Source organism: Pelodiscus sinensis, chromosome 6 (genome assembly GCF_052426305.1).
Source record: "Pelodiscus sinensis isolate ZL-2025 chromosome 6, ASM5242630v1, whole genome shotgun sequence".
Taxonomy (NCBI): Eukaryota; Metazoa; Chordata; order Testudines; family Trionychidae; genus Pelodiscus; species Pelodiscus sinensis.
Window position 1 is genome coordinate 102,221,477 of NC_143057.1, and position 144,179 is coordinate 102,365,655.

The 144,179-nt window shown below is 39.4% G+C and overlaps 1 protein-coding gene and 1 long non-coding RNA gene across 3 annotated transcripts; one reads left to right on the forward strand and one right to left on the reverse strand.

The window, feature by feature from the left end:
* Positions 1 to 4,977: 4,977 nt before the first annotated feature.
* LOC102449997 (uncharacterized) lies at positions 4,978 to 32,363 on the reverse strand. Of its 2 annotated transcripts, XR_012904925.2 has the most exons (5): positions 32,226 to 32,363; positions 27,612 to 27,646; positions 25,110 to 26,359; positions 9,982 to 10,311; positions 4,978 to 9,386 (listed from the first exon to the last, which is right to left on the reverse strand). It is a non-coding gene; the product is annotated as an uncharacterized LOC102449997 (long non-coding RNA). The 2 variants fall into 2 exon arrangements; XR_016349937.1 differs by lacking the exons at positions 4,978 to 9,386; positions 9,982 to 10,311 and having other exon boundaries at positions 10,318 to 26,359.
* On the forward strand, positions 31,891 to 121,246 carry FGF10 (fibroblast growth factor 10). Its single transcript, NM_001286925.1, is given in 3 exon segments — positions 31,891 to 32,508; positions 113,000 to 113,103; positions 120,525 to 121,246. Coding segments are annotated over 3 exon segments (630 nt in total). The 5' UTR covers positions 31,891 to 32,180; the 3' UTR covers positions 120,723 to 121,246.
* Positions 121,247 to 144,179: the final 22,933 nt, after the last annotated feature.

The following is a 144,179-nucleotide window of genomic DNA, read 5'->3' on the forward strand; positions in this document are numbered from 1 at the left end:
CATGCTAGTCCCTTTCCATGAGTCATAACAAAGGTACAGAGAGGCCTTGGCATCTGCCCACCCCTCTTAGTGCAACCTGCATCTACAGGAGAGGCAGCAATCCCTCTGCCCTTCTGAATGCAGAGATTAAACCTCAGTGTGGCCTTTATGTTAGCTATACAAGAGGAGAAGGGCAAAATTCCTTGTGCCCTCTACCTCCACTGTACATCCATGTAAGAATCAGGCCTTGTTTATACTTAGCTGGAATTACGTATCTTAATTCTACCTTCCAGGTATGTTAATTGCGTAGCTGGAGTTGACATACCTTAATTCAACCTTTGGCTCTGTCTCCACAGAGAGAGGTTGAAGGGACCAAACATTCCCATTGACTTCCTTTATTCCACATGAATCAAGGAGTGCCAGCATCAACAAGGGCACCCTCAGCATTTGATTTAGTGGGTCTTTACTAGACCCACTAAATAGAACTACAGAAGATCAAACACTGCAGTGTCGATTTTCCAGGTATCGAAGATGTGGCCACAGTCTTAACCTGGCCCTTTGTAATTTCAGTTGGCCTAGACAAAAGGGGCCAAATGTTGCAGTAGGCAGGCTTCAGGATGAGTTTTTCCTGAAAAAGGAGGAGGTGACATAGTTAGACCTAAGGAGATCAGCTTACAATATGTTCAGTGGTTCCCAATTTAGGCCTCAATCCTATACTGAGAGCAATATGGCTAGACATCAGTGAAATCCCTGAAAAACTGAGAAACTGAACATAGGTGCGGTGAGCTGCCCATGTGATCCCCCATGAAGTGAGGTGACTTAACTTGAAACCTTCCAGTTCTGACAAAGTTAGAACAGTAATATCTGAGTATAGCTAAGTGTACATTTATTAGAGTGTCACACTCACCCTTAATTATTTTTAGACATAAGCTGATTTCAGTGGGCACTTCTCCTTAAAAGCCCAAAGTGCAAATAGTCCTTTAGTTTTTCATTCTTTGTTATTCATGTCCAAGATACAGAGGAATAGTTCGAGAGTTATTCTGTTGCACTGATTAAAAATAAATAGAGAACAGGAGAGTGCTCAGCTTTCTCTCACATGAAACTAATCTACGCATGCATTATTTATTAATAATGTACACCTCTCTAGTTCACAGCACCTAAATTATGCAGAAAAAAGAACAACTGACAAATTAATTCACAGAAGTATGTTTATCCTAGTGGAGATTACTACATTTGTTGTCGGGGGACTTGACCTACAATTTAGATTAAAGCATAAATTGGTAGATGCTGTTATCACAGCAAAGCTAATGTAATTTTGTTAATTAAAAACTAATATTAAACATCTGTCTCAGCAGAATTCTAACTTTAATCAAATAAACACAAGCCTTAGTAATAAAAATAAATCCTTTGGCTAGATAAAAGGGACCTTTTATTAACTTAAGTATATATGGAAAGTGTAGTTTGAAAGCATAAATGCAATTTAAGTGAGGTTTTTTAGTCAGTCTTGTTAGAAAGTTGAAGGTTTTACATGAGTTTCAGAATAGATATTAACTTGTAGAGCTGTCACAAAATTGCATTATATTGTACATGATTGTTCTGTCCACAATAAACAATATTGTGCTACCATATACACACTCCCCCACTGTTTGTACAAAGCTGTGTTCATTTTAGTGCAGGAATCCCTTAGATAGTGTCAAGGGACATCGGTCTCAACAGTAATTAAATATTTAGTACAATTTTCACCTGAGACAATCACTTAGCGTGGATTTTCTAAGCAATAATCTTTGGGTACATTTGCATTGGATTTCCAATAGAAAGCAAGAGTTTTCCAAATCAAACAACACACCAGTCCAAATTCATCCCATCAGTTTAATGGAGTTATATCTGAAAATATTTTGGCCCATTCTTCACCTAATTGGAAGGAATTAGGTTTATCTACAAATTTATTTGAGATGGAAGCAATTATCTGCAAAAATACACACAAAAGAATGTCCATTGTTAATGCTATAAAATTAAAAAGAAAGATATTTTTGTTGTTTTGCACAGAGTTCATTATACTTTATGCATTCTATCACTCATAATTAAGGTATGCCATTCTTGTGGTCAGCTATTTATGCTTTGCAGTTTTGTTTTGTTTTGGTTTTTTTCGATCACTGTATGAGACTCAAAGCCCTAAAAGCAAGCTATTCTTTGGACACTGAAATCCAAATCCTATTTTATTATGATGCCAATGAACTGCTGAGATTCTCTTCTGCTTGTTAACATGATAGCAGACAGATGAGAAGAAATAAAAAGTAGTGGCCTGTAAAAGCCAAATCAAAAGGGGGGATTGAAGGGATTTCTCGAGTTACTCAGGTGAGTCTTTAAGCCCCCACCAGTGACCCAGCCTATGGTCAGAGTGGATGCAGGTTCCGTTTGGTTGCTCCAAACGCCTAGATATGGTATCCAACTGTCTGCACAAAAGGCTGAGAATTTGCAGTTTCTTTGTAAGCTTACTGCACAATAAACAAAAGAAGGGAATTGGATACTAACTAAACAAAGAATGAACAGTCAATAACATTGTATAAACTTTTTGAAGTCACAAATCTTTGTGTGACAGCAGGGACTTTCCATATTCCTAAAGTCCTTTACTGCAATTTTGTTTTGTTTTTCTTCCCATCTTTAATGTGTACAATTTATTTTTTCTACGTGTTAATCCACACCTAATGATAATAGGATTATGTCATAAATTACTTTGAATTAATGTATTCTGTGGATTCAATTAAATATAAAAGGATGATGAGATAAATTTTATAAAAAGGCCCCCATGAGTAACAAGGCAAAAGAAAATGTTTTGCAAAACTCCTAAAGAATTATGTTCTCTAGTAATATAAGTGGTATTTTTGCAAAACTAAAGATTCCCATAAGAAATGGGTATTATTTTTGTACCATTGGGTCTCAGCTTCCTAAACTGAAACAAAAATGAAGCATTCAAAAATACCTTGATCAAAATGGTCTTTCTATCATAAGTCTTGTCATAAGAAATTTGTGTGGAATAATGTGTGCAACTGAAGCACGGGTCTCCAGCATTTATAGGCCTGAACTTGAGTCCTCTTGTAGTAGAAACATTATTATGAGCGCATCAGAATATATTTTTCTCAGAATGCATTAGCTGTCAAGTTTAAATAATATCTTACATGCCCTCTTGTAACTTGGAGAATTAGCTTTATGAAATCCAGCTGTTTAAAATAAAGTCTTGATTAGCAGTGCCATCTAGCATCTTAAAAAAAATCCACTGCCACCACCATGCAGCTAGGAAATTGGTAGGGTAGTATTTATGAAAACTATCAATCTATGTAACAGATCTGTATAGTACATTGTAGTCAAGTGAACAATAGCACATGTTTTGATAATCAGTGCATTACCAAATATAACATCTGTACACGTCACAAACCATCTGGACAATAAAAGTGTCAGAGTCAGGACTTTGATGTATCCGTTAAGAGAACTGAGATTAGAGAGTGGGAGAAAAGAATTGCATTTAGTTTCATGTTGTGTCATAACAGATTAGTAACAGAACGAAGCTGTGTTAAAAATGGGGAGGAAGGGACAGCAAAAGTTTATCTCCCTAAAGAATTTCTTTAGTTTGAATTACAGAAGCATGAATACACATAAAATGCATCAGACTAAAAGAAAAAAATAGAATTTTTGCATGTATAGTCATAGTAAAAATCTGCTTTATATGGCTTGATTATTGAAATTGCCATGCTTTACTTCCCTATTCATACATGTAAGGGGTTTGTGTTCATTTTATGCATTTTCTGTCAAAGATCTAAATTATTAGAAATTACCAGAAGTATCCCAAAATAGCTACCCCGCATCTTAACAAGCTGCCCATTATTTTGAAATATTTTTTAAAATAATGGGCACACTATTTTATCATCCCTGTAACTCTCATTCTATGAGAGTTAAGGGATGTCTTGAAATAGTGCATTATTTTTAAATTTGGCACTGTCTAGATGTACTAAATTTCAAAATAATCTATTTCGAGTTTAGGGTGCTATGTAGATGCACCTGTAAAGTGACACCAGATTTATAGGAGTATAAAAACAAGTTGAATTTCATCCATATATTGTTGTTTGTTAGGCACCAGCAAATCACTTATTGTTTTACAAGACAAAGCGTGAAGACAGTCCCTGCTTGGAAGATCTTACAGTTAATAAGATAGGCACAGAAAAGACATGATGCTCTGGGAAGCCACATGAGATATGTTTACTAATCATCATCATGGTTGGCTCTTTCTTACAGATGTTATGGAAGAAATGAGTCCTTGGGTGGGACCCAAATGCAGACAAGGGTGGTCTGGCAAACCCAAATGGGGGAAAAACAATAAATGGTCTGGTAGCACATTATAGAGTAACATAATGTATAACTCTATAACTCCGGTCATCTGAAGAAGCGGGCTGTTCCCATGAAAGCTCATGATACCATCTACATGTTCTGTTAGTCTATAAAGTGCTACCAGACCATTTGTTGTTTTTTCTGTAACAGACCAACTCGGCTACCCTCTGAAGCTCCCAAATGGGGAAGGTATTCCAAGCATAAGGAGACACATAGAAAAGAGGCAGAGAGATAGAAATGAGAGGAAAATGACATAGCAATTCCCCAAACATCCCTTTGGGTACATCTAGACTGCTTTCCTCTTCTGAAAGAGGAAATGCAAATGAAATGCTGATTAGCATATTCTCATGCTTCATTTGCATATCCTCTTCCAACCCTTTTTGCGGAGGAGGGTTTTACACCAAAAACGCAGTCTAGATGCCGCTGTTTCATGGGGGAAAAAAACCCTTTTTCAAAAGAACCCGTAAATCTCATTTTGAGGAATACGGGTTCTTTTGAAAAAGGGGCAGTTTTTTTCGCAAAACAGCTGTGTCTAGACTGCGTTTTTTGGCAAAAAAAAACTCTTCCACAAGACGTGTCAGAAGAGGATATGCAGATGAAGCACGAGAATATGCTAATCAGCGCTTAATTTGCATTGCCTCTTTCAGAAGAGGAAAGCAATCTAAATGTACCCTTTGAGAGTCTCTTGCCCATGCTAAGCTGGGAAGGGTTGCAAGTGCTTTGAATGATAGGATTACAATTCAAAATGATCTGGACAAACTATAGAAATGGTCTGAGGTAAACAGGATGAAAATCAATAAGGACAAATGCAAAGCAATCCATGCAGGGGTCATAGTGGGCCACAAGGTAAATATGAGTCAACAGTGTGATACTGTAGCAAAAAAACCAAACATGATTCTGAGATGTCTTAACAGGACTGTTATAAGCAAAACATGAGAAGTAATTCCTCCACTCTACTTTGTGCTAATTAGGCCTCAACTGGATACTGTGTCCAGTTCTGGGCACTGCATTTCAGAAAAGATGCGGACAAATCAGAGAAGATCCAGAGAAGAGCAAAAAGACTGATTAAAGATCTAGAAAACATGACCTATGAATCAAGATTGAAAAAATTGGATTTGTTTAGTCTGGAAAGGAGAAACTGAGAGGGGACATGATAATAGCTTTCAAGTACCTAAAAGGTTGTTACAAAGAGAAAGGAGAATATTATTCTCCTGAAACTCAAATCATAGGACAAAAGCAGCAATGGGCTTAAATTGCTGGAGGTTTAGTTTGGACATTAGGAAAAATGTCCTAATTGCTAAGGTGTTTGACCACTGGAATAAATTGTGTAGGTTGTGGAATTTCCATCATTGGAGAAGGTTAAGAGAAGATTAGACAAACACTTGTCAGGGACACGATAGATGGTGTTCGGTCCTGCCATGAGCGTAGGGGACTGGACTTGATGACCTCTTAAGGTTCTTTCCAATTCTATGATTCTACAACTATATAGTCATTCAGCCAAAACCTGTTCTGAAGTATGGAGATGGGTTGATCAAGAGAGTGATAATGATCCTTCTGTGTCGCTGCTGGAGTTGGACTAATTTGTTTAAACAATGTTTGCCCCACTTTTCATTCACTTTTGCATTCACTCTTATGAAGGAAAATAGATTCTGGATGGTTCATTTTACATAAACACATTAAAATTTCTTTTTCTTAATAAAATAATTTTTCTTGGGGCAGAAGCAGAAATAGTATATGTTTAGGTCAGACAATCAAAGAATGAAATTAATCCCATGTAATTTCAGAGAATAGGCACCAAGTGCCAATATGGACTATTCCCAGGAAACAGTCTGTAAAAATCTGAAGACTGTGACAAATGCAAAGTATTCATCCTAGTTTGAATCTGGCCAAGATCAGGGTTTGGTCTAATTCCCAGTGGCAATTTTGATATGACAAAATTGTTAGCATGCTGGCAGGCTCAGCAAAGAAACAAACAATGATATGGAAGCTATCCTGTTTTCACATACCTAAAGTTTGCCTCCTCAAAGAAATTATCTTTCACAAATATGAAAATCATTTTGTTCTTTTATTTTCTGTTATTGTACTTTGATAATGCCTAGGAGTCCCAGTGCTGGACCAGACCACAACAGTGTACAAACTTTGTCTGATCACTCAGTGTGAATGCTTAGCCCACAGGCCAGTGCATTTCTGTTTCAAACTATCTTTCCCACATGGCAAAAAGCTACTTCCCTAGAGTCTGTATGAATTATTTCAAAAATACTATAAATATGCAGTATTTTCTTGAGTTATGTGTTAACATATAAAAAGGTCACTGTTGAAAAGAGAAACTTATTAGTATTTTATCCTGAGGGTTACGACAAATTTTAGCGTCTCTCTACTCATTTTAAAATGTGGCAGTCTCTGTTTCTGAGCTAGAAATGAAGAGATCTTATTAACATCCTCATTCAGGAAAATCTTAAAGAAGATGGTGGGTGGGTATTTTCTACAAAGTTTCTTTTTTTCTAATTATTGCTTACATAACAGTGTGAAAGGGAAACTCCCATCAGATGGATGCACATGTGTCTTTTCATTTCCAGTACTGTAGGGTGCTTAGGTTTTGTACACCTTATATCCCTAGATAAGTGTATAGGTTACTGTTTTCTTTATGTTCCTGTTGATCAATAAATTCCTCTTCTTTTTTCCCTCTTTCATTTTACTGCTATTGGAACAAGTCAGTGGGGATGCAGAACAACACCCAATGAAAGAGACCCAGCCTATAGACAAGGGAAACATGGGTGCCTCTGCAGCACTAACACAGCTATTACCTTTACCGTTAATCCCATTAACCCATTGAATGAGTTTCTTAATACAGTTAAGGTCTTGCCTGCTGTGTTTCTTGTGCCTGATTAGGGAGTTCTCTCATTTGTTGAATGTATCCTCTCCTTTTATGCTTAAAGAATAGGGATGCTCCTGCAGACAGCAAAGGCAGAGTGTAAGATTTCCTACCAAAGGGAGGGGTAAAAATAAAATTCAAACTGCACTCTTTCACACAACAAACCTACTGGCATGAACCTGATTAGCTTCCTAAGGCCAGGGAAAGCACAAGAACAGGATGTTTTCCTTAAGGGAGGAGGGGATAGGCTGACCTTTTAATTTATAAAGGGAAACCACACACCTAGGTGTGTCAGCTTTCCTGACTAGGAGCAATTAGGACAGAACCTAGGTTGTTATTCTGCTGGGCACAGAAGTCTTTGTTGAAAGATGAACAAGGGCTACCAGCCATGCAGAAAGGTTTAATATATTTCATGTATATGCTGTTTTAACTCTTTTGGGGGGTTGATACTATGTATTTTTTTCAGTCTTTGAAAAACTGACTCTAAGAAAGCAAGACAGCTTGGGATAGCCTGCTACCATATAAAATGCTGGCTGCCTCTTCACTCCAGCAGTAGATTTTCAAGGGTCAGGAACTTGAAATGAATCCTGGTCCATATAACAAATTGCACTAATTCAACCCGAGGGGTCTTTCTAGAACTGATTTAGTTTAAACTTGTACAAACTGCTGTGTGAACTCTTAAAATCTATTTTAACCAGTCTTAGTAGGGAATTAAATAAAATTAATCTGATCTAGATAAATTGTTATAAGCCAGGTTTAAATTGATTTAAAGGGGTTGCACTGGTTTAACTAAACCAATTTAAAAACATTTTTATTAAACTAGTGCATCTTATATTACAGACAAAGATTGAAACGCTGGTGGTTACAAGTTGTAATAATACTTTATACCAAATTGTAGTCAGTTTTGGATACCCTCATTCATATTGAAAAAACTTATTGTATGAGTAGCCCTTTCAGTTTTAATTGCTCGTGAAGTTAAGTTGCAGCTAAGCATGAATCTTGCTAAGTATGGCTTGCATCTTAAAGTGATTTACTGTTTATTTAGATTTAAAATGCAATATTTTTAAAAACCTATACTACCGTTCTAGGTGCTCAGTCAGCAGTTAGCTTTGTAATCCCTGGGGCAGAATTAAACATGAAAAGTTAACACACAAATCAGGAAACATAGCAGCAGAGTATACCCTTCCACAGATGGTTTTCATGACGGGTCTGATGGCCTATCATATTCAGTATTGTTGGAGCCCTGTTGGTTCCAGGATATGAGAGACAAGGGTAGAGAAGTAATATCTATAATTGAGCCAACTTCTGTTGGTGGGAGAGAAAAGTTTATGGCTTAAAATTGGTCCAGTAAAATATATTACCCTCACCCTCTTTATCTTTTTGGCCACTGTTGGAAGACAGGATCCTAGGCTAGATGGACCTTTGGACTGACCCAGTATGCTTGTTCTTGTGTTCTTTTTAAATTCAGGGTATTTCGGACCAAAATAAATATGAATTCACAGGCAAGAGGCTTTCATGGAGAACTCTAACCACTTCCCTCTCTTTTATTGAGACCAGGCCTGTGTATCTTTTCATATCTCAACCATGGACACAGGGCAGGGGTAGTATTTCAGGTATACCAGAGCTCTGTTTTAATACCACTGGAAGATGATTATCTCTGTGGTAGAGGAGGGCAGGTAGTGGTGATACAGAGCATCAAAAAGTAGATGGACTTTTTGGCTGAGAGGCCATGACTAGGGTGACTTTATGCACTGGTGATTTTGCACTTCTCCACTGACCCACGAGAGCCATTGCAATAGGGTACAAACTAAGAAAGATCTTAGGGCTGAGCCAAAGGCCAATCCCACCCACAACAATCCTTAATGGGGAACATGCAGGTTTCTCCCTTTATCCCTGATGGTGGTGCAATGATGAATCTGGCATACACATTTTGGTTTCACATTCATTCCAAATGCAGGTGGCACAAAGGAGGTGATTGGAAGAAGAATGTACTTGTAGTGTTATGTCTTTTAGAATGCACACTTGTTCATTTCCCAGCAATCTCCTTTCTGTGGATGCTGTTCAACAGTGGTAGAGGGGACCTCCAGCCAGCAGTAGTCCTGGGGAAGCTGTAGTGTTTCATTGGACCTCTTGAGATCTGTGGATATCTTGAGATCTGTGCAGAAAGTTGTCAGTATGTTAGGTGGATTCATGGAATTCACTATTCCAAGAATACCCCACCCGGGGATAATGAAATCTAAGGTGCCAGTCCTGCAAAGACACGTGTATGTATTTAAGTTTATACTTTGTGAGCTTGATCCAAATACCTCTTAAATTAAGGTAAGTCTTTTCATTGACTTCAGTGAGCTTTGGATAAAACCAAGTGAGCAGACCCATTAACTTCAAAAGATTTATCTGCAGTCTAGAAACCTAATCATGTATGCATGTTGTTGCAGGACTGGAACCTAACATGATAGCAGCACCACAAGATATTTTGGGATCAGGCAGTCAACATACTAAAAGAATGTTAAACTACTAATTGTTTTCAATAGCAATGCAGTCTGTTTTTAAGAATGCTAATTGTTTATTTTATGCCACTAAATTCAAACCACGGTAGACTTCGTGGTGGTTTTGTTTTGAACTTTGGGAATGGCATAGGCATTTTTTAACCTTTCTTTGAAACAGAAAACAAATTTCAAACTTTTGAATGAGATTCTAAAAGTTTTGTAGAACCTACATATTTTTCAGACACTTTTACTTGGAATACTTACGGTGCTTGGAAGATCCATGATTTCACTGATGCGAATAGTCTCACCACCCATGCAGATTGCAACTTTTCCATGCTATCCTGTTTTGTGAGCTTCTCATGTCCATAAAGGATCCACCTAATGGGCTGGAGGCCTTTCTTGTGTTCTTTTTACTTCTCGTGGATACCAATGGAGTATACCAATTGGATACTCTTGTGGATACCAATTGGAGTATACCAATGGAGTGTCCATTTATTGTCTCAATCTCACTACATGACCTGCCCATGTCCATTTCCAATCATACATGACTTGGATGATATCGTTGACACCTCTTTTTGTGCACTAACAACACACCTTTAAGGGAAAAAAATCAAACATTAGAAATTAATTTATTTTCTTTCCAAATGAAACAACGAGTTAATAAATTTGGCACCACAACATCAAATTTACTTCCAGACCAAGTGGAGAAAGGAATATGCTGACTAATCCATAATCCTGTAGAAATGCAAGTCCTTGCTTATACAACATTTAATAAGTTATGCATTTTTTCAAATATTAATCAGTTCTGCCAGTTTAGCCGAAAGGGAGCAAAATTTGTTAACATGAAATAAAATACATGTAAAATAATTTCCTTTTCTTCATAGCTAAGAGTTAATTTGCTGTGAGATAAATTGAATGGGAAAGAAAAGATAATGCTTCATTTTGAATGCATCTGTTTTAAGAACATGAACTAAGCCAATTTATAGGTTTTATCCTATAGTTGGAAGAGTTGTAAGTTCCCCTCCCAAAAATCTAATGAGATTAGCAAATAAAACATGTCTTTGTACAAAAATTGAAATTAGCTAAATATCTTAACTGTAATCCAATATCCTCATTTTAACTTGCTGTAATTGAAATATCTTTATATCATCTAAATTAGGTTCACTGGAGGATAGAGACCTAAGTCCTGAAGTAAATGGAAAAGTGGGATACTGTGAGGAGACACAAAGAAGAGGGTACAATAGGAGAGACTTCCTGATTCATATTAAGAAAGTAAAGCAATCGGCTAGTTATCTTAGGTGTCTGTAGAGAATGGAAAAAGCTTGGGAAACAAGCAGGAAGAATTGGAAGTTCTGGCATAGTTAAGGAACTATGTTGTGATCAGAATAACAGAGACTTGGTGGGGTAACTCACATGACTGCAGCACTGTCATGGTTGGATATAAACTGTTCAGGATGGACAAGCAGAAGAGAACAGGTGGAGCAGTTGCACTGAATGCAAGAGTCTGAAAAACATGTTGAGAGTCTTTGGATTAAGTTTAAAAATGAGACCCACAAAGGTGATGTCATGATAAGCATCTGCTAGAGACCACAAAACCAGGAGGATGAGGTAGATGAGGCTTTTTTCACACAACTAACAGAAGTTTCCAGATCACAGTCCCTAATTATCCTGAGGGTCTTCAGTCACCCTGACATCTGCAGCAGTACTCACACAATCCAAGAAGTTTTTGGAGAGTGTTGGAAACAACTTCTTGGAAAAACAAGTGCTGGAAAAAACCACCATCAAGGGGCCATGCTTCTCTTGAGCGGTTGCTCACAAACAGGTAAGAATTGGTAGTGGAATTAGAAGTGGGTGACAACCAGCGCAGCAGTGGCCATGAGATGGTCAAGTTCAGGATCTTGACAAAAGGAAGAAAAGGAGAGCAGAACAATACAGATTCTGGTCTTCAGAAAAAGCAGATAGCCCCTGAGGAAGTCTATGTCTACACTACGGGGTTTTTCCGGGGGTTTTCCGAGGTATCCCAGAAAAACTCCACCGTGTCCAGGGAATGCATCTGCTCTTCCACTTTTTTTGCAGAAGAGCAGACACACTCTTTCGGAAGCCCTGTCTTCCTCCTTCCACGAGGAAGAAGGGCTCTTCTGAAAGGAGGCTTTTCTGAAATTTGGCCCAGTGTACACTGAGCCAAATTTCAGAAGAGCCTCTTCTGACAAAACAATTTGTGTACCTTTTTCCGATAGATCGGTGTAGTCTAGATATAGCCAGGGAAGACTAGTAAGAAAGGGAAAGAAGTACCAGAGATCTGACTGTATTTTAAATTAGTCTTTTTAAGTGGGCAGGAACATACCATCCTGAGGTCCACAAAGAATAGCAAAAATGGCAGGCAACCTGCTTGGTTTAACAGAGAAATTGGTGAACTTAAACACAAAAAGTAAGGTTACAAGAAGTGGAATCTGGGACAGATTACCACGGGGGAGTATAAAAATATTGCTGAAGTATGAATGGGTGTAAATGGGAAGATCAAAGCATAAATTGAGTTGCAGCTAGCAAGGGATGTGACAAGTAACAAGAATGCTAACATACCTATAGAAATCAACAAGATAGTCATGAAAAGTTGGGACCTTTATGGAATGAGAGTGGCAACCTAGTGACAGATTATATGGAAAAAGCTAAAGTACTTTTTTTTCTCTTGTTCTTCACAGACAAGGTCAGCACCCAGACTGATGCACTGGGCAGCACAGTATGGGGAGGAGGTGGGCAGTCCTCAGTGGTGAAAGCTGGGACATGCACAAGTCCATGGGACTGAATGCAATGTGTCTGAGTGGGCTGAAGGAGTTACCTCCATGGAGGAGACCCTCACAAAATCCATATTGAAGCACCTGGAAAAGAGGAAGGTGATCAGGAACAGCCAGCATGGATTCATTCCTGACCAACCTGATTGCCTTCTAGGATGAGATAATCAGCTCTGTGGATATTGGGAAAGCAGTTAAGTATGGCTTTGATGAATGGATGATAAGGTGGAAAGAAAGCTGGCTTAATCGTCAGGTTCAACGGGTAGTGATCAGTGGCTTGGGGTGTTTAGTTAGCAACATATGTCAAACAGTGTCCCAGAGTTTGGTCATAGGACCAGTTTTGTTCAACATCTTCATTAATGATGTGGATGATGCACTCTTTGAAAATTTGCAGATGACACTAAACTGGGGGGGGGGGAGTAAGGTAGATATCCTGTAGGGTGGGGAAAGGGCCCTGAGTGACCTAGACAATTTGAAGGATTGGGCCAAAATAATTTTTTTTTTTTTAACTACAGGCTGGGGACTGACTGGCTTAGCGGAAGTTCTGCAGAAAGGGACCTGAGAATTATAGCAGATAAGAATCTGGATGAGTCAGTGTGCCCTTTTTTCTGAGAAGGCTAATGGCATATTGGGCTACATTAATAGGAGCATTGCCAGCATATCAAGGAAGGTGATTATTCCACTTTGTTTGGCACTGGTGAGGCCACATCTGGAATGTCTCCAGTTTTGGGCTCCCCACTACAGAAAGGATGTGAAGAAATTGAGAGATCAGCTGAATGCAAACAAATTACAGGGCTGGGGCACATGAGTCATGTTGAGATACTGAGGGAACTGATGCATGAGAGAAGAGGGGGAATTTGATAGCAGCCTTCAACTACCTGGAAGGGGATTCCAAAGAGGGTGGAACTAGTTTGCTCTCAGTGGTGACTGATGACAGAAAAATGAGCAATGGTTTCAGGTTGTAATGGGGAGGTCTAGGTTGGATATTAGGGAAATCTATTTTATTGGAAGGGTGGGAAGCACTGGAATGAGTTACCCAAAGAGGTGGTGGAATTTCCTTCCTTAAAACCCTCTAAAGCCCAGCTTGACAAAGCCTTGCCTGGGTTGATTTAGTTGGGGTTGATCCTGCATTAAGCAGGGGGTTGGACTAGGTGATTTTCTGAGGTCTCCTCCTACACTAATCTTTTGATTCTAGTTTTGAATTATTACAGTAAGGCTGTGTCTACACTGGGCCACTTATTCTGGAAAATCAGCCGCTTTTCTGGAATAAGCTGCGAGCTGTCTACACTGGCCCTTGAATTTCTGGAAAAGCAACGACGCTCTACTGTACAAAATCAGCCGCTATTCCGGAAAAACTGTTCTGCTCCCGCTCGGGCATAAGTCCTTATTCCGAAACACTGTTCTGAAAAAGGGCCAGTGTAGACAGCCCAGTAGTCTTTTCCGGAATGTCTTTTGCCAATGTAGACGCTCCTTTTCCAGAAAAACTGAAAACGGAATGGTATTCCATTTTAAGCAGTTCCGGAAATTCTTGCCAGTGTAGACACAGCCCAAGTGTGTTATGAGTTTAGGGCATTTGAGGTTCATAATGAATGTCTTTCTCTGATCTTGTTAGTATCCCTGGTACCTCTGCTTGAAGCCTGAGTTGTGGAAAATGCTGAAAGCTTTTTTTACCACAATTTTTTGTAGTAGATGTAGGAATCATTAGTTGAAATTCTATAGCCTATTTAACGTGTTCAAGCTAGATCAGCCGTTCTCAAACTGTTGGTTGGGACCTCAAAGTGACTCCATTTTAATGGGCTTGCCAGGGCTGACATTAGTCTTGCTGGGGCCCAGGGTCAAAACCAAAGGGGCCAATAAGCCCACACCCAACTCCCCACCAGTGTCAAAGCCATTGGCCTTTGGCTTTGGTCCCCTGTTCCTTGCGCACCAGGGTTTGGGCAGGCTCAGCCTTCAGTTCTCTTTCCCAGGGTGATGCCACTAATTTTTGTTGTCAGAAAAGGGTTGCAGAGCAATGAAGTTTGGAACGCCTTGGCCTAGATCATAATAATGGTTCCTCTGGCATTAATTATTTCAAAGATTTTGAAGAGGAAACAAAATATTTTCATGTACAGTTGATAGAATTTTGCTTCTGCATCAAAGAAGTTTTGAATATGCATTGAAAAAGAAAACCACACCCACTTTCCTTTCACTACCCATCTGATATTTCAAGAGACAAGTACTTCTCAGCACAAGAATATATTAACATTTTGACTTGTATGTGACCTTTAGCTGCATAAGATAGCAACATTTTGTAAAAAATGTTTTATAGTGTGATGTAAGTGAACATTCCAGTGGGAAATGCTGGCAATATTCTACAAAAGGATATCAGCAAGAAACTGAGAGTTGAACCCATCTTGCCTCATGGACAGAGCACTGGACTGGGACTCAGAAGACATATTTTCTGTTCCCAGCTCTACCACTGGCTGCAGGGTTAGCACCAACAAGTCACTTCACCACTGTAAAATCAGGAAGATGATATACTGCAATTGTGAGACATCATCATCTATTGACAAAAAGGACTACAGATATCAGACTGACAATTTTCTCCAGTATCCTGAATGAACTTTCCTGAATCAAGTTAAACCTATTGAATCAGGCTAATACCTTTGGGGTTCATTGTTTTAAAAACACACTTGTGTGTGTGTTAATGTGGAATGGATGTAATTACATGAGAAGAGTGAATAGGAGATCAACAGCAGTGAGTGGGCATTATTAACTCAGCCCTAGTCTACACTAGGGGGTAAGTTTGAATTAAGATACACAACTTCAGTTATGTTAATTGTGTAGCTTAAGTCAAAGTATCTTAACTTGAATTTGGCACCATCCACACTGTGAGAAGTCAAAGGGAACACATTCTCCCGTTGACTTCCCTTACTTCTCATAGAAGCAGGGCTACCGACATCTACAGGAGCACCCTCTCAGTTTGAATTAGCATATCTTCACTAGACCAGCTAAGTTAAACCCTGGAAGATTGACTGCAGGTGCTTCAATCTTATCTGTAGTGTAGACACGGCCTTGGTTTTAACATCTCCAGAAAAGCCACTGCTCTGGGGAAATGCACTTACACTAAATCAAACTAGATTATCCAGGCTATTCATTGTATTAACTTTAGTTTAAATAGGTAGGGTGTAATTTGGCCATGATATTTGGACAGACAACCACATTGTTAATGTGAAGTGCTGAGGGATCTATAATGCATGGAAAAGATCGATACATTATTTTCATGAATGATCAAAAGACACTACTTACAGGAATCTAGCAACTACTGAGACTGTACTCCTACAGTGACTAAGAAATTACTTCAGCTGGGTACACTGTAACAAATGGATTTTTTTTACTTTTTTATTAATTTTTTTTACAAAAATGCATAAAAAACATTTTCTACATGTAACAAAAAGCAATGCCCAGTAGTCACATAAATGCACAGGCATAGGATATGATTTTCTCAATCCTAGTGAGATAAGGCATCCCAACATTTCCACTTCTGTCTAGTGCCATATTGTTGCTGTCATGGAAACATATTTCTCAAATGTTCAGTTGGGGCACGACAAACTACATCCCTCTTCTGAAAAAGGAATGTATGGCTATGTCTAAACTATATTCCTCTGTTGAAAGAAGGTTGTAAATTAAGCAAATCAAAAGTGCAAATGAAGCAGGGATTTAAATATCCCATGCTTCATTTGCATAATGGCTTCTGAGCACTTTTTCGAAAAAGGGTTTTATGAAAGCAAAATCACCATCTAGGAGTATAGGATCTTTCAAAAAAGGTTTTTTTTCCCTAAAGAACCCCATCTAGACTGCGGTTTCTTTTTCAAAAAACCCTTTTTCGAAAAAGCGCGCTCACACAATTATGCAAATGAAGCGCGAGATTTGTAAATCCGCTCTTCATTTGCATTTTTGATCTGGCTCATTTACATTCCTCTTTTGGAAGAGGAATGTAGTTTAGACATAGCCTTGTATAACATCTATTGTCCTCAAGTGGTATTCAGTGAAGGGCTTGTCTAGGAAATTTTTTTTTGTATCCCTATGTGACAGAGTAACCCCACTCCTGGGTCCCAGTACCCTACTCAGTCCCTCCTTGGGTGATCTCAGTCCTGCTCTATTAGCCCTTAGCAGGGTTCCAGCTCTGGTCTCTCAGCCACAAAGGCCTTCGGGCCTGTGCCCCAGGGTTAGCTTGGGCTTCAAAAACCATCCTTTCCAGCTTCCAGCTGGGCTTTCAGGCTGCCAGGAGAAGGGAGGTCTATTGGGGCCAACTGCGCACGCGCACGCGCACAAACACACACACACACACACACACACATATCCCCCCCAGCAATCTCTGGCAATGTTGTTGTTGTTGTTGTTACTTTCCCTCATCTCCTCTCCTCGCACTCCACATTCCCTCTCACTCTCCCCATCCTTGCAATGAGGGCTTTCTTTTAAAAGGTTCCACAGCAGCCTCAAGTGAGATAAGCTGGCTCTGACTGATTTACAGCAGCGCTATCCCCTTTGCTTCTGATTGTCCAGGGCTGTTGCTGCCTTTCTCTCTATCTGCTATAGTCCTCCAGCCTGGCCCTGTCACACCTATAACATGCATACACCACTTAAGGTTTTCTGAATTGTCATCTCTGTTGGCCACTCCCTGTAACACAATCAACATTAGTTACTTTATCTCAACCCCAAGTGTTCTCCTCAAGCATCTCTGGTACAATGTGTTAAGTTTTCTGCAGTGGGATTCTAGAATTTCAGAAGCACATAATGACATTTTATCTTTATCTTGGTTCTGAGTCAATCTTTTCATTTTTCCAAGTATTTTCCCGTCTCCAAAAATCCCATCTTACTTCCTATTTCCATCTCCTGGCCATCAGCACTGATAGGGCTTCCAACATATACAAACTTGTTAACCATACCAAATTATTCACTATTGATCACCTAGCCATAATCATTGCTGACTCCTCTTTCAACAACCAGGCTTTTCTTTTGGCTGATTCTTAAGCCTATTTTGGCAATTTCATGTTTGATTTTGACAATGATCTTTTAAATGGCAATGTCATCTATGTCCAACAGAACAGAATCATCTACACAGTCAAGATCCTGAAGTTGTCCTCTGCTGCCCAACTCCTGAACTTCCTTTGATTTTACTCTTTGAATCATAAAATCTGTCCCAATGCAGAAAAGATTAGGTGGTAAGATACAGCCTTGCTGCTCTTTAGTTATGATATCAAACTAGTCTCTCCATTTTATCCTTACAAAGCATTTTGATCCTTCTGACAGCAATTTCTAATGACCCCCATCCTTCCAGGAAACCAAAATTAATACAAATCTTCCATTGTTACTATTCATAGATTTCACCAAGCTTTTCAATTGCATAAAGTTCAAAACTAATCTTTCTGGTAAGTAAGCCTTTTCTCAGTCAACTGTTTCAGAATAAAAAGATGTGGCATACACACAATCCTGTTGGTCTGGAGCCTGCCTGCTCATTACACAGTTTTTCCATATATGACCCATTTGAGTCTAGAAAAACTTTAAAAACAATGAATAGTCTAGCAGCACCTTAAAGACTAATAAAATATGTAGATGGTACTGTGAGCTTTCATGGGAACAACCCACTTCTTCCCATGACATACTGCAGAACACTTTTCCAGGTACTGAAAGTAATTTTATTCCTTGCCAGTTATCACACACCAGCTGGTTGCCTCTATATTAATTTACAGATGGGACTTTTCCTCTAATTCTCTGAGAGGAGTTTTCCCCAAACTGTACTTATGAAGTTATTACGAAGTTAATTATTGAAACAACCCAGATACAAAAGTCTGGCTCAGTTAGCCAGCCTGAAGGAAATTACTGAGTTGATAATTACTGAGTTTGAATGGAAATATGATGGTGGTAGACCAAATTCATAAGGGAGTTTATCACCTGAAACTAAATATTCTAATAGCTTGTTATGGAGCATGGCTCCTCACCCCCTGGTCCCTACAGAAACTGCACAAACTCCAGTGGTTGTGCCTTCACCATGTCCTTTTATGTTCTCTTCACCACTTCCAGACAATTCCCACAGCCCTGGGCTGTAGGATTCAGGTTATAAGCCCCCTGCCTAGGTCTTATTTCCTTGAGTTTCAGCTTTGGCTCCCCTGAACATAGTGGTGGGACTCAGGGTATCAGTATATTCAAATCTGTCAAGGAGGATGAACAGAGTCTAGATGAGTCAGGGTCAGACAGTTCAGCTCCTTGCAGAACCAAGACATGTTCTAGTTCAATAGATTTGAGTAGATTAGAGGCACCCGATTCAAAGAAAAGATGCTGGCTTGTCTGCTAGGTTATAGTCAACAATATACTTCATAATTAGTGGAATTGACTGGATTATCTTGAATATTTCTTACTACAGGTTGAACCACTCTTGCCTGGCACTTTCTGGTTTGGCAAAATCTGTGGTCTAGCATGATTTTAGTTAGCCGGATATTCACAAATCTTGGGTGAGGCCAAGTTTCCTGTGGTCCCATAAAGTTTATTTACAGCCACCAGTCCTGGCTCTCAGTGTTCTGTACTGTTAGTTAGCTCTAATTTACCCCTAAATGTCTTTTAAGATCCCAGCAAGCAATGGAAGTGTTACTAATGGTGCTAAGTATAAGCATGCTTTTTATGATTTATCTACTTATTTCCTTGTGACAATACAGTAACATTGTGTAACAACACTTACACTTTTTTAAAGAGAGCTGATAAGCCTTGGCTAGGCATAGGCTTATATAGGGCATATCAGCAAAGTCATACATTATGCAGTGATGCAAGCATTGTTCCATTCATTCACCTCAGTGAAATAAAAATAAAGAGATCCACTTGCTACAATATTGACCTCCCATGGTTCAACGAATTCTGTGGTTCGGCATCAGTCAGTTCCAAATGGTGCTGGACTAGAGATATTCAACCTATACTGATCATGCCTATAGTTTTTGCAGTCTCTTTCACTGCCCCCTCCATCTCTTCCAACACAGAGTCCCTGACCTCCCTCTCAGCAAGAGCCCTGTGTGCTCCCATTCTCCCCTCCACCATTCCTGGATCCTGCAATCTTACTCTGCCAACAAAGCATCTGTGTGTTCTACATGTCCTCTCTCTTGCCATACCTGAGTCACTCATTCTACAACCTCTACCATGCCAGGGTTATGGGCACACTCTTGATCCCACTTTCTTTCCCCACAGAATCTCCCCACATATCCTGCCATAATTGTCTTCTTTCTTTCTGGAAAGAAACTCTGCCCTATTGTGTGTACGAGAAGGGGGGGGGGGATGACTAGAGATTAAATAGGCTGGGTTTTTTTATGCTAGGAGGTTTTTACAGGTGCCATCAACCATCTGTTTGATCTAAATGAAATTGCATAGGTATTTCAGACTATGCTAATGAGATGGCAAGGGGGTCTATATACTCTCCCACCAATTTTTGGTTTTCTATTTTTCCTCCCAAATCAGGAAAATTCTGGCTATTCATACCTCAAACATTCTCCAAAATTTTGAAATTATTCAGATGCAGCATTCACATTTTATTGCATTACATACAGACAGAAAAATTCTGTTGGGTAGAGTATAAAGCCTTTACAAGTTCAGCCATTTAATAACTGTACTAGAAGAGGCAAATGTTAGCATCTCAGAAAATTCCCTGAGGAATTAATAGAACCATAGAAACATAGGGCAGGAAGAAATCTCAAACAGACATCCAGTCCAGCTCACTGTGCTGAGACATGGCAAATAAACCTAGACTGTCCTTGACTGGTGTTTGCCCAACCCATTCTTAACAGATTCTAATAATGCAAATTCTAGATTCTCCCTTGGAATCTTATTTCAGAGCTTAACTACCTTCATCATTAGAAGTTTTTCCTAATATCTAATCTACATTCCTCTTATTGATTAAGACCATTACTTCTTGTTGTACCTTCAGTGTATGTGGAGAATAATTGATCACCATCTTCTTTTTAATAGGCCTTAAGGTATTTAAAGACTGTTCAAGGTTCTCCCCCTTTCGGTCTTCTTTTCTCAAGTCTAAACATACTTTTTAAAATCCTTTCTTCATAGATCAGGTTTTCTAAACCTTTAATCATTTTTGTTACTCTTCTTTAGAGTCCTTCCAATTTGTCCTAACATGTGGAAACTAGAACTGGCATGGCATGGCATGTCTGGTGAGGCCTCACCAGTGCCGTCTAAAATGGGACAATTGCATACTGTGTCTTATATATGCATACACTGGTAAGACACCACAAAATGTTACTAGAAGGTGTAACTTGATTTAGCTTTTCTACATTCTTCTTTCAGAGTATACTTTTTATAAGTTGTAGGAGTGAATGAAATGATTGCCATTTCTCTGAAGTATCTCTTTGTGTCTGGATGTGACATAGCAGCTCTCTCCCTGTCTAGTAGTTTCTGCCAACTCTGGTCCTCAGCCCTCCAGACAGGCCACAATTTAAATCCATCCTTTCCAAGATGACCAAAAACCCAATACCAAAGCTTTATATTAGTTCTCCAGCCCCAAATCTGGGCCCTGCCTGCTTAGGTAAGACTCCAAGCACTTATACCCTTCTGCTCTGCTTATTCTAGTCTATCAGGACAAACAGCTGCAAAGTTTTGCCATACAGTCCCTTTCTAAGGTGTGTTTCCTCTCTTTCAACTAAACTGATCCTTAGGTAAGCCTGGCTGTCACAGCACATGCAACCAGGTAGCCTTCTTGGCCTTTCAGGGGGGCCCACATTTACCCTTTCAGAGCCAATGCAGGGAATACATCCTGTCACAAATCTATTATCTTTGAATATTCATATGCATAAAACATGAAGGGTCCAATCCTACCAGTCCTTACCCAGGTGAGTCATTGTGTGAATAGAACAATTTAGAGGAGTTAGGTTTGGCAAGATCCTTTATAATGAAAATAATAGACAAATAATAATTAAATGTGACAATGCTGGAGAGCATCACAAGAGCAGGCAGGGAGAAGGAAACTGAGATTTCCGTTTTTCTTTTCTTCTGAGCATGCCTATTTGGATGCGAGCTGCCCTCCAGATTTCTGGAAAATGGTCAGAATTAGCCTGAATTGTAGGAATAGGCCTCAAGTGCTTTTTATGATCAGATACACCACTTGTTGTGTTGCATAGTGGTGGTTGGAAAAATGACTGCAGTGGTTTTATAATATGTAGTGAATACCGAGGGAAGATATTTGTGTCAATTTTTAACATGCAAGAGGTAATGTGGGTTATTTTTGGCATGCAAATTCCCTCTTTTGCAATTGAATGAAGGGTACATCAAATATCAAATGTAGGGAATTTTGCATTCAGATATAATTATCATCAGTGAATTGCAATGTGGATAAATCCTTCAATAATGTAGATCTGTGTGGCCAGTTGTTAGCTGTGCACTATAAAGAAAAAATTATGTCTTTAAGGCTAGCAGGATGGATGACTTCACTTCAGAGAGTTTCCTAAATTTTTAACATGTTGTATACATTTTACATAATCTTAGAAAGAGGATACCATATCATTATCCTTTGCTTATGTATTTTGATCTTAATAGAAACCTAAACAATTTGCTAATAAGCATAAATCATGATTAAATTAAATTTCTAAGAGGTTATTTTAATTTACGTTTAACGAGACATAAGTAACTCACAACTGGAACATACCTTCTAGAAAAACAAAAACATCATAATGAAAGATAATAGTTAAACTATCTGCTTTCTTTGCAGCAGGGACCATGAGTAACTCTGTGCCTTTACAATGGGGAACTGATCAGAGCCTCTGGACACTACCAAAATAGAAGTACTAAATAATAAAAAAAAATGGTTTATATTTGAGTGGTTGTACTTCAGTTGTGTTTAAGACCCTAGTTGAACCATGGGATGATTGTCAAATAATTGTGGCTTCGTTGCGGATAACACATGGAAAATTGTGGAAAATTAACAATAGACCTTTATTAATTGAGGTAATTTGGAAGAAAAGACCTAATTGTTGTTTAAGAAAATGCACAGGAATAATATAAATCCTCTTATGTTATATTATGCCTGCTAATTCTTTTATAACCAGATATTTTGCTGCATCTATGCTCTTTAAAGGACATATTAAAGTAATAAATTATAATTGTTAATGCACGAGACTACAGTGGGAGCCTGGCTGCCGGCCAGCCATGGCTGACTGTATACAGTAGAGCTCCTGCTATCAGCTGCACATCTGACAAAATTGTGGAGGAGCCTAATGTTGCAGAATTTGCAATTTCCACACTATCACAAATTAAGTAGGTCCTTAATCTTAGCTTTCTTAATTAAACAGTGGTGCTGTCTTCAGATATACAGAGTAACCAAAACAGAAAACATGTTTCTGAAACCTTGGTGCTGTGCTGGGATGCCAGTGTCCTTCCAAATATAGTAGGTGTGATATACATGACTTCTACCCCAGAAAAAAGATTTGATCAAAAGTTTGAGATGGGGGGATGACTTCAGCCTTGTATGCCGATCCCAGTGGAATCTAACACATCCAGAGCATGTTATGTTTCATATCCTTTAAGGAGTATAGAATCTCTTTAGGGGCCAGATCTGCCTCCACTGAACTCCATATCATAGCACCCTTTGTGAGGAAATAGATGTGCATTGAACTTGGAGCTATCCATTGCTTACCTATTATATTATACGTTTCCCAATTATCATAGGACTCAGTTCTGCAATCCTTCTGCAACCCTTACTCACACCGAGTAGTACAAACTCACTTGAGTTGTCCCATTAACTACTATACATTGCCTTTTCTGGGCAAATTTCTCCTTGCATAAGGATAATTTGGTCCATCAGTGTATAAAATCATATTCATTACTTTGAATCCAAAGAGCTTATACACTGAAGGACCAAATTATCCCTATGCAAAGAAAAATTTCCAGAGGGACCAGGAAATTCCATGGTTCTCATGACACAGAATTTCCATTACAATGTTCCATTTGATGAGTCTGACTTTTGGGAATGATTGGGAGTAAGACCCACCTAACCCCATGGGTATCCCAAGATCTGTGAGAAAATTCCATAGATCTTGAGACATCCATGGAGCGAGTAGAAATTCACACAAAAAATACAGTATCTGAAATGATCAGATTTAGCTATTGTGCGTAAGTATGAGGTTGTGTGTGTGTGTGCGTGTGTGTGTGTGTGCGCGCGTGTGGATGATGCTACAAGGTACAGCCATCACTCACCACTAACATATAGACCCAGACCCTCAGATCTCAAACTCTGCAGACTTGGAGTGGATGGTCTTAAATGAAATTAGATGACAGAAGGGAGCATCTTGCAGAGCCAATACTAGCCTCTTCTACCCATCATATCCAGGATCTGTTAATTTTGCTTCCATTTGTTAGTTTTAGTGGAAGACTTCAGTGGCCTATATTCAAGGGTGGTTGGTTTACAAAGAGGAAAGAAAATACACTCTCTAAGGATGGTAGAATTCCCTGCAGATTCTTTCTTTTGAAGTAGATTTTGCAGATTGCGGTGTGTAGATCTGGTTGTGGGCATGATTTCTGGAGTCAAAAAGTAGTACAGACATGCTCAGTATTCAACCCATGCGTGTGTCTATTTATGGGACTCTAGTTAACTGTTTTGGGGTCTCCCTTACAGCCTGTTCCCCTGAAACCTACTATAATAAATTTCCTACTTGGTACTTCTTTTAAAATAGCATTATTTATTAAGCATGGTTGTCATCTCTATTTGGCATACATATGTTATTCTATAAAGTTTAGCATACTTTCTTTTCCAGATATAAGGTAGCCATAAATTGGGAACATACCAAAATTACCATCTTTTGAAGAATAAACAACCTTTTAAATAATCTGCTTAAAGTGCAGAATCTAAGCATCTTAGACAATACATTTGTGACAAAGAAACATACCAGAAATAGTACATAGGTCAAGTAATTATTACAGTATTATTACATAATGGAATTTGTAACATTAGTAAAGTAAGAGGCTAAACAATGGAGTGACAGCCTCTTCATCATGATCACTAAGTGTGCCACAAAATTCTGCCTTGTGCATACCTCTCACATTTTATTGGAGCATGGCCAGGTGTGGTAGTCATTCCCAGTGAGTAAAACCAGACACGGTAGGGCCAGAGATGGAATTGGAAACCATGAACCAAAGCCAATGTGCAGGTATAGCACCAAGGTCTGTCATAGCAGCCAGTTCCAGATCCATCTAATTTCCCAGATAAGTCAGGAGGGGATACCAAGAAGTTAAGTAGTCTCCCTTCACCAGTCAGGGACCTTGGAAGCACTACTAGGCCCTCCCTAGGCTGTCACAAATCTTGTGGTGTTTGGCCCCACAAGGATCATAACCTATCAATTGCTGCTCTGCTATAGCTGGCAACACAGATCGTGGCTGCTATGCAGGGTCCAGCTGATGCAGGTTCTTGCCCTTTGGCTCTTCATATCTATTCTGCATCATTCTCTAACTCTTGACATCTGGAAGGAATAAAGTGTATGGAATTTAACTCTATTTTGTCTATCACATTTGAAAAACTATTTTTATGGATCAGAACAATCCAGTCACTGATTTTTGCACCAGAAATTTTGAGGGAATTTCACATACCTTTAGAATGCACGCAATGCAGGTGGCTTTATGTCCCACTGGCCTCAAGAGTCAGATAAGTGGCATTTAGCCCAATATCCTTAATAACAATCACCATCATCCCTGGCTCTCAGCATCTCATTCAGATCTCAAAGCACTTTCAAGGGAGGTCAGTTTCATTATCCCCATTTTACTGACAGGAAAATTGAGGAACAGAGCGGTGTAGTCACTTGCCCAAGGTCATCCAGTAGCAGAGTCAGCAATAGAGCTCAGGTATCATGAGTCCCAGTTCAGTGCTTTCGCCACTAGGTAACACCACTTTAAGTGCTATATTTTAAATTTTTCTCTTTTAAAACATGAATAAAACACTAACATAAGCTAGATAATCACTGTATAGGAGGGTCCAGCACTTATTCTCCACTCTCTTCCCCAAGTCCTCTCTAAAACAAAAAATCAGTAATTTTTTCATGCTTTTTGAGAGCTATTACCTTCTCTGTATATACACCCAGCTGGCATCAATGCATGCCTATTGGGATAATAGACCATTTAAAATTGGTTCTATCTCATTCAGTAGCAAAGAAATCTGTTAAGCTTTCTATCCAAACCATTTTCATTTTAGAGAGTGCTTATCACAAATTCAGAAAATCTGTGGTTCAATTAATCTGCACTTTTTGGAAGATGGCATAAAACTAGTGGATGATGATTTAAAGTCAGAGACTGCTATCAGTTCCTGAAATATTTAACAATGCTATCGGAGCCTCTAGCTGAGAATGTAAGGAACAGGAGAAATGGCGATTACAAAATCTAATCTCATAGAACTGTTTTAAAAAACTATTTTTCATTTCAGTAAAGCCGTTTTTGTTTGAATTTAGGCATTCCCTTGCAGTGTTTGCAACTCCCACACTGCAACACTGTGCAAGTGCATGAGAACTGAAAAGCAAATTTGTCACCTGGCCAAACCCTACTCCCACTGAAACTAATGGGAGTTTTACTTTTGACTCTAGTAGGTAAAACCCTGCAAATCCGCAGACATCCATGCGCAGACATCCACTTTATAGCCACAGTATCTGCAGATGTGGATGCGGATATACACGGCTCATTTTTGAGGATGCATAGTTTGTCTTTAGAATCCTGCATATTTGTAGATATCTGCTTTTTATCCACAAGCAACATCTACGGATGTGGATGCGTATATCGGCAGATAATTTTTGCAGATGCAGATGCCAATTTTGTATCCACGCAGGGCTCTACCAGTAAGATCATCACTGGATCTGAGGGATAAATAGAAATAAAAGGAAACCTGAGTCATCTGTTTTCATTATCCTTGCTGAATGAATTGCAAACAGAATCTTGGATTTTTTAAATTCTTTCAGTTTTATCCATCTAAGGTGCTCCTGGCAATACAGATACACAAAATATAAATGATTTTTAAGCTGACAGTCTCCCTTTAATGGTCTGTGTTTTCATTACAATGCCACAGTATGGATCTAGGACAGAGTCCGGCCTGGATTAACTCAATTTTGTTTATTTCAGTCTTGCTGTTTGCGTGTGTTTTCATGACTCAATTAGAAATTCAAGCTCTTTTTGGAAGTTAAATGCAAACACAAGCTGAACTCTGTTAAAACTCTTAATATAGCCCTTGCTCATACACATGGAATTGTGTCAGTTACCCAGTTGAAGATTGAGAGGCCACAACAACTCAAGTATTGCTCAAGTGTTACAAGAGGTAATATTATCCATGCATTCATCTATATTGCAATAGTCAATGTATACGGCAATGAGCCACTACAGTCTACTAGACTGAGAATGAGTCTAGAAATGAAAATACCTAGGTTCTTTTCCCATCTCAGTCACTCATTGTCAGGGCTGGCCCGAGCCATTCGTGCGCCCCGGGCCCCGGGAATGCGGTGCATGCGTGGCCCCGCCCCGGGCGCCCAGCACATGCATGGCTCCACCCCCCGGGCACCAGCACATACATGGCCCCACCCTCGCCCGGTCTCGCAACCCCGCGCGGCACCTCCTACAATAAGGCGCCCCAGGGTGGTAGCCTGGTCAGCCCGTAGCTTGGGCTGGCTCTGCTCACTGGATTAGATTGAGGTTCATTATACAGTAGAACCTCAGATTTATGAACAGCAGAGTTACAAACTGATCATCAACCACACAAATCATTTGGACCTGGAAGTTGGCAAGCAAGCAATGACAGAGATACCGCCTCCAAAAAACAGCAAATATAGTACCCTACTGTGTTAAACTGCGAAAAATAAAAGGAAACTTTTAAAATTTAACAAGATATACTGAGCTTGTTTCATTTAAATTAAACAGCATTTTTCTTCTGTATAGTAAAGTTTCAAATCTGTATTGAGCCAGTGTTCAGTTGTAAACTTTTGAAAGAACCACCATAATGTTTTATTCAGAGTGAAGAACATTTCTGAATTACAACCTCAAATCCCAAGGTGTTTATAACTCTGAGTGTCTACTGTACCGCACACTACATGGAAAATGGGAATAATAATGTTTACTCACCTTCTTGCAAAGCACTTGAGATGTACAGAAAAGTGCTATAAAAGGACAGAGAGAATTTTTGTTATACTAAAGCATACCCATAGGAAAACCGTAAAGGTGACATATCATAAACCTTAATTTAACTTACAGAAAATACCACAGCCCACATCTTCCCTAGTTTATGGGACTGCATCCTATGGTGTAAACAATCCAGTATTCAATGCTCTATCTGACAGGCCTGCCTCAGATTAAGACAGAGTATTTATTGCCTACCGGGACTTGGAGATTCTACCTGTCATACCACTTCTGTACAAGCGGAATTGATCATATACCATGCTGCAAAACTCTGCAGCCTCCATTTGGCCTACAGACTGCATTTTTTGCTTCATGACCGTCATACAGCATTCCCTACATCATTTTTGCAGCACTCTAAGAATGACATCGCTGGATCAAATCTTCTTTCCTTGCAGTAGCTGGCAAAATTCCTATCTACTAGAATGGGAGCAGGATTGAATCTAATGATTATAAGGTGAATACACATTTCTAATTATAATGCAGCAAATAGTCTCGATTACTGTCCAGCAGTCCGAAGTCTGCACAAACATCTGGTTGTATTCCAGAGCGACTGGCTAAAATAACTTAAAGATATAAGATAGACAAGGTGGGTGAGGTAGTATCTATTATTGGATCAACTTCTGTTGGTGAAAGAGACAAAATTTCAAACTCCACAGAGCTCTCCCTCTGACAAGTTTATTACCTAAAACAAACTTGAAAGCTTGTTCTTGTCAGCAACTGAAATGGGTCCAGTAAAGACATGACCTCACCCACTTTGTTTAATATCCTGGGACTCAGATGGTGACAATAACATTGCAGACTTAAAGACAACACCAAGTAAAGATGATAGTTTGAGGGAAATAAAAAATAGGCAAAGCCTGAGTATTCTTTGAATTCAAGAATGAATTTCTGTCTTGCAACAGGAACACTTGCAATTCATATGGTAAAAAAGATCTCTACTGTCAAAAGAAAAATGTGACACAGCCCTCTGAGGCTAGAAAATTGTCATGGATATTTTCAACTTAAATTCCTGCATGTACTTCATTTCTCCCAACATTCTTAGGAAAATTGATCTGCTGAAACAACACCCTGAAAAATGTTTTCTACTATTTTGCTTGTTTCAATGTAGATGAATCGATGTTAATGAATGTTTATAAGAATGCCACAAAATAAACTATGTGAAAATCATAAAGAGCCTGGAGGCAAAAAAGAAACAGTTTTAGAAGCAGTAGGTACCACTTCTAGTGTAGGACCTGTACTGAAGTTAGTTCCTTTTCAAACTTTGCAGTGGAACAATTAATAAAGGAACCCATTAAGGTCTGATTGTTGCTGCTAAAAAGGAAGGTTGAATTTCAGTCCTTTGAAGTAACTGAGAATGATTCAGGCCTCATTACAGAGATATAATCTACATTCATACATTTATGTTAGTGATTCAAATCTATTGGGACAGATTGAATTCCGTTAAATAGTGCATCTTTCCTGTGGAACTTTTCTCAGGCTTTCTCAGGCTAACCTAAGAGGTGACCTAACAATACAAAGTAGTGGGGTATTTAGGGATTCAACTGTGCTATAAAAGAAAGGCTATACAGAAAGTAGAAAAAGGAATGAGATATAATCTAAAAAGCTATGTCGGCTTTTCATTTGGGCTCTGTTTTGTAAATGCCCTCCCTGTCATCACACAGTATAGAAAAGGACTCTATCTGTTGTAGTGGTTTTAAGTACTGCACTAAGTATTGCACCTGCCAGAACTAGATTAAGTATGAAACTTCTAATGTTTCAATTTTTATTTTTGATTCATGAAACCAAAGAGAAGTTACAAATAGATCTTAGTAGAATTTCTCACATGAGCAAAAAATTCATGTGTGAGGCTTTAAAAATATTTTAAGCTTCTATTGTTACTTTTCTTCCCACTACAGAGAAACTCTTTTTTAAAAAAAAAAATGCTGCTGATTTTGTGATATTTGTTAGAACAAAGTTAATCAAATGTACAATTTATAAGACATGTATTTTAATTACTTGTCATTTTAAATTTTTAGAATCAGCTGAAAATCTGGCTGAAACACAGATCCTTCTGAGGCAACCCAGGTATAAAACTATGAGCTAGAAAACTGAAAATTAACATGGTAGCCACATTTTAATTTGTCAGACATTCATTATAGAATAGAATAGAATAGAATAGAATAGAATAGAATAGAATAGAATAGAGATGTCGCGTGTTAGTCTTTTTCTTTAAGATTATAAAAAAATCCTAAATCAAAATAAGCCTGAAAATGTTCTGAAGTCTTTATCACAGTAAAATATGAAAAATAAATATTCTGAAGTAACATAAACAACACTATAAAACATATTAATTATAGTATTAAATGGTTCTATTTTAAGGCTGTTTAAATGTCACCCACTAAATCTAACACATAAATTTAAGAACTGACTCTTTTGCAACAGGGTAAACACCATAATTGGAGAAAATCATTTCTAATTTTCTACAGTGATGTTAACAATATACTAAAAAGCCCAGCCTACTTAATCAATCTAATTTTAGAACTATTTGTCTTTTATATATTTTCTGCTGTTCAAGGTAAGATTGATTCCAAATACACAATATAATGGCTGATGCTGTTTTTCCCTTGTAGTCTATTGATCAGCATAATTTCCCTTTGCCTATGCCTGTTTCAGCCGAGTTCCATGTTTATGCACAGGATAACCCACTTTGTTTCCACATGTCAGTTCCCGTCTGTAATCTATTCTTTTATTTCATTGTGACTCCTTATCTTGCATTTTATACTAATGATTTTACATCAGTGAATGCTGAGGCACAATTAATATATTGTGCAAGGAATGTTCACGAGCAGAGTTACTCCCTGATCCCCCTTTAAGTAATAAAAATGAGTACATCATAGGGGGTGCCTGTAATTGTTGGTAAAAAGAAACCCACAGAAAACTTTTCAGACAGATTTTATGGGGAAAACTTTGCAATCGCTATAAAAGCCCCCTTTTCTTTGAAGTCCGACGCGTGATCCAGTCAATGACTCATGTTAGTAATTAGAAATGTTAGGTCATTTAGATCCCCGATTTCATTTGAGACAAGGAGGGTGAGCAGAGAAGGAGACACGATAAATCTTGAGAGGCTTTACAGGAAGAGTAGGCTAAAGTGTGAACTTTTTATTTTAGCAACGGAAGCGAGAAATCAGTGATACTTTAAAGCAGGGGAGAGACCTCCCTGGAAGCTGGCAGAGGGGAAGGAAAGGGAGCTAATTATGTCTCTTCCCCTTTACTCTCCTTGACCAGCATAAAATGTAACTTTTCAGGGCTTGCCTCTGCACTATATGCTTCTAACCCGTCTTCCCCCCCCCCCCCCCCCCCATCCGTTCTGTAGCCCAGAGAGGGAGTGCGGAAAGCAGCAGAGAAACGAGCTCCAGGTGGTTCTTTCAAGCACTTCACTGCCAAAAAAATAAAATAAAATCCCGCGCTAGAAAACAAGTACTTAAAAAAGGAAGGAAAAGAAGGGGGGCTCCCTGGAGGGGATTGGTTCAGCCTGGAAGACAGGGAAATTAGTAAAGCATGAGTCTCCAAGCCATGCTGGTGGCCAGCACTCGGATGAGAACGCTTTCGGAGCAATTAGCGAAGAGCTGAAGGCGGCTGCTGCTGCTGCAGACGGGGAGGAAGCAAGGGCAGTTCCCTCCGGAGGCTCCCTCCACAGCAAGCATTTGCTCACTCCAGCTGCAGAAGGGTTTCAGATGTCCCACCGCTGCTTGACCCCCTGCAAATAAGGGTTGACCACCAGAGGCACATCCCACCTCTTGCTTGTAATCACTGACATGCACTGAGGCTACAGCTTCCAACCTGTTTACAACCAGACGGGGGAAGAGAAGTTAGGATTTTTCTCTCTGGATTTTTTTTCTTTTTGGTACTTTCTGGAGGATTCAAAGCAAAACAAAGGAACTGCCTCCTCGGGGCTGTCAGTGAGCAGGGACGAGTTGTACAACTGGCTTGGGCTTTGCCAAGGAAAGGGGGTGGGGAAACCAGAAGGTGCAAAAACCATCAAGTGTGTGGGGAGGGAGGGGGAGAATAGGGGCAAGAAACCCCTTCCAGTGCCCCCCCCCCGGGTTGTGTTCATGATTTGTTTTTGCTGTCGTTCACTGCTGTCATCTATTTTTCAGACCTTTCTGCATCTAAGATGGTAAAGGAAGGAGGGAGGAAGAGAACGAATTAACCACGGGGAAGCCTCAGACCAGGTTGGGGAGGGGGGTGAGAGAAAAAAGAGAGGATTAACCACCACCACCACCACCAACACACACAAAAACCCCACCAACTTTCTTCTGTGAGGGAGGACTCGGAGGATTAAAAGGCAGCAACTTCTGAGGCGATTTGTCCCCTGAGTTATGGATGTTGGTGTACTCACTTCAGGCCAGATCAGAGCTCAGAGGGCTCTAACCAGAAGCAGCAGCCCCCCGCTCCCCACTTGCCTTTTACCGGGTTTTACCCTTCCAGTATGTTTCTTCTGATGAGACATTTTCCAGCGCCCAGCGTTTCAGTACAATGTGCAAATGGATACTGACAAATGGTGCCTCAGCCTTTTCCCACCTGCCTTGCTGCGGCTGCTGCCTCTTCCTGCTGCTCTTCTTGGTGTCTTCTGGGTCTGTCATCTGCCAGGACATGCGGTCCCCGGAGGCCACCAACGCTTCTTCTTCATCCTCCTCCTCTTCATCCTTCTCCTCTCCTTCCAGCGCGGGGAGGCACGTGCGGAGCTACAATCACCTCCAGGGAGATGTCCGCTGGAGGAAGCTCTACTCTTATAACAAGTACTTTCTCCGGATTGAGAAGAACGGCAAGGTCAGCGGGACCAAGAAGGAGAACTGCCCGTACAGTAAGTACTGACTCCCCACACCCCCTGGGAACTGAACCATCCAGAGGGAGCCAAATCAGTACCCCCTCCTCCCTCCCAAAAAGCCATCCCAGCATCACCTCACTACCAGTGCATCTCGTTTGCTCACATGCCACCCTGCCAGCCAAACCTTTCCTGCTCAAGAGCACTTGCTTGGGAAGGTGACAGAAAGAGGTGGAGTAGAGGTCTCTTTTGACTCTGCTCCCTGCATCCTTCTCATATCGGCACATCTCCTCTCCCTCTAGAAATTTGTTTTGCAAATGGTTTGAGTGAACACAATTGGTTTCCCGGGCTGGCAGAAAAGCAAATTAGAAAGATTTGTAAAGGGGGGCGAGAAGGGGGAGGAAGAGGCTCTTTTCTACTGTGTCTGAAAACAATTATCCCCTGTCATTAGAATGGCTTGATGTAAACTCAAGTTTAAAACAATACATTGATTCCCCACCTCCCTTTAAGCTCCACAAGATTTACTGACACCTCCCCCCTTTCCTCCCGCCATCCTTTCACTCCCCATCCAGTGAAAAGTGTTTTTCTGATTTTGATTTCTGCCCCTACATGTTGTTGGGTTTTGAGCGATTGCAGCCCACGAAGTTAACTTTTAAGGCACCACTGCTGTTATTTTGTGTCTGCCCTGCCTTCTCTCTGGTAATATGATGCTCATGTCTGCGTTGTCAATAGCATATGTGCTGCTTTGTGCTGTCCTGTTGCACTCCTTTCTTTCTTCGGAAAGCTCTCATGTTGCAGCACTGCTATACTGCTATTGCATCGTAAACATCTGGGGCTGGACTAATGCAGACCTCACACTCGTTTCAGTGTCATAGTTTCTTAAAGAAGAAATATTTTCAAAGTAAAAGTCACAAGACTTGTAGTTTACCCCAGACAGTGAACGTTTCTCTAAATGCTAATTAGGCTTCCAATAATAGAACATTCATAACTTTTTGGTAGACTGTCGTGAGAAATGTAATTTTTGTGCAGACAAGGAAATGAATAATCTCAAATTGAAGGGGAGGAACGGTAGTAAAGCATAATATATAGCAGTGTAAGTTTCAATGGCTACATCCCTGTGTTGAAGAAGGTAGGCTCTGCTGTACCAATGGTTAAGAAAAGCTACTTTATTTGATCTTACTGGTGAAAAGCAACGGGTTGGGTTTCGGTTGTTTTGTAAATCCAAATATACCTAGGGATAGAAACGGTGCTAAACTAAAAACAAATGGGTAGATAAATGAGAGCTGCTTGAACAGTAAGTAAAGTACAGAGTGTGGTTTGGCAGGATGAAGTGTTATATATTTAAAAAGATGACAGTTAATCCTCCAGTCCTTGCATTATTTATTTTCACCTCCATAACTGGCATTTTTTTCATTTGCGTTCTTGTATCATTGCTTCCACTTGCTATAGCTAGCAATTTATTTTAATATTTTATATTATCACAGCTGTTAATTCTGTAGTATTAGACCTATGTTAGTAATGCTTTATGTGTCAAAGCAGATTGGCTTTACCATATAGTCTTTTAGTTTTCATAGAAAAGTTTTATTAGATACAATCATATGCTGAAGGCTTCATTTTGTCTGTACCTAGCTGTTACTGTGGACCATGTTTCTTAATAGAAACTACTATGCTTCTAAAGACTACTGTGTTTCTCAGACGTGTTTCTGAATGTTTGTGTACACTTCTATTGTTAAGTAAATAGGTTTTCTCTGAGCATATTGCTTCAGGAAGAACTGGAAGTACTAAGGGACTGTCTGCATACATTTATATATGAAAGTAACTTTTCTTAAGCAGTTCTATTTCAATCACTGCAGCTATTCATTTGAGTAAAGTTACTTATACATGTAAATTCCTGCAAGAAGAGTCCCTGACTGAGGAAAGAACGTAAAGGGAAACACATGTTCAGAGCCCCAATCCTACCCTCCTTAAACTAGAGCAACTCCCCCTTACTCCACTTGGCATTATGCCCAGGTCTTTTTCTTTTTCACCCACCACATAAGAAAATTAAAAGGTAGTTAATATTCTTGTTGACATGACATAGATATTTTCAGAGTTGCAGAATGTTTGTCTGTACTGCCAAAATTAAATAAAACACAGATTTGTTTACCTGTTTTCCCCTCCCTTCCCCGAGCACATAAAATTTCAGAACGACCATACTGGGTTGGACCAAAGGTCTATCTAGCCCAGTAACCTGTCTTCTGACAGTGGCCAATGGCAGGTGCTTCAGAGGGAATGAACAGAACAGGTAATCATCAAGTGATGTAAATCAAGCATTAATTCAGAACTACAAAACTATTATAGTTTGCAGTCAGCTAAGTATACATAAAATAAATGAAGGGCACCGTTTCTTCAAAATTAATAACTTGAGAGTGCTTAAATGAAGTCATTTATTCAAAGTACAGTACTGGATATCTTTAAAAAAGCAAAGTAATCTGGATATATAAGACGTAAGTAACTATTTAAGTCTTTGCTATCAGATCAGAGAGTCAAACATCTACACTGGTGTTAACAGTTTACCAATGCTTATTAAAATGCCTTCATGAAAAAATACAACTGTCTTAAATGATCCCAACCTATTGTTTTGTATTTCAAGACCATCCATATCAAAATATTGTAAGTGAAAAGCATAGGTTCTGTGAATCATAATTTAACCTATGACTATGTAATCAGAACTCCCCCATAATCTCCATATGGATTTACTCAGTGGAAGTATTTCGTATCCTCATTTAGACATTGTCTAAATGTGTAATTAAATGAGACTAAACTCCTGCCATGCCTAAGGGAAAGACAAACAAGCAGCCCATCAAACTGTAGCCTTTTAAATATTATGGTTTTAAAACTCTGAAATAAGTTCCTTATCCAAAATCATATTTCCCTAAACAAATAATTATTACTATTGACATACAAGACTTTATTTTTAAAATATTTTAATTTGTTGATTAATTTATTTCACTCAGATGATAATAGTGTTTAAAATCCAGTTATACTACAATAAAATCTTATCTACAGAGCTGCAAGCTTATGATATGCTGCATAATTAGACAACAGTTTCAATGTCTTCTTGCTAGTGAAATGCTATCAAGTCAAAGAAAGTCAGGACAAATTGTCAGAAAGTACAATTCAGTTGCCAGTTTCTAAAATGGCTCAAGAAGTATTCATAGCTTTGCTCTATAAATATTATATAGTATGCTCTAAATAAAGATTTACTTTGGCAGATGTTTTCCAACTTGATTATACCAGAACTGTTACCTCAGCCTTTACATACCTCCAGGATAACGGGAACAGGAATGGGTGAATTATGGCTATTCTGTAAGACGTCTGGGGAAACTTGCATAATTTATCATAGCTGGAGTATATCTGTCACTAGATATATAGGATAGTTTAGTTTTTGTTTTATTATTCTTTACATCTAGAACTTTGCCCTTGAAACTCTACCACTCAGCACTAGTTCTTACCTCACTGTTGCAGCTGCAAGGTCCTCTGGCTACAGCTCCTGATAAGTCCATTTCTAGAAGAGAATAAAACAGCTGTGGTGTTCTCCAGTGACTGTGAGCATGTGTGAAACAAAAGCCCTGAGTAATTACAAAAGTATTGCCTATAACTTGACATCTGAAATAGCTAAGAAGAGTTTTGAGCTTTTAGAATATGTAAAGATAGAGGCATTGCTGCGTTTAGCCATATGGCCCAGATTCATCTTTCTGGAACTAGTAAGATTGCACAGGTCTAATGGAGAGTGAATTTTGGCCCAGGTAACTTATGATGACTTGATAGTGTTGTTAACTCTGACTGAAGCTATTCCAGGAGGTTTTTTTCCCCCAGTGTGACACAATGTCATTTTCTTAAAATATCCTGCTAAAAATCTCCAGGGTTGCTTTCAATAGTTTCCAGGAGATTGATGCCAATTTTGGAAGACTCCATGCTAGTCATGAAGATTGGCAACCCTATGAATTGGCTAAAGTAAACATACATTACATTTTTGAGTGTTGCACTGTAAAAAACAATAAAAGGTGACTATACAGGCAACAGTCAAAAGGCCTTGAAATATGCAAAATATGAATGTTCACAGGGGTAGCAGTAATAAGATTACAGGATAAAATATGAACCATATAGCTGTTAAGTTCTGCACCTGACTAAGGATTGCAGATTGGGCCCATTATTTATTAATGTGTTTGATTTATTGACTGAAATTGATGGGCCTGACTCAAAGCTCTTTGAACTCAACAGAAGAATTGCTATTCATTCCCATGGGCTTTCACTTTCAGTAAGACTCTCTGTGCACAATGCTGTACAAAACACACTGTAGAAGGAGACACAGCTACTACCACAAGGAGCTTGCACTCAAATTAGGAAGGTGTCATAAAGGTAGATTCTGAGCAAGTATGAACGGATGAACCTGTATTTAAATCAATGGAATTACAATGATTTACACCAGATCAGATTGTATCTTGAGCATACCTATTTACTGACTGCAATATAGAGTCCTGCAGATCTGTGGATATCCACTTTATAGTCATGGGTGTCAATGTCCACAGATGTGAATGGTGATATCTGTTCTCATTTTTGTAGATGCAAATTTTGTACCTAGAATGCTTCAAATTCGCAGGTATCTGTGATCATTTTTGTGGATGCAGATACCAATTTTTTATTCATTTAGGGATCTACTTCTGTGGATACTTGTAGTCCTTGCATTGACTTCAGTGAACTCTGGATCAGGTGCATAACTACACACAAAAAATCTACATCTATGTTACCTACATTAACAGTGACATATTAGATACTTTGAACAATTTAAGAAAATCTACTGATTTCCTTGTTTCTTGTAATTATTTACAACCAACAAGCCAATGTTTAAATGTTTCCAGGTGTTGTAAAATAATTTAATTTGATTGTAAATAACAGTGAGATAGCTGCAATACAATCACAAGTACAGCTTTAAATAGAAGACTGGAACATTGAGCAAATTGTGCTATCTTAATACTATTAAAACAGCCTGTATGGGTTCACTTTAATTCTTTCAGAGTTAGTTTTATATATTAAACAATATTTTAAAATGAAATACTATTTTCAGGCTCACGAGTTTTCTTTGTGTCAGTTTTTACAAAGAGTTGTTGACAGCTCTTTTTTTTTTTTAATTGACCTCAGGACATCATATACTGACTCCTAATAGGTATTTTTGTTTCCTGGGAAGGAAATCTATACATTTTTTATTACTTAACTGGTATCTCATTTAAGTCTGAGTTGTTCCTGAAGCTCAGTTACATAATTTATAACCAGCAGCCTACAACCTCAGACACCTAGGATTTATGTATATGGAAGGAATTGTATTATTTAATGTCTACTTGACACTCTTCTGTTACTTTGATTGCATTTTCACCATGTGGACCCTCCACAAAGATAGTGTAGCCTTATCATAAAATTCTTAAAATTTACAGTGGTAAGGAGTCTTTTTTTTCCTTGTTGTCTTAATACATCTGATTTATAGCCATTTACAAAAGAAGACTAAGACAGCATTAGGTGGAGATCACCCTGACAACCTAGGAATATGAGGCAAAGGACAAGAAAGCTTACATATCCCACAGTGCTCCTTCAACAAGATGATTCTGTGGTCTTGATTTGGTAAGGACTATAGAACGTGGCTCAAGACAATATAAAACTTCTCAGGAATGTTCAGCTGTAAGATAAGAACCTCCATCTTGAAATGAGGCATTTAAAATGTTTTTAGATGTTCTTCTTGAGTCTCCAATTTTATGCGCCCCATCCAGCTCCTCTTAAAATCAGTGGGAGTATTGCCACTGTTTTCTGTGGGAGATGGAGAAGGGCCTGTAAAAATAAAGTTTCCTCTTTTCTACAGAGCCTTACATTTAGAAAGAAAGCTTATATTTGCAAGCAATGTCTTTGCTCCCTTTTATCTTCTCAAGATAAAAAGAATTAGGAATGGCCAATGGCTTATCACAGTAAGGATCTGTGAATGTTAAGCACAAATATGGTAGAACCTCCTTCATGTGCATGCTAATGAAAAATTCCTTTCTGAACCACAATACTGTATTTTTGCTCAAAAGTTTTCTATCTGAGGAGGTAGAAATGGTGTCAGCAAAGTCAGCAGAGAGATTAAAGCAGCCACTCTGGGGAGTAATTTCAGGTGCTACCCTTTTTTCTTCTAAGCTTGACCCAAAGTCTTTAATTACACACAAATCTATCATCAATATTCAGTTGTGCTGCAGTAAGAAGTGTTGAATCATTCCATTTAAGTCTTATTTCTAAAGACTTTTGACCTAATTTGTCTTTAAAATAGTACAAATGTTCCTTACAGTGGTATAATTCCAAAATCTGTCAACATTAATAGGGGATATTAGCTTGTTGGAAATTAAATGAAATATTGGAATCACTCACGCCGAGATATGAAAAAGAAATTCTTTGATGTGCAATGGATGGTGGATTTACAAATGGACTCTGTATAAATCTATTTTAATGTATATGTTGGTGTATCCACTATTGTTAGAAGCTAGCAAAGCGATTATCTTTCTCTTACCCCGGAGATTTATTTAAAAGGCTCTCTAGTATTTTAATGTCTGTGCCTCCTTATTATTCAGATGCTTTATTTTTTCTGTTATATCAATGGTATTTATTACTTGGTATTGTGGACTGATAAAATCATTTTCTCACTGCATTAGTTGCCTTTGTTACTAGTGCCAACTCATTGTAATGAGCAAAGATTCTTTACAACATAGAATAAAGAAGAAATCAGACAGAAAAAAATATGCCATCCAAAGCTTTAAGAAGAAATCAACCTGTTTTCTGGAAAGCAGTCTCTGTCTATAAATATCTAAATCGTCAGAGAAAAAGTGTTTACAGTTTAATCATTGAATGGATTAGTTAAACTGATATAATTCTTTGAGGGAGTACAATTTTACACAAATGTTTTTACACAAATGTTTCAAATAATTTGTGAGCCAAGTCACATGCAGAACAATAGCTTTAAAGTCACTCTTTGCTTTTAAATCAGGTCACTTTTGTTCTTTCTTTGAACGTTCTGTTCTAATTGGAACAGTAAATCAATGAAAACACTTAAAATATATTCCCATGTAAGGTGGACAACTGGACAATGCCTTTTTACTGCTACTAACACGTGCATCCAATTATTGCTTGATAGATTCATAGTGTAAGCAGTAAAGCATTACCTTATTTTATAGTTACACTAATAACTCTCTAGCTTATCTCCTTGCATGTTTGCCTCTAAATAATCTATCAATATTGTATATCTTCTATGACTGAAGAGGAATTTTCACATAGTGGGGCAAGCATCAAAAAGTTGTTTAATTTCTTCCTAACATTCCACATGGTGTTTCTCTAATTGCTTCTACAATAGATAGTTGTTTGTAGCAACAATCTGTAAAAGCAACTGCTGCTTACCAGCAATATTTCCCCTGCGAACACTTTCCCTAACATGAAGTGTCCACGCAGCAACATAGCCACCACCTAGGAGCAACATTTGTGCATCACGTATTCAGCTTATTTGCATAATTTTGTGTGTGCATTTAAAAATATACAAAATGCCAAAAGTCTCTCACTGAAAGCAAAAATACAGATTATCCAAGTCCGTCCAACTCTGGGGATTAGTCAAACCACATTGCAGTCAAGTTACAATTGAATAGTTCAGTTGCATGTAGAGAATATGGAAGCAGAAAGGTAACTTTTGGCTAAATACAAAGACAGACGGTTGAATAGCTGCCATAAGCACAGGCATGAAGGAAAAGCTCCTTGTTTTGACCAATGAGTGATAGTCTACACTAGACCAGTCTGGTTGATTTTAAGGTATGCAACTCCAACTATGCGAACTGCATAGTTGGATTTGGCTTACCTTAAACCAAGCATGGCAGTGTCCACACAGTGGGAGGCCAATGGGAATACACACTCCGGTTGATTTCCCTTACCCCTTGCAGAACAAGGAGTACCAGATGCCAACAGAAGCTGCCCTCGGCATTTGATTTTATGGGTCTACATTAGACTTACTAAACTGAACACTAGAAGATCAACCTCCTTAGTGTAGACATGCCCTTACTGTATATGGTTCAAGAGAGCACAAGGAACACTGCTTGCTGGACCCACAATCAAGGAAAAATCCCTTCATCTTATACCTTTCCTATGATTAAATGATTTTAAGGCAACTAATGGTTTGGAAGAAACAGTTCAATGTGACTTTCAAAAAAGAGCAGGGGGGGGGGATTTAAAAAACAGTCTGCAGACAAACCAACAGGAATGGGAAAAGGTTATTCACATTCTTGAAAAGTTTCCCCCACTGACATCTACATCTGCTGATGAAACAGGACTTTATGTGAAAGGGCTCTGTGACAGAGGATAAGTAGAAAAGCTAAAAAGAAAGTGTCAAAGGACAGAGTAACTGTACTCATCTATGTCAACATTGATGGGAGTGACTAATACCCACTGTTCATGATTGGAAAGGTAAAATGTTGTTGATGCTTTCTGAAGGATTTCTATCAACTGTCCCTCGGTTATGTCAGAACAGCAAATGTGTAGATCACAAGTGAGATTTTCATCAACTGGCTAAAAAAGTGGCATCATCAGCTTTGTTTGCAGACCCCATAAGGGATGCCTCTTACTAGATAAGTACTCTAACCATGCCCAAGAGGTGGTTATTGCTCACAGTCAGCTTGAATTCTTACTCCAAATACTATATCTTTGGTGCAATCTGTGGCTGAAGATGAGATTAAGAACATGAAAGGACATTACTGATCAAAAATTGCAAATTTGTTCTTGATGTAGACACCAATATAAATGTTCAGACAATACTGAAAATTGTAAATTTGCTTGAGTGCATTAATTTGGCACTGAAGCCTAGCAACATGTTAAAACAATTTTCAGCTGTTTCAGGAAAGGAAAATTTGTTGTGCTAGTGGAAGGTGGAGAAGGATATTGAAGAGTTTGAAGGCTCTGTGAATAGTATTCCACTTCCAGTCAACATGGAAAAAGAAGACTTAATAGTTGCAGTGGTGGTGGATGGGGATTTGCTGATGTTTTGGAGAGCTAACCTATGAAGAATTACTGACTGCTGCTGCTATTGCAAGGCCAGAGTTGCTTGTATTGATATAAACTTATCATAATTGAGAAGATCATCAAAATGTAAGGATGATTTTGATGAAGTACACCTCTGACAAACTCCAAGCTGTTGGAATTCAAACTCTGTAGTCCTGCTTTTCATGAGGAGTAACACTGTTCCCAATCTAGTAAGTCCAAAATAATGTTAGTGCAGATGCTCTGGTGCCACAAATTGGCCTCTGGAAGGTGTCCTGCAGCTCCCCAAAGTGCTTCCTGGGGCTCTGAGTTGGAAGTAAGACATCCACATTAACAGAGCCTGCCTTGGATTAATTTCAATGCTTCCCTGTAGTGAGGACAGGGAACTTCACATTTGTAAAGTTGGATTCCCAGATGTCGAATTTAGTAAATTCAAAGTAATCTCCTAGTGTAGACATGGCCTAAGATACCACACAACTTCTTGTTTTTGTTATTTAGATTATTACGATATTTTTTGCATAGTAGATGCCTTCATCCAAGGTGACTTAGAGTGCATACAAAGTATTATAGTTAAGTAGAAAAAATGTTTAGAGAGAAAAGCAAGGTGTGGTGTTTATCATCGTTCATGTTTCATCTTAAAACATAAACATAAATCTTGGTACTTTGATAAAGTTGTCTCAATTAATACTGCTTTCTTGATGCAATATGGTAGTAGCCGCAAATGCAGAACAGAACATATGGGTAAAATGTACTGAACATATATTACTATAGCATATAATATACATCACATTGTTACCATTATAGATTGTTGATGTATACTGTAGCTGTTTTACATGTTAGAGAGAATAGGCTGCCTTTGATCAGATGACATTCCCCATAACAGCAACAAGCAATAACAAAAGGGCACAGATATCTTGTTATTTACATGTGTCTTGTACTTACATGAGTAACTTTCTCTTTTGCCTTGATGTAGCAGTGTTGAAAATCTGCTGTTGGGTAAAATCCTGTAAAAGGGACTGGAGATGCTTAGTAGGTGCTGGAAAAAAAGGATGCTGGGGGTGCTACTAGACCCCCTGGTTTGAAGTGGTTTCCATCATGTACAGGGTTTACAGTTTAGTTCAGTGGCTCTCAGCACTTTCACTACACAAGTTGTTTTATCACCCCTGTTGAAATGTATTGTTCCCTACTAATCATCCCACGGAGACTCAGGGGGATGTTGCCATGGAATGATCACACAGTTTCAAGAAGACTGTGGAGAACCAGGGGGGACAATATTTTGGTAGGCCCCCTTGCAAACTTTGAGACTGCAGAGTTTGCATGTATGGAGGGCAAGGGACATATAGCCAGGACAGAGCATGGAATGCTTCATAAGCATTCACAAGGCACGTCTGTTGCAGATAAGGCATGTACCTTTTTTCAACTGCAGAAATACTCAACTCAGTCTGGCCACGTCTAGACTGCAAGCCTCTTTCGAAAGAGGCTTTTCAAAAGATACTTTTGAAAAAGCCTCTTTCAAAAAAGAGCATCTAGACTACAACCAGTACTTTCAAAAAAGCAAGCCGCTTTTTCTAAAGAAAGCACCCAGGAAGTCTGGATGCTCTCTTTCAAAAAAGCACAGTTTGCATTACATAGCGCCTTTTTTCAAAAGAGCACTTTCGAAAAAAGGTGTTCTTCCTCATAAAATGAGGTTTTCCACGGTCGAAAAACTGCCGAATCCTTTCGATTTACTTTTGAAAGAATGTGGTGGCAGTCTAGACTCAGGTGAAGTTTTTTTGAAAAAGGCCACTTTTTTCGAAAAAACTCTGTAGTCTAGACACACCCTCTGAGTTTGATGCATACTGGATGTCCTCCAAAGATTAACAGAGACACTAGTATAGTCACTTCTATGCTAAATTAATTGAGCTAAAGCATTATAAGCCAGATGTAAACCAGTGTACGTGTGTTCATATTGGAACTTGGACAGATTTAACTAAATTGATGTAAAAATGATTGTAATTAAACTAGCATATTGTTTGGTTGTAGACAAGGCTGATGTGCTGAAGAGGATTCTGGAAACATTCTAATATTCACTCAGAATGATCTGAGGCTTAACGCAGGAGTTAGTGGAACACCAATAGATGTTGGTTGTTGTTGAGTGGGATCGAACTTGGGATCTCTGGAATCTTAATGCATGAGCTAAGCACTTAGCCAACACTAACAGACTCACCCATCTCTAGCTGATCTAGGTACCCCTAGGGGGGGACAGAGTGTCACACCAAGCAGTAGTTGATTACATAGTTACTCAGACTAATCTAACAGAACTGGTTTCATAAATGTGTGAATTGCTGTGTTAATTAGACACCACCATTACCATGTGAAGTCACAGACCCACAAAGGACATGTGGACAATGTCTTACAGTAAAGGGGCTGAAATTGTTTCACTGCAGCTTCCATATGTGCCACCTGAGTCTAGTCAGTATTTATGTAGCTTCTAGTCCTTCCATACACAGTGGGAAATTGGATTGCTCCCTCCCCAGAATCTGTGACAACATGCACAATTGCCATGCCCTCCACTCTGTAGCTCAGTGTTTCTTAAACTGTGTTCTGGTGTGCCGCGAGGCAGTCGGAGGTGTGCCATGGAGAACAATAGAGTTCAAAATGGCTGCTCTTAAAAGGGCAGATGTCCTTTTTTTCTTTTTGCTCAATAACTCCCCTCCTCCCCTGACCTTTTTTTCTTTTGGTCAATAACTTTTCCCCGCCTCCTCTCCCCCCCCCCCTTTTTTTTGGCTCAACAAAAAAATTCTTGGTGTTGCTCATAAAAATAAATTGGTGTTCCTCGGTCTTAAAAAGTTTAAGGAACACTGCTGTAGCTGATGTCACAACTTCAGTGTCATGAAGAATGGCGAGATAAAGAACTCATACTGAAAGAGAATACTTTATTTTAAACCAGGCATGGGGAACCTAAGGCCCAGGACACCCTGTCTTGCCTGGATCTGGCCCCAGATGCTCAGGCCTCCCCTCAGCATTAGGGAGCCCATGCTGGTGCTTTAGTTCCCCCACTGTCCACCTGTGGAGATGGAAAACATAAAATCTACTAGCCTAGTCTCCCCTAGACTCTGGTAGGGAAAGGATATATCTTCCTCCTCAGTCAGGGGCCATGTCAGCGAGGGTGGGGTTTTTTGGTGGTTGTTGTTTTTGTTTTTTTGCTTCTCACTTGTGTGAGGCCCCTGACTGATTTTTCTGTGGGTCAGCAGCTCCTGACACAAAAAAGATTCCCGACCTCAGTACACTGCTCTAGAAGACACCAGCTAGATAGAGCTTTCACAATTAAAAATCTTTGATTGGAGATTTAAGGTTGAATATTTTTCAGTGGAATGAGGCCAGCACACCAAAGATGTTAAACTTTCTTTACAACAATCTACTGATTTTTAGAAAAAATGAACACATTTTGAAATACTGTGTGAAAATGAAGTGTAAATCTTGTTTCCCACAGCCTCAGAACTGATATCCCTCTCTCAACCCAGGCATACAACTTTAACATTGTTCCATTGTTTTTGTCTGTAATGGAAATATTCTGCATACTGTTCAGATTATATAGTGTTTATTAAAGGGTAGTAAAGTTTTCAAGAGAAACACAATCCTTCAGTACACTAACTTATGTCAGAAGTTCCACAAAGTTTCTGACAGGTTAATATGATGGTGGAGTAGAAGAATCTTTTTTATAAACGATCAGTCTAGTGTTTGTTGTATAAGCCTTACTAGTTTCTATATTCTGCTATTTTAACTATAGGTGTACAAATTATGATAAATATATATATACAGAGAGAGGGAGAGAGAGAATGAGTAATGTAGTGGTATGTGCTAGTTTTTTAATGTACGGGAAATTGATAATTTTTAATAGGAAATGGAAGTTTAAGGGGAATTCAGGACTGCTAGAAGTGCCAGAAATAGACTTCAGGACTGAATGCAAGGAGCCTTCCTTTTCTGTGTTTTCAATGACACCCCACTGCCCCTGCCCTACCCTCACTAGGTCTGGGCATCATGAACCAGGTAGCTGTCTGATTCAAATGCAGAGAGCACAGGAGCCAGGACTGGGGAGAAGGGCCAGCATAGAGTTGGACAAGGAGCTTGGAAGTGGGAGAGGCTGACTGGAAGCCAGCGAAAGAGAGATTTAAACTGGGAACCAGGGGACAGTGGAAAATAAGACTGATTAAGGAAGGGAGACTGGGACTGTGAGCAGGTGGGAGGAGACTTGGACAGGCTGAGTAAAGAGACTAGGGAGGGAAATGGATGGGACTGAAAGTGAGTGGACATGCATGGGAGAAACTGAGATTAGATGGACAAGGAAATTGGGTCTGGACCTACTTAGCTTGGACACTAGCCTATCTCTTTCTGCAAGCTCTATTTCATCCACTACAACCCCTATCAGGTTCTGCACCAAATGAAGCAGTGGGCTTAAAAACCACCAATCTCCTTCACTATACAGCCAGCCTTCATCCTCAGAGTTAGTCCATGTTCTGTTCTGAATGAGGGAGAATCCTGTGGGAAAAGATTGTATATGATGATGTAATTAAAGACTGGGTGATAATGCATGTGCACAAGGGAGTAGAATTAAGATTGCTCAGGGAAACTGAATTTGGGCATTTTCTAACTTCTGAGTGCTTGAATTTGTAACCTAAATTATGTTCTTTTAACATATGTTTTGTGTATGGAATATATAAAGAGAGACCAAAGTAAAGACTTCAATATACTGTTTTATTTCATAATGTGCATTTATTATTTCAGTCCTTCAAACAGTTAATCAAGATTCCCATTTAAGTACACAAACTGCCAAGAGGTTTATTTCTTTCAGATCATTCTAAAGATGAGATGAAGTTAGAGGTCACAAAAGGTGAATAATGGCTTTCAGTGCAATTTCATTTAACTCCAGTCTTCAGTATCATTGACTTCTGAGGAAGTAAACAACAAGGGATTTATTGCCTCATCAAATGACCATTTTTAGGCAACCATGAGCCAAGATTTTCTTTTTTTATGCAACCATAATGTTGATCCTTTAGGTATTTTAGATATAAAAATAATGTTGGGGGAAAGGGAAATAAAGATCTTGGAAAGTGAGGGAAATTGCCATAAAGTACCAAATAAAACTTGGTAACCTCTATAGCTGCTTCTAATTCCGGTGTTCAGCCCAGGGGAAGATTGCAAGCGATTCTTCCTAGAAAATATTGAACTGCTCAGTAATAATCTCTAACACTCTTAAATGCTTTTCATTTAAAACAGCACAAACCCACAGCCCTACAGTTTCACAGCTTCACTCACTCAAATCTTTCAGCACATTGCTATCGCAAACTAACAATACCTGGACTCTCTTTAGTCCAAAGTAATGCAATACGTTGATTTATTGATTATAGGATGTGCATCTTGTAGTAGCTGGACACAAATAACCATATTAAAAATATAATAGCCAGTGACCAAATAGTACAGCTACAATTGGTCTTGTCTTTTTAACAAGCTGAGCCCAAATCTGGTTATATAGTTCAAAGATACTTTCATGACAGACAAGGTGTGCTAAATATCAGAAATGAGTGTACCTTTAAAGACCTGACCTTGGGATGTTTCAAGACTAAATCTTAAATCTATGGGTTGGGCCTTTCTGTAATTATTATAAAACATTTCTATAAAAACAACTTCAGAAACATGTGCTCATGGCATATTTTTCTATTCCCCTCCCCCTACTCCTATATGTTTTAGTCACAGGAAATTGAGCTTGACTTCACTTTTGGCAATGTTGGTCTATTCCAAAGCAATCTGTTCCTCCTTGAAATACTAAAAGTATTTTAGAATTGAGAGAATCCCTTTTTTATATGATCATCATGCCTTTGGCATCCTGGGGCTTTATTTTTATTTCTTTCTTTCTTTATTTTTGGTGAATTTGCCACCATTTAATTTACTTTTACATATACACCTCTGTGTGTGTTCTCATATGGCACTTATGTATAATGGTTCTTTTAAATGCCAATACTCTCATTTATAATCTATTCAACTGCAGTGAAAATATGTACAATGGGATTATTCAGTTTTACACTTGACTAATGTGGCATTAATCTAGTGTACATCACTCTCAGTCATTTCTCCTACTTCTGCTGCAGTCTTCATTAAAATAGACACATCTGCAGCTGGTGAACATGAAAGATCTTCTTCTGCTTCTCTTTGGCTTCATGCCTCAGGCCACACACCAGTCCTTCAAAGCATCATCCAGATTTACTCAAAATATACCATGCTTTCTTAATTTCTACAGGCCTGCCACACATTCATTTGTGTTCTCATTTGTTTCTGATTCTTCTTATGAAAAAGGAGATAAGAGGATTCGGAAATAAAGACCTTTGTAAAATGCCTATAATAATCTCCATTAAACTCTCCTCTTTTGACTTCATTGATTTTGTAAGTGCACGCAGTAATAGATCATACAGGTAAGCGGGGTGTCAGCTTTTTTAATCTGCTATACTATTAGCGTAATAAAATCTGCTTTTGTCTTTTAAGATGTAATTCATCATAGGGGTCCATATGTCCAATAAATCAAGCCACCTTGCATAAGCTTAGAAAGATCTTTAGTGCTGCTTGAAATTAAGTATTACAAAAATCACTGTTTCACTGATTAAGGAAGCATCAGCAGAGATTGTTTATCCCAGAATCCAATCTATATTGCTAGTTTGTGTTATCTGTAGGCTTTCTTCAGGAAAAGGATGAGGACCATGCGCAGATAAAGTCTTGAGTGATATTGACAATCAGGATCAGCTACAAGAACATCCTGTAACTTCCTGTTAGAGTGTAGGCAATATAACGAGTGGTGCCTGGGGTTAAAGTGGCCCAATGATTCAACAAGGCTGGTATTTTCTAAATTTAGAGTGTTTGACTTTGTAACCTAACTGTTCTTCTAATTATTTTTAAAAATTTAACAGATGGAAATGCCCTTAAAACATCACTGCCACTTATTACAATACATTATATCATGAATAGGACTTTGAGCAGTATGTTTTCTGCCTTTCCATAGTCAACCACAGTCAATATACTACGAACTATGTTACTTTTGCTAACTGATGGAAATTGCTTTTTCAGTGAAATTAAGCTAAAGCTTCACAACACAGTGCTTTTCTGTTTATAATACACCTATCATTAGCTAGCCATAGTGTATTCTAAGAAGTCATGTGTGTACCTGTTCACAAACAAAAAAGTCAGAAAATGTATACAGCATTTCAAGTTTTTTTCCTTGCAATTTCTTTTCTTTTTTTTTTTCCTGAATTTTTCCTACAAGATGTAATCACATAAACATAGATAGGGATGATTTCTATTCAAGTTATAGTTTATACTGGTAATGAACATTTAACAACAGGTAATACAAGCTACTGTACTTCAGCCTGCTACTGTACATTTTATAGGTCTAATCCTGCTTGCCTTACACACACACAATGCCCACTGATCTCCGAGGATGTTTGTATGACTAAGAGAAGCAATATTTGGTTGGAAGCGTGCTTTCCCTGTAATCAGGATGCCACACCCATGCAACAAGATTAATCAAAATGTGTTTAGCTGAACTTGGCAGTATGCAACAATTGACACTAACCACAATCTGCAGCATATTAGCAATGTGGCAAGCTCATTGCACTACTCATTCTAAAGCAATATGCTTGGGATTTAAAAAATCATAATGTCTAGCTAGGGGTTTGAGATAACAATTTGTTATCCTGCTGAGCTAGATCTCAGGCTGTATTTGGCTTAGTTCCTTTACATGCTGCCATTTTATGCTATTTCCTAGTATCAAATGCTCAAAAGAGGTTGGAATTTTCCATCACAGAAAGGAAAAAATTATGCTGTATAAGACTAGAGGGATCTCTGTATTATCAGAATAAACTACACCATTGAGCCTTCTAATCTGATCAAGTGTCAAGAATGGTCATCAATGCACAGAAGCGTAGAATGAATAATGGATCAAACCCCAAAGTTGTGCACCTGGGACAAAATGACCCCCACTAACAATATTTTTATGCTCTGAGGCAAGAGCCTCATTTGTTTTTCTAGCTTTCCAGTGAAAATTGATCACATTGTAGAATCCCAGTTTGATGAACATCAATTTGGTGCACATCCCGTTATATGAACCATTTTCCTGCTGCCAATGTCTTCTTTCTGTCATGACTTCAGTCCTTCAATGTTCAAACATATAAACAGGTTTGAAAAGACAGAGATTTGTCAGGAAAAAAGGGATGGGGTTACATTTGTTACCATTATACATTATCCTTGAATGAACTTAAACACCATACCTCTTGTTATTCTGAGACTTGTAATGTTATGAACTTTTTGATTTTACGATATAATCAATCTCTGATTAGTTCATAAAATAAAGGTTATACTGTATACTAAATATTATTTGTACAGGAAATGGACTCCCTTGCATGGGAAAGCATGGTGGAGTGAATTTAGCTTTTCTTCTGAAATATATTTATGATAAAAACATTTGAAATATAATATAGTAGTAAAGAAGGAGATAAATTAATGATCTATTAAAGTAATTTATATGTCTGTAATATTTTTCTACCCTATAGAGTAAAATATATTGGCTTCAGTTCTTTTAAATTATAATTTATTTAGTAGATTCCAGAAAGATTTCCTATCACTGCTATGAAGTAGGATTGTTTTCACAGGAAGCTACTTTTCACCTCACTTTTTTGGCTATCGGCAAATCTCCTCTACTTGTATGTAACCAGCAAAAGCCAGAGAGGTGGTCTCAGCATTAGTTTCACATTTCTCAAATTTCTTGGAACTGTAAGTTTTTGTATCTTGTGAAGATCAGTTCAGCCCTTCACACATCCATAGATTATAAGTTCAAAAGGGAACACTGTGATCATCAGGTCTGACATCCTGTGTAACACAGGTCATAGGACTTTCCTGAATTAATTCCCATTTGAAACTAGAGCATATATCTTTAAATAATACATCTTTATCTTCTTGTAGCTACATCAAGTCCCTAGCGGATTTCAGAGAAGAACAAGGTCCAGTCACCTGTGTATGAATTTTCAAGATCTTATGACATTTTTGAGGAAAGTATTGGTGTTTGCCCCAGTGTCCTAGCCAAAAGTATGTCCTTCTCTTCCTCCCACTGGTTGGCTGCAACTCTCCATAAAAGGTGACTAGATCTCAATGGCATCGTATATATTCCAGGTCCAGTGCTATAAGACTTGTGTACATTGAACTCCCATCACATAGTGTCAAATATACAGTGATGTCGCATAGTTAATAGAAGGCATGGGGGATGAGACTTAAGAGAATAGTTATTTAAACATGTTCTTGTATATTTCACAAGTGATCCTTGCACTACTGATATGGGATCAACCTCAAGGCCTTGCAGAATCAGGCTCAGTCTGTAAATCTCAGACTAAAAAGTACAGTATGTTATCTTTCCATTTATTTGAGCCCATGACTGAATTCTTTCAAAGGATGATTTATTGAACATATAGTCTCTTACCATAGGGCACTTCTGCTTTCAGTTGGAACTGCTTGTTGTCAGTTAAAGGCTGACAAATATTTTGGTGATTACAGGATGTCTAATAATATTCCCAGTATTTAGTCAGATAAAGGATTTTCTTCCTTTTTGCATCCCATTAATGAATTCTAGCTAACATGACCTGGTATCAGTGTTTTGGCATTCCTTATACTAAGGCAGATTTGTTTTCTGGTTTTGAAAGAGAACTGATATTCACAAGTCATATGTCACAAGCCACTAAAAATGTCAGAATCCCATAGCAGGCCCTTGGTGGCTTGTTAATCTCTCCTTTTTAAAGGAAACAGACTAATTCACTTAAATATAATGAGTGCCATGCCTGCTATACCCTACTTTCTAAACAGTGTCAGCTATACAAGACCTGCCTTATTTCTTCACCTCTTTTTGGCTCCAGCAATTAAACATTAAGCTAAGAAGTACAGGTTTTCTTTATATCTGAGCTATTACAGATGTCACATATGTGAAAAATGGAGGCTGAAGTTTTTGTAATGGAAAAATATACAAATGTTTTGGGAGGTTTTTCCCACCCTAAATTATTGTCAGCATGGTGTAAAAGATAAACCTGGATGTTAAATGGAGAGACCAGATGTATGTCTAACCTTTTGCCCTCATTATTCTAATTGGCTTCCATTAGGAGAAAAAGAAGTTAAAATAGCTCTAAACAAAAATAACGGATGGTAAAATATACTTTTCAGATGGATTAGAGTCCTTTATAAAAAAAAAGAAAGCATAAGCGTATCCTTCATTAATGGTTCAAAACTCTACATTTTATAATTGTAATACTGTTCTACTTTGATCAATTATGTGAGACTACTCCCTACTTAATTTAACAAGATGGATGGGGCAGCAGGATTCCAAGCAACAGTAAAATAATAATAATAATTAATAATAAAATAAAATAAAAATAAAAGTTCCAATCTTGGTGACTAATTTAAATAAATTGGTACCAAACTATGAATTTAGGAGCCTAATTTAGATACTCAGATTGGAAAATATTATAATTCTTTTTACTTTCAAAGTGTCCTGGAAACATTAAAATTAATCCTTACAAGAGCCCTGTATTTCTTTCATTTTAACGGAACGGGAAAACTGAGGCAGAATGTTTAAAGGGATAGATTTTGCCACCCATTTTCCCTACTCTGAAGCACCTTATTTCACAAAAACTCCCAGTGATAAGGATTTGGAAGTGTCTGGATAAAATGTATCACTCCTTTTCCTTTTTTTCTAATATCAAAATGAGAGATGATGTCTGGTTACATAAATTCTTACAAATTCTCAATGCTTCATGTAGCACATTTGGTTTGTCTTCCATAATGATATTGTCCTTAACACCTTACAGAGTTAAATATTACTACGCATGGATGGCTGAAATATAGAAACATGAACATACAGGTTGAACCTGGTCTGGCAACATCTATGGTCCAGCATTATTTTAGTTAGTCAGATGTCCACTTATTATGAGTGTGGCCAAGTTTCCTGCAGTCCTATAAAATGTGTTTACAGCCACCAGTCCTGACTGTTCTGTGCTGTTATTTATCTCTAATTTATCCCTAAATGTCTTCTAAGAACCTAGTAAGCAGTGGAAGTGATGTAATTCTGCTAGACAGTATTGACCTCCTGGACTAGAGAGGTTCAATTTGTAGAGGGAAAGAGAAATGAGGAGAGAAGGAAACATTTTGAAAACAAATAAAGAGTCAATAAGAGAGAGAAGTATTGGAATTATGGAAGGAGCTGAAAGAGAGTGTTTTGAAACTAAATGTGGCAAAGTTATATGAAAAGTACTACAGAGAGTGGACAAGTGCTAGTTGAGAGGAGAACATATCAGTCCATCAGATGTCCTGAGAAAGCCCATAGTAGACCTCAGTTTGTTTTAGCATGAAAGCACAGAATGAGATAAAATAATAAATTAAAATACATTTTAAAGGCTGACAGTGTGCTCAGCACTGGGACAGCCAATGTTCCAGATAATGCACAATCCTGAAGACAAGCATACCTCACACTGGAGTAAGAAGTTTGTTGCCTGCATTGAGGGGGATACCTTGAAAGAAGATTTGAAAATTAAAGATATAAAGTGGGCACTGAGGCAAGGAAAGTAAAGAGCTAGAGGGAAACTTCACATAAGATGATATCCAAGATGTGAATTAAAGAGCATAAGTACAAAGCCTTGAAGATTTTTTTTCCTGACAACTTGAGCTAAGACAATTGTGACATTACTAACATAAGCATTATCTTGGTAGAAGTGTTCACCCATAATCCTTTTTAGTGCTCTTTTCTGAGATCACTTACAGTAGTGGAAGGAGTTGGCTTTGTCTGTGAAATGTCTCTGTGACCCAGAGCTGGAAAAGAGATCAATGGGTAGGAATCTGCTGCTGAGACATTGAAGAAAGCAGGTTTTTATTTTGAACATATGTGTTAATCATATTTCAAAATGAGGACCAGGGAGAAAAATCTTGAGTTGGCATAAATGGGCCAAAAGAAAAAAAGTATTTACATTGTAAACATACTATATGAATTAGTCATGGCTCGAAATGGATGCGGAGTGCATGAGTCCAAGCTTTACATTTGTAAAATTATGCCTAAAAAGCGTGAGATGAGCTTTTCTTTTGAAGAGTAATGTTGAAGGGAAGAGAATGTGTGTGTGTGTGTGTGTGTGTGTGTGTTGGGGCTGTTTAGAATGGAGAAAAGATGAATCAGGAGTTCATTATAAAAATACACAAAATAATGAATGGTACAGAGAAATCAAGCATTTCGGTATACTCTGTCTTAATACCAGAACAAAAGGACATGAATTGAAACTGAAAAGCAAAAAATTAAAAACCAATTAAAAATACTCTTTCACAAAATGTACCGTTAGCATGTGGAACTCATTGCCACAAGGTATCACTAGAGTAATACATTTCCTAAGATTTTTTTTAAAAGACTGGACATTTACATGGATAATGGGAACATCAAAATTCATAATAAGAAGTTTAAATAAAACTTTGAAGAGATAAAAAAGACTTGTGCATCAGGATGTAGACCAACCTTTAATATATGTGCTTAGGAAGGAACTATCATGATGCAAAGAAAGGATAGGAAGAATAGTAGGAAGTCATTATGGCTCCATGGAGGCTCTTTAAGAAACTAACAATCAAAAAAGGAAGCCTACAAAAAGTGGAAACATGAACACATTTCTAAGGAGAAATGCAAAAGAATAGTACAAGCATGCAAAGAGAAAAATTTAGAAATGCTAAAGTACAAGATGAACTACACCAGTGATTTTCAACCCATTTGTGAACCCCTAAACATTTTAAATGAAGGTGCATAACCCGTTAGCAAATTCAAGCTGTGGTATCTGTACCCCTTGGATAGAAATCTTAGACTGAAAACTGACTGAATAAAAGTCAACTATAAATGTTGCATATGCTTGGTGCCACATTTGACATGAGAAAGGGCACTAAAATATGGGCTTCTATGGTAATGACAGCACTTCTGGATTTTGACCTGTACATAGGAATTTGTTGATTGATCTGAAAAACGTAATGCCTTTTCTGGGATCTGAAACTTTATTTTCATAATCATGTTTCTCAGATTCCTTAGGGAGAGAGTCCGTGTACTACAATTTGAAAACTTTTGAATCCTACCTAGCAGGGGACATGGAAGGCAATAAACAGGTGTTATTTAAATATATTAGAAGTAAGAGAAATATAAAGGAAAGCATAGGTCCTCTACTAAGCAGGGAAGGAGAGCTAACATCAAGAAGGCTGAGGTGTTTAATGTCTGTTTGGCTTCAATTTTCAATAGAAAAGGTAATGGTGACCAGAAGAGAAGGAACAAACTCCAAAATATGAAAAGAATAGTTTAAAAAATATGTAGATTAATTAGATGTGTACAAACTGGGAGAGCCCGATCAAATTCATACTAGCACGCTTAATGAACAAGCTGAAACCATCTCAGAACTACTAACAGCTTTCTTCAAAAACTTCAGAAAGGAAAATAAAATACCTCAGGAGCAAAGAGAACCTCAGGAATTATAGAAAAATCAGACTAAGTTTGATACCTAGAAACCTATTGGGAACAAATTCCTAAGCAATCAATATGAAATCACGTAGGGGATAATATGGTTATGTGGAACAGTCAACATGGATTTGTTAAGAACAACTCAAGTTAATTTCCTTTTTTGCCAGGGTTATTGACTTAATGGTTGGAAGAGTGGTAGACATGCTATGTATTGATTTTAGTAAGGGTTTTGAACCAGACCCACATGATCATCTTACAAATAAACTGCATAAATGTGGTCTAGATGACATTACTCTATGGTGGTTGAAAGATTATATTCAAAGAACAACTGGTTGAAAGATTATACTCAAAGAGCAGTTATCAGTGGCTCACTGTCATACTTGGAGAACATATTTAGTGGGATCCTGCAAGGGTCTGTCCTGGTTCCAGAACTATCCAGTATTTTTATTAATGACTTGGATAACAGAATGGAAGATATGCCTATGAAATTTGTGATTAACACCAAGTTGGAAGCAGTTGAAAATACTTTGGAGGAAAGGATTAGAATGGAAAACAACATTGATAAATTGTCTGAATTTATCTGAAATGAACAAGATGAAATTAAGTTAAAGACAGCTGCAAAGTATTACACAAGGAAGGGGGAAACAAATACACAGCTGCAAAATAGGAAATAATTGGTGAAGTGGTAGTACTGCTGAAAAGGATCTGGAGGATATAATGAATCACAAATTGAAGATAAGTCAACAACATGATGCGAGTGTGAAAAAAAGTTAATATATTGTGGTTTGACAACAAGAATTTCATATGTAAGACACAGGAAATAGTTGTACCACGTACTCACTATTGTCCCATGTACTGTTGTCATTTCTGGGCACCATATTTTAGCAAAGATGTGGACAATTGAAGAGAGTTGAGAGACAAGAAATAAAAATGATAACAGATGTAGAAAACTTTAGCTATGAAAAAGGTACATGGTTAATCATGAGAAAAGAAGACTGAGGAGAGAACCTGGTAACAGGCTTCCAAAAAATTAAGATCTGTTCTAAAAAGAATGGTGATCAGTCATTCTCCATGTCTAGTGAAGACACAATAAGAAGTAATGGGCGTAACCTGCAGCAAAGGTTATTTAGGTTCCATAATAAGAAAACTTTATAACAATTATGTTGGCTGTGCTGGGGCCAGACAAAATAATTATAGGTCATCCCAGGCAGCATGTGAAGTATCCCTCTCTTCTCTCCCCCCTGCTCTGAGCATGTGCAGGGGCATGGAAGGCAGGGACCCTGGTTAAGGAACCTGATGGCTGGGAATTACCCAGGTAAGCACCTTCTAGCCAGAGCTTCGCTCTGGAACCCCAGCCTCTTCCTCCCCCCAACCTTCTGCAACTCTTCTCACATCTATACCCTATGTAACCCTCACCCTCCGATCCTCTTCCTGTATCCCTACCCCACATAACCCAAACTCTCTGCATACACACACCCTGCTCCTACACCCATACCCTTCCCAGATCCTGAACTCTTCCTATACCTCTCCTCCAGGTCACAACCTCCTCACAGACCTTGTTCCCAATCCTCTACTTCTAGTCACAACCCAAATTCCTGCACACCCTCCTCCACTCCTGTACCAGGTCAGAACTCCCTCCCAGACTCTGCACTCCCTCCTGCACCTCTCCTCCAAGACAGAATCCTTTTCTGCACCCATACGCTTTCCCAGGCCCTATACCCCAATTCCCTGTCCCTGGTAACAATCCAAATGCCTGCTGCCCCTCCTGCACCCATGCTCCAGGTCAGACACCTCTCCTGCACCTATACCACCACTCCTGGACCCTGTATTTCCTCCTTTACCCCAGCTCCCTGCCCCAGGCCACAACCCCCTGCTTCAGCCACATTCCCTTCTGGTTCCCCCACCTCCTCCTGCACCCCAATCCCTTACCCCAAGCTCCCTTCTGCACTCAATCTCCATCCTAGATCCCACACCTCCTCCTTTAATATCATGGAAGAGTGTAGCCCTTGACCACTTACCAAATTCTTGGAGTGGCCCCCTATATAAAATTATTGCCAACCGCTGCTTTATTAGAATGACTCACCATTCTTTAAAAATTAACATTGGACCAGATCATCTCCTCTTATGTTAAAATCCATGGAAGGAGGCTTTTGGAGATGCAAACATCCCCACTTATGGAGTGGTGTTTGTCCCCACACTGAAAAGGTTGCAGAACTAGTTCCCAAATCTGGCAGATCCCCAGGTTCCTGATAGCTGTTTGGGACCCTGTCCTCTTTTCCACTGCTAGTCCCCAGGAATCACATAAGACCCCATATAAGTGGCAATGATAGCCATGTGATACATTTCAGAATCATTTAGAAAATTTCATCCCAGAAACCTTTTTTACTGTCTCTGTCCACTAATTCATCTCCTCCAGGACTACATCTAACACTTCCAACTTCTCCAAATTTAGAAAAGGAAAATAATAGAACTTGCTAGGGAAACCATCATCACAGAATTTCCATATAATGACCCTTGTACCTGAATGAGCAGTACTGACATTTGGACCATTGCAAATCCACAGATACCTGCTTTATATCCTCAAATGTCCACATCTGCACACATGGATGCAAATATCCACAGCTGATTTTTGTGGATACAGATATGGATACAAATTTTGTATTTGTGTGGGGAACTATTTAAAGCTTACTGCCCTGTTACTCTTCTGGGATAGAAACTGAAGCATTATAGTATTGGAAATGGGATTGGGAATTTGATAATTTATGCTTCAAGTACACACCACTTGCTGCTAGCCTGGGAATATCCCACCCCATCAGACCTTACAGTTACAACATTACAATGCATGGAAATAATTTTTCAAAGTTTTTTAAATTTATTTTTGTAGTTTTCTTAACGGTTTAAAACTTGATAAATTGGATGCACTGTGACTATTATAAGATTGCTGCAGAAATGTATTGGTTGAGGTTCTGTTTTGATAATTGGACCTACAAATTCACCCCAGGCGTGAGCTCAATAGTAAAAAGTGTGCATAAGTTCAGAAGATGTCACAATTACCTATAACCGTGGTCCCCAACACGGTGCCCACGGGCGCCATGGCGCCCGCGGGGGCATTTCTCTGCGCCCGCCAAGTGCTCAGGGCTGGCCTGGCCCCGGGCACGTGGCGCATGGCGCACGGTGAGCGCCGGCCCCGGGGGCGCCGCGGATTCACCCCCTGCGGCGCATGGGGGGGGAGAAAGCGCTAGCGCCGTCCCCGGGCATGCAGCGCTTGGGGAGAGAGCGCTAGCGCCGTCCCCGGGCGCGCGGCGCTTGGGGGAGAGAGCACCAGCGCCAGCGCCGTCCCCGGGCGCGCGGCGCTTGAGGGGAGAGCGCCGGCCCCGGAATGCGGCTATGGGGGGGCCCCGCACCCCCGGGCGCCCAGCGGGCGAACGGCCACGCCCCCTGGCACCCAGCAACCCCAAATGGTTGGGGACCACCTACCTATAACAACAAATTTTGATGGGAAAAGTTACAAAAGGAAGACAGACTCAGTGAATCTAAACAAAACAGCCTACTCCCAAACTCAAGGCTATGTCAAATTCATGTTTGGTAAAAATAAAAGACATGGAATTGGAAATTAATTAACCAAAATTGTTATGTCAGATTGTAGGAGTATTTGGTGGACAAAATAATGAGGAATTGGGTGATTTCACCCATAAATTCTTTGCGTCCTTCAGGAAAAAATTATTTGGTGGCAAAATAAGAACAGATGGAGGCTACTGAAACAAGCTTCATCATCATTGCTGCCACCCCTGCTACACTGCTCTACAGCCAAAATGCTTCTGAAATAAATGTAGACAAACTTTACTAATTCTGGGTCACTGAGAACGAAAATGATGCTTAAAATTGTTGATTGGCTCTAGTTTTCAAGATATGCTATTGGGTCAGTATGTACGACCCTTGACTTGCAAATGGCAGAGGATAAGTAAATTATAAAGGGAAGGGATCTCAATTTAAATCAGAAATGACTAAAATACATTTTTGACTGGATCTATGAATAAATCTATGACTGGGTTTGGACAGTACTTGCTTTTTAGGCAAAACAATGAATGATGCAATCTGAAGCTGGTATTGCGTCATACATGATATGAATTGCATCATGTTATTCCTAGAAGTCATGGATGATGCAATCATAACGAAGCTTACATCACTCTGCTGAACAAATTGCCCTATATCAGCTCTAGAAATCATACATTTTATTTTTCAGTGTTTGATTTTGCAAAGGGACACATTTCTGTTTAGCCAAAGTGAGCAGAGATGTCTCGTACATGTGTTAACAGGGCAGATAACTTCTGCCATGTTTGTGGTGAAGTGACTTTTGCATCACAAAAGTGCAGTATAACCACTATGGTTAAGAAAGCCTATCATCTTTATTTTGGATGCAAAATTGGATATCAGGAGAAGGGGTGGGCCCCACACATATGCTGCAACACTTGTGCAACAAATCTTCTCCAGTGGTTGAACAGGAAAAGGAAATCTATGCCTTTTGCAGTGATTTGGAGAGAGTCAACAGATCATACCAGCAATTGTTACTTGTGTATGGTGCCTCCAGTTGGGAAAGATGTGTCAAAGAAGAAAAAGTGGACTGTGCATTATCCAAACATTCCATCAGCTATACGCCCAGTACCCCACGGAGAAGGACTGCCAGTTCCTGATGCACCAGAATCATTCTCACTTGAGTCAGATGAGGAAGAGGAACAGGATGAAACTTCTGGTCCTGAACCATCAATGTCACAGGACCCACATTTTCTCCCATCCTCCTCCTCTGAACCACACCTCATAACACAAGGTGAACTGAATGACCTTGTCAGGGATTTGGAACTACCCAAGAGTAAGGCAGAGCTGTTGGGCTCCAGACTACAGCAGAGGAATCTCCTGGCAGGTGATGTTAGGGTTTTCATGTTCCGTGACCATCAAAAGGATCTTGTCCCATTCTTGTTCATGTAGCCTGCAACAACATCGATGGTGTGATGGCAGCCCTCAACATCGTTCACGATCTAGATGAGTGGAGACTGTTCATTGATTCACCAAAGATGAGTCTTAAAGCTGTTTTTCTGCATAATGGCAATGTTTTGCCATCAATTCCAGTTGGTCATGCAGTCCAGATGAAGGAAACCTATGACAACATGAAACAACTTTTGAGGTGCATAAACTATGACCAACATCAGTGGCAGCTTTGTGGCGATTTGAAGGTTGTTGCTCTCTTGCTTGGTCTGCAGACTGGATACACAAAGTACTGCTGTTTTCTCTGCGAATGGGATAGTCGTGCAAGAGATTCCCGCTACATCAAGATAGACTGGCCACTCAGACAGTCATTGGAGCCTGGAAGGAAAAGTGTTCAGCATCCACCACTTGTTGAATCAAGAAAGATTTTGTTACCACCCTTACACATCAAGCTGGGACAAGGCCATGGACAAAACACAAGCAGCTTTCATGTACCTCCGTGGAAAATTTCCAAGGTTAAGTGAAGCTAAGATAAAGGAAGGTGTCTTTGTTGGACCTCAGATTCGTGAACTTCTTTGAGATGATGCATTTGACCATGCACTGCATGGCAAGGAAAAGACGGCATGGAAAGCCTTCCAGTTAGTGGCAATAAATTTTCTCGGAAACAACAAGGCAGACAACTACAGGTTGTTGCTGGAAAACCTCCTCAAGGCATACAAAACATGTCTTGGTTACAACATGTCACTAAAGATACATTTTTTGCACTCTCATCTAGATTTTTTTCCACCGAACTACGGAGCAGTGAGTGACGAGCACAGTGAGCAATTTCACCAGGACATTGCAACAATGGAGAAATGCTATCAGGACAAATAGAGCCCATCAATGCTTGCAGACTATTGCTGGACAGTGACAAAAGATGCTCCATTTAATGAATACAAGAGACAAGCCAAGAAGCACCGAGTAGACACTGAATAGTTTTTTGCCTTTTGTTTCATAATAAATTTTATTTATATAACCCTTTTGCTGATTTTTAAAGTTTTACATAAACAGGACAGGTTAAATATTATCATGTAAAGCAACCATAAACACATGAAAAGACCTAGGTTTACAATTTATGATTAAAACTCTACTATCTATACAATATACATAGACGTAAAATGTAAAAACTTAAATATCTTAGAAACAGTAGCCAATCAGTTGTTTTAATTGTCATATTTGAATTCAGCACGTCAAAATACATAATAAATAGCACATTTTATCTCTGAAGCAGACGACTTCTAAAAAATTGTAGACCAGTGCTATCTCCTGTGACCCTGAATTTAGTCATTCTGATCCTAAGAGATGTCCTGACAACACAGGCCAGAAAGAGAGACTCAGATATTATCACCTCTTCTGGCTCCAGCTGAATCCCAAACACCACCCGGGATGAAATGCATTGAGACAATAACAACAGCAGCAACAGTTACAGTTCATCTTAACTAATTTCTTTTTATACCCAAAAGAACATTTATTGCCATCCTTTTGATACCACCTAAGAGATTGTCAAATAAGGGGTTTTTTTCCTTCTAAAACTCTCTTCACCCTCTCTCGAGCAAAAGGGCAAGGGAACAAGAAATGTTGTTAAAATAAAAGTCTTACCAAATCCTTCACATTTCAAATGCTTTACCTCTTTTCCCTTCTTTTCTGTACCTTTAAGAAAAAGTTAAAAGGATTTTTAGTGATGTGCTTGCTGTGGTGCTAAGCAGGCTGAGGTTTTATATACCAAACCTTGGTCTTTGTTTAATATTGTTTTATGTTGGACAGTGTCTGGGATATGTTAACATCTTTTCTCCATATAAATTAACAATTCTGTGGCCGGTGTTATGCAGGAGTTTGGACTAGATGGTCATAAAGGTGGTTGGTTTGGTTTTGGTTTTTTTTTGCCATACTGCTAAGAGTATGGCTATGTTGCAATAAAAGACATACCATGCTAACTATAATCTAGCTAATGCAGCTAAACTTCCTAAATTTCCCCCTAACATCAATCAGTTAAAGGTTGATTTATATCCTTCAGTTTGAGGATCTAGATACCTTCCAAAACTGTTGGGTTGTTTGTGGTATGGTTATTATTTTTAGTTTCCAAGTTGTATACTAAATCTGGGTATTCTTGGTTTCCATATACATTTTCAATCCATTTTTGAATCCTGCTAAGCCCTTAGTCTTAATAATATCATGTGGACTAGTTCCATGGACTAATTGTGCATTGTGTTAAATCCTGTTTTTGTTATCAATTTTGAATGTGCTACCTTTCTATATGAATGCCCCCTTTGTTGAAGCCATAGGAGAATTATTATTCCAAATGAGTGCCAATAAATAGAACACTCATTTGGAATAACATATATTCATCAAAAATTGTGAGCCATTTAAACTGTAACTTTGTTGATTTCAACAAATGTCTCCTTCCAAAAAAAAAAAGTGGAAAAAAAGTTTCAAAATTGATTAAATGGGATGTTTCAATGTTTAACAGGGATGTTTTCTAAAGGAAAGATGCAGTCCTTTTATAAGTTCAAAAATTTAGTTATAGTAAAAACAAGTTGAAATGGAAATGAATTTTTTTTAATTATTTACACAAAATGTTTAAATCATCCAAAATTATATATCTCTTTCCTCTCCCCCTCCCCTGATCATCATTTTGTCAATTTTTTTAAGAATTCAAGTTTTCATCCTGAGATGGATTTTTTTTCAAAATGTCAAAGTTTCCAGGATGGGAAAGCCATTTCCCACACAACTTTGATAATAAGCTTATTCCACAGAAATACCATCATGTATTTTGTATATGCCATGGTGGCTTACACAAAGACTATTTTTAAAGTGCGACAGAGTCTTTACAAATTGCCTTGGAACTATTTTGTAAATCCCTTTTTTAGTAAAGCCAAGCTGTCTCAGTGTGCAGCTGCACAGGAAAAATCTCTTAACGTTATATGGAGTTACTTTTGCTGATAAATAAATAGTGTGATTGTGAAGTCCAGAAAACTTGGGACTATCAAGATATAGAAGCAATTTCTATGTATCCTATTGGCAGATTGGGAATGGGCATCCTAGCTGAAGATATACAGCTGTTATAGTCCTCCTGGCTTACCCCCCTTCCCCTGAAAAAATCCAGGCTTTAACCATATCTCTGGGCAAAAATTGGCTATTACCCAACTCCAATTAATATAATATTGAGGGAGAAGGTGCAATATGTGGGATTTAGAATAATTTTTCCAATAGCTCATGTACAATACTAAATTCATTAATGCATGGGGAAGGGATAATTGCTGATGGTGTTGTAATGGTAGAAGTAGTCCAGGTAAAGATAGTTAGAGGGCAAATGAGTCAGTCAAAGGTGTATAAAAAACTAATTTATCATAGTTCTGCTATGTATCACATAGATAGCTCACATAGTCACACACATCACAAATGTGGCACATACAGTATGTTTATATGCTGTCCCCTAAACTTGAAATCACAGCACTGGAAGACTTTTTGGTTTGGGATTTTAATTTGTTTGTTTGTTTGATTTTTCAGTTCATGAATTAAGTTGTTGGGGAAAATGCTTTCCCCATCATACAGAAATTTGAGAAATTGAAAAATTTCACATCCCAAATGGGAACGAAAATCCAAAATCTCAATTTGGAGAAAAATATTGTTTTATGTCAATTTAAATGTTTAATTTTGGTAATTTTGAAATTGATTCTTACTACAAGATTAAATTTTGAAAAAAAAAGTATTTTGAACCAACAGGCATATTTTTGTGTTTAAAAACTGTTGAAACAAAATATTTGACCAATTTAACAGTGTTTTCCATACAATTTTAGAGTAAAAAAATATTGAAATGGATCCTCTCCTTTAAACACCATTTTCCAATGAAAAAATATTTTGGGGGAATGCCTAGGCAGCTTTATGTGTGGTTTACTAAATTCAAAGTACAAAGGAACCTGGAAATGGAACTCTTGTCAGTGGTATTTGGTATTTGTCCCAAGCATAACCAGGCACCTAGTGGATTACTGTACCCAGTGCAAGGTGACCACCAGAATTGGCATTAATAGACAGTTTGGTGCCCTTGTTGACAGTCTTACTGAAGAATTCAAGGAATGCATTAGTACGGTGATTGAAGTACACTCACTCTTGAGAGCTGTGAAGAGACACATTGGAAGGACATTGTGGGGAAGCTTGCATTACCCTAACTCAGACAGTATAACCTATGCCCTCAAGATTTCAGTTTCCAGGACTGCCCAACCAACACATTTCACAAGCACTCATATTCCATTTCCATTGTGGAGTTGGTTGCATGTTGAGGCTCAAAAATGTTAACATGAATCCATGCAGCAATATCTGCACAAATATAAATCCATAACTTTAGGTTTGCACATTTGGCTTCTTTGTACATACAACTCAGCCATGTGCAAAAGTAAACATGCTTCCTAAAATGTAGGCCTTTATACCTGTTTTGTATATGATCGTTATGCATATGTATATGATTTATATGTATTCTTTCCTTTATTTATAATCTAAAAGAGAGAATCCTTATCATAAAATGTCTGCCTCCTACAATGTGACCATTTTTCTAACCAGTTTAGGGTCAGGTTGAGAAAAAGGGAGAAAAGGGGCATAAGGCATTTGCTCACCCCTTTTTTTCCCAGTGCATGGGGCAAAAAAGCTCCACAGAGCTGCTACATCCCTAACTCACACATGTAGGTGGAAGGGATGTGGCTTGCTCCAAACCCATACCATACCCAATGGTGAAGTTATATTGGTGCACTGAGGAGTGAATCCACCACCAGGTATAGACTTTACGCATTTATTCACAAACACACAAACCCAGAAGAGCAAGGCAACCCCGGGTTGGTTCAGCAACAGCACAATACTACACTGCCCCTTACTCTGGGCAGATAGCAAATGAGCCTTGCATATTATCAAACTGCATATTTTTTCATGGAGACTGAAGAACCTAACATATTTTCACCAATAGCAACAATGGTTTGAACAAATGTTTTCTCCCTGTTCCCATCTATTTGCATTTGATATGATCTATACATGTATATAATTTCTGTTGGGGGAGAGAGAGGAAGAGAACACCCTGTTAACAAAGCTTTTTTCCTGTTGTGAACAATCTCTTCTTTATAGTATTCCCTGGGGCCAATAGGTGCAATTTAATTTCTTCATGGCTTTTTGCAATAGATATATCAACCAAAGATATTCTGAGCGTGCTGACTTTTAAAGATGTCAGAGTGTGGGCCATTACAACTGTTGTGTGTAGTTAATAGACACTACATGTTTTTTCTTTGGTGGGGAGGAGAAGAAAAGGAGGGTTTCTACTGTCTATACATCTGGCTTTAATCATTAATTTCTTCATGAAATGTTGCAACTATGGTTTGAGATTCAGTATGGGACTGTGGATTATAGGTGAAACTGCAGTGGAAAGCTACAAAGGTGAATTAATCCTGAAAGTTTCCAATACTAATCACATCAGTAGACATTCCTAGTATTGAACAAATGATCTGAGAGAAGCTATCATTAGCAAAGCAGGAGAGCAGACAGTCATTTGTACCCTGCACTATCTCTTTGGTTTTTTATGCTTATTTCTCACACAGCCTTCTACTACAGAGGAGTTAGAGTGTATTCACATGAGTATGTCAGTCAGCTGTGACTCTCTCTGACACTGTAATAGGATCTCTTTTGTATGTACAGGTAATAAGAATCTCAAACATCCATCAAAACATTTAACACCTTTAAAGTTCTACTCTATCAGTCCCCCAGCCTGAATTAAAAGGACATTGCCAATTTGTAATCTAATGAATTTTTTTAATAGTGCAAAGTGGCTACACTTACACTAGAGCCCTTTTGACAATTGTTGAGGTTAAATAATCACATTTTTCTGTTTTATAAAATAATTTTCTCTCCTTGGCAGCAGTGTATAAGCCACACAAACAGGAAAACTGTCTATATGAGGGGGAATACTTAAAGTGACTATATAAAAACTCTGAGGGTGTCTCTGCACAGGACCCAGATTTCGAAATAAGGTATGCAATTTGAGCTACACAAATTGTGTAGCTTATTTTGAGTTAATTTTGAAATGGCTTATTTCAAAATATGGCACTGTCTACACCGTGACAAATTTCAAAATTGAGCGCTATTCCAAAATGTCCCTTACTCCTCGTGAAACAAGGTTTACAAGGACATTGGAATAGTGGACCCTTTATATTTTGAATTAATGGGCTTGCTCAAAAGACGTGGAATAGCTATTTCGGGATACTTCCGATATCTCAAAATAGCTCCATAGTGTAGATGTAGCATTAGTGTGCACAGTAAATAAATTGATAATTAAAAACTTATAAGTGAAAGATCAGTGAAAACAAAGCTAGAAGTTAGTCAGCCCTAGACGAGCTGCTGGCAACTGGCACCCTATGCGAAACGCACTATCGGCGCCCCCATCTCCAAAGCCCTCAACGGCTGTTTATCTTGGCACCTTAGGCGACTGCCTAGTTCTCCTGTATTGATGGGCCACCACTGAAGTTAGTTGTAACAACAGAAAGTACAACATTTTCAGATAGAAAAGCAGTTTTTAAAATGATGGTGTCCTTTTAAGGCTATTTTAATCCCAAACGCCATTGAAATCCACTATTATCTCTGTTTAACACAGAGATAAATCTGTATTTATCCCCCTTCCACAGATTTTACCCCATCTCTTTTATCACTCATTTTCTTGCAAACTAACAGTTTTCTTTTTTCAATAGAGTGGGGGCAGTTTTACACTTCTGAGAGCAGAAGTACAAGTTGGGGAAGGGCTTGCAAGGTCAGCCAGAGAGTTTAAAGTGTGGCAATTCACTCCTGTCTCACCTCATTCCTGCTCCTTCAGAGCAGCAACCCAATAATCTTTTAAATCTGTTTGATTTGGCTCACATGCTTGAACCAACTTGGATATTGTTTGCATAGAAGCCACTTCGAAATAGCCTACATAAGAGCACAGTGAAAAGAATCATAGAACACTCAACAATTCTCCAGCTTTCGATAATTAACTAATAACATTTCCAAAGAATTCCTTTACAAAAAAAATAATGGATCCATTGAGTTAAAAAAATAGAAATAACAAAATAATGTAAAATGCTCATTATGCTGAGATATGATGTGGGACATTTTTAGCTGTCAAAATGTGCTTAGAAATGTATAACAAATGCCAGCGTGATACTGTGAATTATGAAAAGGAAAAAGACACAAGTTCTGCTGTGCACTGCTGCCAGTAAATGTCTACTTTTGTTTATACATTATTACTACAAAAAACAAGATAAGATAGTCATTAGCCAAATGTTGTTCTGTGCTGTCCAACTTTGGTTCCTGAATTACAATCCACAAATGCCAAAAAATGATGTTTACATCTAATATGCTGTGTAATAAAGAAGTGGTAGGTAGTGCAGCTAATGACATTATTAAACTTAATGATCTGGCAGTATTGTATTAAACCAAGTTTAATACTGATCTCATGGAAAAGGTCCTATTTCATAATAACTAAAACAGACTCAAACCACTGTTGACATTATAATGCTCAGGATTAAGAATTAGAAGTACCCCTTTTTAATTGTTGAATTTGCTGAGACGACCAATTGCTTTATAACAGAGTTGTCCAAAAGTGCAGCTGTCTGAAATACTACTCTTGATCACCTTGTTTTAGTGCAGTGGGGAGAACTGTGGCAAATATTGGTCCCATCATGCAAAAGCAGCTCAAATCCAGAGAGCAGGGATTCATAGATCACACTACATAGTTAAGTTTGAGGGCCAGATGTTCAATGGTGTAAAATGGATAAACTCCACTGAAGTTAGTGGAGCTATGTTGATTCACACCAACAAAGGCTTTGGCCCTGATAGTGTCTGCTGTTTGTTCTAGGTCTGGGCTCTTTGCTAGCTGCCAAGTAATCCCCTCTGTTGAACAGTCTGGACACCCCAATTTTCATGATATATGTGGTGTCTTATTTTCCCATTATCAAGATGGCTAGGCAAATGTTTCATAAGTACTACTAGATTAAGGCTATGTCTACACTGCAGAGCTTTTCCGGGATACATCCCGGAATAGCTATGCCGCATCCAAGAAATGCGCCCGCTTTTTCGGAACGGTTTTGAAAAAGCAGACGTGTTCTTTCGGCATCCCTATATTCCTCATTGTATGAGGAAGAAGGGATGTTCTGAAAGAGGAGTTTTTTTCTGAAATTTGTCCCCGTGTAGACAGGTCACATTTTGGAAAATCCTCTTCCAAAAAAAAGCAGAAAAAGATACACAAATTGTGGTTCGCAATTTGCGTATCTTTTTCTGATATAACTCAGCAGTATAGACATAGCCTAAGAGTGTGGCAAACAAACTCCATTCCTTCTCTTATTGATATGACATCTTATTGGATGTGGCTTCTTATATTTATGTATTTGTTTATTTTATTATCATGATAGAGAATCTGTCTGAACTCAACTTTGTACATGGAGCCATACTTTGTAGGTCAGAATGATCTCTAGAAAAAAAAACTAGATCTGTGTCCAACCTCTCAAAACCAAACTCTCTCAAGGTTTTATGCCCAAACCAGGAATTTGACATGATTTCCAGATAAAAATATCAGCATGGGTTCACCTTAAGTTTTTATGAACTTCTGAAACTTGGTCTGAGAGTTGAGTTTTAATAAAACTAAAAAGTTAGACAAATTTCACAGTTTTTTGTTTTATTCAGAATATCTCCAACAGCTTTAGCTCCAAACAAATGGATTGATTTTTTTTCTGTTATTTACTGTTGCAAGCATTGTCATATCCAAAAGCAAGAAAGCAGATGAAGAACAGCATCCTAACCTTAAATGCATTCCTTGGTTTTGAACAATTCACACCAGATCTTGGTATGAAATCTTATTTCTATGAGTTTTAATACAAAGGACTTGATGGAGAAGACCAACTTTTTTTTAAAATCTTGTATTATTTTTACAGTGTCCAAATGTGAGTGGGTATTTCCAGATTTTAAAAAAGGACATGTTCCCTGCCCCAAAGAACTCAGAATCTAATTTCAGACACAACAAACCAGTAGGGTGTGGATGTGATAGGAAGACTCAGACCAACACAGTACAGTAAGGCATGTGTGCAAACTAGTTATTGTTTAATACCAATAAACAAAATTAAACGTCATGATTAACTCACTTTTCATAGACTAAAGGCCTGGCAGACTAGTTCTGGGAAGATGTTACTGTGTTAAATACATACAGAATGGCACATGTAAGATGACAGCCATGGTGTTGGGAGATGGGTAGTTATGTTCATGAGAAAAATAAGTAAAGTGATAAACATAACCCTCTTAACCAAGGTGGCATTGCTACTGAATATTTTTTATTTTGCCTAATATCCATTTGCCCTCTGTTATCTAGCTGCATGCTTTGCTCCAGTATTAACGGTTGTTTTGCTTATGTATACCCAGACATGCTGCAATAGTTTTGGAACAAAGACTCATAATAATGTACAGAACCTGGCCACATCAAATAAAAGCAAGGACATTCCTGTTAGAAACCTGACTTCAGCAAGTGTCTGCCTAAGCACTGTTGGCGCTAATTGAATAGCAATGGAGACTCTATTCCAAAGTGCAGCAAACCATCAAAGGTAATTGAGATTAAGATTAGACCTAAGCAGCATCTGGGAGTGAAGTTTTAAGTAGCAGACAGGAATGTGTACTAATTACTGGATTTTTAATATGTTACATGTGTTGGATGAGAGGAGATTGGTGTTAGTAAGGGCAGGCAGTAGCAGAGCCAGTAGTCCTGGACTTTATCCATCACAGATTCTGTATTAAATCTCCAACTGCTTTATAACATATTCACATGCAAAACCTGTCTGTGGGACAAACCACAACACTTCTTTCAGATGTCACCAAACTTATGTAAGTGCCTAGAACCATTTGGCTTCCCACTGAGGAGGATGGACAGCTTAAATGAGACAGCTGTACGCTGTTTTCCTGCTCATAAAATATTGGCACATTCTTACACTGTGGGGAACTCGAGTTCCTCTGTGTGTTTTGATAGCCTTGTTCCTATGTAGCCAGGAGGGGTATTTTGTTGAAATGATATGGCATCATTGCCTACTTTTGACCCTGAATAAAACTGTCAGACTGAGCTTCATGTTCTGTGGATACCAAAAGCATCAGGTGCAGTTGGGTAACAGTTGCTTTTTCTAGACAGTTTGCAGTGTCATGTTGTCAGGAGCAATTACATTTGTCTGAAGAAAAAGCACTCTTCACCCTAGACTTTTTTCTCTTTATTACAAATGTATCTTTATTCTAAGCACCCAGCTGTAAGACTAAATGCCATTCTAATGCAGCCTGTTGAACAATATATCATTTTGCACTTGCATTTTATATTGTCTAAAATTGCAAAAACAAACTAATCAATGTTCCAGAAGCAGAGAAAGCAATAAAAGTGTAGTAAGGCTTAGCATGATGTTGAACAATATAATTTTAGTCAGTTTATATTGTAGAAGCAAAGGCCTCACTCAGTTTAGACGGCTTATTGATCAATAAAACAAAGTGAGACAAATGTGGTCCCAGCAGAGCCGGGCCCAGTAAGGTTCACTTTGTTTTATTGATCAAGAAAGCTGTCTGTTTAGCCTCCTAAACTGAGTGAGGCCTTTGCTTCAACAATATGCATGGGCGAGAAATAAAATGGAATAGTTGCACTAATGGTATACTGAGTGAATTGGTCACTTTTTTATGGAAAGTTCCATGACTCAAGTTTCTGCTGACACTAGTAATTTTACTGCCTTTAAAGCACAGAAGAAAATTCAACTAAATAGGGTTATTATCGTATGCTCTATTCTTAGTTCATATTCTGTTCTCCTACTAGGATTGCTTAGCATAAAATAATTTCATTTACTCCATGGAAGTATTTGGGATTACACCTGATAATTGAAAGGAGAATATGCCTTTGGTGCAGTAGTGATCAGTTTAAGGAAAAATTCCTGTGGAACTATAGCATATTCTCTCAGTAAATATGGCAACAGATTTCTAGACTCACTAAAGGAAGCAAAGGAAACACAACACTCAATACTGGCCTATACTGTGTGTGAGGGCAATATGAAAAGTGTTTGTGTATGGAATGGAGAACACATGGGTATTAATTCCACCACCTCCACTACTACCAATAGCAACAAAAATGTCTTGGAATAGAGCTCAGTTGCTTATGGGGATCTAGATTCCCAAGTATCAGTGAAAGGTGTAAGTGTGCTCTTGCTCTCTCTCGCTCTCCCTCTAAGCATTTTAGGGCTGGGATGGTCTTTTTGTTCTGTGTTTGTATGTCTAGTACAATGGCTGGTCCATGACTGCAGCTGCTAGGTGCTACAGTGTTACATACTACATAGATAGTCCTGGGTTTGGGAGGTAGCAATTAAATGCAGCATTCAGATTCAGGTGAGAAATATGCCAGCTATACCTTAAGGAAGAGAAATGTTTGGAGCCTTCCCGTGCTCACTGGTTTTTAGTTTTCATTATTTTTATTTCTCTAATTTAACCTATGGAATTGTTCCATGAAGAGCAGTCACTAAGATGCAGTATCACAGGTTTACTGCTGTCCAAGTAACGTGGGCTTCAACTCTACAATGGCAGTATCCTATGCACCCTACCACTTTAAAAAGAAGCATGGTGGAACTTGTCAGTGATTCACAGGGTTTTCTCATCCTGCTTTCAGTCAGATACAGCATCAGTCTGATATGCTATCACAGATTGGCTCTGATTCATTTTTTACTCCCTTTTGAATGCTACCAGCCTCCAGGAGCATGTAGGGCTAGAAGATAATTAAGAATAAGGAAAAATTATTTACTTTCCCATAATAAAAGAAACTAATAGGTAGCAGGTTTAAAACAAAGAGTAGCTCACAGTCAACCTGTGGAACTCCTTGCCAGAGGAGGTTGTGAAGACCAGGACTTTAACAGGGTTCAAAAAAGAACTAGATACATGCATGGAAGTTAGGTCCATCAATGGCTATTAGCCAGGATTGGTGGGAATGGTGTCCCTTGCCTCTGTTTGTCGCAGGCTAGAAATGGATGACAGGAGAGGTATCATATGATGATTCCCTGTTGTGTTTACTCCCTCTAGGGCATCTGGCATTGACCATTGTTGGAAGACAGGATACTGGGCTGGATGGACCTTTGGTCTGAGCCAGTATGGCCATTCTTATGTTCTTATGTAAGAAAGCCTATTCGCGTGGGGCCAAATCATCCCCTATATGTGGGGTTATATAACATACTTTTATTTGGCTATATATACCCACCCACTGGGTTGGTTCAGCCCCCAGCCTCAATGGAACAACTTCAAAAGGCCATTCTACAAAGTTAGCTACCACCCTCGCTGTGTCATAGACCTTGTCATAGTTGGTGAGGGAACACAAGAAGTCTCCTCCCACTGCCAGAGGCTTGGGTGCTTAGTGGGAGGGGGGGGCAAAGGGGCTCTCCCACCCCCAGACCAATCATGGTCTGGGGTGGGGAAGCCCGGAAGCATGATGACCATGCATTCCTTTTTAAACGTGAGCCCTTAATTGTTTTTTTAAGCCAAACTTTCTTGCCCCTTTATGCTACTTTGACAGACTAGGGTCTGGTCCACAGTGTAGACATACAACTCCAAAGTGAGGCCTTATGCCAGCACTAAAGGCCATGACATTTGTGCCTGAAAATATCGGAGCTGAATTTAGCCTATATGCTGTAATGTGGTGCATACATTGGAATCAAGGAGTCTTAACAGAATTCAGGAGGAAAGCCCCTGTCTCTGAAACTGGCTGTCCCCTACATCCTGGGATGCCTGAGATTTCTCAGAGACCAAAGTGTTATCCACAAAACCTACTGTAACAAAACTATGTTTGAAGCCAACCTTTCCTATATATATCACATACCTACAGACACAGCTGGACCTAGCATCCTAAGAGTTGTATTCAAGAACACAGGCCTTCTGCCAGCTAAAAGAGAGTTCCTATAGCTGCTGTTAGTAGTAGGTCTCATGCCTTCTCTGTGGGTCAGACTGAAGAATGCACATCATTCATTCACACATATACCCAAAGCCAGTATTTAATCACTTTGGATGTGTCTAGACTACAGGGTTGTTTTTTTTTTTTTTTTTTTTAAAAGACTTTTTTTGAAAAAACTTCACCTGTGTCTAGACTACAGCTGAGTTCCTTCGAAAGTAAATCGAAAGAACGCAGCAGGTTTTTCGATCATGGTAAACCTCATTTTATGAGGCATATTGCCTTTTTTCAAAAGTACTCTTTTGAAAAAGGCCACTATTGAACGCAAACTGTGCTTTTTCGAAAGAGTGTTTTTTCGAAAGAGAGCAGCTTGCTTTTTCAAAAAATCTGCTTGTAGTCTAGACACTCTCTTTCAAAAGTAGCTTTTTCGAAAGATTCTTTCTTACTTCCATGCTGCCTTCCAAATCCAACCTCTATCCCCTCCAGCTCCTGAGTGCATCCAAGTCTTGGAGGAACCACTTTAGTTACTGTCAGTGTCCTTTTGTTCCACCATTCTTGAGGGCAAATGGCATACACTGCATAGTAGGCAATGGTGTCTGAATTAATGTTGACCAGGTTAGCAGTAGCATACCTTTGGAATCCCCATATAACTGAGTGGGTGACAATGCCCAGCCCGTAACCATGACAGGAGTTCTCATCAGTGCTGATTCATTCCACTTTCACTTTACAAAATTTTCATTCTTAATCACTACTAAAATTAGGCCTGATATATTTACTTTTCAGACTGAACCTCATAGCTTAGTGTGGGCAAAAGGGCCTCCGTAGGTTGGATGCAGCCCACCAAGTGGGTTGATCTGGCCCGCAGAGGCTCTGCTGCTCCTCCGCCCCCTGGCTATTTAGGACCTGGGAGCAGGGGAAAGTGCACAAAGTTTCCTCTGCCCTGCCATGAGCCGTTGCGTGCTCCCGGAAGGGTGGGAGGAGACTTTGTGTGCTCCCCGCCCCTAAACGCTGATTGGCCTTGGCGTGGGAGGAGTGCACAGTTTCCTCCGCCCTACCCCCGCCCTGAGAGGATAATGCGACACTTAGAAGCACCGTGCACTCTTGGCAGGGTGGGAGGAGACTTTGACTGCTCCCCCGCCCCCAGATCCTGATTGGCCTGGGGGTAGGAGAGCATGGGAAGTCTCCTCTTACCACCATGGGCATGGGTGCTTAGTGGGAAGGAAGGGTCAAAGAGGCTTCAAAAAAAAATTTTAAGTGGTCCCTGGGAAAAAATTATTGACCACCCCATCATAGCTCACTGGGTACCATCTATTACTAATTGTTTTGTCAGTTTTATCATCCTGACAAGCCAGATTTGATTGAATGAAACTTGTATTACAAACCCCAACCTTGAGGAAAATTCAGTACATCTCTGAGATTTGCAAACCTCATTCTAGCGGGAGGAAGTGAAGAGTCAGGAAAACCAGGATTGCCCAGATGACTATGTAGAACAGAATGTTGCTGTAGCTCATACCAGTCAACATTTGTCAACTTCACCTGCTAAATCCATCTCTACTGCCCTCAGGAGTTCATGGTCCAAAAGAGTGACAGAAACTGGGTCATGCTGGCCGGTAAATGCAGTCTGAAAATTTTCTGAGATGGTATTTGGCATGTTTGGAAAACACTAAAGGCTGGATTATTCCCTACGCAGCATGGAACTCAGAGCGAGTTGTACAAGAAACTTCACCCCGTCTCATGAAAGGTCAGGGTACAGTTGCAATTCCTATGATTGGGAGCATGAAAAGTGTTTCACCTTTGGTGCATGCTATAGAAAATGAGGTCAGACAGGAGCAGAGATTGAAAAGGACAGTGAGGAGAGCCAGCTGTGCTGTCCAAACAGATAGTGCTATGTGTACACTCCCCTTGTAATCCAAAAATCTTGATGAGGATTGTATCTTCTGAGATTCAATCCCTCCCAGTTGCAATACACACCTTGGGTCATTGTAGCTCCTAACACAGGCCTGAGTGTTAATTGCATGCTTAAAACACAGGCATGTATGTATCTATTCAACAGCCTCAAAATAGCACTGTAGTCTCTCTATATGTTCTGGCTCAGCCTGATAAATTCTTTAAACATTGTTAAATGGATTTTTGTTTTAAATATGTAAAAAATAGTCATAGCTGTGGCCAGCACCTTCAGGCGGACCTAAACATTGGGAAGATGCAGAATTGATCCAACCATATATTATGTAAGTCATACCAGTGGCTTTTGTAGTGCATCACTGTAGTGAAAACAAACTGCAGGAAAGATTAAGAGAATCTAGATAGTTCACTCACACTACATGGAATTATTCACCTAGACTACGTCTACACTACAAGCTTCTTGCACAAGAAGCCTTTTGCGCTAGAGTTTTTGCACAAAAACGTCTTGCGCAAGAGCACGTCCACACCTCAAAGCACATCGCAAAAGCTGCTGGACGCTCTTCCACAAGAAAGCTCTGATTACCATTCACAGAATGGCCATCAGAGCACCTGTGCTTTTTCCCATAGGGGTTTCTTGCGCAAGAAACCCCTCTGGAGCATCCACACTGGCCTTTTTGCGCAATAGCTGTAGCGCTAAAAGCTGTTATGCCTCAGAAAAGGAGGTTTACCTACGACGGAAAAAGCCCTCTGTTCTGCCATTTAACTGCCCATTTAATTGCGCAAGAGCTCATTTAAAGTGTGGACGGTCCCCAGGTGCTTGCGCAAAAGCAGCTGGTTTTGCACAAAAACCTTGTAGTGTAGATGTAGCCCTGGTATAGCTGCACTATCGGGGAAAAAACTAATAATAAGGCCAATCACAAAGGAGCAGCAAAATAACTAAACTCACACTTCCTGTTATTTCAGAGTAACACTGTAAAATGGCCACACACAAAAAATTGCAGTGGAATAACAAAGGGTGTAATTAAGACAAAAGTAGCTAGTTCGATGCAAACTTGTGTATAGACAAGCCCATTTTGCATGAAATTCTTCCTCCACTCAGAAAGCTTCCCTGAAGGCTGCTTGGGTTAGCACTGGTGAAATTGTATGGCAGATTTGTCTCCATATATTTTGTTTTGCTTTTGAAAGTTAAGGGTTTCCCTGATATGTCCTCATATAGCTAACCTGAGGTGGTCAGCTTTAGAAAAACAGCTGATAGGGTGTTAACATCTTGAAGGTTCCATCTACTGTTTCCATATATTTTCTTTTGATGATTTGCATTTTAGTCAAGCACAAAAGGCCCCATTAGACTAGGGCAAACACATTAGAAGGCACTGTCCCAGCGCCAAAGAGTTGTACACACACCCTAAAATTACAAAAGGCTGAAATTCACACTAAGACAAAAGTTCTGCAAAAAGTTCTGTGTACTACATATGCCATTAACTTTAATGGGGATTAAGTACTCCATAGGCTCTGGAACAATTTTCATCCAGAGTGTATTTACTGAGTAGGAAGAGGCAGATGACTTTAGTCACAACTCATGGCATTAGACTGCATTGAGCAGCATTTATGATAGCTCTAGAAAGAACTATCTACTTGCCTCTTCAGTTACAAGTATAGCTTAATTATAATGTCTGCCAAAAATAATTCAGAGGGGTCAAAATCTTCAGAGGGGTAGCCGAGAGAGTCTGTAACTGGAAAAACTTAAAAAACAACGAATTTTAAAAAAGCTTAAAAAAACCAACTAACAAAACATGTAGATGGTATCATGGACTTTTGTGGGTACAACCCACTTCTTCAGACGAATACAGTCAGTTAGGAGCTAAAACAAGTACTTCTCCCCATTTTAAAAGGTAAAAACTGTAGGTCTACTTATCTAATCTTTTAAGAGGAAAATTATGAGATCTGTACATTAGTAATGAGAGAGACGTTAGAAAAGTCAATCTTAAAAGAAGAAAAAGAAAAGGTTTCCTTGATGCTACTTCAGACAATCAAATTCTTCTAATGTTTCCTTTTTGCATTGGAAAGCCAGTAAACTGCCCTGCCAAAAACCAGGGTAAATGGGCTTTTAATCCAGTAAATTAACTTTTAACTGTCTGACCTTCCACTAGCACAGAGCATCTTGTCACAATCACTTATCAGTGACAGGTGCATGTTAACAAAATGTTATTTTTCATTTTCTTTCCAGCAATGGGGTAGTGGCTAACACTAATCTTACTGAGATAAAATCAGCATCATGTGCTCAAGGGATTTTGTGCATTTTTTTTTAGTATGTTACACCATAATAATAAAAGAGGAGCTAAAATTTTAGGAACTAATGTTATCCTTGAAGTCAGTGGTAGTTTTACCATTGATGTCACTGGAATAGGGCCAGGAATATGGTTTGTATTTCATTGGAATATTACCTTTTGTTTTCTAAGCAAAAGGGTCATTTCTAAATAAACCACTGAAGAGTTTTCATAGTCCTTGAGAGTTATAAATGACACACAGATTTAATTCAAATTGTTTCTCCATTAAAAAAAAAGCTGTTGAAAAAATTATTTACTAGAGTTCACTTAGGCCAGATCATATACTAGAGGGGAAGGTCGGCTTAAGGTACACAATTCCAGCTATCTAAATAACATAACTGGAGTCAATGTATATTAAGCCAAACTTTGGCGCCATTCCCACAGCGGTAGATTGATTGGAGAAACTCTCCTGTCAACTTCTCTTACTCTTCAGGACAGTGAGGAGTCCCACAGTCAATGGTTTTTGATCTGAGGAAGTGGGTCTGGCCCACAAAAGCTCATCATCTAATAAACCATCTTGTTAGTCTTTAAAGTGCTACATTGTCCTGCATTTTGCTTCAACTACCCCAGACTAACACGGCTACATTTCTATCACAGTCAATGGTGGTACCCTCAACATCCAATTTAGTGGGTCTTTACTATAACGCCCAGCGTTGATCTTCCTGGTAGTATCAACATGGCCTGAGTGCCTCAGGGACTATATCTCCTCCTATTTATGACAATGCAAAGCTCACACTCATATGGATGCTGCAGCAACCACAGTAGCTATATGGGAAAGTATTACTACAGATAAGTCTACATATGGAGCTGTGGATATGGTTCTCGGTTTGAGGAAACATATTCGTGCGATTGCTCATCAAGCTAGCACATTAAAAATAGACTACCACGGCAGCAATATGAGTGGCAGGACTGGCAAGTTGCCTCAAGATTGTACTAGGGTCTCTGGATGTAGTTTGGTGGCTAGCCCATCCCATGGCTTGACATTCTAATTTTAGTGGATGAGAGCTAATGCCAGTAAGTCTCCTCAAGCTGGGAATCACACCCATACCTCCAAGTGTAGACGTACCACTATAAAGTATTAAAGCCAGACCTCAGCTGGTGTAAATTTGAATATCTTCAGTGGATCTAGCTTGTATGTATTTTAGTATCTTTTTAATGCAGTTTCACAGCTGGAAATAAGGAGAAGATGCCAGCAGCATATCACTAGCCATTTCTTTGCAGCCAACCAGCTGCAAGGGATCAATTCTCTGCAGACCACCAGCCACAAGTGGATCCTATTTTGATAACCACTGAACTAACAGAATTCCAGAAAAAAAAAAACTTCAGTTCAAACACCAGGTGATGTTCCTAAGTGGCAACAGGGAATTTACAAAACCCACACACTTAATAATGAAGAAACGAATGAGAAAATTATACCCTACCCAAATAATACATATACATGTTGGGCCATGTTATCAGCTGGTGTCAATCAGCATATTTCTACTGACCGTAGCTGAGGATCTGGACCAGCATTCTTAGCAAGTACAAAAAAAACCCCGTAAATCATCACAACACACGTAACTCTGACCCCTGACTATTGCTTGTCTGTTTTTTGTTCTATGTATTTTTCTTGTCTTCGTTGTGGTATCAAAATAGTTCAAAATATTTCCTTTAAAGAGTTACTGCCAATTGAGAAATATCATCTAAATATATTTATCAATTGAGATTCTTTTGGTAAAATGCTGCTTATCATTACTTTTAGAGAATAATGTTCTATATTAACAGGAAAAGTGAATAAAATTGTTGATTCCCAGTAAAACAATATATGGCATGTAGGTGGCTGATCAATACGAGTGACTAATGTATAATTTTGGCATGTTTTACTTCCCAAAAGATTTTGTGTTTTGTGTGTATAATTTGTGAGTATGATGAAATATTATTATTTATTCTGGGTCAGAGTTGGGGTTGTGCTGTGATGAAATTGAGTTTATTGGAATAAGAACAATTAAAGGAGTTGTCCAAAGTTCATAGAATTTAATATCAATGTTTCCATTGACTTCAATGAGCTTTGAATCAGGCCCAAAAGAAATGGCATATAAGGCACCCTGCTGTCTTACAAGTATTCATGAACCTTAGAATCATGGCTGTAGAGTAACTTCAATTAATTTCAGCTTAAGAGTTTCAATTTCCATATGCAGATTACTCCTTCATAAATTGGGCTCTAAATTGTAATAATGTAGCATCTACAATGGTATATCATAAATATAGGTATTTATATCCAAATGATTGTTATAATGAAATATCCTGCTAAATGATACTAATGACACTCAGCACCATCTCAGTGACTGTGAAGTGGTGTAGCTCTAGTCAAGAAAATGTACACATTTATGTAAAAAAAAAACCCACACCTGAGAACTCAATGGCACAACTGGTTAATTCACTGGCTTCCTCCCTCCACCGCCTCCCCTCAGCTAACGACCTGGGATAAAATCTGGTTTGAAGTAAACCTTGATAGTTTCAGTGTTGAGCTATTCTGGGAGATTTTTTTTCCCAACATAATGTAATGTCATTTTCTTATAACAATCTATTGAAATCTCCAGGATTTATTTCAACAGCCACCCTTGGTATGTCTAGAATACAAGCCTTTTTTAAAGAGGCTTTTTCGAAAGAATTTTGAAAAAACCTCTTTCAAAAGAGAGTGTCTAGACAGCAACCAGTATTTTCGAAAAAAGAGCCGCTGTTTGAAAAGAGAACACACAGGCAGTCTGGATGCTCTCTTTCGAAAAAGCACTGTTTGTGTTCAATAACGCCTTTTTTCGAAAGAGCACTTTCGAAAAAAGGAGTTATTCCTCGTAAAATGAGGTTTTCCGTGGTCGAAAAAACTTCGATTTAATTTCAAAAGAACATGGCAGCAGTCTAGATGCAGGTGAAGTTTTTTTTTTAAAAAAAAGGCCACTTTTTTCGAAAAAAACCTTTAGTCTAGATACACCCTGTGAGAGAGATGCCAAATCTGGGAGACTCCAGGCCAATCCTGGAGGGTTGGCAATACTAACCATTTGATTTCCACAGTGCAAAGTACTTCCATATTAATTACATCCAGGAATAGTAAATAACAGTGGAGCAGGTCAATATTGATGAGCATTGGGCAGTGTATATGCTTGGACGACTTCAAAGTTATCCTTGACCACACTGTGCACTGAACACAACTTTGTTTCAAAAGCATATATTGGTGACATGGATGGCATAGATTCAGGTCTCACTGACGTATGTACTTGATTTCATTGTGTTGCCTCTTTCCTCTCATCTCCCAACAGTTCCCACTCACAAAACAACTTCTTACTCATCTCTCCCACAGAATCAATAAATCACGTCCAGAATTCATCCATAGGTAACATTTGTTATCTGTTCAGAGAAACACTAGATGGTGCCTGAACACAGTGCTTCTTAGCATGATGCAATGGCTTGTATAAGACAACCCCAGCAACTAGAATGTTGTAAGCACAGGGGCCTGTGCTCTGACAGCAATGTCAGCCTTTATTGCCCATGAGTTCAATATTCTTGAAAATGACTTTGCATCTTCTCTTATTCTGCCTCTTACACATAGGAGTTCTGTGGAAAAAAATCTGCAAAGGCACCATGTTGTCCTCTTTCAATAGCTACTTAAAACTTGCCTATCATGATGCGTACACTGCTGTCTGTGATAGTCACTAATTATACTAGTTGTAATAGCCACATTGTTTACTTTGTGCTGGCTCACACTATTTGCTGTTTTCACCTGTTGCATTTCATCATATGATTATAAATCTTTGGAAAAAAGGTGTGTACACAGATTCCAGCACAATGGAGCTTTAATCTCTGAATGAGGCCTGGAGATGCTACCACAATATACAAATATTATTAATACTTCTAATAAAATATTTTAAAAGAACTCTATTGAACAACTTAGTTTTTAATTTTTCATTTAAAAAAATAGTGGTGCCCTCAGCTCCCTAACATGCATGCAATTAGCTTTCCAGTGTGGGATGTAGCAGACCATAATGGTAAATCAGAAAAACACATGCCAGAATTTATACAAACATATGAAAACACATACAGATTTATGGAGGCTGTCGGCAAGTATGCATAAATATGCAGCTCAAATCTTGCAGTTATGTTACATTTTTTTCCATACTAATGTCTAGTTTTCTCTCCGATATCACTCACTAGTACCTTTCAGCAGTACTTCAGATTGTTCCTTCCACTATGTGAATTTCACCCCCATAAGTAAAACCCTCTAAGATCTGCCAGCTAAAACCAATTTAAGCTCTATTTTAAATCTATTTCCCAGTTTTCCATAGATTCATTAAGTCTCCCTACTGCTCCATTTCTGCATTCAGTAGAATGTGTAGTAGTGCTTAAAGAGAATGACTGATTTTACTTAGCTGTTGTGACCATGTTCCTTGTATATTTCCTTGCTTTTGTGTGCATGTTTCCGTGCATACCAAAGGATTGATTAAATCAGGAACATCTGTCTGAGCCACTGATTCACAATGTGGCCTTGGCTAAATCTTCTGTGACCTATTTATGCCTTCCATAAAATGTGGCAGGAGAGTGGTGTGTTATTTCCTATGTTTTGCATCATTTGGCATCATTACTAACAGTCACAGCAGGTCATCAACAGAGCTAGAATCTTTGGATCCAGAGAACTTTTCCACAAGAACGAATAGAGAAACTACTAACAGTTATGGGGTGCCATCCAATCAATCAGCATTAGAAGGGGATGGGACACTTTGCCAATGTGTGTCTCAGATATTTGCTGACAGCAGAGGCATGGTGAAATTCGGGAATTGTCTTCCATTCTTGGCTCTGGAGAGGAATGTGATCTATAGGGCACAGAGGAATGTGATCTATAGGGCAGAGTCTTGCTCTTCATTCCTCTCAAAATTAATTCATTTAGCAAGGTCTGCTCCAACCTGTCCCTGCCACTCAGACTTCCTCCCAAACCTCTATTCACAGCACCAGGCTCCTTGCCCAGTCAGTTCATTTTCCCCCATCCCAGCTCTTATTCAGATCTGTCTTCCTCCTCTGTCCCCCTGCCTCCTTTGCCTCCCTGACCTCCCAGACCTCCCAGACCCAATATTCCCCCAACCAGCTCTCAGTCCCAAGTTTCTCCTCTCTACCACCTGATAAACCTCCTGTACCAGTCTTGTGTGCCTCCCTCCCTTCCATCCCCCGACTCTTTGTCCCTTTCAACTTTTCCTGGTCTGGAATTTGTCCCCTCACTATTTGAATAGGCCAGCAGACAGGCCACTGAGAACACAGGAGAGAGCTCCCCTGATCCCCAGATATCAGTTCTGATACCCAGTCCCAGTACCACACGTACCAGCTCAGAGCTGCAAGTACAATGAAAGTCTTGCTCAGCAGAAGCGTGCTCAGTATAGATGAACGTTTTAGGGAAATTAGCTCCAAAGTGCTAGCAAATCTCTAGTGCTTATCTTTGGACTGTGATTTTTTTTCTCAAAAGCTTATAACTTGGCCAAATTTGGGTGGATTTTCAGGGGGAATGTCAAAAATCTCATCTCTGCTACAAAGGCCATGGACACTATGGCTGTGTCTACACTGCACCCCTTTTCCGGAAAAGGGATGCAGATTAGACACTTTGGAATAGCAAAATCCGCAGGGGATTTAAATATCCCCCACGGTATTTGCATTAACATGGCTGCCGCTTTTTTCCGGCTTGGGGATAAGCCGGAGAAAAGCGGCAGTCTAGACGTGATTCTCCGGAAAATAAACCCTTTTCCGGAGGATCTTTTATTCCTTGAAAAGTAGGAATAAAAGATCCTCCGGAAAAGGGTTTATTTTCCGAAGAATCACGTCTAGACTGCCGCTTTTCTCCGGCTTATCCCCAAGCCGGAAAAAAGTGGCAGCCATGTTAATGCAAATACCGTGGGGGATATTTAAATCCCCCGTGGATTTTGCTATTCCAAAGTGTCTAATCTGCATCCCTTTTCCGGAAAAGGGGTGCAGTGTAGACACAGCCTACCAGTAACCACCCTTGGCCAAATCTAAAATCCTTGCTTCAAAGACTCCTTGTGCCAGAGCTTCTCAAATAAAAGCTCAACAGAATTTTTTAACACAAGCAAAACAAAGTATTTTCAATTTGCTTTGTTTGCAGAAATGCCTAAACCATGTTGAATGAGATTTCCCCAGAAATCCAGCCTGAAGCAGACACTTTGCATGGAAAATTTCAGCTTAAGTTTGGCAAAGTTGTAAGCAACTGAAAATAGGGTCTTATACTGAGCTGTGTTGGGCAACCTAATATGCAGTGCTACCAGTCCTGCCTTGAATAACATGAGCCTTATTATTATCTGCTGATTTTTTCCCCCGATTTATCATTTTTATTTATCTATAGTAGAATTATTGCACTTTGATTTACACAGTTAACATGGTTCAAAAGACAATATTGGCCTGGTGTACTTGTATACATTTTCTCCTGAAGTCAGTGGGAGATCCAATCACTCTGCCAGGACCAAATCCTCAGTGGGTGCAAATTGGCATAGCTGATGTAAACCCTGGGTATAAATTGGCGTAATCCATGAGTGGGATTCTTAAAAGGAACTCAATGTTGCTTTAACATTTCTTTTAGGCTACATCTAGGCTACAATTCTCTTTCGAAAGAGGCTTTTCTGAAGGAATTTTTTGAAAAAGCCTCTTTCAAAAGAGAGTGTCTAGACTGCAACCCCTTCTTTTGAAAAAGCGATCTGCTTTTTCAAAAGAGAGCACCCAGGCAGTCTGGATGCTCTCTTTCGAAAAAGCCTTCTTTGCATTCAAGAATGCCTTTATTTCAAAAGAGCACTTTCAAAAAAAGGTGTTCTTCCTCGTAAAATGAGGTTTATCATGGTCGAAAAAACCGCCACATTCTTTCGATTTAATTTCAAAAGAACACAGCGGCAGTCTAGACACAGGGGAAGTTTTTTTGAAAAAAGGCCACTTTTTTTGGAAAAACCTTGTAGTCTAGACACACCCTTATTGAAGTGAATAGTAAAGTTGTTCAGCTTTAGGCCATTATTGATGGCTTTTGAGAGTATGTGTAGCTATGTCTTATTTGCATGCTTTTCTCACACACAAAAGGACGAGACAGTGCTATAGTTTATACTACGAAAACAATCCCCTTATGGAAGAATGTGCTGGAATTTAATTGGCCTTGTATACCATCAACATCCGCTGAGCTCTGATCTTTATTACTCAGGATGGTTAAAGAGAACTGAGCTTGTTTTTCAGATCATTCGTTGTTTGCAGTGCCGTCAATTAAGGAAAAAAACAACTTGTAAACTGAATCCATATGATGTGGAAGACTTGTAGGGGGCCAAACTGAGGCTGAGCATAAAGCTGGCACATTTCCATGGAAGTCAATTAAATCATCCTTACTTTTGCCAGGCCTGAATGTGGCTTTGAGAGAGAATAGTGATGAGAGCCCGTTACTTCACCTTCACAAAGTCACCTTTCAAGCACTTATATCTGAGTAGAATTTATAGTGAACAAATTATCTGACAAATGTATCTCTCTTTCCTGGTTGAGACATATCCCGGAGCAGGCTCTTCCTTATAATGCATCTATCATGTATTTAGTCACTCTATGAGTATGTCTACACTTGCACCCTCTTTCGAGAGAGGGATGCAAATGAAGGCATTCAAAATTGTAAATGAAGCTGGGATTTAAATATCCAACGCTTCATTTACATAATCGCGTGATGGCGCTATTTTGAAATAGCACTCTTTCGAAATAACAGACGCTCTTAATACACGGTTATTTCAAGAGAAAATCCTTCTCTCGAAATAACCCTTATTCCTCATACAACGAGGTTATTTTGAAATAGGTCCATAATACAATTATGCAAATGAAGCATGGGATATTTAAATCCCGGCTTCATTTGCAATTTCGAATGTCTTTATTTGCATCCCTCTCTCAAAAGAGGGTGCAAATGTAGACATACTCTATGAGCATATTTCAAAACAAAAGTTATTTTCAATTTGCTTGCTTCTGCTATGGCCAACTAGTCCTTTTGTTGTTGTTGTTCATTGATTATCTAAATCACATGGTAGTATTTCTGCTTACTGATTGGATGGCTGAAAATTTACAAATGGGAGTGTTGTTGCCAAGTCTTCTGGCATGAATAGTGGTCTGAATACCTTTATTAATGCATGGATACCCTTATGAACAGGTGAGTATGGATAGTCATACAAAGCAGCCATTAGCCAGCGTTCTTGCAAACAAAGCCAGCCTGCAGAGATGTTGGCTAAAAAGTGAAGAAAAAGGGGCGTGAACATAGCTGAATGGAAAATGCATTCATGGTACTGAAAACATGCCAGTAATTTTTCTCACTAGTCACTAACCTCTATTGACAGCACTTATTTGCTTCCCCTGACCTGCTTCTGCTTCCAGTTTAGAAAAAGCTTAAGCTAGATATGTCTGTTAGACAACATGACAGCTGTCTTATGGGCAGAAATATGAAAGGGGAAGATGAGTGGTGCTTCATGTTTATGTTGAATTACACGTAATTTTAGGCATATTCAACCTACATCTCTGAAACACAAGAAATATTTAAAGGAGCCTGTCATTATTCTACCTATATAGCATGATTGTATCATCATAGCTTTTATGTTTCTTGGCACCAAGCAGTACCAGAAGTACAGCACTTCAAATGTCCCCCAGCTGGGGGACAAACACACAGAGAGACAGACAGACAAACTCTCAGAAATATATGATAGATAGCTGTCCCTTTCTCCACCCCTGCCCCTTGCGGGCCCAATGGAATTATTGCTGTCCCACTCTCATCTCCTTTCTGCCTTCTGCCTTCTGCCTTCATGTGGTCATTATAACTCTTTCCCACATTATAACTCTCTCCCTCCCTTTCCATTTTGTGAGAAACAGTTACATTCCAGGCACATCCCATTGTCCTGGCACAACCAAGTCCTGACCTTGCTTTAAGAGGAAGCTGCATACCGAATTTAGTGGTCCTAGCCCTTATCATTTAGGAGGAGTTTTTGAACAAATGGACTCATAAATGGAGTAACAGCCCACTGCACATTTCTAAAATATATAGTAAGATTTAATCCATCCATAACACCTGAGAGTAGTGTTTTCCATGTGGAAATCATGCTGCATATATGGCCATCTCTTTGGTTATATTTCCCAGACATTCTGCAAGTGTCTCTCAACTTTTGTATTTCTGAGCCACTGTGGCATGTCAGGAGATATTCTTCTATTGGCACTGGTGATCCACCTCCCTGAGGGGCAGTAGCTAGTTCAGATGGATTCTTCCATCAACCTAGTACTGTCTATATGGGGATTTAGGCTGTTTTATTTATGTTATTCTGGGGCGTGGATTATTCACACCCTTAAGCAATGTAGCTAGATTGACCAAATTTTCAAGATCAGCTAGAAAGAAAGACAGACAGACTGACTGACTGACTGACTGACTGACTGACTGACTGTGAGGGAGAAGTTCCAGGGAGTATTTTGACTTGATTTTCATAATAGCAGCTAAAACTAAGTGAATAAATTCCCAGCCAATGATTTACTCAATTAATTGAGCCTCCTTTTTTGCTTATAAATTGTACACAAACAGATTGTGATTTCCTCAAATTTATTTGCTATGCTAATATAGCTGATCACTAGCTTTTCGGGCTTTTTACTCCATGGCTTCATCTATACTGCAGGGTTTTTGTGGCAAACGCCTTTTGCACAAGAGTTTTTGCACAAAAATGTCTTGCGCAAAAGTGCATCCAGACCTCAAAGCACATCACAAAAGCAGTGTTCTTTTGTGCAGGAAAACATCCACACTGCATGGATGCTCTTGCACAAGAATGGCCATCAGAGCACCTGTGCTTTAACTCCTTTTTTGTGCAAGAGCTATAGCGCAAAAAGGAGCTATTCCTTGTGGGGAGAGGAATAACTCTACTGGCAAAAGCCCTCTGTTTTGTTGATTTTCTTACGCAAAAGCGTGCTTGAGGTTTGGACACTCTGCTGGGTTTTGTGCACAGACCTTGTAGTGTAGATGTAGCCCCAGTGTATTGATCATGAATGTTCAAAATCTGAGCTGTGTTACTTTAGTTGCAACTGATGAGATAAATCACATAAGAAAAGTTTCTCTTCACATGTACGCTGATGAATGCCACAGATTCACTTAATTTACACGTTGGTACTTTTGCTCCTTTTGTTGGATTAGTTTGTAAACACTTCTAGCACCAATACATGCATGTGCATATTTTGTGTGTTTCCTAAAATTGCTAATACATGCAACTTTGAAATACACTTCCTTTGACTATTTGTGCCTGTAAAACACTATCTCTTGTATGTTTGTAGAAAATAAATAGTAAAGTGGCATGATATTGCAAATGTGAATTGTCTGAGCTGGCTTTTCATGATTACTGGGAGAGTTGTGTGTGTGTGTGTGTGTGTGTGTGTGTGTGTGTGTGTGTTTCACCCAGCACTAACTGTAATCCAGCTATTTTGCCAGTTTAAAATATAGCACCAATTGACCTTGTAGTCCCAGCCTCTACCACCCAATTGGATCCTATGGGGTGTTTTGTCTAAGCACAGATGACAAAACTGGCTCATTCTCAAGAGTCAAACACATTTGCCAACATAATTAACTGTTTTAAATTAAAGTGAACAAAACAACTAACTATTGTATTGTTAAATTTGGAAAAAAATAGCAATATGAGCCTTCTCTAAAGTAGTCAAGAAAAGCTGTTGAGAGACTTTGTTTAATGTCTTTGTTTCTTGAACTGTGGAAGACATATTCCATATATGACCATCCCTTGGTTATATTTTACAAATATTTTGCAAGTGTCTCTCAATTTTTGTCTTTCTCTTGCTCAAGGGATTGATCTGATGACTTCACTCACATTTAGAAATACCTTCATTCATATCAGAATCTTGTTCTAAATAGCAGAATGATTTTTCTCTTATGACAAAAATTTTTGAAACTGCATCAACAAAAAGGAGAGGTTTGATGGTTTTTCTCATCTCCCAACAGCTAACTTTGCTAGTTTCACTTCACTTACAAAGATACAGCTGAATTTTCCACAGGTATTTTATTATTCTATTAAGCAGCTGAGCACATAGTCTCAGTATATATTGCTCTCTTGTAGACATCAAACTTCCAAGTTAAATATTTCCACCTTCTTTAAAATAAATAACTAAATAAATCCTCATTTATTTTGTCTCTGATAGATGAAACAGAATACTCTAATCAAATTAATAAGGTACTTTTGACCCAGATGTTTGGGCATATTTGATAAATAAAGTTGTACTGAAGCTATGTCTCACAGTTCAAAGCTAGAAGGAAGCTTTTGTTACAATTTAGCCTTTTTGTTATATATGTTTCTTTGAACTCACACCACAATGGGAGAAGATGAGGAAAGGACTCCAGTGATATTTTGAACACATCAAAGGCTTATGAAACTAAACATGCAGGACAGATGCTTTTGTCAACCTGAACTGTATCTGATTTCCCAATCTTTAACACTACATATAGCATTGTCCTTTCTAAAAGTTCATATATCATAGGGAATTCTATGAAGTTTCTCTAGCTTCTCATGCAATTTTTTTATTTCCCTTTCCTTCCACCTTTGATCAATACAATATTTTAAAAGATAAATGTATCTCACAAGTTTATAATCATCTTGTTTGAAAGAAAAATTCAGGAAAAGATACATCTCCCAACCAGATAGTGATGGATTCTTACCATTTCTGTCAGCAAGTTTCTGTCTTGCTCCCTCACTTTTAGGTGTCTGTTGCATTATTTTCACAACTAAAAGAATGTTTCTTTTTTTCCCCAAGGTACAATTCCTATTTGAATCCTGTCCTTTTCAATGTATCCTGTCCTTTTCAATAGGTTTTTGTGTGGGGTTCCCTTCCCCTAATGAAGTCAAATCTCCATTGACTAACATGACTCACCTGGTATTTGAAAGAATGTGGGTTAATTAGACAGAGAGGATAATCTTGCAGTGAAGGCACAATATTAGGTGGTTGGACAGCAGAGTTCCACAATTCTTTCACAAACTCCCAGAGTAACCTTGAGTGATTCACTTACCCTCCCTGGTCTCTGTTATATGATGAGAAGGATACTTACACTCTTGGGGTATGTCTACACTAGTCCCCTAGTTCAAACTAGGGAGGCTAATGTAGGCATTCGAAGTTGCAAATGAAGCCCAGGATTTAAACACCTCGTGGAATGAAGTGTAACAGTTAACTTGAACTAAGGACTTAGTGTGAGTTAACATTTGACTGCTACGTGTAGGTGTAGGCAGTTAGTTCGGACTAAGGGGATTTAAAAATGACACCCAGACAGGAAGATGCAAATGAAGCCCGGGATATTTAAATCCCAGGCTTCATTTGCAACTTCCAATGCCTATATTAGCCTTCCTAGTTCGAACTAGGGGGCTAGTGTAGACATATCCTTGTACAGTGGTTTGGGATCCTCTGATAAAAATTATTTCTAAAGACCTGTGGCTGCATCTACATAATATGATGCTTCCCCTATTATTCTTATTTCCAGTTTTCTGGTCATTACACAGTAAGTCACTGTTGAACTAAATGAAGAGATATGCAGAGCTTGCCATGTGAGCAGAACTAATCTTTCCCTTTTATTGAATCTGTTATTGTACAATGCATAGTTTCCTAACTGGGATACATGAACATTTTCTAATAAATTATCTCCCAAGAGACTGACAGACAGCCAGTGACACACTGTCTGTGCTTGTCACAGATCTAGTCAACAGACTGCTCTGAGGGGATCCAAAACTTGAATCCCTCAGGCCATTAGCTTCTTGTTCCTCCAAAGGACTTCTCCTTTGTTTCTCCTGGGAGTCCCTTTTAAGACCGTTTTTGTCACCTTTGTCCCTGTGTCCGGTTAAAAATTTTTCCCTCTACACTTTACCAGCACCACACCGAAACTTGGCCAAAATGGCTCTCTCATTCAGGCAACCCATTGTTCAGTCTAGAGTACAGTGATTAATTGAGGTTAGTGACCATTGTATCTGGTCTAGGAGAAACATTCTATAACCCCTGTCAGCAAATGGTGGATTCCACATGCTCACAGAAACATCCCATAATATGATAATTTCATTGTAACTTAATTACCTCAGCCACAATTCATAAGCTGTACATCGGCAGATACCCAAACATTATCACAGGCATAGATGTTTCAGACTTATTTTTTCCAATTTTCTTCCTGTTCTACTGAAAGTACCTAGCTGTGGTGAATTGACATAAAATGTGACTAGATAACATAAAAGGTAAGACTAGCAATTTTAGCAGAAGGTAACCGGTGTTTGTAAATCCTTCTATAGGGCAGGAGTTGTAGAAAGGGGGCTTGCCACTCCCATGGAATGTCCCTCCTTTCCTCTTCTCCACATAGTGGCTCAGATTTTGAAGGTTGGCAGAGGGTGGATTAGGAGATTAATAGGTTTCCTTTGGGTTTCACCACACTCTCCTACGGCAAATGCTGGCATGTTGCTCTCTGGTGTGGAAAACCTTCCCAAGTAATTTTTGGCCACAATTAGCTATACAGAAAACCTCTGGCAATGTAGCTCATTACAGGGATGAGAAGAGTGAAACCCCTAAGCTGTGTCTAGACTGCATCCCTTTTCCGTAAAAGGGATGCAAATTAGACATATCGCAATTGCAAATGAAGCGGAGATATAAATCCCCCCTGCTTTATTTACATAAAAATGGCTGACGCTTTTTTCCGGCTCGGAGCTTTGCCAGAAAAAAGCGCCAGTCTAGACACGGATCTTTTGGAAAATAAAGCCTTTTCCAAAAGATCCCTTATTCCTTATTTGCAATTGATATGTGTCTAATTTGCATCCCTTTTACGGAAAAGGGACGCAGTTTAGACACAGCCCTGATGTCTTTCATGTCCAAAAAGTGCTTTTGCTGATATAAACTGCATCTACATGAGGAGGTTTTGCTAAAATAGCTATAAAAGCATACCCCTTTTAGCACACACCTATTCATGGTGATGGAAGACTCATTTGTACCTTTGTCTGGAAATACAATTACAAATGGGAATGCACACCAGTCACTAACCAGTATTTCCCTTGAAGAGAAACAATAATGATGGTCATCTGAAGAAGTGGGCTGTGCCCATGAAAGCTCATGATACCATCTACATGTTGTGTTAGTCTATAAAGTGCTACCAGACTTTCGTTGTTATTTTTTAAGTTAATAATGATGGTGTTCATGACCTCATGAATTGTCTAATATGTTCTGCCCTCTATTGTTCAGATTCCAGTGTACACAGAGTTTCTAACCTACTTACACCAAAAGAATATTATCCTTTAATTGGAATATCGGGGGAGGAGGGAGCTCTGCAGGTGGAATAGGAGAATCTAGGGTCTATTCCCACTTTTGCAGTGCAACCACAAATTTGTACAGTACAGATTGAAACTCTCTTAACTGGGACTTTCTGGTCTGGACCACAGATGTTCCTGGACCAGAGAGTCACAGTGGAGGGCCAGTGCCAGGGAGCGCTGCAACATGGCAGGGCAGTGGGAGCGCTATGTACAACAGCAGGAGCCCGGCTGCAGGCCTCCCTGGAGCAGCAGCAGGAGCCAGGCTCTGCAGCAGGAATCCAGGACACAGAGGCAGTGTGGCTGCACAGCCCAGCACTGAGAGCCTGGTGCCCAAAAGCATGGGCTGCCAGCTACTGCAGCAAGAGTCTGGTGTGCTCACAGGCAGCGGGGCTGTCTGACATGGCAATGGGATCCCTGTGAGTAGAGGCAGTGGGGCTGCCTGGCACAGCAGCAGGAGCTGGGCATGAACAGCAGCAGCCAGGTGCACAAAGACGGCAGGGCTGCCCAGTAGGGCAGCAGGGGCTAACAGGGCCTGTGAAAGGGGGGAGCCAGCTGGGAGGGCAGTGGTCAGGCCAGGGCTGTAGGAGGCTGGTGGCAAGAGGGCCAGAAATGACCACCCCTGGTCCAGCAAAATCTCTCATCCAGGCCAGGTCACATCCTGAGGGTGCCGGACCAGAGAGGGCCAACTCATACTTTACACATACTACTTTCTGTTTATAATGCTCATTGAAAATTCTCTTTTCTGAGTATCCCCATCTTTTTTTTTCTCTTTCTCTTTCATTAGAATTTGATATACCCCTTCACATTTCCGTATCTTGTTTTGGCTAAAAAATGGGCAGGGACTAAGACTGTCAACTTTGCGTTATTCTATTATAATAAAAGCAGCAGTCTTTAATCATTACCAACAATATTAGTGGCACACCAGTTTTTACATCTCAAATATGCTTCTAATTTTCCCAGTCAAAGGCAAATTGTTGGTGATATCTTAATTTTATTTTCTCTTAGGCAGTTAATGCCAAAATGCAAGGTTATGATCTTGAACTGAATATTTCCCAGATGTGTGGCAAGGTGAAAGGTGGAACAGCTAACAGAACCTGACTTCCTATTCATGTTAGTCTAACTTAGGTGATTTTTAAGTCAGGCTTAATTAGCCAGTCAAACTCCCCACAAGCCTTCACCTTCCCAACTGCCCGAGATGAAAGCTTAGAACTTGTGTAGATGTAACATATTCCACATGTTGGAAGATAAATCAGAATCAGCTGTTACTGTCTCCTTACACATGGTTTATGGTGCCCCGTTAACCACCTTCTTGCCAAAAGTCAGTGATCTTCTAAGAGTTAACTGCTTCGAATACATTTACAGATTTAGGGTCTGTTCCTGCTTCCACTCATGTCAATTGTACAATTCCCCTGAGCTTCATTTAGAACACGATTGACCCAATGTTTTGAGGTATTGAGCATCCTTAACTTTCATTACCCTCAACACTCACAGAAGTCACTTGGCACCTTGCAGGAGCAGCTTAATGAAAGACAAATGAATATTGGAAAAAATCAAGATCTGGAAATATGGCTTTTAATAAAACCACAGCAACACTGGAATTGTGAAGATGGAAATCAAAGATTAACCTTAGCTGTTTTAAAGTATAAATGAGTGAAGACCACCATTAGTACTAAGCAGCATGATCTAGTAGATAGAATAATAGGTGAGGATGTGGTAAATCTGGCTTGTATCTCTAATTTTGCCCTATCCTTCTTGGTAATGTTAGGTGTGTTCCTTCATCACTCTGTACTTCATTTTCTCCATCAGTAAATAAGGTCAAATATACTGACCTCTTTTGGCAATATTTTGAGATCAATGATGAAAAGTAAAACTTAAGAGCTAGGCCGTAGAAGATGCCACTGTAGAATTCTCAGCTTCTAAAGCTTTGTGATTTATCAGAAGGCAATTTTGCTAAGACCCATACTTCCCAGAATGACACCAGCAGGAGATCCTGCTCCCTTCCAGGCAATATTGTTGTATGTGGTTTGTGGTCAGAGAAAGAAAACACCAGTAAGTTTTCTTTTAACAGTCTTAGAACCTCTTGCAGTGCTAATTGATCAGGTTTGAGGGATTTAGAATGGCATTGCAAGGAGAAGCTATGGTTTACCCAACAATCATCTCCTGTGCAGATGTTTTGTGGACAGAGATTTTAATTTCTATTTCAGGTACTATGAATCAAGTGCAGTAGTAACCTCCTCAGTTCAGTTATTAGGGTTAGGTGCTATAACGTAGCAATAATCCCTGTAATAAACTTTGTGGGAACTAAAGAATTTCCATATATCACTCAGCAATTGGGAAGGATAATTGAGCCTTAATGTGCTGGGATCAATAGCTGATGGAAGTTGTTACCATTTCCTTTTCTGACAGTAGTATGCCAGATACTTTTTAAGGAGGCTCTGAACAGCAACTCCATCAACAAATCACTTGTTGCTGATAATCTTATCATTAAAGACCAGAATCACATCTCCCATTTGGAGGAATACATTAAAAAGGTAGCAGCCAAACAGAGATGCCAATATGTAAAAGCTTCCAATTTTCTTGAATCTGGTCAATTTCACTTCAAATCTAGGTTTAGAACTGAAATTGCTCTAAGAATGTTATTTTGGGATCTTGCGAGTGTCTTCTCTCCTATTTTTACATTGAAGAGCCTAGACAGTGATTTTGGGTGAATGTATGTCTATCTCTAGGGCAATATTATGATTGATTTTGCAAGATCTCTTCTTCAGTGTATGTAAGAGGCCTCGAGGAGGGCTATGCAAAGGAATTTGCTCCTAACTATTAACGAGTTTTATGGCCTATATTATATAGAGAGAGCTGCCAGAAATGTGCTCTTCACAAGGGTCCCTTCCTGTTCTAGGGAGTGGGGGCAGATTTGTTACTTATTTTTTCATTGGCACTTGACAAGGAAACAGCTGAGTGTAGAGCAGAGTGGCAAGGGAGTTTGTTAACTGTGATATAATGGAGTAGGAGCAACGCACAATTGTACAAATGTATTATAGTGGATTTTCACAGTTTGTTGTAATTGTTCATTATTATGTTGTTTTAAATGTTGGAAGGGCATCCCAGAAGAGACACATGTGTCTTAAAAGATCAAAATAAATAAAGTAAATAAAAATAATTTTACTACTTAAAGGCAACCACTGTAATTTTAGTCACATTTTAACTTATACTTTTTCTGTCCAACCTAATTTGTTGACTGATGACTACCACAAGAAAGGAGATTGTGTTGTTGGCTTGAGGGAAAGAAATATTAACTCATTGGTCATTTAGATGACTGCATGGAAAGAACATAACACATCACAAAAATGAGGGTTGGGGGAATATGTGAGCATTGTGGCTCATATTTTAAAAAATGGCTACTGATTTTGGGTGTCTTCGTTTATTGAAGATCACATAACAACCTAGAACATGGTTTTCAGAGGAACTGGACATTTCATAACATCAGTAGGAATTACAAGTTCCCTGACCAGCTGAAAAGCAGACCCCATAGAGTATTGATTAGTTAAGGTTTTTTTTAAGTATCAGCCATTTCTAATTTATAAAACCAGCCCTTCCCTATGATTAATCACATAAGTTGCAATTTATGAGCACAGATACCCCATCTAAGTAAAAGAGTTCTCAGGCGGGAATTCATAATAGTGGAGGAAGGAATATAATTAAATTCACAACATGGAGGCCAAAAGTAGAGCAGCCCCATAGGTTATACACATCTCAAGGCATACCGTGTAGGTCTTGAGGCCTCTGAAGTTACATGACTGCCATTCCAACTGGCATGCCCCAGCTTTAACTTTATCTCCACCATGGTTGCCTATGTCTACAAATCATTTGTCCTGGCTTTAATATACAGAGAAAGGTGTTGCGTCTCTCTGTGTGGTCATTCTACATGGGCCCATTCTTATACAGTGATTCTGTCCTGGAGAGTCTGCCTCAGCCCCAACATCACTGCATGAAGTTGGCCCACTGTAACTATTACTTGGGCTAGGTCTTACACTAGGGGAAAAAAGTCAAGCTACATGAAAAGCTTAGCGGGAGTCAACATACCTTAGTTCAAATTTCTGTGGCATCCCCACTGCAGAAGGTGAATGGGAGAAACTCCAATAGACTTCCCTTACTCCTCACAACCTGGTGGAGTACTGAAGTTGACAAGGACACAATCAGTAGTTCAGTGGTCCCCAAAGCAGTGCCTGCAGGTACCATGGCGCCCCCCCCCCCCCCGGGGCATATATGTGCACCCACCTAGTGACCAGGGCCGGCCCGAGCCATTCTCATGCCCCGGGCCCTCGTGCATGCGTGGTCCCCTCCCTGGGCACGCGGCAGCCCCAAAAGGTTGGGGACCACTGCAGTAGTTGATTTAGTGGGTCTAATATGGACCTGCTAAATCGAACACTGGGAGATCAATCTCCGCAATATTGATCTCCCAGTGAGTGGAGACAAGGCCTAGGTTGACTTTTTTGCTATCAGATTCCAGTGAGCAAAGGCCTCACACTGAATGTGGCTGCCAACATTTTTGATAGGTTGAATGAAAGAGATGGAAAGAATTCATGAGGGCTGTGCCCACGAAAGCTCATGATTCCATCTACATGTTTTGTTAGTCTTAAAGTGCTACCAGACTATTTGTTGTTTTTTAAGTTTATCCTATACTGACTAACTCGGCTACCCCTCTGAAGTCCGAGTAGTGTCATTTAACTGGGTTGCAGGCACACTGTAAATATATATGCAGCAGGGTACATATTTGAAGTAAAGAAAAGTGTCTTCATCAGCTTAACTATGGAAATAGAATTGGTATAAATGGAGAAGACATGAGGCACAAGCATGTGCAATTAGATCACGTAGTCCAGTGCACAACACAGAATAACTGGCTGCTATCTGAGAATGTCAGCAAGCAAGATGGGGAAACAATAAAAAAGTAGACTTGAAGATAATGAGAACAGAAGGGTGTGAAGTGATCGTGCTCTTCAGATCAGCCTTTTAAGTTTCAGTGTAAGATTGACGACTTTGTCATCCTGTTTTTTGATGAGGTGTTGAATGAATGTTTAAGATGACAGCATTTATCACTGTTCTTCAGAGTTTAAAAAAAAGTGTTTGTACTAGGAGACGGAAGATACCAGATCTGGCCAGGTTAGGAGGCAGTCAAGTATTAAAGATGAAAATGCTGTGAAAGATATATGTCAGATGTTTGTATTATACCAGGCAATTGTTTGCATATGTGTGAAAGCATGCAAACCTTGTTATTTGCTTTAACATTGCTGCATACCTTTGATGATGAAAAGAGCATATTAAACAAGATACAAATCTCTGTAATTAGTTTTTTATTTTCTAATAAACAGCAATATAATGAAAGCATTCTATTATAGAATGCTGTATTTTTTATTCATTCTAATTTAGGATGAAATAAGTACACAGAATAATTTGTATAAGAGAGGGTTAGGAATGGAGAGAGGGATAGATCTGAACTAATAATGGGATATTCTAATCAAACAACATAAAGAGCTAGTTGAACAATTTACAATTAAATAGTTTATTCAGCTAAATTTGCCTATTTCTCTGTTTTCACATGATCCAATATTCATTTGCTATGTATGATTGTTGGACAACTTGAGTGAACAGATTTGATCCTATAGATCTTTTCAGAAGTGCTCACTGTGGCTGTGACTAGACTGCAGGGTTTTTTCGAAAAAAGTAGCCTTTTTTCGAAAAAACTTCACCTGCGTCTAGACTACAGCTGTGTTCTTTCGAAATTAAATCAAAAGAATGCAAACAGGGCTTTTTCGAAACAGAGCATCCAGACTGCCTGAGTGTTGTCTTTCAAAAAAGCAGCTCACTTTTTTGAAAGAAGAGGTTGCAGTCTAGATGCTCTCTTTCAAAAGAGGCTTGTAGTCTAGACGTACCCTGTGAGTATTAGCTGTTCTCACTTCATGATTAGTCCCGAGTTGGTTTTTTTGTATTGATCCCTTGATGGATAACCCAGCCTTCATAAACAGGAATGTCTCAAAAAAGCATGTGGCTTTGAATCAATCAGGGACTAGGTGGATTGAGAAAGGGAGCATTTTAAGGAAAGAGAACAGCCAGGAAATAAGCAAGAAGATGGAATTTTAGGGTTTACTTAAACAGACATTTTTGTCATTTTCCTTGTAGTATCTCTTAACCAAACAGGACATTCCATTGATTGTCTTACTACAGCACTGATCTGCACCTGGCTCTGGGTTGCAAAATTAATTCTGCCCCTTGTATCTATTATGAAGTTCCCATTAGCCACTAAGTGATCAAGCAATACCAGCAAAATGCTGAAGAAGGTGTAGTATTACCAGAAAAATAATGCTGTGAGTGCTGATGGATAACTGCCAACTAAGATAATGGGCCAACTGAAATAATTATGTGAACAAGAGTAATTATTGTGGGGGTGTAGTGGTAGAAAGTGTTGTGAACATGTGATCCCCAGATTTTAAACTGTCATGGGTTCCTTCTTCCAATGTGAGGTACAGAGAGACTATGAGAAACTAATTCATGTAGTGACTTAGTGCATTTGGATGGTCCCTGAACCACATGGTAAGCAGTGTCACACTTCTTGGAGAGAAATGCAGCAGTAGCAGGGCAGCAGTGGGCGTAAAGTGGCCACAATCCTTTGGAGACAGCCTGTAAAGCAATGGAATTGTGTGAGTTTCCCTGAGCTCCTTGAAATCAGGAATAAGAGATCCTCCGGAAAAGAGCTTATTTTCCGGAGGATCGCGTCCAGACTGGCGCTTTTCTCCGGCTTATCTACAAGCCGGAAAAAAGCGGCAGCCATGAAAATGCAAATCCCGCGGGGTATATTTAAATCCCCAGCGGATTTTCCTATTCCAAAGTGCTACATTAGCATCCCTATTACGGAATAGGGGCCAATGTAGACACAGCCCATTTGACTTCAGTAAGTTAATTACTATGATTCTCATGGAAACAACTGTTAGAACTGGTCTATATTTTAATTGCAAAGGAATTCAGCAAGCCATCTACAGAGAAAGCATGGTCCCACAATATGCCAACATTTTTATGGCTGACCTCAAACGTTTCTTCAGCTCTCGCCTCCTAGCACCCTTACTCTACTTTACACTCCATTGATGACATCTTCATCATATGGACCTACAGGAAGGAAGCCCTTGAAGAATTCCACAGGGATTTCAACAAATTCCACCCCACCATCAACCTTAACCTGGACCAGTCCACACAAGAGATTCACTTCCTTGACACTACTGTATGACCACATTAAATGACGACCACATTTCCACCCCTTTTATTGGAAACCTACCGACAGTTACCCTTAACGACATGCCTCTGGCTTCCATCCTAGACACATTTCCCACTCAATTATTTACAGGCCCTAAGATACAACCAGATTTGCTCCAATCCTATCAGGGACACACGTGTGTCTTAAAACATCAAAATAAATAAAGTAAATAAATAGAATTTTACTGCTTAAAGGCAACCACTGTAATTATAGTCACGTGTTGACTTACTCTTTTTCTGTCCAAGCTAATTTGTTGACTAATGACTATCACAAGAAAAGAAAAGAAATTGTGGTGTTTGCTCAAGGGAAAGAAGTAGTAACTCATTGGCCATTTAGATAACTGCATGGAAAGAACATAACACATCACAAAAATGAGGATTTGGGGGAAATGTGAGCATTGTGGCTCATTAAATGTTTTGGGGGGTGGAAGAAGTGCATGAGGGGATGGGAGGCTCACAAATTAAGTGATCAAAGTGCTGGGTTAGTTAGTGGCTTTTAGCACTCGGTCTTAGCCTGATGAACTCTGGGTTCCCACTGAGTTTGTTACTTTGTGACCAGATTGTCTTCTGACATTTTATTTGACTTAATTTTAGATTATTCTTTTAGAATTTCAATTTGCTAGTGTACCTTGGTACAAAGGTATATTCCAATTTAGTATTTTTAATGATCATTTGTAAAGAGTTTCTAAAACAGTCAATTGAATGCAAAACAGGAGCTGCCACATTTGCTTGACTGGACTGGAAATATTATATGTGGTTGTATACAGTAGAAAAGGCCCTCTTCTTTTGTTCCTATATTATTTTGCTGAGATGGTATCCTAAGTGGGTGTCTCTATCATGATCCTTTGGGATATAAGTACACAAGATTCCTGGCTAGTCTTTGTGAGATTATAGTTTAGAAAGGCTCCTTCGTAAAGGACAGTATTACATACAGGAATTTTTAGATGAGCTGTGGAAGTAGGGTGTATGGATCACAACAGAGGCTCTCAAGGGCAGTGTTTCTTAAACTGTGTTCCGCGGCACACCAGTATTCCGCGAGGCAATCGGAGGTGTGCCATGGAAAACAAAGTTCAAAATGGCCACTCTTAAAGGGGCAGGCGACTTTTTTATTTTTTTTATTTTTTTTAACTCAATAACTTTCCCCTCGACCCTTTCTTTTTGCTCAACAAAAAATCCTTGGTGTTCCTCATTAAAAAAAATTGTTTGGTGTTTCTTGGTCTTAAAAAGTTTAAGAAACACTGCTCTAGGAGAATAACAATTTTATTAATTTCTGATACACTGGTTTGCTATTTACTGAACCCCAAGATCTTTACATGGTATCAGAAAAGATGAATGAGAAAGAAACTTCAATCATTCTGAGATTAATTTGTGTGTTTGAAACTGAAAGCAGAGGAAAGGGGAGTATGTGAAGCAGCAAGCAAAGTACAAAGGCTTTTGTATATACTTTATCAGCACGATAGTAGTTTGACTATCTTATGAAGCCAGAAGTGGATGTGCTGCAACCTCCATCCAGTTTGCAATTGCCAGGCAATGTTTCAGAGAAGTGCGGAAAAAATCTGACAGAGATTTGAACTGTATCTAGCAACCAAGTGGGCAGAGAAGAAAAATGATGAAATAAAATCATTAGTCTTTCTGTCATGTTGTTGGAGTGAAAGCAAATTTAAGTTGAAGAAAATGAAAATATGAAGTTAAGTAAAGTGTATCCGTGTATATAAAAATATTTTTCTTGACGGGTGACAGAATAACGTCATCATGCTCTTACACTCGTGCCCAGAGAGAGGAGGGTAGGCAAGTGTAGCAAGCCAGGGATGCAGTCCACTAGTACTAATTAAATTTGAGGAACATTGCACGCCAAAAAGAAATGAAACTTTTGAGAGAGACAAATTTTGACATGCAAGAAAAAATAATTACAGTATTGCTCAACGACTAGTCTGTGGCCTAGTGCTGGTTCCTGAGATCTCCCTGACACAGTTTAGGAAGAAAGCAAGCTGGTCTGTACTATCAAAAAGGTTGTTATAGAACAATATGCCATAGAATTAAGGAAACTCAGTAAAACCCATGACTTTAGGAAGGTGACAGACCCTCTGATCGAAGACAGAATGTGTTGTGGAATTGAAGATGTTTCAAGAGAGAGACTGCTCTGTGAAGGAGATTTAACTTTAGAAAAAGCTCTCCAGATGTTCAGGGCAGCAGAAACTGTGGAAGCAGAATCCAAAAGGCCGAATTCACCAGCAGCGGTTAACTTCATGCAGGTACAAAAGAACGTATCCATTAAAAGGTCAATTCAAAAAGTGGACCCACATTCTGTGAAAACTACTGCTTGTGGAGAAAGAGGGTACAAATGAGACCATCATCTAGAAGATGTGCATCTCAGGAAAGCCCAAAACAATGTTTTGCTTTTGAGAAACTCTCTCATTAATGTGGAGAAAATAATCATTTTGAAAAATGATGCCATATGCAGAAGATTCAAATGGCTACTATTGGAGAGTACCTGGTGGAGGAGTTTCGCTGGGATGTAGCACATCTCATGAAAGATATGTCTAAAAAAAGCAAATGAAACAATTGTTTCACTCAAACTGGACCTAGAAGATCAAAATAATATTCTGTCTAAACAGGGTTATGAGACTGAATGTAAGACTAAAACAGATCTTGAAAGATCCATAGAGACTATACAACCTACCTACACTACAGTGTTAATTCAAGTTATCTCAATTTGAAATTAATCTAATTTGAATTAGCACATCTACACACAAAATGCAGCTTGAATTAGCATTTTGCTAATTCGAAATACTGCATCCACACTGACTGGACACAGAATTGGATTTACGACCAGCCAGAACCGGGTCAGGCAGAGCATCAGGTCATGAGTGTCTGTGTGTGGCTGCTACTTGATGCCTGTGCTTAAAGGGACACCAACCCCTCCACCCCCTGGGCAGCCGGTTCTCAGGTGTCCCTGCTTGCTTGCCTGCCTCGATGAGGGACAGCAAAGCATTTGTGTGTCTGCGTGCTCTGGTTGCCCTCACTCGGGACACCACAGCACTCTGCAACATGGAACCAGAGCTGCCCTTGGGCACTCTGGTGCTTCTCGTGGACATGTTGCTGTGAGCCTGGCTGCACTTTCTGCAGGCTGCCATCCCGGAGGTCCATCGGGAGGCTATCAGTATCCAGGAGGCACTGCAGAAGAGCTTCCACCCTGAGGAGCACTAAGAGCATCCCTGGTGTGCCCCACTGGGGGCTTGTGCCTCATTCCTCCCTCACATCCTTCCACTTACTCCTCCCTAACCCCCCTTCCTGATATCAAATAAAAACACATTTCTTGCCAAAAACAAACGCTCTTTAGTGACCGAAACTGGGGTAGGAATTAGGGTGGGAGAGGGGAAGGGGAAACCTGGGAGAAGGGAGCTGGAAGGGGGAAGCAAGGGGAGGAAGGGGGAGTAGAAGCTCAGGGTAGGGGGTCTTTCCAGACCAACTTGATTTTCATTCAAACCTGCTCGCATGTGGCCTTTGGTGGCCAGACTGGCAACTTTCCTGCCATAGATGGCTGCGTTCCTCTGTCTAGTGTGGAGCTCATGGACATTGGGGGCATCCCCCCAAACCTGAGTATGGTCCACCCTGATCTCCACCCTGGACCAGGAAGGTGCCCACCTTCTCCGGGCCTGGCAGGCTCCTGGGAGCTGGCAGACTGCTCCTGGAGCACATTGGAGGGCTGGCTGCCAGTGGCTTGCTGGCTCATGTTTTGGAGCCACTGGGTCGGGGCAGTGAGTGCTGGCTCCGGGCCAACAGGCTTGGAGCTGGTACAGGCACTGTGGCCAGAATCTGCCCCTTTAAGGGCTTCGGGGTTGGGCGGTGGGAGAAGAGTTTTCCTGGCTTGGCCCAGAGTGGCCACCAGGGGAAACTGGGAAGGCTGCAAGCCAGCTAATTCAGACTAAGCGTCTACACAGCGCTTATTCTGAAATTAGCTATTTCGAGTTTGGCATTACTCCTCATAGAATGAGCTTTACCAAACTCAAATTAAGCGCCCTACTATTTCAAATTTAATTTGAAATAGCGGTTTGCTTGTGTAGATGCTATGGAAGTTAATTCGGAATAACGGCTGTTATTCCAAATTAACTTTGCAGTGTAGACATACCCCTGGAGAATGAGGTATTTTAGGATAGCGAGTGGCAAAGACTCACTCCAGAGTCATGTGCTAGTAAACCTCTCCTCTCTAGACAGTTGACACATTGAGTATATGCATTGTAGTTTAAATTCTCATTCCAACTAGTACATTTCCATAATGTATGTGTTATTAGATAGTAGTTAGCTGTTTATAATGAGCTAGTTGGCTTTTTAGGAGGGAAGTTGTAAAGATATGATTGTACAAGACTATAAATTATAGAGGCTCCCTCATAAGGGACAGTATTATGAATACAGGAATTTTGAGACATGTCCTGGAAATTGGGGAATAAACATTTTATTCCTTTCTCATTCACTGGTTTATTGTGTAATGAACCCCCAAAACAGGGATGCAATGCCCGTGGGAAGAGAACAGATAGAAAGCAAAAGAGATCATAATCAAAAGGGTAGGTGGAAGGCTTAGAATTGAGGGGCAGGCAATGGAAAGTGGAATTATTTTGAAATTCCAGGTTTACAGACACATAAACTGCAGTTTTAGATATTTCACAGATGCTTCTTATACAAAAGACAACAGAAGAAAGGTTAGTTGTCTTACACTACAAGGAAAGATCCTTAGAATTTTATGACTAGAACTTTCATAGCTGTATTGAATTCGTGCAGTAATGTATCAAATAATTCATTAATCACAAATACTGAAATATCTAAGAAACTGTGTGATTAAATTCCATACTAGCCCCAAAATGTTCTGTACATGTTTTCAGTTCAGACTCCCAGCACTTTCATAAGAATGCAAGAAGAATAGCAACACAAAGGGCTATTTTTACAATTCCTCTGGGTAATGTGAAATGACCAACCATTCTTCTCTTGCCTTGTAATTTGTATAATGAACACTTGTATAAATTATAACAATACAGTTTATTTAAGATAAATATATTTGGTTCCTATGGGGAATATATTTCTAGCCTTCAAGTACTATGAAGTGAACACATGCATGGCTATTAGGCACATCTCAAATTGATACTGAGAATGTTTCTCATTAAAATAAGTTGGAAATGATTTGGATATTGAAAACCATGTTTTTACCGTGGATGTGATCAAATGGGATTAGTTGTAATTGTTGCAGTTTACAGAGTTATGACTGTAAAATAATAGTGTGCTATCTGTTTTAAACCCATAAAGGAGGGCACAAAGATTTTTTTGCTTTCCAAATTCCTGCAAGACATAAAATTGAATTAAGCAACTACTGAGATTCCCCAAAATAGTTTCCACTTTACATATTTTGTAGAAATTAAAATGCTAGGCCATTAAAATGCCAGTCTGTTTATCTGCCATGCTGAAGTATATTGTTCTTGTGGAATATAAACCTTCTCCATCATATACAGCCTGATCCTGCAAGCCCAGGGTAGTTTCTTTATGTATTATTTATATCATAGTAGCACTTGCAAGTCATGAACCAGAAGTCCATTGTGCTGGGCATTATAATACATGGAATGGTGGCTGACCTCAATGGGAAGTTAACTCATAATGTATTTTGCCAGATGCTTAACATATTTTGCCACAAATATTTCTCTTTTCAGTTTCAAAAAAAGTTATTTCAATTAGATGGTGAAAGAACTTTAAATGCAATTTTGGAATGTTCTATTGCAGGGTTGGGGAACCTCAGGGCCAGGGACTGGATGCAGCCCCCAGCTTGCCTAGATCTAACCCCTGAGGCTCAGGACTCCCTCAGTATCGGGAAGCCTGGAATGGTGCTACAGCCTTTCCACCATAAGGCTGGAGCACACAAAATCTACTAACCTGGGGCCCCCAAGTCTCTGCTGTGGAGGAGAATGTGAGGAGTGTCTTTCTTCTTCTCAGTCAGGGGCCATGTCAGTGAGCGTTTGTTTTGGATTTTTTTGCTTCTCACTTGTGTGTGGCCCCTGACTGATTTTTCTGTGGGTCAGTGGCCTCCAACCCCCAAAAGGTTCCCCATCCCTGTTCTACTGTTCTGCTTCTTTCTTACCTGGGCCAGCTTATGATGTAAGTGTATGCAGGTGTTTTTATATTTTTATCAAAATATAAAAATCCATTCCAACTCATCCATTTAATGGTTTATATCCATTCCAGCTCATCATTTCTGAAAGTCAGTATGTTTGTGACCAATGTCGAACAAACTGGTGGTGGCATCTAAATTTTATTATGCCTCTTGTGGTGTCACAGAATAGGTGGGAAGACTCCGTTGCCTTAAATGGACTTCCATCAGAGCCCTGGGACAACTTACATTACTAAGAGGCTATAAATTAGTCCAAATAGTCTAGGAGAGAGGCAGTGTGCACTAGTAGAGCCAAATTCTCTACAGACCTGGTGTACAGCTCTGTTTAAGTTTCCAGGGTTGCATGGGGGGAGGAAGAGGCAGGAGTAAGCACAGAATTTGGTTGATATTACCCACCTGAGAGTAAATTGAGAGTATAGGATTCATTTAAAATGTGAACCTCCACTGATGTCTTCAGAAAGACACCAGAGGTGAGAAATTAAGACATTATAATTTAGGATATAAATAATGTTTTTTTAATCCACACTTCCAAGTATTTAAATCATACTTACTGAGAATAAATTCAGTAGCAATGGTAACGAGAACAAAGTGACAATAGTTCAGAAGAACCCAATCACATTTTAGGCAAGCGTTACTGGGTACAGTCAAATTAATTCCAGTGCAATAACATAGAGCTAGTTTCAGCTTTCTCAATGAGGATATAATGTAGCAGGAGAGTGTGACCACAGTTTACTAGAAAAATCTGTTGTATTTGATATTATACTGAGTATGGTTCATTGCACTGTATGGATTAAAGTATTCCATCAAAGTACAATATATTTATGCATCATTCAACTGCAAAACAGGACTGGCTAATTCAATTTCATTTTTGAACTTGAGTAACATACTATCCTGTTCCAAACTGCACTTGAAAATTTCACAAATATGCTATGCTGAAAAGTGATACTACATTAGTCAATAGAATGATATTTTATTTTAACATGTTGCAATCTTTACAAGTATAATATGACAAAATATAATTCAGTTTAATCAATATTGCCATAAAGTTTATTAATGAAATCCTTTGAAATGCTAACAGTTGTTAGAAATCTATCCAACTTGGTTTTAATGCGACCACACTAGGAATTACAGCAAATTAAAATTTCCTTATAAATAAAAATCTGTGTTCTTCCCAGCACTGTCAGGCATGGAAAGAGAAAAAACATATAAATCACACAGAAAAAGAGAACACCTTGCAGGGCATGGAGTATTCACCCCACCAAGGAATTGCCATCTATAGTCACTCCACTTAGTGATGCTTGCTTTTGAGCTGAAATACTTTGAGGGAAGAGGATGGCCAACAGGGGGATGAAACTCAAGAGCAGCCATTCTTCATAGAATGCTACTGTAGGAAATCCAAAGACAAACTCTGAAGCTGTCTGGGCGGGACTGGTGAATGTGGCAATAAATCTCAAAGTTGTGAAAGACCACATCTTCAGCTGGTATAAATTACCTTAACTCCACTAAAATCAATGGGATTACACTTGTTTTGACTGTCTGCGGATTTGGCCCTAATTAAGTCATTCTCAAAACTCTGTGGTTAGAAAATAAATATTATTGCCCCATCCCATAGGCAGGGAATCCAGGCTACTGAAAGATTAAATGACTCAATGTGGCCCTCACTGTAATTTGGTAGCAGAGCTAGAATTAGGATTGAGGAGCTCCTCACTCTTTGTCCTGACCTCTTCCCTTTGGCTCTGCTGCCTAGGAGTACATCTAGAGTACAATAGAGTTAAGCCATGTTTACACCATGAGCACTAGAGTAGCACAGGCTAATCCTGTAATTAAGACAGACTAGAGAAGAAGAAGGGTTTTTCCATTACTTTAAGAACATCCCTGAAGGATGGCAGCTAGGTAGATGGATTCATTCTTCCATTGACATAGCTGCATCTATACGCATGGTTAGGTTCACATAGCTATATCAGTTAGGGGTGTAGATTTTTCACATTCATGAGTGCTGCAGCCTTGTCAGTTTAAATTTTAAGCATAGACCTAGCCTTGAGTTAACACCTCTCATTAGCCTCGCTTAAGGGGAGTGGCAAAACAGAAAACAATACTAATGATTGGGTTGCTAGCACAGAGTAGCTACATCCTCATTCCATCACCATCTCAAACATCAACAGCATCCTGATAGGCCAGCTAGCTGGAGTTTAAAATACCACCTAATTCAAGCTAGAGATTTGTCTGTGTGGCAGGGAATCTAGTTGGGGTAACACTCAAATTATACATCAAGCAAACAGTCCCTAATGCCTGTATGTGTTGACCGAGATATCATAAGGTTTCTCTGATCTGACTGACTATGTTATTTCCTGACTGGAGCTAGTTCCCCCAGCTTCCCAAGGCCCCCCTACTGTTACTGGTTTTGCAGTCCTTGAAACTTAAAGAGCTGAGTTCTGGATATTATCATAAACTTCTCTCCCTACTCCTCACTGTCTGTGGATCTGCACCACTCTTTATTGCACCTTCACTCAGTGGTTATTCAAACTGTGTTTTTAGGTCCTCACTGGAGATTAGCATAGACCTCAGAAGATAACCAGGCACATCTCACCATAATGGATTTCTTTTGATTACAGAAATAAGTGAATATGATGACAATGTATCTTATTGAAGATGAGAATATGAATTCACGGGTCTTACGGTAGAAGGAAAGAGCTGTTTCAAAGTTTCAATTAATGTGGATCACTTCAATCGTTCATGTCTCTTAGGATTTATATTTTATTATAGATATAGAATTGAGTCACACATACCAGTTATCTTAATAAATGTGTAATAAGAGATTTGACAAACAGAGTAATTTAAATAAACAAAAGTAATCCTTTGGGCTCTGTTTTAACTCTCAGCATGGGCAAGACATAAAAGTTGGAAAACTGCTCATTCAGCTTTCTGCTTTAAAATGGCCCTTTGTTTTCAAAAGGAAAATGAAGGGCCATTGTTTCCTCCTTGTGGCTGTTGTTTAAGTCAATTAGACTTTTGTGCAGGCAGGGTCAGTAAGATCAGGCTAGTTGTGGGAAGCTGTTATTATAGGTTGAACCTCTCTAGTCCAGCATCCTCGGACTGGACCAGTGCTGAACCAAAGAATTTGCTGAAATACAGGAAGTCACTATTATCTATATAAGAACACAAGAACGGCCATACTGAGTCAGACCAAAGGTCCATGTCTGCCAACAGTGGTCAATACCCGATACCCCAGAGGGAGGGAACACAACAGGTAATCATCACATAATCCCTCTCCTGTCATCCATTCCAGACAAACAGAGGCGAGGGACACCATTCCTACCCATCCTGGCTAATAGCCATTGATGGAGCTAACCTCTGTGAATCTATCTAGAACTTTCTTGATCCCTGTTAAAGTCCTTGGGTGTGTCTACATAGCAGGGCTTAATTCAAAATAAGCTGTGCAAAATGAGCAACGTCAATTGCGTAGCTCATTTCAAAATAGCTTATTTTGAAATTGGGAGCATCTGCACAGCATTTAGTTTGAAATAGAGCACTCTTCCTCTGACTTCCCTTACTCCTCGTACAATGAAGGTTACAGGAGTTGGAGTATGAAGTCCTCCAGCTTGACAGTATTTCGACATTATTTTGAAATAACTGCCTGTTGCGTAGACGCAGACTAAGTTATTTCAAAATAACGCTAGTGGTTTCAAAATAATGTTGCTGTGCAGACGTACTCCCAGTCTTCACAACAGTCTCCAACAAGGAGTTTCACAGGTTGACTGTGAGCTGAGTAAAGAAAAACTTCCTTTTGTTTGTTTTAAACCCGCTATTAATTTCATTTGTGACCCCTAGTTCTTATATTGTGGGAATACATAAATAACTTTTCCTTTATCACTTTTTCCACACCAGTCATGACTTTATAGACCTCTTTCACACATTCCCCCCCACCTTAGTCTCCTCTTTTCTAAGCAGAAAAGTCCAAGTCTTCTTACTCTCTCTTCATATGGGACCCATTCCAAAACCCTAATCATTTTTGTTGCCCTTTTCTGAACCTTTTCCAATGCCAATTTTTTTTTTAGATGAAGCCACCACATCTGTACACAGTATTGAAGATATGGGCATACCATGGTTTTATATAGAAGCAATAGGATATTCTCTGTCTTATTGTCTATCCCTTTTTTAAATGATTCCTAACATTCTATTTGCTTTTTTGACCGCTGCTGCACACTGCGTGGATGTTTTCAGAGAACTATCCACAATGACTCCAAAATCTCTCCCTTGAGTAGTTGTAGCTAAATTAGTTCCATCACATTGTATGTACAGTTGGGATTCTTTTTTTCCAATGTGCATTACTTTACATTTGTCAGTATTAAATTTCATTTGCCATTTTGTTGTCCAATCACTTAGTTTGGTGAGATCTTTTTGAAGCTCTTCAGTCTACTTTAGTCTTAAGTATATTGACCAATTTGGTATCATCTGCAAATTTTGCCACCTCATTTTCTCTAGATCATTTATAAATAAGTTGAATAGGACTGGTCCCAGGACAGACCCTTGGGGGAAGCCACTAGCTACCTCTCTACTCTGAAAACTTATCATTTATTCCTACCCTCTGTTTCCAGTCTTTTAACCAGTTATCAATCCATGATAGGACCTTCCCTCTTATCTCATGACAACTTACTTTACTTAAGAGCCTTTGGTGATGGATTTTGTCAAAGGCTTTCTGGAAATCTAAGTAAACTATATCCACTGGATCATAGAATCATAGAATCATAGAATAATAGGACTGGAAGGGACCTCGAGAGGTCATCGAGTCCAGCCCCCCGCCCTCAAGGCAGGATCAAGCTCTGTCTACACCATCCCTGACAGATGTCTATCTAACCTGTTCTTAAATATCTCCAGAGAGGGAGATTCCACCACCTCCCTTGGCAATTTATTCCAATATTTGACCACCCTGACAGTTAGGAATTTTTTCCTAATGTCCAATCTAAACCTCCCCTGCTGCACTTTAAGCCCATTACTCCTTGTCCTGTCCTCAGAAACCAAGAGGAACAAATTTTTGCCTTCCTCCTTGTGACACCCTTTTAGGTATTTGAAAACCGCTATCATGTCCCCCCTTAATCTTCTTTTTTCCAAACTAAACAAGCCCAGTTCATGAAGCCTGGCTTCATAGGTCATGTTCTCTAAACCTTTAATCATTCTTGTCGCTCTTCTCTGTACCCTTTCCAATTTCTCCACATCTTTCTTGAAATGTGGCGCCCAGAACTGGACACAGGGGATCCCCCTTGTCCACATGTTTGCTGATCTCCTAAAAGAACTCTAGTAGATTAGCAAGGCATGGCTTCCCTTTACAGAAAGCATGTTGACTTTCCCCCAACAAATTATGTTCCTCTGTGGCTGTGTCCAGACTCCATGCCTCCGTCGACGGAGGCATGTAGATTAGCCAGATCGGAAGAGGGAAATGAAGCCGCGATTAAAATAATCGCGGCTTCATTTAAATTTAAATGGCTGCCCCGATCTGCCGATCAGCTGTTTGTCGGCAGATCGGGAGAGTCTGGACGCGATGCCCCGACAAAGAAGCCTTTCTTCATCGACACAGGTAAACCTGGTTTCACGAGGCTTACCTGTGTCGATGAAGAAAGGCTTCTTTGTCGGGGCATCGCGTCCAGACTCCCCCGATCTGCCGACAAACAGCTGATCGGCAGATCGGGGCAGCCATTTAAATTTAAATGAAGCCGCGATTATTTTAATCGCGGCTTCATTTCCCTCTTCCGATGTGGCTAATCTACATGCCTCCGTCGAAGGAGGCATGGAGTCTGGACACAGCCTGTGTGTCTGACAATTTTATTCTTTACTATAGTTTCTACTAATTTGCTCGGTACTGACGTTATACTTACCCACCTGTAATTATCAGCATCACCTCTAGAGCCCTTTTTAAAGCATTACCAACTCTTCCAATACTTACTGGGCTCTTAGAATACATTTAGGGGTAAATGAGACCTAAATAATAGCACAGAACACTGGCACCAAGGACTGGTGGCTGAAAACAACCTTTATGGGACCCTGGGAACGTTGGCCACACCCCTTATATGTGACCATACAGCTAACTAAATTGATGCTGGACCACAGATGTTGCTGGACCAGAGAGTGCTGGACTAGAGAGGTTCAACCTGTATTATAAAACCCAACTCCTAACAGATCAAAGGAAAGCTTCCATTCACTTCAGTGGCTGCTGGATGCACCAGTGAAGCCACTTATTCTTCAGTAAGAAAAAGCAATCCATAAAATTGACTGGAAACATGTTTTTCTTTATTTTTGGTAAATATTAATTACCACACCAGCTTGTTCATCATTAAAAATTACCTGATAGCTCTGTCACACATAGATTCACAATGCTTATAATATGCATTACCCAAACAACAGATTTCTTCCCAAAGCCCTCCATGCTAGAGATAGAATTCCTTTACTACAAACCAAAAAACATTGCTGCAAGTTTCCAAGCATCACACCACCAATGTCCCTACACTAAGAGCTTAATGGGCTAACTCAGTCTCCACTTACAATGGGCTTTTTCCTGTATATAGTGTAATTATCAAAGAAAGACCCAGGAATGGATATTCCTCACATAAGGTCTTCACCATAAGTCCCACTTCGGTCCAAGGTAAACTAGATTCTAGAGTACTAATGTACTCACTGAATTCCAAGTTATGTTGTTTTCTCCCCTAATTGTGATTATAATATGGAATTTTTAGATGAGTGGGAAAACAAATGGATTCCCCAGCCCCTTCCACCTCTTATTTCTGAAAGCACTTGCATCCTGGAACACGATTTATCACAGGTGTGAAGGGAAATTGTTGTGAGCCCATTGCTTCAAATGTTGGCAGCTCATCACTGTAGAAAACTTGCTGAAACCCAGTTCCAACTAAATTTGCTCCTAAGATTGCTTAGCCAGTATAGAAGGCCTATGATTTGTTTTTCCTAAAATTTCCCACCATTGCTACCACTCACACAATTTCTCTGGTAGTATCAACTTGGTGAGGAATGGTATAAGCAGGCCACTATTTTAACATGTTGTACAGATCTGTTCTGTTTATACGTTGGGGAGAATGGTTTGGTTACACCAACACTGGCTGCATAAACCATGTCAGAAACCTTAACCTGAATTTAAATATGATTTCTAAACAAGATATTAATACCAATATGGACATGGACAGTTTTAGTGTCATCTTCATACCCACTGAGCTGCCACTGACACTGCAGGATGATTTTTTGTTTGGTTGGTTTTTGTTGTTGATGTTTTGTCTAAAATTAGCAGGAACCACTAATATCACTGATGGTGCAATGACTTGTTGCACCCTGTATCCCATTACTGGTCCCTTGAGCCATTCAGTATCCCAGAAAGCTTATTTGAACAAAACAATGCTAACCACATTTATTACAAACAGGGCACAGTATTTCTCTGATATCCTAAAATAATGTGGACTAATAATGTGGTTAGTCTTACTGTATCCCAGAATGCCAACATACATTTCCCAAAACTGATCAGTGCAGCTGAGAGATTTAGTTTATCTAAATGTCCTATGAGGAATAAATAGTTTATCACTCTTTTTGAAGATTGGGGTTAAATCTGACATTTTATTGACATGTGCTATAGATTTAATTTAATGCTGTGGTTCAGATCTCTCTTCTGATAAATTGTAGTGAAATCTGTGCTAAGAGTGAAGCTGTTTAAGTATTTTATGGGGGGGTTAAATGCAGGGTTAGCAAAGGAAACATGATAATTGAAACAATGTTTGGGTATTCTCATGCAGTGATTTGGAGAGGAATGTTGCTAACGCTTGTTGGCCAGTTGGTTCAGAATATTAACTGGATTTTAGCATGATTTGAAGGGATTTATTTTAAATTTGATATCCTTTTTCTGCAACAGGCAGATCTCTTTCTTTAAAGACTTTCCTTAAATGTCTTTGAGCTAAGCCTCTTATTTATTTATTTTGTTTTATTTTTGTATTTTAGGCATATTGGAGATAACATCTGTGGAAATTGGAGTTGTGGCTGTTAAATCCATTAACAGCAACTATTATTTAGCCATGAATAAGAAAGGAAAAGTCTATGGCTCTGTAAGTATGTTGCTTTTGTTCTTAAATGGACTGCAGGATTCATAACCACAGATCCCACACGTGCACACTGACCAGCTTCGTTAGCTGTAGTTTTCTAGTAGAGCTTCAATGAGTTGCTCATGAAAATGTTAGGCTCATAAACCAGCTCCTACCCCTGTAATCTCATTGTTGTTAGTTCATTAGGCTAATGTCTGGCAGTGACTGCTGGCATTTGTCAGGGAAATTACCTGTGTTGGTATGGGAGTTTTCCCACTGTAATCAATATAGCATGGAAACTACAGACAATTTAGGGAGAGTCTAAAATAATTTAAAATATTAATGGTATTTTATTTTTTCATGTCCATGGTGTAATCCTCTTTGTCAATAATTGGGGGGGGAATACTTTGAAACACCATAAACAGGGGGGGTTAGATGACGGATCAGCAGCTTAGCATTTAAAGGCTATACCCCAGCTCTTGAGTGCACAGTTAGCTTCACTGGCTTTAAAGGAGTCATGATGATGATCACTCAAGAGTACAGTAGTGAGAGGAATAATCACACCCTCAGAAACATAAGCAAATTTTGGTTAATCAGAGTTAGGTACACATATATTTACCTAGAAAAGATAGAATATGTGTTTGTGGAGTATGTGAATTATCACCAATCGTTTTCACAGAATGAACATAATGTAACCCATAAATGGCTGCACTAAGCTCATGTTAACACACATACCAAGTCTACCTATAGGCTACGTCTACATTACATGCTTCTTGCGCAAGAAGCCTTTTGTGCAAGAGTTTTTGCATAAAAACTTCTTGCGCAAGAGCACATCCACACCTCAAAGCACATTGCAAAATCCATGTGCTTTTGCGCAAGAGAGCGTCCATACTGCATGGATGCTCTTACGTAAGAAAGCTCTGATGGCCATTCACAGAATGGCCATTAAAGCACCTGTGCTTTTTCCCACAGGGGTTTCTTGTACAAGAAACCTTTCTGGAGTGTGCACACTTGCCTTCTTGTGCAATAGCTGTAGTGCTAAAAGCAGTTATGCCTCAGAAAAGGAGGTTTACCTACAGCCGAAAAGCACTCTGTTCTGCCGTTTAACTGCCCATTTAATTGTGCAAGAGCTCATTTAAAGTATAGACGCTCCACAGGTTTTTGCGCAAAAACAACTGCTTTTCGCCAAAACCTTGTCGTGTAGTCGTAGCCGAGGGCTGTGTCTAGACTGGCAAGCTTTTCCGCAAAAGCAGCTGCTTTTGCAGAAAAACTTGCCAGCTATCTACACTGGCCACTTGAATTTCTGCAAGAACACTGACAATCTCATATAAGAAATCAGTGCTTCTTGTGGAAATACTATGCTGCTCCCATTCAGGCAAAAGTCCTTTTGCGCAAAGCTTTTGCACAAAAGGGCCAGTGTAGACAGCTCAGATTTGTTTTGCGCAAAAAAGCCCCGCCATTTTCGTGATCGATCGGGGCTTTTTTGGGGAAAAGCGTGTCTAGATTGGCACGGACGCTTTTCCACAATAAGTGCTTTTGCGAAAAGCGTCTGTGCCAACCTAGATGCTCTTTTCCGCAAATGCTTTTAACAGAAAACTTTTCCATTACAAGCATTTGCGGAAAATCATGCCAGTCTAGACGTAGCCATAGTGCATATGTCAGGACCCTAGTCACAAATTCTAGTCTTCAACCCAGGCCCAGTGGGTTCTCAGAAAGCAGTAACGGTCATCACATTGCATCAACTCATCGAATTACTTGAGAATTCAGACTTGGGTAGGCGAATTTCCAGGGTTCCTCAGTCAGCTAGATCCCTGAGGGTATGTCTACACTACAAAGTTAGTTCGAACTAACTTTAATAGGCGCTACACTATCACTCCGCTAGTTCGAATTTAATTTGAACTAGCGGAGCGCTTAGTTCGAACTAGGAAAACCTCATTTTACGAGGATTAAGCCTAGTTCAAACTAGCTAGTTCGAATTAAGGGGTGTGTAGCCCCTTAATTCGAACTAGTGGGAGGCTAGCCCTCCCCAGGTTTCCCTGGTGGCCACTCTGGCCAACACCAGGGAAACTCGTCTGCCTCCCTCCCGGCCCCGGACCTCTTAAAGGGGCACGGGCTGGCTACGGTGCCCGTGACAGGTGCAAGCCTGCCAGCACCCAGCCAGCAGACCCTGCACCTGGCACAGATCGAGCCACCCACCTAATGCCCCCCAGCCCTCTCCCTCTTCCCGGGACCAGGCTGGCGGCTCCCGGGAGCTTGCCCGGGACCGCAAGAGGCGGGCACCTGCCTGGGCTAGTGCGGACATCATGGACCTTGTCCACGACCTCCACACTAGGCACAGGAAAGTGGCCGGCTAGGGCAGGAGAGCTGCCAGCCTGGCCACCCAGGAGCAGGTTTGCATGAAAATCAAGGTGGTCCACTGAGACCCCTGACCCTGAGCCCTGAGCTTACAATGGCCGTCCTGTGTCAGACCAAAGGTCCATCTAGCCCAGTAGCCTGTCTGCTGACAGCGGCCAACCCTAGGGACTCTGGAGGGGATGGACCGAAGACAGTGACCAAGCCATTTGTCTCGTGCCATCCCTCTCCAGCCTTCCACAAACCTTGGGCTGGGACACCACTCCTACCCCCTGGCTAATACCACTCCATGGACCCAACCTCCATGACTTGATCTCACTTCCCTTTAAACTCTGTTCTAGTTCTAGCCTTCACAGCCTCCTACAGCAAGGAGTTCCACATGTTGACTCTTTGCTTTGTGAAGAACAACTTTCTGTTATTAGTTTGAAGCCTGCTAGCCATTCCTTTCCTTTGGTGTCCTCTAGTCCTTCTTTATGGGAACTAATGAAGAACTTTTCTGTATGCACCCTCTCCACCCAACTCCTGCTTTTAGAGACCTCTATCCTGTCCCCCCTCCATCTCCTCTTTTCTAAGCTGAAAAGTCCCAGTCTCTTTAGCCTCTCTTCATATGGGACCTGTTCCCAACCCCTGATCATTTTAGTTGCCCTCCCCTCTCCCAGCCTCTCTCTTCCCCTCTCCCACCTCCTTTTCCCAGTCTCCCCCAGTTTTGTTCAATAAAGACAGATTCCATTTTTGAACACAATTGTCCTTTATTTTGTACATCAAGAAGAGGGGCTAGGGAAGGGTAAGTGGAAGGAGGTGAGGGAGGAATGGGGTACGCACCCCCAATGGGGAGGACTGGGCTGGCTCTGCAGGCTTCTGGGGATGGAAGCTCTCCTGCAGCCCCCCAATTGCCCCCTCTCCCCAGATGGCAGCCTGCGGCAAGTGCAGCCGGTCTGATGGCCGAGTGCTGTGATGTGCCCAGTGTGGGTACTTCGGGCAATCCTAGCCAGGACTGCTTTGCAAGCGGGGCACCCCTGAGAACTGTCTGTCCGGGGTGGGGGTCGGGACGCTTTAAGCACAGCCCTCGGCTAGCCTGAGACAGCATCTCCACGCTCTAAGTCTTCCTCTGATGCCCTGCCGGCACTGCTTCCGGCCATCCTTAAGCCTGGTTCAGGGTCCACTTAATGTGGACATGCTAGTTCGAATTAGCAAAACGCTAATTTGAACTAGTTTTTTAGTCTGGATCCGTTAGTTCGAATTAGCTTAGTTCAAATTAACTAATTCGAACTAAGTTAGTTCGAATTAACGTTGTAGTGTAGACGTACCCTGAGTAACTATATGATCTTGACCTTGATTAGCTGGTGATCATATATAAACTTCCTGTTTCCTTTCTGGATTTGTCTAAGCAATAGGCTATTGGCACCTAGTTGCTTCTTGGACTGTGCTTGACCCGGCCTTGCTGCCTCATCTGATTCCTTCATCTACCTCGCATGGATTGGAACTTGAACCTTTTACATCAACTCTAATCTGGAATACACTTTGACCTGCTTGGGCACTGGCCATGTGTTAGATCATCCCTGACAGGTGTTTGTCTAACCTGCTCTTAAAAAAGTCTACAGTGATGGAGATTCCATCAGCCTCTCTGGCTGTGTCTACATTGGCCCCTATTCCATAATAGGGATGCCAATGTAGCACTTTGGAATAGGCAAATCCGCGGGGGATATTTGCATTTTCATGGCTGCCACTTTTTTCCAGCTTGTAGATAAGCCAGAGAAAAGCGCCAGTCTGGACGCAATCCTCCAGAAAATAAGCTCTTTTCCGGAGGATCTCTTGAGAGTGAAAGTAGGAATAAGAGATCCTCCGGAAAAGAGCTTATTTTCCAGAGGATTGCGTCCAGACTGGCGCTTTTCTCCAGCTTATCTACAAGCCGGAAAAAAGCGGCAGCCATGAAAATGCAAATCCCATGGGGGATATTTAAATCCCCCACGGATTTGCCTATTCCCAAGTGCTACATTAGCATCCCTATTACAGAATAGGGGCCAATATAGACGTAGCCTCTAGGTTTAATCATCCTGAAATGTAGGAAGTTTTTCCTATTGTCCAACTTAAATTTCGATGTTGAAATTTAAGCCATTGCTTCTCATCCTATTATCAAAAGTTACGGAGAAGAATTTTTCTGTCTCCTCCTTGTAACAACCTTTTAGGTATTTGAAAGCTGTAATCATGTTCCCTCTCAGTCTTCCCTTTTCCAGACTAAACAAATCCAGTTCTTTAAATCTTCCCTCATAGGTCACATTTTCTAGACCTTTAATCATTTTTGTAGCTCTTCTCTGGACTTTTTCCAATTCTCCACTTCTTTTCTTAAATATGTGATGCCCAGAATTTGACACAATACTCCTTTTTAGGCCTAATCACCACAGAGTAGAGCAGAAGAATTACTTCTCATGCCTTGTTTACAACACTTCTGCTATTTCAATAGCTTTGAGGTTCTGGGCCTCTCTCCCAGAAAGTTCTACTTGCCAAAAATCATAATGGTCACTATAAAGTTCTGAGTTGGAGATCCGATAATCCATTATCCAGTATTGACAGGGGACTATCAACTTTTTTTTTCTTTTTCTTTTCTTCCCTAGCCGAAGTCCTTTGCAATATTGGTACTATTAAGTCACAAAATTGCCTAATAGAAAAAATATTTAATGATATTTTGAGGTTTCCCAAAATGCATACAAAATATTTTTAAAACACTCTGAAACATTTCCATAAAATGTGAGCAGAATATATGCAGGTAAAGCATGATGCTGGCATTTGTTTAGAGTGGCCTACATAATTTACTAATGGGCTTAATGTCCAAACTTGTGCCAGTAAAATTTCTATGCCACCTGATTCTATCATGTAGTCTATTTATATCTTCTGTGAAGTGGGATGAAAGTTTGGATTAGAATAGAACTCTGTATCAGGGAAAACAGAAGTCAAATTAATTATTTTTTATCGAAAATCTGTCAGCTGTTTGATTGGTATTTTGCAGCTAGTATGAGCATGCTACCTCCCCACTTCTCTTGTGGAAAAGGATTGTGGAGTTTATTCTCTGTTTTACTATACACTGGCCAATAATGAAAGGAGCTCAACAAACAGCAAACTAAAGCCCTAAGTGTGGTGCCTAAAACCGTGGGCTGCTATGAGCCTCTGTGTCAAGAAGAATCCGCCAGGAAGCACAGGACTCACCAAGTTTTCATAGGAGCTTTGTCACAGTAGGAATTACAGAACTATATACTGCTTTGTGTCTTACTGAACATTTCAATGTGCAGGGTTTCAAATGACCTACTTGTAAAAGACTTCCAATTTGTATTTAAGTGGCTTTATTGAAATGGCTTCCTTTTTTCCAATGTGGAAGCTATTTGTCTATTAAAGACATTTCTGTCATCACTCCTGAAAAGCAGATCTGTGTATGGTAAATATTACAGAAACAATTAGCCCCCCCATGACAACATACATGCCTTTTATGTTTTACATCCTCTCCAATCAAACTGATACCACTTTTCTTGAAAAATGGAAAACATTCATCCTTTGCAGCATGTATAAAAAAGTTTGTTAGGTTCACTGTGAGAATTCTTACAATATGGATAGTGGGCCAGGCACTGAAGTCTTTCAGGGCCTGATCCTCATTCATGCTAAGGCCCTTTATACTATTCCGTCATGTTAAAGGTGCCTCCCATCCAGTTTAAGCTCCATTTACACTGACAGAATGATTTATACCCACCTAAAATCTCCCTTTGAATGACACAGTGGTGTGAATGCACTTTAGTTAAAATGAGCTTAAAGTTTATCATTTAATGATTCATTTAACCTATGTTACCAATAACCTGGATCAAGCAACTGCAATGATTGCATTTGTTTAGACATGCAACATGGAGGATTGGGCCAAAAGAAATCTGATGAGGTTCAACAAGGAAAAGTGCAGAGTCCTACACTTAGGATGAAAGAATCCCAAGCATTATTACAGGCTGGGGACTGACTGGCTAAGCAGTAGTTCTGCAGGAAAGGGCCCAGGGATTAGAGTAGATGAGAAGTTGGCTATGAGTCAAAAGTGTGACCTTGCTGCAAAAAGACTAACGGCACAGTAGGAGCACTGCCAACAGATTGAAGGAAATGATTATTCCCCTCTCTTCAGCACTGGTGAGGCTATATCTGGAGTACTGAATTCAGCTTTGGGTCCCCACTACAGAAAGAATCTTGCCAAATTGGAGAGTCCAGTGGAGGACAACAAAAATTATTAGGGGACTGGAGCACATGACATATGAAGAGAAACTGAGGGAATTGAGCTTATTTTGTCTGAAGAGAATAATGAGGGGGAATATGATAATACCCTTGAACTACCTGAAGGGGGATTCCAAAGAGGAAGGAGCCAGGCTATTCTCAGAGGTGGCAGATGACAGAACAAGAAGCAATGGTCTCAAGTTGCAGTGCGGGAGATCTAGGTTGGATATTAGGAAAAACTCTTTCACTAGGAGGCTGGTGAAGCACTGGAATGGGTTACCTAAGGAGGTGGTGGAATCTCCATCCTTAGAAGTTTTCAAAGTCCAAATTTGACAAAGCCATGGCTGTCATATGGAATAATTTAGTTGGGATTGGCCCTGCTTTGAGAAGGGGGTTGGACCAGATGACCTCCTGAGGTCTCTTCCAACCCTAATCTTCTATGATTCTTCTGTGGTGAATGAGTCCATGAATGCTACACAGGGAATGAGTCCATGGAAGCTACACAGGGAAACCTTATAACTAAGAAACTACTGGAGGATTGCTGACATGTTCCTTCCCAGAGATAGCTGCATTTCACCAGTGGGTGAATTATATATTTTTATTACTATATATAATTATTTATTGACCAATTGGTTACATTTTTGTTCTGTACCCTAAGTGATGTGTTATGTGCATACAGTTAAATATTTCAATAAGCAAATTGTATAATTTTATAATAATCATCTAGATTATGTAGAAAAGTTGCAAAACACCTTGGAATTCTTCAGGATATTGTTTTATATTATTTTATCCTTCATATACTGTACTGTTTAAAAGTCTCTGTGTTCTGAACTTTCTTATTCATTTTTCTCTTTTAACAGAAAGAGTTTAACAGTGATTGTAAATTGAAGGAAAGAATAGAAGAAAATGGATACAACACATATGCATCCTTAAATTGGAAACACAATGGAAGACAAATGTTTGTGGCCTTGAATGGAAGAGGTGCTACAAAGAGAGGACAGAAAACAAGGAGGAAAAACACCTCCGCTCACTTTCTTCCAATGGTAGTAATGTCATAGGAGGAACTGTTTTATTGATGCAGTTGGACCAAAGGCTCTTTTGTCAAGGATACTTGGTAATCCTCTTGAAGAGAAAAAAGGCAAAGAAACAGTGCAGACGTCTGCTTGTTTGAAAAGGGAGAGAAGCCTTTGAAGGTTTTGTGCTCATTGCTGGCACATGAAGGACTTGTAATTAGTTCTGTGTCATATCTTATAATCAAGATACAAGCTGGATCAAATGGGATGGGAACTATTCCCAGTGTGAATAATGTTTTTTTTTATCTCTGCGACAGAACTTGCAGGACGTGAGACAATCTGTTGAATGATCTTCGGGGAAAGTTATTTATGGAATACTAACTCATATCAAAGACCTTCATTGCTCATTCAAGCCTAATGAGCCAATGAACAGTTAGACACACAAGCATTTACTGGAAGCACTTCGGTCATATGCACAAATAAAGAAGTTTCTGGAACAGTCTCATGGAAGAATGGATAGGATTAAGAAATATAAGCATATTAGCATTAAACTGTTCTAACATAATGAATAGTATGGTTCCTTGTATATTCTAATTTCATACTTTCTTATTTCTCTCTAAATTATTTATTTAATAGGATGTTAAATATCTTTTTGTTTTTGTTTTAAATGATTTCCTCAGTTGCTTCCTTATTTTTTCCCTTTCTTCAACTTTTCTCTCAGAGGTTGATAGAGTAAACTTTCAAAGCTTCACTGACAGCCTGAGAATAGGAAACATGTCTGTAAGTTAAAGTTAGCATTGCAGTGAATATGTTAAATCTGTTTTCTTCTAAACTGTTTTGCACTTAAGCAAAAACAAAAACAAAAAAACAACAAACAAACTTCAAGAAATACTTTGTCAGGATGGTGTTGTTGCTTGTATGAAAAGGATGGAGAGGGTCAAATCTTTTTCTCAGGTGCGTTCATGTTTGGGATGTGTATGTGTATGCAAGTGAGATCCCACTGGTTTTGTATTTGGAACTAAATGTGGCTTATCTCCACTGATTTGAATGAGATTGTGATATCCCATACATTTAAAGACAAGCCAAATTATCTCATGGAGTTGGAAGCACCTGAAGGCAGAATTTAGCTCCCAAAAAGTGAGTCCAAAAACAGCACACTCCTGCAGCCCTTGCTCAGTTAACCTCCATACTCAAGATGTCCTCATTAACAACTTCAAGTGTCACAGATATATACTGGTGCATTTCCTGAATAAAGAGTCTAGGACAGTCATGATCGTGCATTTATCAAAGACTGCTTCCTCATGTATATAACACAGAGCACCAGCTAAAAACAGCATCACTATTCAGAGTTAAAATATCTTATCCATCACAGTAAATGAAGGTTCAACAAAATACATCAGGCACTTTTAATGAAAGGTCACTATTCCCACATCTTAATTTGAGCAAATACGTTTAATTCTAAAAATAAGTCTGGTCAACCTAAAAGAATGTAAGGTTTGTTTTTTGCTATACTTTTTTCTGTAAATTTAGAGAGCTCTGGATAACTCATCAATGCAACCATATTGAGATTCATTTTGTTAGAGCAGTTAAATAGAAAAAAGTACACCAGCCAACCTGTACCTCTGTCCTCACATTGTATTCCACTAAATAAAAGCCTAAACCTTCTCTGCAGTGTCTGTAGTGAGAAATAAAAGTAGTATAATAATATTTTTTCTAAATACTTTAAGTAATAACTATGAGATTATATTGATGTGCAGTTCTATCTTCAGTATTTCTTGCTGGGAAAAAGTTGGTTTTATTTTTATTGTTTGCAAACTGTATTTTGATACAAAGGAGAGTCTTGCTAATGTGTCTTTTTTACTAAAGTTTTACCTATAGAAAGGCTGTTGTTATTGTGATCTTCTATAACTTATTTGAGTAAATGTTTAACCAGCACTTCCAATGTTAATCTGTTATTTAAGTATTAGCTATGTATTATTAAAAAAAAAAGTCAGCAGCAGTTTTCCCATAACATGTAAAACATACAGACTGGTCAGATTGTATTTCCTATTCCTTAAAAAGTTAGTTATTTTAAAAACAAAAAAGAACATTTAATTGCATGGTATTTGGTTTCCAATCTATTTGTTGATGAATGAGATTTTAAAAAAAATTTAAACAAGAAAACTCCTTCTTAATTTGACAAGTTTTGATATTCAGTCTCAATTACAAATTCTACTGTAGGAATATTTTTTAAAGTAATAATTGCATCTGACAGTGTAGAATGGACCACCCACAACAGAAATTAAATGTTTGGTTGAGCAAGTATAGTATTAAATAACCAAGTTAACAACATCTAAGGTAAAAACTAGGTTCTCATTTCACAGAACCATTTAGATGACTTAGGCGAATGTATATGTAAACATTCATAATTAAAGGATTTCAAAATACTAGAACAGCTTCTAGCAAAACATATCACTACTCACAGAGGCCAAGCATAGAAAATATCACTTTTCTAAAGTGAATAGAGATGGGAACAGGACCCATTCTGTGGAACAAAAGTTTGGTTCCTGATGGTTAACAAAAATAAAAAATTCTTGAAGGAAAATGATGGGCTGCCCTACAAGCATGCTCTGGTATTTACTGTGGTAGGATTGTGCTGCAGATCATCTTCCCAGAGTATTATGGTTCCTTGACTTGTAAGAGGGGACTCCTGATCGAGATAAAAGAGGGTGGGTTTTCTTGTTTTGTTTTTTTTAAGGCAGATAAACAATGTACAGTATGTTATATTTAAATAAAAATAATAAAAAGCTGGGAATAGAGAATAAAAGTATTGTCCTTGATTGTTTTATTAGCCTGAGCTCATACTGCACAATAAAAACAAAAAAGAGAAAAGAGTCATGTATACTACAGGATGTGGTTTGGTGCTCTATAGCCCCAAAACAAAACAAAAAAAATCATTAGAATATTTATAAGATTTCTTTAATTTTTTTCATGTGTGAGTTAGCTATCTTCACTCTAACAACAACCAAATGCTTTAGATTTTTCCTGTAAGTATCCAGGTCCACCTAGTTTATACAATGGAAAAGAAAAACCCAATGAATTTAAAACAAGCATGTTTGCTGAAAGAATGAAGGGCTTTAGGAGGAAGAACATGAAATCACATGTCTAAGTAAATATTAGATAAAGAAAAACATGTTGTATTTTGAAGTCTTTACCCAAGATTCTATAGTGTGTAAAGTTCAAGTCAGATTAGTAAGACACAGTAGTGCAAAAAAATTTTGCATGAAGGTAGACTCCAAGTTCATGTCAGTTATGTAGGGAAAGGTCTATATTAAATGAAGCACAGCAAAGTTAGGGCCTGTTTCTGAAGTCAGTCAAATGTGAGGCTACCCCATACTTCAAAGTATCAGACGTCATTATTTTGCTTTCTTTAATTGATTGTCAGGAATTATTCCCTCGCAGCCCATTTCTTATTACATTTTAGAAGGAAAAGAGTAAGTCATGCTGCATGCAAACACACACATTTTTCTGCTGAAATTCTGTTGAATATGAACACTTGTAATGTGTTCAAGGAGACTGCTTCATGGACACCATTTCAAAGCAATTGGCAATGATCACATTGAACACATAAAAGAAGCTATCTGTTTCATATTACATTATGGCCAACATGTTCTACATGAAGAATGCATTGTTTTTTATTAGAAATTATGGGTTTATGTTTGTATATATCAACTCAAAAGATATTGGCACCAGCTCTTTGGGACTGTCTTTTGGAGCTTAGAAATTGTCATTTTCTACTTGCCACTATAGCACTTAGTATATTGGCACCCAGATCCCTGATTGGGGCTTCTATAGTCTATTATAATATGCACAATAAAAAGGAAATAGACTGCAGTTTATCATCAGTATAAAAGGAAATTACATATTGCTTTCACAAATATATTTCATGTGATAAACAAACTGATATGCTGGTGAAATAAAAATCCATGGGTTTGGCTATTTCATTCAGTGTGAAACAGTATCCTGAAGGAAAATACATCCAATACTTAAACATCCAGGGCACCTGGCATGTATTGCTATAGACAATATGTTGCAAGGTAACAGAACAGCTTATGTTCATATTGGATCTTAGAGTCTAGGATTCTCTTGGATAAACTCGTACATGAAGAATCAAAATATTCTATGTTCTTTGTTGCTGTTGTAAATTGAACATATGAATTTGTGCAGCATAGCCCATGACCTCAGCTGCAGACATTCTATTTTATGACCTGAATCATTCTGCTTGGTTTTAATGATCTTGTATACATTTTAGATGGCTAATTCATCATTTTACTAATTTCTAAATCATTTTGCCAGAGCTGAAAGGACTACTGAAATGATGGCTATCTGCACAGAGGGTCCTTCCCTGAAGATAAAATTAATGCCAGCATTACACTTTACATGAAGTAGATCTAACATATTGTTCATATGTATGTCAGAAAAATCTTTTAAAAACTATTAAATTTGCATACAGAATTAATTTTTCAGGAAAGAGGAACATTCCAGTGCAAGTTGAGTAATCAGTCTACTAATTTCAACTCAATTTACTGTTAATATAAATATTCTGCATCAAATAGTTTAAACTGTTAAGTTTAAGCATAGACAATGCTAACCCAGACCAAAGTGGTTGGAGAGTATTGGCAAGTTTCACAAAAATGTTCCTGGATTACCAAGTTATTAACTGTGCTCTTCAAATGTGGGGATTGAATGTTTAGTACTCAGATTCATTTTTTACCCCTCCAAACTATGGTCTGAAGTAAGGCTAAATGAACAATTGTATCAACAACATTCTCCACAACTAGTATTACATGAACAGAAGAAGGGGGAATAAACTCTGAATGGCCCATATAGTATTCCATGTGATCCATCAGGTACATATTAGATAAGTTGCCAGTAGGACAATTTCTCTCAGCTACAATGTGGAAATGCAGATATTCAAGCTACTTCCAAAATAGAAATAAGGGTTTCTCCAACCTGCCCAATGTGCCCACACTGGCTTGGGCCTATCTTTAAGAGGGGCCACAGGTTGGCCAAAAAGATCTGTTTTTATCTCACTAAACTACTAACACAAATTCTACCATCTCATTAAAAGCAAAGTGAAAAGATCATCAGACAGATTAACTAGTCTTCAGCAGCTTCCAGTGATGTCAAGACACTAGGCAGTTAAGTACTCATGCATCTATAAAACTATATTGATGAAGTAATATCAAGGTCACAATATAAATATGAGCTATTATAAGGGCATCAAGTTGATTAAAATTTCTATACGATTTATCTCAAGAGCATATATAATAGTTTTCAAAGGAAGCATTCCTGCTCCTCTATGTCACATACTAAATTAGAAGGAAAAGTAATAGAGGTTGTCTACACTACAGAGAAGATTGAAGGTGCTGCTGTCGATCTTCCAGGGTTCAAATTAGCCGGTCTAGTGAAGTCAATTTGAACTGAGAGGGGCACGCTGGTAGTCCTGCTTCCATGAGGAGTAAGGGAAGTTGAAGGAAGAGTGCTCACCTTTCTGCAGTGTGGACAATGCAAAAATTTGAGTTAAGCTACTTCAATGTCAGCTACGCAACTTCAGCTACATTGGTTGCATGTTTTAATTCAACTTTATCCCATAGTATAGACAGACCCATAGATGCATTCTACAACTCACCTCTCAGCATGAAGACACTTAAAAAGATGAAAAGATCAATAAAAAAATCCCACATCTGCTATGTGAACTGCTAGACCACATTAAAAAGCATGACAGATTAAACCCTAAAATATGGAATAGACCTTCATCCACGTATGACTGGTGTGAATTTAATTCTGACTAGATAGAGGACTAGACCAAAGCCCCCAGACTCAAAACTCTTTGAACTTTTGGGCAAGGGGGCAGATAGGGAAGGGTGAATTAGCACTTGATAAGAATTTTACAGCCAGCACTTTTTTTAGAATAGGAAAAAAACATAACCCAAGAGTTGAATATCCCCATATTTGGAGCAAAGATAAAATTCAGTTCCAGATCCAGACCTAAAGTTTATAGTATTAAGAGGTATTTATATCAGTGAGGGTACGTCTTATACAAGAGGTATCCTGAAAAAATTCCACAGCTTCCAGGGAATGCGTTTGTGCTTCCACTTTTTTGCAGAAGAGCCAAACACGCTCTTTTGGAAACCCCTGTATTCCTCATTCCACAAGGAAGAAGGGGTCTTCTGAAAGAGGGTTTTTTCCAAAATTTGGCCCAGTCTAGATAGGCCAAATTTCTGAAAAGCATTTTCCAACAAAAGTATCAGAAAAAGATACACAAAATGCGGAGTGCATTTTACATATCTTTTCCTATTAGATCCTCGCAGTCTAGACGTACCCTGAATGGAAAGAACTTTGACAAATCCCAAGAGAGGGACTTTTCAAGACATCTAGCCCCTTCAGCTAATGTGCACACATCTTTTATAAAGGTATTTTTAATGTGTCATATTCCTTCCACTCTGCTGTCATGTGTGTTACAAACTACAAAATACTGCAGTCCTGCAGGGTTGTTGTTTTTAACCTTATCATATATATAGTAGCCCAGTGTCTGAGAGTCTGTAATGCTGAAATGCTGGCTGTTCCCTCTGGGGGGCGCTGTTGCCTGAAATGCTGGCTGTTCCCTCTGGGGGGCCCGTGCTGCATGGGGAGTGCGGGGTCCAAACGGCTGCTTGCGCCACTTGCTCCCCCGCAGTGGCCTGGCTAAGTGGCGCAGAAGTCAGCCGAGTGCCATGGTGGGAGGCAAAGAGGGTCGGGGCAGTGATGTGCGGCATGACAGTGGCTCCAGGCCCCGCCCCCTGGCCGTGAACGTCACCGCCCTGCCCCCCCCCCCCTTCGCCTCCTGCCGTGGTGCTCGGCTGACTTCTGTGCTGCTCAGCCAGGCTGCCGCGAGTGACCGTTTAGGCTCCACACCCCCCATGCAGCATGGGGAGTGCGTAGCCCAAACGGCCATTTGGGCTCTGAGGTCCCCCGAGTGAGAGGCAGGAGAAGTGAAAGAGAGAGAGAGAGAGAGGCAGGAGGTGGAGGAGAGCTGGGGAGGGGGGAGGCAGTAGGAGGAGGAGGAGAGAGAGAGAGACCGGAGGCTCAGGAGAGAAGACCGACATGGAGGAGAGACCTGAAAATCCCGTCTTATGACAGGCTAATTGGCTAGTTTCTTAAATAAGCTTTGATGGAGTTTAAAAAGAAGTTACATAATTACTGACCTTTGTATAAAATGTGTCTTTTTTTTCAAATTGCATCTGGAACCCCACATAATCAAATTAAATGTTGTAACCTTGGTCTTCTAAAACACACATAAATATGACTCAGACATTATTAGCCTCTTGAGAATACTGGTCTGCACTCAGTTAGAGGAAATGATAGAGTAAGAACAGTGGAATCTTGAAGCAACAGCACACACATAATTCTACCATTATGGCTTGTTGAAAATTTTTAGAAATTCAACAGTGCTAAAAAAAGTTGTCAATTTCAAATTTTGATTAAAAAAAACCTGGGACAATTGACACATTTTTCTCTGTGGGGAGTTTTTTCGGTCATGGAAATAATGTGGCACTATTCATTAAAATTTTGCATTTGAGAGAGAAAAAAATGTGAAAATATTTCCTAATTTTTAACCAGCTCTACCAAGTGCATTATTTTTCAACATTACTTTGAAAATGTAGCTTTCTATTTACTTTTACATTAGTCTTTATAGTCACATATTTCTTTTGTGTTGGTTGCATAGTATTTTTATCATTGTCTTTTGTGCATGTAAATATACAATATAAAATAACTGCAACCCTAAAACACATAGTAGTCCATTGGACAAAGCGTCAGAATAGGAACTGAGAGTCCTGCTGTGTACTTTTCTCAGCTCTGCCGAAGGCACCCCTCATGTAACCCAAGCCAAGTCACATAGGCTGTTTTTGAAAATTTGACCCTGCATTCTGGTGTTCAAGTTTAGATTACTCTGGCCTGATTTTTAAAGTTGCTGATCACCCACATCTCCATTGATTCTAGCATGTCTGAACATCAATCATCCATATTCTCATCCAATGCTCACTGAACTCAATGAATCAAAGCCCTTTTACTGACTTCACTGAGCTATAGCTCAATCTTGTGTCTAAAATTGGGCAATCAAAATAGGGGTAGAGGCACCCAAAATTAGTGGGCAGTTTTCAAACTCCAGATTTTAACATCTTGGGACTTCAGTTTCCTCTGCTTTGTAAAACAGAAGTAATGATGCCCACTCTAGCTTAGTTAGGAAATCTTCAATGATCTGAAAAACAAAAAAGAGTTCTACAAAAAGTGAAGTTATGAAGTTTGTGGATAATACCAATCTGGGAGATGCTGCAAGAGCTTTGGAGGATAGGATTATAATTCAAAATGATCTGGACAAAGTGGAGAAATGGTCTGAGGTAAATAGGATGAAATTCAATAAGGACAAATGCAAAATACTCCACTTATAAAGAACAATCAGTTGCACGCATACAAAATGGAAAATGATTTCCTAGTAAGGAGAACAGTGGAAAGGGATCTAGGGGGTCATCATAGACCACAAGTTAACTATAATTCAACAGCGTAACACCATTGCAAAAAAGTAAATATCATACTGGGATGTATTAGCAACCATTCTGTAAGCAAGATAGAAGTCATGATTCTTCCTCTCTACTTCATGCTGATTAGGCCTGAATACTATGTCCAGTTCTTCGTGCCCACTATTTAGAAAAGATGTGGAGAAATTGGAGAAAGTCCAGAGAAGAGCAATAAAAGTTATTAAAGATCTAGAAAATATTACCTATGAGGGAAAATTGAAAAAAAAATGTTCTGTTTAGTGTGGAGAAGAAAAGATTGGAGGGGGGAAGTACTAAAAGGTTGTTACAAGGAGAAGGGAGAAAAATTGTTCTTCTGAATACCTGAGGATGGGACAAGAAGCAATGGGCTTAAGTTGCAACAAGGGTGGTTTAGATTTGACATTAGTAAAAACTTCCTAATTGTCAGAGGCTGTGTCTACACTGGCCACTTATTCTGGAAAATCAGCCGCTTTTCCGGAATAACTTGCCAGCTGTCTACACTGGCCCCTTGAATTTCCGGAAAAGCACTGACGATCTACTGTAAAATCATCAGTGCTTTTCCGGAAAAACTATTCTGCTCCCATTCGGGCAAAAGTCCTTTTCTGGAAAACTGTTCCAGAAAAGGGCCAGTGTAGACAGCACAGATTTCTTTTCCGCAAAAAAGCCCCGATTGTGAAAATGACGATCGGGGTTTTTTTGCGGAAAAGCGCGTCTACATTGGCATGGACACTTTTCTGGAAAAAGTGCTTTTCCAGAAAAGCATCCTGACAATGTAGGTGCACTTTTTCCGGAAATACTTATAACGGAAAACTGTTCCGTTTTAAGCATTTCCGGAAAAGAGTGCCAGTGTAGACGTAGCCAGAGTGTTTAAACACTGGAAAAAATTGCCTAAGGAAGTTTTGGAATCTCCATCATAGGACATTTTTAAAAGCAGGTTAGATAAATATCAGTCAGAGATGGTCTAGAAACAATACTTCATCTGCCTGAGTGCAGAGGACTGGACTCAGGCAGATGAAGGGTATTTCGAAAGTGAAACTGCCATCCAGACACGGTTCTTTTATAAAAAAAAAGTTTTTTGAAAGATCCTGTACTCATTTTAATACTAAAATGAGTACAGGATCTTTCAAAAAAGGTTGTTGTTTTTAAAGAACTGCATCTAGGCAGCAGTTTCACTTTCAAAATACCCTTTTTTGAAAGAACGCTGTGATGCAATTATGCAAATGAAGCACAGGATATTTAAATCCCCACTTCATTTGCACTTTTGATCTGCCTAATTTACATCTCTCTTTCGAAAGACATGCCCACAGATAAATGTTTGCAGTATGAAAGCCTACATTTGGATTGTAATAATAATTATGCTGTTGTTACAACTACAAGATTTGCTAGAGGTTATTTAGAAATCAGATAGCCATCTAGAATCTTCTTTTAGTGCAGAGAAAGAACATGAGTTTGTTTCTGTTGCTCAAGATTCTGGCTGTTTTTCTCCACAGGGAGCCAGCACTGGCATAATACTTTTCTAAAGATGTTTTCTTTTGCTACAGAATGTTCTAGTAACACTAGAGAAACCCGCCATCACAGCAGCAGAGGAGGCAGCATCTCTCTTGAGTTCAGCTTATTAAAATGTACTGGATAATGTGTTTGGTAATTATGAACTGAGCAGTCATAAAAGAATCCAGGTGTAGCTGCAAAGAGGTAGACAGCTTCCCCTGTTTGCCCCATGTAAAATAGCCTCTATCTAGCAAGGATTTGTGAAACAATGAATTTATCTAGTTAACTAATTGTTCATTAAATGCTTTGACATTCAAAAATAAAAGGTACAAAGATGAAGTTTTGTTTGGTTTTTTGTTTGTTTGTTTGTTTGTTTGTTTGTGTGAGAGAGAAAATTCAGTGAGTGAGGGGGAATGAGTAAACTCTTTACTCAGAATTGAAACAACATTTGGCCTTCTAAAGTAGTTATTTACATTAGTCTCTTGTGTTTATTTCCATCTCTCTTGCTACGTTTTTCCCTGAGCTTCTTGTGTGGAAGCACAAATCTCCTTATCTAGCACAGTCCTCTAGTTTTACATTTGAGAGGCATTATATATTTAGATTTCTAATGCTAAGTTCCATGATTAAATTTCACATGAAGAAATAGCATGCAATGAGATTGGATATTATAAAGCCTGCAGCCAAATGTCACTGAAACATCTCATGCTATAGAAGGCAATGAAAAGATTGTGCTTTTTTTCCCCCCATTGAAAGAAAACAAAACAAAAAATCCACACAGTGTAACTTGTATATGCCAGTTTTCTTCAACATCTGACTCACTGGCATCTGCCATACAGAGTAATCTATTGGTTCTGAACCATTCCATTTTCAGAGTTTTTGTGGTGTAAGGTTGATATCCTGACATTTTTCATGCTCTTGAGGCCCATTCATCTTTTTCCATCTTGAGTTCCTTTTGGTTGACAAAAAACTACCATCCTCTTATAGCCATAACAGTTACATATGTGAATAGAATTCTTCACGTATTTCCATAAGTATTGCCTCATTAACTACATTGTTCCCTTCTTTCTCCAGCACTGCAGTAATGTATCTGTTTCTTGCATTACATTCTGTCTGCCTGCTTTCAAATGCTTCTCCTTTAGCCCACACAATCAGTTCAGTATTAGACAGCCTGCTTTTCTTTCCTAGCTCAGGCTGAACTTTTTAAAGAGCTTTGGGGAATTTCTTTAGTAGATAAGCACATAACTTCATAGGATTTCGTGAAAATTCAAGTTTGGGTTCTCACATAGTTGTCACAAATATAAATACTTTCTTTCTGGCATATAGCATCTCACTTTTAAAGAGCAATCTGCTAGGCCATGTTGACACTACAAATAAGCTCAAAGCAGTCAATCTTCAGGGGTTCAAATTAGCAGGTCTAGTGAAGACATGCTAACATGAACTGAGAAGGTGCTCACGTCAATGCCAGTAGTCCTGCTCCTATTTGTTTGTATGACAGTGTGCTCCCTTCGACTTCCTGCAGTGTGGATAGTGACAAAGATACAAAAAGGTAGATAATTTCATGGAGGTTAGGTCCATAAAAGGCTATTAGCCAGGGGATAAAATGGTGTCCTTGGCCTCTGTTTATCAGAGGCTGGAGAGAGATGGCAGGAGACAAATCACTTGATCATTGTCTTCGGTCCATCCTCTCTGGGGCACCTGATGCTGGCCACTGTCGGCAGACAGGCTACTGGGCTAGATGGACCTTTGGTCTGACCCAGTACGGCCGTTCTTATGTTCTTATGTTCTTATGTAATTAACGTAGCTAAAGTTGTGCATCTTAATTCAAATTTATACTCTAGGTAGACCAGGGGCTAGAGACCTGAAGTAACAAGTTATGTTTTCCTTAAAAAAGGAAAAGTTTTATTACCCATGGACTGACAACCACAGGGTTTCTCTATTGGCTCTAAACAATACATTAGAAAGACAAGGTTGGCAAAGTAATATCTTTTATTGGACCATCTCCTGTAGGTGAAAGGTTGTTATAACCTACCCACTTTGTCCCTTTAATATCCTGAGGCCAACATGGGCTACAACAACATAGTGTACCACACATTTGCCATGGATGCCCTTTCAAAAAGCAAAAAAAAAATTGTCAAGCATCATTCAATAAAAGTGACATTTTTCTATATCACCTCTCCATCTCCCAGGAAATAGAACCTGGGAGCCATATAAAAAATTTAGGCCTTTATTATTTCAGGTAAAGGAGTAAATGTATTAGAGCACACTAATAGCCTCTTATTTTTTATTTGCATCAGACTCTATAGTGGGATATAACACACTAATCCAACACAATTATAATTTTTTTACAAACAATTAACATTCTTTTGACTGAAAACATTTATATTATTTCACCAAACTTCAAAGAATTAGGTCCTTTATTTGTAAATCATTATATGAATTCTTGAAGCATGAACCTGGAATGACAACCCTGGAAATTGAACATATAAGCTTCAGGTAGCAGGTTTCCTGCACTACTCCTTGCTTATATACATCAGCTGTCCTAGAAGTACAAACAGAGTGAAGGACTAGTTCAGTTTCCAGTCCCATTTAGTCTTGGGCATCTGTTGAGACTGCCAGTCAAGACTGATGGTGTTGATATGGATAGTTGTCCACTGGGAACTAGACGGAGACCACCAACTTATTCTATATAGAATATTATCCTGTCAGTTTTGGTACTAAGTTTAATCAGTACCAACTGGGGTCAAATTCAGACCAGGAACCTATAGAGGCAGTTCACCATATCCTATTACAAATCTCGAGTCCTTCTGTCCCCCAGAATTAGCTATACCAGAAAGGACAGAAAGGAAATGTAAGTAGTTAAAAGCTCAGTAACCAAAGGAAGTTGAAACAGCTTAAAACAGAAGACACTGCAGATTTTTCAGCACAACACCTTCCCTGCTGAGAAACTTCAGTGAACTACATAACAGACATGAAAGCTGTGTCTGATTCCAGCTGCTTTTGCATATTGATTGCAGGAAACAAGAATGACCTAGTCAGTTATAACATGGAAAGGTCATATGACAATCTTCTTGTGAAAGTAACTTGCATGAAAAACAACAGATAATTTCTATTGATAGTTGCTATCTTTTTTGGGAGACCTCAAATGGAAACGACACAACAAAAACTTCTCAAGTAATCCACTTCCCCTCAAAAATGTGCTATCCCATTGTATCTGATGACTAGCAGATACTGTCCAAGAATCTTCACTCATTTCAATTACTTTTACTAACAACATTATGAATTATCCAGTAGATCAGTTTACTCCAATTAAAATTAGTCTTTGATCTGATGGCAACTTAATAAGCCCTTGTGCTCATATCCTATTTTGTTCTTTTCATTTTAAAAGTGAGTGCAGAGCTTGATAAGGGTGACAAAGTGACCTTGGATAGTAAAGTCTTCTACTGATCCACAAAACAGAGACAGCACAGGTTTATCCCATATAACACTGCCAACATGTATCAACTCTGATCTGAAGGACCCACTAACAGAGTAGGAAGGGCTGCTTTTTTTTAATGCTCATTCAATGACTGCTGAAATTCTCAGCAAGCCAAGGATTCAGGAGACTTTAAATGGAGACATGATAGCAGGACCCGATGGATACCACATTTTATTCTGTTGATTCATTACAATCAAGCTATTCAATGTGTTGGCTACAAAGGTAAGCTTACATATTTAAAAACCCTGCTTTCTTCAATTAAATCAGTTTTAACATTTTACATATAATTTACATATGTAGCTCCTATCAAACTTGTTACATTGTTTCTGGGGTATTATCACAGTACTGAAGCATAAACGTGACATCCTCTTATTTCTTTTTGTGTGACTTAAATAGGAAAAGCTAGCATAATTATCTCGTATGAAAGATACTATTAACTCTAAAGTCAACAGTTCTTATGAATCTATATTACTACTACAGGTGCCTCAAAATACACAAGACAGATTTAACTCTGGCATTCTATAGTTTGTAGTCCTAGTAGAAGAAGATAGTACTTAGTTTCACATAATGACACTATCAAAGATACGGGCTCCATTGTGCTAAACACCATATAGACAAGTAAGAAATAAGACAATTTGGACAGATAGGAAAGTCTGAGTCTCTGAAATATTATGTAGGGAAAGCTTTCATACAGCTTGGATTAGTGGGTCTAAATAGAGAGCTGAGTTCATTGTTTTAATCTTTTTCTCTTTACAAACAATATGCTTGCTTACAGAGCTGACTATCTTAGAAGTGGTCGTGTCCAGATATGACAGGCAAGTATTCTTAAAACAGCCAATATAAAATAACCAAGATCCTTTATCATCAAGGATAAAGGATATTTTAATTTCTGATGACTTCTTAACCCCTTGGAATCTATCATTCTCATAGAAAGACCATTTAGTTCGGTCCAAAGATAACCATTCCTCTAGCTTGCAGGGAAATAAAACCAAACTAGAATATGACCACAGATAACATTGTATTGGTAATATGGCTGAAATAGTGTTCAATCCAGACTCACTTAAGATTAACTGTACAAGCCTCAAGGATTTCAGCAATACTTAATAACTGTAGTATTTCTGAAATATGTTTACCATGATTTCAACATTTTCTTCCAAAGTGAACTCACGTGACTTTAGAATAGTTGAAAGATTCATGCATTTGTTCTATGTATTAAAAAGTATGTATGCAGACACTAGGTATCCATCAAATGTTAAAAATATAACAAAGCATAGCATGCATAATCAATATTATGAATATCTATTTAACAATTAAGAATGAACAGCTCAGAATACTCTGTAACACACCAAATACTCAAGCCCCCCTTCCCAGAAAAGTTTAAGATTAACCTTGCAATGTGCCATGATGAACAGTAAATCCATGTTCTCCCAAACCAAAACAGAGCAAGAGAAAGTGAGTCAAGGACCTTTCCAGGAAAAGCCTTACCACCAGTTATCTCCCATTTGACAAAAGAAGGCTGAATACAAATTGTCCTGAAATCAGGAAGTATTCTGTTCTAAAACTTGTTCTAAACAAAACCTTCAGTGACAGAAATTCCACAACTTCTCTTGGTAACCAATTCCAGTATTTAATTAGCCTTATAGATAAGAAGTTTTTCTTAATATCTAATATAAGTATGCCTGCTGCAGATTATACCTTTACTTCAGTGTACATGGAGAATAATTGATCACCATCCTCTTTATAACATCCCTAAGACTACGTCTACACTGGAGGCTTCTTGTGCAAGAAAGGCCATTCTTGCACAAAAACTTGCAGAGCGTCTATACTGCACACGCGTTCTTGCACAAGTAAATTTACAGTAAGGTGTCAGAACAGAGGGCTTCTTGCACAAGAGTTATTCCTCTACCCATGAGGAATAAGCCCTCTTGCTCAAGAAGGCAGTGTTGATGGGCATCAGAGCTTTCTTGTGCAAAAGCGTGTCCACACTGCCATGGATGCTCTTGTGCAAAAGCACATCTCTTGCACAAAAGCACATGGAAGTGTGGATGCACTCTTGTGCAAAACAATTCTTGCGCAAGAAGCCTGCAGTGTAGACATAGCCTAAATATGCTAATAGTCCCCCTCAGATTTTTCCCACAGAACTAAACATGTCCAGGCTGGTTTTTTAAATTTTTTTCCTTGCAAGTCATATTTTCTAAACCCTTTATCATTCCATTTTTCTCCTCTAGATTATCTCCAATTTGCCCACATTTTTCCTGTGTGTGTAGGGGAGCCTGGATGGCCCTGCCTTGACAACAATGTCTGCCTTGACTATAGTATGGATCCCTAACAATGCAAACCCAGGCCTGTCTCAAGTCTGACACACGTAAGCATGAAGGGAAGGCTGGGGGAGGAGGAGCTCTGGCAGGAAGAAATGTTTTTGTGCAATCATGCAGATAAAGCATGGTACAGCGAGACCACGTCAAGAACACACGACATGCAAACTTGTACTGGTACTTCTATTTCTGATAAGCAAAAATACAAGATAAAGCCATAAAACTGTTAACCACTCACATCGTTTTTGCAACATCCTGAGTAGCAGGATATACCCCAAAAATGGGCATCATAGGTTTCTTACACAATAGGTAATCGATTGGTAGATATGATTAGAATGACGAAATAGAGTATAAATATAGGCGTAGAAAACAATCAGTGGAAGGGACTGGGTAAGGGGATCCCATTACCTTACTCACCTCAATTAGAAGTTGGTGCCTATTCCTACTGGCAAATGCATAGTGAACAGCTCTGCACGTGGGGAAAGAAAGAGGCCACAACCTTCCGTCTGACAACTGTAAGTTGCTAACGGTGGAACTGTGTGTGAGTTATAGAAATAAGTACATGTTAAAGTTAAAGATCTTGTGCATTGTCCTAGGTTAGGTGTTATTATATTGCCTGTGCTATCTATCCCATTTATTGGAATGGATTTATTTAACTCTGAATTTCTTTCCTTTACTATTCTGTGGTTTCTGCAGGAAACTGTTCCTAATACTTATATAAGCAGGGCCTGAACTGCTGCTTGCTATCAGCCAGCTAAAAGGAGGGGTGGGGATGCCCACTACAATTGTTTAGCTCTGCAAGGTAATTAACTGTTAACTGCTGATATTTAAATACAGCTGAGGAGAGAATACAAAGTGTGGCTATGTAAATCCCATTCAGCCAGGGCTGATGGAAGGTCAGTGTTGGAATGGAATGTGGGGAATTGTAAATAATTTGGGGCTGTTGTGGGGGTCACTAATCATGCTACCCCTAAATGTGGGAACTGTAAAACATGCCACCAGTGCTTGCAGGAGAGACACCACCATCATGGTAAGAGGTCTTGGAGGAACAAGCCTCCCCCCCTCCAGAGTTGAGTAAACTGAGCTGGGGGGGGTGGGGAAGAGGGAAGGATTAAAGGGCTTAGAATCATAAAATTGGAAGAGACCTCAGAAGGTCATCAAGTCCAGCCCCCTGCTCTAGGCAGGACCAATTCCAACTGTAAGAGGTCTTGAGTCAGCCTGCTTCACACCTGCTAGGTGTGAGCTATAAGACTGGCCCAACCTTCCCCTTTCCCCCTTTGTTTTAAGGACAGACCTAAAGCAGACTCCCTGAGGCGTCTTTTCTTTTGCTAGTCCAGTGGAAGCTGGATTCCTTTGCCAGTCCAGCTGGTGACTAAAGAGTTGAAATCACGGAAAGCTGAAATCACTGGTTTGGCTGAGCGCCAGACTCATTGCAGCCAGTGGAGTGGCAGCGACCAGCAGAGCGGCTGGTGGGAATCAGTGGCTGGTGGCGTAACATGGCGCAGAGTGGCGGCAGGCGAGGAGCGACGACCAGCAGCGTGGAGCGGTGACCAGCGGCATGGCACGGCGACCAGTGGCGTGGTGCAGAGTGGCAGCAGATGAGGAGCAGCGACCAGCAGCAGGTGAGGAGCAGCAGCAGCAGGTGAGGAGCAGTGGCAGGCGACCAGTGGAGCATCCGGTGGCATGGGATGAGACAGCTGGTGGAGCATGGCAGAGTGTCGAAAGATGCCCCCTATCTATCCCACCACCCCCATTTCTACCTAGGTTGGGAGGTGAAACCCTGCGGGTGAAATTTGGGACCAGGGACAGAGACTTTCGGGGTGTCGGACTCTTTGGATTTCAGGTGATTCTTTGTTGGGGGGGAGGGAGGGCTTAGTTCATTTTTGGGTTATGAACTCTGTTTGTGGTGTTTTCCCCAAGTTAATGCCATATGACTTCTCTCTCTGTTTCATTAAATGTTTCTTTCCTACACTCAGACTCAGTGCTTGCAAGTGGGGAGCATTGCCTCTCAGAGACACCCAGGGGTGTGTGAATTTCCCAGATTACTGGGTGGGGGCTCGAGCCGGTTCTGTGTGAGATGGACCCCAAGATATTGAACCCAGCCCTGGTTACTGCCAGGCTTACCCGGCAGAAGGGCTACACTTACATAGCTTATACCACAAAAAATAACCTTTCTTGAAGTATAACAGTATTCCTGTCTCAAGACTTGGATAGAAGCAGAAGTGCCAACGAATGTGGAGAAGGAGTTAAATGATCGTAGCTGAACCACCAAAAACAAAAACAAAAAACACAACACCAGAAGATTTCTTTCCACTTTGGGGCAAAGCATTAAGTGGAAAGGAGTTCTTATTTCTCCCAAACCATTTCTCTCATCCCTAGAAGCAAGTGCCTATTTGGTTTCAATTATTTATGTTGTCTTTAGTCCCTCCAAGATTCTCCATGTTAACATTTCACTGGTAACATTGTTGCACTCCATGTAAATAAGGAAAATGTTCTTAACTTGAGCCAGATCACATTTAATACTCCACTGTATAACTAGGGCCACCCTAATTAATAGAGCACAGATGGCAGTCCTTTCGGAATACATAGAAATCATGGGAGGTTTCTTTTTTATTATTATTGAGCATGAAATACGTAACAGATTTCTTGCCACCTAGGTAGAATTGAATGAGATACAATTCTCCTCCTCTCCCCTTCCTTCAAATTTGTATAGCTGTACACACTTGGAAAATCCATGGGGGAAGAAGATTTTCCCTTTTCTAATATGGCATAATGATAGCTATTCTGGAAGAATCACCACATCAGGACAGAATAAAGCTATTTTGCAAGGCACATTAGGGTGAGGGATATCTTATATAACCAGCACCTTCTATGACATTTATAGTGTGAGGGAATCCTTACTGAAATGCTTTTCCTGCATATTCATTATCAGGAAAAAGGAGAGTGAAGGAACAAAAAAAAATGAAGGAAGGTAAGACAGACTAGGAGAAATAGCAGAAGGAGGGATTGGTGGAAAGAGGTTACAGAGTGGCCAGGCAGATCTATCATGATGCAATTTTAGATGGTTCAGTATTGAAAATCCTCTCTACACTATCCAAGAAAACTATCAGCCCTAGAAATGGCTGAATTCTTCATAGCAGACAACTCCTTTCTCTAGTATTGTCCCCATACCAGTCATAATTGTTAGGCCTTTATTTATTTGTAATTGTTGGATTAATAGTGTTTTAAAGAGATGGGCTTATAGTTTATTATTAACTGCAAGTTCATGCCGTGCTAAATCAAACAACAGAATCATATTACTGGAAGGAAACACGAGAGATCAAGTCCAATCCCTTGCACTCAGAGCAAGGCCAAGCACCATTTAGACTATCCCTGGCAGGTGTTGGTCTAACCTGCTTTTAAAAATCTTCACTGATGGAGATTCCACAACTTCCTTGGCCAATTTATTCCCCTGTTTAACCACCTTGACAGGAATTTTTTTCCTGATGACCAATCTAAACTTCCCTTGCTGCAATTTAAACCCATTGCTTCTTGTCCTGTCTTCAGAGGTTAAGGAGAATAATTTTCTCCCTCCTCCTTCTACCACAGTTTTAGATAGTTGAACACTTTTATATTGTCCCCTCAGTCTTCTCTTTTCTAACTCAGAAAACCCAGTTCTTTCAAATTTCCCTCACAGATCATGTTTTCTAGACCTTTAATAATTTTTGTTGCATTTCTCTGAACCTTCTCCAATTTTCCCACATCTTTCCTGAAATGTGGTGCCCAGAACTGGACACAGAACTCCAGTCAAGGACTAATAAGCATGGAGTAGAGTGGAAGAATTAATTCTAGTGTCTTGCTTACAACACTCTTGTTAGTACATCTCAGAATGATGCTTGATTACTTTGCAAGTGTAACACTGTTGACTCATATTTACCTATTTACCTGAGACCATTTCTCTAGTTTGGCCAGATGATTTTGAATTATAATCTTATTTGAGAAAGCTTCGTATCACCTGCAAATTTTATAAGTCTGTGTATAAATACCTTACAAAAATCTGAATTACATCTGTGCAGTTAGTATCTCTACCAAAACAGTTGTCAAAAAATAAAGTCAAGTTTTTTGTAATGATTTTCCATAAAATTATGTTGATTGGCATTAATTATAATTCAGTAGTTTCATTCTTTATTAACCCAATCCTGTTTCAGATTTTAAATGATTTTGCCTGGGATAGATATCAAATTAATTGACCTACAGTTAGGTTACTTCAGTCATCCCCTTTGCCTCTGATACTTGGAATTTCATATTTGATGTGACAGACAGATTATCCTAGTTCAGGGGTGGACATTAAATGGCCAACTGCGGTTCACCAGGATTAGCCTCTGGTGAACCACCAAATGTTTTAATTACCTGCACATCCACAGCTCCTGTTGGCCCAGGTTTGCTACTCCTAGCCACTGGAAACTGTGGGAAGTGGTGCAGACCAAGGCACGACTTCCTGCAGTTCCTATTGGCTGAGAATGGCAATCCATGGCCAACAGGAGCTACAAGCAGCCATACCTGTGGATGCATAGGTAAATAAAGTATCCAGTGGCCCATCATTGGTTCACCCTGGTGAACCACATCCAGCCCGTCATCTGTTATTGCCCACCACTGTCCTAGCCACATAGTAATGTATGCTTCCTGTATGAATTAATTATTAGAACCACAGTTTGCTTGGCCCCCGGTACACAAGATCATTAAAAGCTTTTAGTCACAAAAATTGCATGTATCCCAAACTTACTATTCAATAAAGACCATCCATTCTGTTTTTCTTGTTCATAAATTAATAAATCTTTTTATAAAATGTTTCAAGATTACCAGAAAATCTGCTAAATGATGCATTTAACTAATTTAAGACAGTAGTAAGTCAGTGTTCTTGCGGAAATTCAAGCGGCCAGTGTAGACAGCTGGCAAGTTTTTCCGCAAAAGCAGCTGCTTTTGTGGAAAAACTTGCCAGTCTAGACACAGCCCCTTTGTTTTAAGGACAGACCTAAAGCAGACTTCCTGAGGAGCCTTTTCTTTTGCTAGTCCAGTGGAAGCTGGATTCCTTTGCCAGTCCAGCTGGTGGCTAAAGAGTTGAAATCATGGAGAGCTGAAATCACTGGTTTGGCTGGGAGCCAGACCCATTGCAGCCAGTGGAGTGGCGGCGACCAGCAGAGTGGCTGGTGGGAATCACTGGCTGGTGACGTAACGTGGCACAGAGTGGAGTGGCGGCAGGCGAGGAGCGGTGACCAGTGGTGTGGTGCGGAGCAGCAGCAGGCGAGGAGGAGTGACTAGTGGTGGCAGCAGGCGAGGAGCAGCGGCAGGTGACCAGCGGCGCGTCCGGTGGCATGGGACGAGACAGCTGGTGGAGCGTTGCGGAGTGTCGTAAGATGCCCCCTATCTATCCTGCCACCCCCATTTCTACCTAGGTTGGGAGGTGAAACCCTGTGGGTGAACTTTGGGACTCTGGGTGGCACGGACCAGGGACAGAGATTTTTGGGGTGTCGGACTCTTTGGACTTCAGGTGATTCTTGGCTGGGGGGAGGGAGGTGCTTAGCTCATTTTTGGGTTATGAACTCTGTTTGTGGTGTTTCCCCCAAGTTAATGCCATATGACTTCTCTCTCTGTTTCATTAAATGTTTCTTTCCTACACTCAGACTCAGTGCTTGCGAGTGGGGAAGCATTGCCTCTCAGAGACACCCAGAGGTGTGTGAATTTCCCAGATTACTGGGTGGGGGCTTGAGCCGGTTCTGTGTGAGATGGAACCCAAGATATTGAACCCAGCCCTGGTTACTGCCAGGCCTACCCAGCAGAAGGGTTACATTTATAACAATCCCACATATCCCAAACATTGTATTTTAAATAGATGGGTAATAACTATTTCTTTAAAAATAGTCTCACTGGGACCACCCAGGGTTATTTCCACTAGGTAAAAGTAAAGAGGAGAAAGCAGCCGCCAAAGGTTTAAGCTAAAGAAGATTTCCTGCTGTTGTAGGGTCTGTTTGCTCATCATGGCTGGGGAAGCTGGTCAGGAGGGACACTGAAGACAAGCTTCTCAGGAGCAGGGGAAGGAAAAAGAGAGAGTCTCACATGTGCTCCTTCTCTTTATATAGTGTCTAAATGGCTCCTGTGACTCATTCACCTCGTCATCAGGGAGCATGCCCAGACTTCCCTTTATCCAGCAAGTGGCATGCCCATACTGTGATGACTCATTGAAATGTGCTCCACTGTTCCCAGTCTTCTTCAAACTCATTCTCACACTCACACTCTCCATATATCCTTTGGTATATATGGTTGTGACTATTTTCTTCCACTATTTGATCTGATGAAGTGGGTCTGGCCCACGAAAGCTCATCATCTAATAAACCATCTTGTTAGTCTTTAAAGTGCTACATAGTCCTGTATTTTGCTTCAGCCACACCAGACTAACACGGCTACATTTCTATTACTATCTCTCCATTCACTCAGGGGAGAATGCAGCTTAGGAAAAGTTACAAGAAGGTGGCTGCATGTTACAAAGATTACAAAGTTGCAGTTTACAGTAAATTTGAGAGTTACACAGATTGCAAAGATTGACAAGGATCATAATAAGTTAGTTTAAAACCTTAGACCTTACAGTTTGGTGTAGCTTTAGAAAATCCACGTATATAAATCTAGTGAGCTCAGGTGGAGGCTTTTGTATGCAACAATAACTAGCTTAGATGTCTTTTGTAATAGGCCTTTCTGATAATTACCTTCAAACTTTTTTAATTAATCTTTAAAAAAGCAGGAACATCTGTTAAAATTATAAGCAACTTGTTAACTCAGTTTAGCCTCAGGAAGTCAATAACTTTTTGCTTCTGAAAGCCTAATGGTCAGAATGCAGTTCATAAGACAATTGTGTTTCTACAATCCACCAACAATTGCTCTTAACATTAAGACAGAAATGTGTAATACAGAGACTTGAGGCCCCAGAACTGTCTACCTTGATCTCTGCAGAGGCCAGTCAACTCCAGATGGAACACAATGTATTAAAAGGTTTATTTCATCTAAGCTATTTCTTCTTATGAAAGATGAGAATTTTTGTAATCTGTGTGATGCTTGTCAAAATGTAAATGCCTTAAGACTTTGCAAAACATACTTAGTAAAGCATGAGCCTACATTTTGAAAGTAGAAGGTATCCACAATTTGAGAAACAAGTTAAGAAAGTGTATATTCTCTTTAAAAAGAGACATGGGTGTATATGGGAGCCTCAACATGCTAAAGTTGAACTTAGCTGTGCATTCTTTCCAATGGCCTTATTACTTGCTGCGAGGCAAAAGTAACTTAATGGCTGCTCACTAGCTAATTCATTAATGACAGATCCAGAAACTTTGTACAGCTTGATTCTCTCTAGTACAGTACCCTCAGGACATGACCAGTGCCGAACCAGAGAATTTGCTGAACCACAGGAGGTAAATGTTGTCTACCAGCATTACCAACACTTCCATTGCTTACTGGGCTCTTAGAAGACATTTATGGGTATATTAGAGCTAAACAACAGAACACTGAAAGCCAGGACTTTATGTGACTGCGGGAAACTTGGCTACATCCATGATAAGAGGACATCCAGCTTATTACAATCAGGCTGGACCACAGATGTTGCTGGACCAGAGAGTGCTGGACT